Here is a 144,179-nt window from a genome sequence, read left to right as displayed (position 1 = left end):
TCTCCCCCAAAAATCTACAATATTACTCCAACAAATTATTCAAAAAATAACTTTTTAAATTTCTCTTTTTCTTGTGTTTTGTCTTCATCATCTCCCTTATGTTATTTTTATAATTATCCATAGGCCAAATCCACAATATCCAAACTGATTAAAGGCTAGGATTAAATCCTAGCCTTTTTTATCATCATTGGAGATTATATATAAGTCGCTTTGTTACACTAAAAAATGTCACCATGACTATTTACAGTTAGTATGGCTCAATCAACAGTCATGCTATCCTCTTAGGCAAGTCTTATGCCTCTGCTCTCCATGTCAAACTCCAAAAGAGAGGAAGTCTTTTATAAATGTATTTATCTCTGGGGACGCAGGTTCTCTCAACCTTACCTGCGGGGACGCACCCAATGTTCACAAAAGCTGCGTCTTTGGACGCTCTGTATGTAAAGGGGCAGGTGCGTCCCCCTGTAAAGGTTAAAATGCGCAAGTTTCATCTTTAAAAAGTCACTTGTGGTCATTTCTAGAGCATTCTAGAAGGTTGTTCGACGTGTATTGAGCGCCTCCAGATGGTTCATGCACTCCTACCAAAGAGGAACTTATCCCATCAATAAGGGAGCTATCCCATCCAAAGAGGGGATTATCCCATTGATGGTGGACCTGATTAACTTCCTCTTGAGCACTATAAATACAGGCATTGGGCCAGAAGGAGAGGAGGTTAAAAGCTATACATTTCTAAGGGTAAATGCTGCAGGAATTAGGACTCCCATTTAGAAGCTTGTGAGGAGAGATTGCCATCTTTGCTTGTTCTATTTGGAAGTGGGTGAGCTTTGTCAAAGTAAAGGAGAACTCTTGATGGACCCTGGGAGGGACTTGCACAACATCAAGGCTCAGGTTGTATTTGTTCCTTTTGTTACCTATTAATGCAAATGAGTCCATTCTTCTCAATAACTTGGTATTTATGAGTTGTTTCATGTACTCCTTGGTCTATGTGTTAAATATGTTTTATTCTATGAGATTATCAAGTGCTATTTAATCATTTGATTGTTAGTGTATGCAGGTTTCAAAGTGAAGGAGGAGCTCATCCGGATCAGAGGAGCTGGACTGCTACAACAGCGTTGGATTACAGGTAGGATCTAAACACTTGATTTCTTATATAGTAAATGCATATTTAGAGAAGGATTGCTCTTGTTTGTCACTAGAGAGTCTTAGGCTCCTAGGGAGGTTGGTTGTGTCCGCACAATCGACTCTTTCCGCCTGACAAATTGGCGACTCCGCTGGGGACTCCATTAATGTGAAAGTCTTTTCCTTTGTATGAACTTTGCTATGAGAAAATTGGTTTATTTTTCTGGTTTTTGGCTCTGCGACTTTGTTTTTGGGTGGGTTAGCTTAGGGTTAGATTCATTTTGGTTTTTCTTGAGTTTTTCAGTAGGACGCACCCTCTGAGCATTGCACAGTGCGTCCCTGGACGCACTGTCACTGTGTACACAGAGCGGGCCCGCACCTGTTCTAACGGGTTGCCTGCGTCCCCTGCTAAAATTTGAGAAAATTCCATTTTTTGCATTTTTTCTCTTAGATTTTGCTTTTTCTTAGTTTTTACTGCCCAGATTCATTAGTCTCTTGTCAAAAATATTCACCTGAACTGGTTTCGATAGCATTGAGTGTTTTAGTGGATTTCATAGAAGTTTAAGCCCTAGGGTTTGCTTTTTGAGTAGGTCTTGTAGTGACTTTGGCGGTAGAGGTTGTCAAGCCTTAGATCTCTCTGGTTTTGTCAACATTCTTAGAGGTCAGACCTGTCATAAAGTCTACCTGTGTGAGCAACTTACCATTGAGTTGTCTCTTTGGCAAATTTCGATGTACTTGTTGATTAAGTTTTGAATTCCATTTTACAAAAAGAACAAAAAGATTTGAGTTTTGTTTTGACTAGTCTTTTGATTCTGCATTAGCTGGTCCTTGATTTGATTATGGTCAAGTAAAACAACCTAGAATCATCTTTGTGAGCTTTTGCCTTGTTAGGTTTGCTTAGAGTAATTTCCTTTTTGATTTGCTTGTGAGTCAAGTTTTCATAGTTTTTATAACTTTTAAGATTGATTTTCGTTACAATAGATTTATATGCTTTATTAAAAAGAGAAAATACAAAAACATCTCCTTTGAAATGTTTTGTTTCAAGTAGCTTTGAAAAGTTTTGAAAGAAAAAGAGTTTTTCGTGCACGTAAAGAGTGGTCATGTTTGTATGCTTGAAAAGATAAGAGAATTGTTTCTTTGATTGTCTTTATTAAGAAAGTTGTTTTCTCTAAAATTTGCATTCTCTCAACTCTCTTAGTTAAGAATTTCATTGAAAAAGGGAAAAGTAGCGTAAATCATCTTAGGTGCATCTTTGTAGTGGTTTGAGTCGAGTCTACACACCATTGGATTCACTTCCGCTACCTTTTGTCTTTAAGAAAAACCATAAAATTAACGCTTAAAGTAAAATCGACGTAGTAATTTTTATTTACTAGGGCTCTGAAACACCAATTTAGATCAGGCTAATGTCTTGGAGTAGGTGAGTAATTAACTCTCCAAGACAACAAAACCAAACAAGTAGCTTATCTTGTGATAGAATAAATCCAATTGTCTCATTTGTACTCTGGGAAAGCTCCTCTTAAAGGAGAAGCACGAGCTCGTGTCCGAACCAGTGAGGGGATCAATCCCCCCTCGTTGGGAACGACGCCAGACACGCACGTATTACAAACGGTAAACCTCGGATTAACCATTGTCGAGGAGCCAGGGGTCACTTGTCGGTAAACCTTGGATTATTGTCAAGGAGCCGGTAAGGGGATTGAGCTTGCTACTCTGCCCTTGCGTGCTGTCGGAGTTTAGACTGTTCCCCCAGGTGCATTTGTTACGGTTGGTAACCTTAGTGACCATTATCTTTAGGATTCTACCGAGGTGACGGTGGAGGGAAGGTCCCACTGTACCTGGAGCAGACGTCGGCTAGACTCACTTGGATTTTCTGGGGGGTTCACTTCACTCGAGACGGTTAAAGTGGAGGAACTTGGTCCAGTCTATTCATTAAGCAGGTTGCCGGGGTAACTGTTCCACCCGCCACTTCTGTACTGAATCCAGCGATGTTGGGCTTCATCACCAACTAGCGCTTTCGGTCTGGAAGGCTACTGTTTGTGCTTGGTTTGACGCCCTAGATTCTTTAGGCGTGTCATTCAAATTTGTTTGGTTCTTTAGAGACTTTAGGTGGTTTGATTTGAAATTTTATTTTGTTTTCGTGTGTAGTAGTTAAAAGTTTTTAGCTGTGGCGGAATTACCGAGACAGTCCCGTAGACTTCGGGGCCAGTCTCCTGAAGTTGTTTCTGTGGCCGAATTGTTGAGAAGATCCCGTAGGCTTAGGGGATCACCTCCTCGAGACGACCCGGGTAATCTAGAAGGTTTAAAGGTCCTTGTAACTCCTCCTAGTGGCAGTAGAGTAGGTTCACCTGAAGAAGGAGAATCTTCCTTGGTAGTCCATTCAGATTACCAAGGTTTAGAGACAGGTTATAATCCCGAAGCTGTTACAGTTTCTGAGCTTGTTGGTAGTTTTTCGTCTGCTAGTGATACAGGCGAAGAACCTGAAATATCTGAACCTGTTACTCCGACTTCTAGTGTTCCTGATTCACCGAGAATAGAAAGAATTATCACCGAAAATCTTCCTACTGGTTTGATTGCTATCGAAGAACTTGCTCCAGAGGAAGAAATAGGCGTCTCTAACCTTGAATATCAACTTACTATTGATCTAAGGGAGTGTGAATCTATCTTTTACAGTCCTCCTAGAAGTACTACTTGGTACCTTTCGTTAACCAATTATTTAGACAACTTTGGGCTAGGTTTTTCTACACCTCGTACTCCTTTTCCACCTGGAGGTATTCATACTCCTGTAAATATGTCTGGTCAGTCGTCCATGTTTACTCAAAGTCCTGAATCTTTCTTACATGGCGGTCCTTCTGTTCCCACTGGGTATCAATCTCTTTCTGGTACCTTTGCGGGGGCATCTCCTCAACCCGTTGATCATGGGTTATTAGTTGGAAACAGTGGTAATATACCATTAGGTGTAGGAGACATTTACATGATGTCAGGTTCAGTTCCCGTTTCCCAACCTCAAGGTGGCCAATTACCGCCTGGGGGGCAACCTCAAGGTACATCATTTGTGTCTGGGGGGCAACCTCAAGGTCAGTATGCGCCTATGGTGCAATACATACCTCAAGGTCAACCCCAGCCTCAATATGTACCCCAGGGTCAACCTCAGTATCAATATCAACCTCAAGGATGGCAACCTCAAGGATGGCAACCCCAAGGGTATCAACCCCAAGGGTATCAACCTCAAGGGTACCAACCTCAAGGTCAAGGTCAACCCCAGTATCCGTATTTACCTCAAGGTTATCAACCTCAAGGTCAATACTCAGGTCAAGGTTATCAACCACCTAAAGGTCAATCATATGTTCCAAGTATAGGAACTGCACCTTACAATTATCAATCCTATCCTCAATCCGGTTATGGATCTCAGTATCCTCAACCTGTTACGGGTCAATACCCTGGAATGTTAGTGTGGGATCCATCACAGGGTCAACAGGTGTTGCAGCCAAGTATACAGTCGGTACCTCAAGCTGGACAACCCGTAGTTTCTGGTCCACCCCAGCAACCGCAACCTGTCCAGTCAAATGTTCAAACTTCTGTAACTTCGGTAGTTACTCAGCCGCCAATCGCACCTAGTACTCCATCTCAAACGGCTGTTGCAACTACCGCCACATCTACCATACTTACTTCTGGAGTATCGATGGCTCCAGTTTCTACTGTCCCTGTGACCACTCCTCAGACATCTTTACCGTTGTCTGGATCTACGATTCAAACCACGGTCCAGATGCCTGTAGGTCAGCCTGGTATAAGTACGGTTGTCACTACTCAACCTCAATTTGTTCAACCTCCGTACCAGGGACAGTACCAACATGGGCAAGCTGTCCAACAGCCGGTTTACCAGTATCAACCGTATCCTGGGTACACTTATCAACAACCTCAACAACCCCAGTACGGTCCGGTTAATCCTGGTTTTCCAGGAGGATATAATATCCCAAATGCGACTCCTGTTCCTAGTTATCCTGGATATCCTCCTCCTGGGGCTGGTATTGTGACCCAGAGTTTTAGAGATCCTAACCGGCAGTTACCGTTTATCGCAACTTTGGATTTACCAGACTTGACGCGCCTAACGAACGATCCAATTCAATATCTTCAGTTCTGGCCGCCAATGCCAAATAAGTTGCCCAGTGATATACCCAAGTTCGAAGGTAAGTCTAGAGAGGATCCGTCCAATCATGTGATGACTTACCACCTCTGGTGTGCTTCAAATTCTATCTCGGATGATTCGATCCGCTTACGTCTTTTCCAGCGTACACTCATTGGTCTCGCGGCCAAGTGGTACATTGAGTTACCACGGGCCTCTTTTTACAACTTTAGCCAGTTAGCTACCTCGTTCTTAACTCACTTTCAGTTGCCGGTCAGATACGATAACGGCACGGAGTTATTAACTTCACTAAAACAATCGACGTCCACGTATATTTCTGATCACATTCATGAGTGGAGATGTCGAAGAAGGCTAGTGAAAGTTTTTATCCCGGACCAAATCTTAGCTGAATGGTTTGTTAAATCATTATTACCGAAGATTACTGAAGATGTAGCTAAGGCCGGAGTAGTTACTGAGGAGCAAGTCATTGCTCAGGCGCAATACCTTGACTTAGTTTATACTCAGTCGGGTACGTTACACGAAAAGATTCCGGATCTTCCAAAATCAAATCAAATTGCTGCTGCTCCTTCGGGATCTCATGCCGCTGATGGTATGATTGGTATCGTGAATACAAAGAGCAAGAAGAAGTCTTCCAAGGCTTCAACTACTCCTATTATCACTTTTCCTGATTCCCCGACAGGAGAGTCTTCTCCTGAACTTACCGCCGATATTCACGCTGTAGAGACATCTACGGCTAAATCAAAAAACGGTGGAAAGAAGAAAGGAAAGAAGAAGGCCAAAGCAGACAAGGCTCCGAAGGAGAAAACGGAAAAGTCGGAAACCAATGACGAAAAGCGCAAACCTCGATATCCTTGTCTTATTTGTGAAGAGGATCATTTTACGAGAGATTGCCCTCATTGGGCCGAGGTTGTGAAAATAGTCAAAGGTTCTCCCACTCCTGCTGTGTTAAAAAATCCATTCCCGGAGCAGGAGAATAAGATGATAGGTTCTTCCTCGAATGCCAGTGAAGAACCCATTTTGATGATGTCTCATGTGAGGATTGCGACTCTATCGCAAGATTATGGTAGTAAGGCTCCTGTTGATGGTAAGGAAGCAGAATCTTCTCACTCTAACCCATCAACTTCAGCTCCCGGTTCCGATCCACTACAGATCGAGAAACCTAACCCGGACTTAGTAATTAAACCGCCCGCCAAGGGTGTACTTCGAAGGTCTGCTTTCAATCCACATGCGAGAGCAGCCCAGAATTACAACATTGTTGAGGACTTAGCTGTTTCACCCTCAGCAATGTCGGCATTAGAAGTGCTGCAATCATGCCCAGCACAACGAAAATTACTTTTGTCGGCTATCGGAGCTGTTGATGTTCAGGACCCGAACCTGATAATCTTCAATCTAGAAAATAGTACACCACGTCTCCCCCATCAAATGGCTTTCCAAATTCCAGTGATAGTCAAAAACAGGCCTATTCATCGGACTGTGATTGATGAGGGAGCCTCTACGTGTATTATGTCGATTCAATGTTGGAGATCTCTTGGTTCTCCTTCGTTGAACCAATCCCCCACCATCCTTAAGGCCTTTGATGGCCGTGGGTTCCGTCCGTTTGGTATTCTACAGGAATTGCCTATAGGGGTCGAAGGTAAAACCGTTAGTCTGGATGTGGAAGTGGTTGATGCCCCTCTAGACTACAACCTTCTTTTGGGTCGAAGTTGGTCATATGCTATGACGGCGGTCGTTTCATCGGTCTTTAGAGTAATTAAGTTTCCACATAACGGTAAGATCGTGACTATTGATCAGCTGACATACTTTTCATCCGACCCAGCCTCTTCAGAGAGTATCCAGCATGTCGGTAAGACGACAATCCCTTATAGGGACCTTGGCGTAGGTTTAGTTAAAGATTCCGGTTTACTGGGAACTTTTCCTCTCCCTCCACTCAGCGTAGATCCTTCATTTGCAACAATTCATATGATTACATCAGAAAACATTATTTATGATGATCCTTGGATTGTCCCATCTGAATCTGAGATAGACTCATTCGGTGATGCTATGCCTTTGAGTCCATATGAAATTGCTTATGAGGCTGTCATGTCTTTTACCGACTCGCGTTCAACCGAAATCGACCAAATGAATGTGGTCAGTGAAGAATCACTTTTCACCTCAACCTTAGAACGGATAGCGTTTCCCGAAGTCGTGTCATCTGACGAGCAACTTCGTGAAATCCTAAGTGTAGACGATCTACCATGGGAAGATCTCCATCACAGATCTTCGTTTTTACCTAAGGATGATGCTTTTGAAAATGATTTTTCATCTATCTTTACCGCTGAATATGTCAAAGACGCTCAGGATCCAACGAAACATTCTGATTCAGAGTTGAATTTAGGGAATATTTCTCGTACTATTCCCATTGATATTTCAGTGAAGCCCGGAATTGAGGAAAACATTCATATAGGTGCCGCATGTACAGAAGAAGAAATCCAAACTTACAAGGCCCTATTCCAAGAATTCCGCGATGTGTTTGCCTGGTCTTACGAGGAAATGCCAGGAATCGATCCTGCCATTGTTGTTCATGAAATAAAGACCTACCCGGACGCTAAACCCGTCCGGCAACGGTTGCATCAGATTCACCCTCGAAAAGCGGCTGCGATTAAAGCAGAAGTCGAAAAGCTGTTGAAAGCAGGTTTCATATATCCGATCCCGTTAACGGATTGGGTATCGAATATTGTTCCGGTCAACAAGAAACAAGGAACAATAAGAATCTGTATCGACTATAGGGATATAAATCGAGCTTGTCCAAAAGACAACTATCCTACGCCTTATATCGATCAAATTATTGATGATTGTGCCAGAAGTGAAATGTTTTCCTTTATGGATGGTTTTTCGGGCTATAATCAAATCAATATTCTACCTGCCGACCAACCAAAAACGGAATTCATTTGTCCATGGGGGACATTTGCTTATTGCAAATTACCTTTTGGGCTTAAGAATGTCGGGGCCACTTTTCAACGGGCGATGTCTTACGCATTTCATGACATCAAGCACATTGTGCAACCGTACCTCGATGATTTGCCTGCTCATTCTTTACATCGAGCTGATCACCTTGTCCACCTACGAGCAATCTTTATGAGGTGTAGGCATTATCGAATTCGGTTGAATCCCCACTAGTGTGTTTTCTGTATAGAAACAGGTCGATTGCTGGGATTTGTTGTTTCAAAAGCCGGCATTCGCGTCGATCCCTCGAAGGTCGAAGCTATCATCAAATTGCCTCCTCCTTCGAGTTTGCGCCAACTCCAAAGTTTGCAAGGGAAAGCGAACTTTTTACGCCGATTCATCCCAAACTACGCCGGGGTCACTAAAGGTTTTACGCAGTTGTTGAAACAGAACGCTCAATTCTTTTGGGACGAGATTGCCCAACAACCTTTTGATGCACTTAAACACGCGTTGACCCATGCACCGTTGTTGCATCCTCCCAACTACAACCAGGACTACTTCTTATACCTCGCAGCTTCGCATTCCACCATTGGAATGGTGTTAGTTCAAGAAGATGAATTCGGAGCGGAACATGTGATATATTATCTTAGTAGGACCTTAAATCCCACTGAGTTAAAATATTCGCATGTGGAGAAATTGGCCCTGGCAGCCGTTCAAGCTGTCCAGCGTTTTCGTCACTACATTCTTCTCCGTAAAACTACAGTTATTTCGGATTGCAACCCTATGATTTATATTTTGACAAAACAACTGCTAGGGGGCAAGTACTCTAAATGGATCGTTATCCTGCAAGAGTTCGACTTGGAGTTCGAGAAGTCCAAGTCTAAGAAATCCTTAGTTTTTGCGGAATTGATGTGTGATTTCCCGTGTGCTGACCCAGAGACTGTGGCGGACGAATCTTTGTTTCTTATCAGTACTGTAGATCCGTGGTACGGAGATATAATCATCTATCTCCAAACCCAAACCTTTCGGCCTGAAGCTTCCAAAGCGGAACGTCGAAAAATTCGTTTTCAATCCCAGCAATACAAAATTATTGGAGATACACTTTATCGCCGGGGGGCAGACTTAGTTTTTCGACGTTGTTTAACTCATGAAGAGGCTGAGAGGGTTTTGAATGATTGTCACTCTGGAGCATGTGGCGGTCATATGTCTGGGTATGCCACAGCTCAGAAGGTGTTGCGCGCTGGCTATTTCTGGCCGTCTATGTTTAAAGATTGTATCATTGCAGTTTGGAAGTGCCACAACTGTCAAGTGTTTGATCGCAAGATGCACGCACCACCTGCTCCTCTCCACCCTATAATTGTCGTTGGTCCATTTACCAAATGGGGTATCGACTTTATTACTTGTAACCCTCACTCGGCCGGGGGGCATGCGTATATCATCCTCGCGGTTGATTATTTTACTAAATGGGCCGAGGCGATGCCTACATTCGACGCAAGCGGCAAAACAGCTGCAGTTTTCGTATTCAATCATATTATAACTAGGTTTGGTGTCCCACAAGCAATCATTACTGACCATGGGAGCCATTTTCGAAACATCATGATGACTGAGCTTACAAGCCAGCTTGGTTTGCGCCACGATAGCTCTACTCCTTATTATCCGCAAGCCAATGGTTTGGTTGAGTCTATCAACAAAGTTCTAGTTATCATGATTCGACGAACCATTGGTATTCATCGGTCGAATTGGCACAACATGTTATTTTCAGCGCTATGGGCATACCGAACCTCAGTGAAAACTTCAACAGGGTTCACTCCTTTCCAGCTAGTTTATGGCTTGGAAGCTGTGTTACCCATTGAATGCGAAATCCCATCACTTCAAATGGCTGTCGAATTACTTCCAGCTACTTCCGAAGAGGAGAAACGTTTATTGTACTTAGCCAAATTAGATGAGACTCGACGTGACGCTACATTGGCAATCGAGACTCACGCGAAGCGAATGAAAGATCAGTATGATAGAAATGTGACCCCTCGAAGTTTTTCGGAGGGAGACCTAGTGCTATTATATGATCAAGCTAACGATAAGCTAGGTGCTGGAAAATTCGTTCCTATGTGGCATGGACCCTACATTGTAAAGCGAAAGCTAGCAAAAGGGGCTTATGAGCTGGTTGATTTTGATGGGGACTCTTTGGGTAAACCCAGAAATGGACTTTACCTAAAGAGGTATTATGCTTAAATGGTGGGTATGGAGAATTTTTAGTTAGATTAGGTTTTCTTTCTAGCTAGTATGTTTGTTAGTTAGTCAGTGTGCTTAGCTTAGAGAGTGTGTTTTTCGTCGTTATTCTGGCTTATCTTGGTTTTACTCTTGATATTGTAGATGTCGACGCCTCTCCAAACATACATTGGATTTGCTGATGGTGCTTGTCATAGTACACGGAATATCTCTTCCGCAGCTTGGGTTATCTATTCGCCCTCTGACGAGTTAGTTTCTATGCATGGGGTAAGCCTCGGTCAAACAACGAACAACATTGCAGAATACAGTGCAGTGGTTGAATTATTATCCGAATCTATTTCATTTGGAATTCGACGTTTGATAGTGAGGTTAGATTCTGAACTTGTTGTATTACAGCTTAATAGAGTATATGCCATTAGAAATCCTGTGTTATTAAGGTTGTTTTTGAGAGTGCGTCTCTTGGAACGTGAATTTGATTACATTGAATATCAGCATATTCCAAGGTCTTTAAATACATTAGCAGATGCAATTGCTTCTCGAATGTTGGACAGACATTTACGATAATCATGCAAGTAAATTTAAAAACATTTCATCACATATGTTAAACAAGATAAGCCGGTAATAGTGATATATATATATAGATAGGAGTGTGTCAAAAAATATACATCGTCTTCGATCATAGGTTGAAAAACACCTTATGATCGGCAAAAATGATAAAGTACAAAAAGTCAAAAATGTCGCATGTGTCTACAAAGTGACTAGCCAATCACTGGTGGTGCTCCCTATACGACACCACTGCACGGGCTACCTTACGCAAAAATCTCCTAAACGGTCCAGGGACAGCGACTACATAGCGCTGAAGTCTGATAGGAATATCATCCATGGTAGTCTCAGGGATATCCGCCGTCAGACGCTCTAGATCATGCTCCAACTCAGCTAGTGTCTCTGCAGCCGCGTCCTGTGGGGCCGGTACCGGTGCAACTGGATGTCTCCTCTCAAAAGGCCGGAGGTTGGCTGGGCGCTGTGGACCAACATCTGCATTTTGAAAATTTTTACTGTCAGTTTTGAGGCGATATATATAAAAAACAAAAAAATACATAATTTGAAAACTTGTGAAAAATAAAGTACCTCTGTCATCCCATTGTTCTCCCTGTGGAAGAACCGTGTCCGGATCACCTCGAAAATCTACTCCGGCGTACGGAAACTCCTGGATCGAAAAAACCTGGTCCTCTAACCAGTGAAAATAACTATCAGTGAATCGAACAACCGCCGCGCCCTCGTCAGGATGCCGGGCCATCACCACAACCCATCGTACCAGCTTTGGCTCCCGAGGACCCAAGATATCAACAGTGAGTTGCTGAGGGATCAGCATCGGAACTCTCTCTAAGGCAAAGCTCACAACTAGAGGCCCATATCCAAAGGTCTTCAGTCGTCCGTTCTTTGCCCTAGTCAGTTGGCTCTTCATATTAGCCGACACAGCATCACACCAGTTGAAAATGGTGCCTTGGTAACAGTCAATCGCCATCCGCATTTGGGACCCGGAAGCAATATGTAAAGCGGCTGCGCCGCAAATTCTGGTAACCGTGAAAGCTATAACTTTGAGTTCGCGCAGAGAGATGTGTTTGATTTCTACCCCTTTCGCATGGTGTGCATTGGGTGTGCACCAATCTGCCCGGAGACTAGCAAGGGATTGGCCACCCGGCCTAGTCCCGGCTAGATTGAGTTGCTCACCTCTATTCGGCAAGCCAGTGAGAAAGTATATATCAGAGGGCTCTATCTCGAGCTGGTGCCCTCCGATGTAAAAGCATTGTTCTTGAACGTTCCATCTCTCAACCAGCCATTCTAAGAATCTTACCTGAGCCCTCATGCCTGGTATGGCCCAGTATTTATATAACCCGCATGCTTTTAGGGCATCAATGGAAGGTTGATGTTCAATTGCAGCTAAATCAACGTCCTCGTGCTCTCTTTCTCTCCAATCCAACATGGTGAGTGCCCTACACACCAAGAAACAATGATTAGAATTAATTTGGGGAAATTTGAATGGTTATTTGTGAGGATTGGGGTTTCAAATTCCGCATTCCACGGAGGACGCACCCCGCGTTTAGAACACAGGGCGTCGGGACGCAGCTGGCCTGAAGGTGGGCTGCGTCCCCGACCATTTTCCTGTATAGGAAAAAGTCGGGGGACGCAGGTCACCCGAAGGGCACCTGCGTCCACCGCAGAGCGCATTTTGAAACCTAAACCCCCCCAAAAAACAAAATTAAAACCTAAAATACAATTTTAATCGGATGAAATTGAAGAGTAGGATGTTGTAAAATACCTGGAAGAGACGGCGTTCGATTCTGACGGTCGGATTTTCCGCAGCGACCACGGGAAGTTTCTTGCCAAAAGCCCTTTTTTCAACCTCAACAGTAAAATGGTAAAAATGACATGGTAAAAAGTCTTTTTATAGGTTTTTTGGATGAATTTGTTCATTTTTCACCATGGAAGGATGTTTTTCGATGTATTTTTACCTATCTTAAACAGGTATGAGTAATGTGTTGTTTTTGTGCAGGACAAAGGGACTTAGAGGGAAAATTGTCATTTTTCACAAACCAAAATATCAGAGTCATCTTTTAAGCCCTTTTCTGACTCCTAAAAAATGAAAAGATTGCCGAGCGTTTCTTTTACACTCGTTAAAACGGAATTAAAAGACGGTCCCCTTATAGCTCTTTTCTGACCGTAAAATCAGGAAAAGATTGCCGGGTTTTTGTCGTTTCAAACTCGATATGGAAATAAAACGACGTGCCCTTGATCGCTTTTTACTTTTCAGGTCAGTGGCACTAATTATGAAAGTACTCCTTGGTCGCAAGATCAAGCGGTTCCCCCAGGTATTATTTTATACTTTTTCGGGCTTGAGGGACACAAATCTACGAAAAAGTTCAACTTGGAGTCTTCTTAAGTTTTTCAGACTCTCTAAAATTGAAAAACGCCGAGTTTCTCCTATACTGGGCTCGTTAAACATTTCACAGTAAAGGACCTGTTCAATTACAAACGGGAACGAACCACTCCTTCCTAGGGTTCGAATCAAAACTAGGATGGACTCATCCGAAGGATGAGCTTATAATCAAGCATATGTTATCCTCCTCAAGCTTGTTAAAAATAAAGAGGTACTTGCCAGAAATGGTGGGGGAAAAGAGAGAAGAATGAACCTGTTTGTTATCTTTTGTCTCAGAAGAAACTTTATTACCACTCTTGAACACGACACTTTTCATTCACCTGGGTTGGGAAATCCTTTACCTCACAGTTGATCAAACCACTTTGAAAGTCTTCAGCCAGGTTCCAGGGATTAACTTTGAGTTATTCATCACCAAGCCATCTGTCGTGTCGTTATGTGTTCAAGAGGTCTGCAAGCAAAACTTTCATCTGCAAGATACTTGTCATTCGTTTGACCATCCCTGAGTCAGTCCTTACAACAACATTTCTTCAACTTGAACAATGATTTCGTGTTGCGGGCTTGCCTGCAATGGGTCGCTTTCTATCGACATCAGCACATTATCTAGAGAGATGACTTAGAAATCGTCAGTACCTTGAAGTCTGCATGCATCAATGGCAGGTTTCTCGCCTTTGACGTCAGTTTACATCATTGACTTTCGATCGAAGGATTCCGTGAAATGTTCGACATCAACTCATTCATTCACATCTCATGGATTGTACTGGGTACTTTGAGAACCATTGACATTACTGGTGGTCTCTCTCACGCTTGTTAAACCACTTGATTACCACGCTTATCCTTAGAAAAAACATTAGCCCAAGGTCTATATTAATCAAATAGTTAATCAATGTACTTTTTCCTAAGTTAAAACTTAGGAAGGAGATCATATTAGTTGCTCCTATCAAACAACCTCCTAGGTAGGACTTCACTTCCACATGCTAAGACACCAAGCCCGTGTGTAAAGCCCTCTAAAGCTACAAAATCTACACTCCCTCTTAGCAAGGATGAGATTCGCCACCACCCCTAGCTTGTCCTTGTAAAACATGAACTTCCCTTTCACTAGAGGCTTCGTGAGAACATCTAATCCTCCTCCCCTATGGAAATGTACTGCAATAACACATAACCTCTCTGGGCCCTGTCTCTAATGAATTATCATATCCCTATGTGCTTGGACCTACCATGAAACACTAAATTCTCTAAAGACTTGATGCAACTTTGGTTATCATAGTGGATCGACGTAGGTCCCATCTCAAGACCAAATAACCCTATGAGCATCTTGCGAAGCCATATGGCTTCACAAGTTGCCAGACATGCTACCATGCACCTAAATTATGTTGAGCTAAGCACCACTGAGTGCTCCTTTCTGCTAAACCACAAGATTGTTGCTTACCCTGAGCTAAAACAACATCTAGTTGTACTATTTCTATCCCCTACACTCCTAGCCTAATTTGAATCTGCATATCCCTACAACTACACTCCACCAACTCTGACATATCTCAATCCATATTCCATTATATCATAGAGATACCTCAACACGTGCTTCGCGACCACCTAATTAATCACCCTCAACTCCAAAACAAATTGGCTGAGTGTGTGTATTGCAAAGAATATATCCAATCTAGTATTAACCAAATACATCAATGATTGGATAAACTACTTTTACAATGTGGGATCCACCATCTCACTCTCAGAAGCATTAATCTTTGTCAAGTTCATAATCATGGGTGTAGAAATCATCCTGCAATCCTCCATCTTGAATCCCTTTAGGATCGCAATTGCATACTTGCCTTAGGAAAATCTCTCCTAGTTGTTGCCACACCTCTATTCCCAAAAATCAGTGCATTAATTTAATATCCTTCATCTTGAAATCCAAAAAAAAGGTCATCATTGCACATCCCTATGAGCTTCCATAATCTTGTTAGAAATACATCGTTAACATACATTACCAAGATAAGAAACTCAACATAAAAAAGTACATACTACAAGTTGTAGTCCGCATCACTCTTGATAAAGCCCAATCCTAGAGTACCATGCATGAGGTGCTTGTTTGAGTATGTATAAGTCCTTCTTTATTGTGCATACGTCGGACTCCCTCTCATGCAACTCAAATCCCTAAGGTTGCTCAATATACACCTCTTCCTCAATTACCCATTGATGAAGGGAGTCTCCATATCCATTTGATGAATCCTCCACCTCATTTATGAGGCAATAGATATAACTTCCCTGATAGATGCATATCTCTTGATGGGTGAAAATGTCTCCTTGTAATCTACTTCCTCCTTTTCTGATCACCCTATCACCACAAACCTCACTCTATACTTCTCAATACTTCCTTATACTTCATGCGTGATCTTGAATATCCATCGAGAAGTGACCATTGACTTCCCCTTAGGCCCTGGTACTATCTCCCACACATTGTTCCTCATGATGGAACTATACTCTTACACCATGGAATCCCTCCAAACATGTTGGTTTGTTGCCTCCTCAAAGGTAGAACTCTAAGAATCTCTAATGTTGCTCGTCAAGGCCATATAACTAGAAAATTTGGCCAGTGGCATACTCTTCCCAAAAGTTCTGCTAAGAGCATCCACATCATCCTCAACATCTATTAATGTCTACTCAACTCATCTCAACCTCCTCTTGAAAGAGATCAAAGGAACCTCTCACTTCTCCTCCTAATCAGAAGTTTGTGTCCCTGTTGTTGGTGTTTTTAGTCCCTCCTCAGCCTTCAAATCCTCTTGTTCTCAATCCTATTCCACTATTGGACCTATCTCATGTGACCTCCTAAAGGTCCTGCCCTCCTCAAATCTGACATCCTAACTAACTACTATCTTCCTCTGCTCCAAGATGTAGACGTATAGGCCTTTTAGATATCATTGTATCCAATAAAATTTCCTCTCTTAGATGAAGGCTCCATCTCAATCCTCTTCTCTAATGAAATATAGGCATACACTAGGCTACTGAAGATATGAAGATGGCTCACCTCCAATATCACTCCCATAAATGCCTTCTCAGGAGTATTGTCTTCCATTATCCTGCGAGGAATCATGTTATATAGGTACATTGATGTGTTACAAGCCTATGCCCAAAAGAACATAACCAAGTCCTAATCATGGATCATTACCTTTTCTACTCTGACTATGGTCATATTCTTCCCCTCTACAACTCCACTATGTTGGAAATTGTAGGACATTGTCAACTCTTTCTTGATTCTTGCCTCCCTGCAAAAACCATTGAACTCATTGGAGGTATACTCACATGAATTTTATAATCTCAATACTTTGATATTCTTCCCAGTTTGGTTCTCCACAAGATCTTTAAACTCATGAAATTGACCAAAGACCTCATCCTTAGGCTTTAGGAAGTAAATCCATGTCCTCTTGGAATAGGCATCTATGAAGGTCACAAAATAACTACATCCAAATATAGACTCCACCAACATAGGACCACAAATATTAGAATGGACCAAATCAAACACTCCCTTGGACTTTGTCTCATTGTTAGGAAATGTTGCTTTAACATGTTTTCCAAGTACACATCATTTTCACACACCATCCTGCTCCACACTGAACTCTGAAAAACCGTTGACCATCTCCCATAATAGTGGTAGAGACCTACAATGTAGATGCCCCATCCTCCTGTGCTAAAGCTCACTTTAGTTGTCCTTGTCTTGCACAAGGGCCTCCACTAGTTGTCCTCTCAACATATATAGGTTACTCTCTCTACTTCCTATTAATTGCCTCATACTAGGATCATATCCTTTCAGCCTGACATATACCTCACCTCCCATGAAACTGACCTTGAGTCATTTTGACCTCCATAGCTGAAATGAAGAGAAAGTTCTTCTCCAACCTAGGTACAAACAATACTTCCTTCACCTCCACAAGACTCCTAGAGTCTAGCTGGAACTGTATGTCGCCAATACCCTCCATTTCATACTTGGCATTATCACCAAGCTCCATATGAAGATCACAGTGCTCCTTGGCCATACTAGTGAAGAGATCACATGATCATATAATATGTCAACAAGATTTGTTGTCCACAAACCATACACCATTTTTCATGGTGCCTAAAAGACATGACACCGATATAAAATCCTTCGCAAATTTCTCATCCAACTCATCTATTTGCATAGATGCAGTTACTGATGTCTTCCCTTTGCCTTTCTTCTTACTGGGGGCATTGTCCAGCATAATAACCACACTTGGAACATTCAAAGCACGTGGATTTTCTCATGTCCTTCTTTTTCTCTTCTTGTGAAGATCCTCCTCCACTCTGGTTATGCTTGGGTTTACCCTACCCTTATTTGCTTTCCCAACAAGAGTATGTTCCTCATCTCCACCTTTGCCTCTATGTTGTCCACCAAATATTGAACTCTCCCAAATCTCCTTTTGGGTGAAGTCATCCTACAACGTTGTGCAATTAGGAAGCTTGTCTCTAGGAAGGATATATGTCACAAAGATATCCCATTGCTTGGTACAACCACTCAAGGCCATTTTGACAAGTTCACCCTCATCCACGTCTTCCCCAACGGTTGAAATTTCATCACAAACTTGTTAGATCCTTGTGAAGTATGAGGCTACATTTTCATATATGTTCATTATTTTGTTTCTAAGTTTCTCTCTTAACACCATCTTCTTATTTTGGTGTTACTCTGGTACAACACTAACCATATTTGGTGAGTTGTATGCTTACATGATATGTGAGGGATTATGTGATCCTTCACAACATCCAATATGATCCCTCTAGCCTTCACATCCTTCAAATTGTGTTCAACTGCTTGTGTAAGATTCGAAGAAACTTGGATCTCTTTTTCTGCAAGTTTTGACAAGCTATTTTCCATTAGAACAATGGTGATCCTCTCCTTGCATGGAATGAAGTTTGCAACTCCATCCAACTTGTATTCAAATGTCAAACTAGATGATGCCATCTCCCTAGATTGATTTCAACCACAAAACCATTACTACAAAATAAAAATTATGCTACAAAAATAAACAAATAAATTCTTGTTATTTGAAACCCCTTGTCCATTGATCATCCTATGTAGAGCTTACTCAATGCTCTAATGTTATGTTAATTTTTCAAGTCTCAATTTTAGATTTAATGTCTCATGCTGTTATTTTACCCTCATAAATTATTTTACTTAGTGAATATTTCTTCTTCTTCTTTTTTCGCATAAAATAAAATATGAAAATGACAGACAAAAAATTATTTGGCACTCTACCTTAGCAAGTAGTAACGGAAAATATTTCAGAAAGTAACTTAGAAAAATGAGACAAGATAACAACAAAAATTAACTCTCCAACTTCTTATCATTTAATTTCTCAAACAAATCATGGGATCACTAACCAAGGAAAATGGCCTCGAAATTTACAAGGAAATTACAACAAAACCTTAGATAATTTCTTCCAGCAAAATCAACAACCCACTTGGCCACCTCAAGCCCCTACACATCCATAAAAATCATTGGTTGTCTCACTCATGTAGGTCCTTTCTAATTTATTCATCTACAAAAGATTCCCCTGCTATCCTTTTCCTTCTTCCTCGACCCTATGAATTTCTCACAAAAAATCTACAATACTACTCTTGTAAATTGTTTAGAAATCTCTTTCTGAAATTCTTTCTCACTTGTATTGTGTCCTCATCCTCTCCTTTAGGCTACTTTTATAATTCTCCATAGGTCAAATCCCTAATCTCCTAAGTGATTGAGGGCTAGGATTAAACCCTAGTTTTCTTTTATGAACGGTCTAGATTAGATCTAAATCACTTAAATAATTGATTATTTATCCTTATAAAACCATTAGCCCAAAGTCTACATTAATCAAATAATTAATCAATGTATTTTTTCTTAAGTTAAAACTTAGGAAGGAGATCAATTTAGTTTCTCCTCTCAAACAACCACTTAAAGAGGACTTCACTTCCACGTGCTAAGAAACCAAGCCTATGTGGAAGACCTTTTGAAGATACAAAATCAATAATCGATTCCCTGGTGTGAAGCTTAGAGGGTACTTGGAGACTCATGAAGGTAGTTGGAACTCTTTGAGCCATAGGGCTTTGAAACTCCATACATGGCCTATGTTAGAGCTATGGAAGGGTAGTGGCACAACCAGAGGGACTATATGTGCAGAGAAGGAGGTGCACTATCTTGGGTTGTGTAGGCTAATGGAGGATACGGCACTATAGGATGGAGGTTACTGGAGTTTGGTACGTTTGCCTATTAACTTGTTGGTTTGTTTTGTGGACCTTAGTTGAATTTAGGAATACTTTTTCCCTAATGGAGTCATAGGCCTAGTTGGGGGTGACCCACTACTAAGAGTATTGGAGAAGTGAGGTCTATGGTTGGGTGGAACATCTAAGGATAATTGGTGTTTCATTTAAGAGATGATTCTTCCAATTTATGTATATTATGGTTATGCTGTGAATATTTCTTGTGTTTATGTGATGTTTGTAATTGATATGTTTATACATGTTTAATCATGTTTTTATGATTGCATAAATGTTGCATTGCATGCTAATATGGATTAGACATGTATGACAAAGCATGGTTAAGGTATCAGGGTGCCATAACGGCATAGCTAGTATTGTTATGGTGACCATGCTATGCTACAAATTAGTTAAAGGGTAATATAGTTGTTGTTGGGCCATGGTGGGCGTAATAAAATATTGTATCAAAGATTTTATAAGTTGGATTTAAGATCAAAATTTAAGTTTTGGATTTATAGATTTAGTAATGCACCCCATTGAGTGGTTGTGGGTGTTACACATCTTATAGAGATATTTAGTCAATAGTAGGAGGTCAACTATGTATGTTGATCAATCGATCAGATTGACTAAATGTGGTCACAACAAAGTGATAAACTAGTGTGTAGATCAAGGTAGAAAATTTATAGTTAGAGTGCACCTATGTTCACAAAATTTTACTATAATTTCCTCATTTTATGTGAGTTAATTTGAGAGTTAGCCTATTGTCTACAAATTATGTTGGATATTTTCACTTCTATATGAACTTTGGTCAATAAATCTCTCTAGTAGTTTTAACCATGTTTTGAAATGTAGACGAATTAGGATTTTTTTTAGTGATTATTAATTCAAAGCGAGAACTTGTGGTTCTAAAAGAAACTATGGCTTGTTGGCACAAAATATGAAATGCGATTATGAATAAAGCACTTTGTCAATTTAAAAATATCATGGTTCCAGATCGTAAGGGTAAATATGAGGATTTCATTTAATGGGAAAAAGGAAAAGGCTATAAGAGTCATGATTATCCACATCTCCAAGAAGATTCTTCATCATACAAGCATAGTTGGCTATCCAAATAAAGTCTAGAAGAATTGAATAATATTTTTAATGAGATTGATAAAAGTTAACATGCAGATTAAGAAAGCATTGCTATCTCTTAATCCTATACCTTTTGACATGATTGAAGATTATGTGGCTCGTAAGAAGGAGATTCAATTGAAATTAGGTGAATGTGGAAAGGATTTTGTAAAGAATACAATCAACTTAAGGAACTAATCTTGATGAATTTGGGATCACTTTGTGATGTTTTTAGTTTGACATTCTATGCTAGTTGGTATTCCAAAAAAGAAGATGATAATGACTATACCTTTGATTATTTTTATGGTTTTCTAATTAGGGCATAAGAAAATTTGCCTAATGAAGGTAAACTTGAGAGTAAATAACATGACCATCTACTTAAGGTCAAATGTCAACAAAACATAGACAAAGAAGTTGAGGATACAATCAATAGAAAGATCATGATGATTACCATGAAAAATACTATATAAACTAAACCAACATGAAGAACCATCATAATATACCATGAACTAAAAAGCTAATAAAAAATTACCAATTGATACTATGGAAAGAGAATACATGTCTAGAAATTTTGTTGGAAGAAAACCAAAAATATTAAGGATAAGGTAAAGAATATTAAAAGCAAGGCCTTAACCACTGGAACCAAACTATAGCACTGAATATCATAAGTTAAGGGAGATAATTATACTTTCTTTGTCAATACTTCTCATGTATTATATGGTCACACTTCTAAAAATGAGTGGATAGATAATTCTCATTGTATCCACCATATAGCTTAGGATGCTTCTCCTTTTTCTTCATTGAATAAAGTTGTAGAAGGAGAAATATTTTTTTGGATGATTATGTAGTTACAGTTTTTTCTTGTGGTTAGATTGCATGTCAAAATGGTGTGATTGTTGATGTGTAACATGTATCAAGTTTGAGCACTAAATTGTTGTATTTACCCCAACAAACCCAAATTGGCAACAAGATTAAATGTTGGCCTAATAGGTTCGTAGTAAAGGATATTAACAATGACTTTATTGTTGCTGTTGAGGGTATTATTAACCCCGAAGACATAATGTATAAGTTATATTATTTTCTATGATATCCATAAGGAAGATCTAAAACCAACAACGATTAGAGAAGAATTTGCTATGAACAACTTAGACATTTAAATTTTCGAAGTATGAAATTAAAGGTGAAGTTTAATATAGTGAATGGAATATCGAGGGAAGTGTCTCCTATTGGTGTACATGAAGGGTGTGTGCTTGGAAAGCATCACTAAACTACACTTGAGATGGGGAAGAGTTGGAGAGAAAAGACTTATCATTAGCTAGTGCAATGCATTTTTTATTTCATTAATGATCTTTCCAAGCACACTTGTTTATATTTATTGAGGAATAAGGACCATATCTTTGACAATTTCAAGAAATTTAGTTCATTAGTTGAAAATCAATGAGATCAACCAAGGAAATGTCTAAATATGACAATGGAGGAGAATATCTAAGCAAAGACTTGAGATCTACTTGTCACAACATGTTATCTCATTGTAAATATTTGTGCCTTGCACACCTCAATAAAATGATGTTGTTGAAATGAAGAATCAAACCATGGTATGAAAGGCACAATGTTTGATTCAAGCCATATGTATGTCATATTTTGGAAATCATTTTTTATTATTTATTGCATGTGAACATGATTTATGACCAAAATTCGATGGGATATAACCCCTCTTAACAAATGGAGTGACAAAAAACCATTAGCCAAACATCTCAAAATTTTCGATGTATAACTTGGGTTATATTCTAAACAATAAGAGGAAGAAAATAGATGCAAAGAGTCGTACTTGTATTATGGTGGGGCATTGTCAAGAATAAAGAGCCTACATAGTATATGATCTAGTCAATCAAGAATTCATTTGCATCAGCAATGTTGTATTTGATAAGAATACCCTAAATGTTGCTATGTTGAACTCATCTTATGGATTGTTAAGTAGTGATCCCTTTGAAATTATGAAGAGCTCTGAATTGAATGACTATTACACAACCTCAACCAATGTGTCAACAATTTTTTTGATTGGACAATTGAATCATATAAAAAACCTAGCTACAATCGATTCTCTATCATACAATTGAATGCAATCTATAGGTTGATTAATCAATTGACAATGGAATTGCATGGTAAATTTGATGTAGGAATCCCTTATATAAGGGGAATTAGTCTAGCCCAAAGGGTAACTAAGATAACTAAAGTTGTTGGTGTTGTGTAGGTAATCTTCACGGCTCAAGGAAGATTAGAGGATAGAAATAATGTGGTAATTGTTGTGAATATTATGGAAATGAGTTGCATTGAAGTTATAAATGAACACAAGAGTTAAGAACTATAGCTAGCACCAAAACTAGAGGTCAACTAAGGTAATCCACAACTTAGTTTGTGTTTCCCTTCTTTTACTTAATGATAAGGCAGAATTATAGCAAATGCATGGACCACATTTGATGACAATCATTATGTAACTTTCCTTGCATTTACACAAATTCTAGGGGCGTATGATTAACATGGATGACCATTTCCTTCCAAAATGTAATGCTTCCATTTTTCACATGCTACACAATGGAGTACATCTCTTGGTCATAGTTGAGGTACCTACAAACCATGTGAGAGAGTGTCTCCCTATGATAAGCCACCAAATGACTATGTTGAATAAGGACTACATCAATAACATAGTCTAAAACATATGCCTCAATATTGGAGGGTTATTGCAGATCTATCAAAATGAGGATTGGTGTCAAATATAGGTGGCATTTCAAATATAAAATACTCTCTATTATTCAACCAGTAAAAAATTGGTGCTCCACCCTTGCTCACTTGTCTTATGATCCAAGCAACAATAGAGAATGCTAGCACAAACATGCAGTAGAAGTTGGTGAAATTATGGAGCTCTATTAGTGTCTTCGAGGTAAACCAATTATGGATGACTTGAATTTTTTGTAGATTCATGTTCACACCATGCTCATCCATGATCTATCCATTTATTGAATACACTACATGGCAGGTGATCACTTCTCTTGATTGACATATAACTTGTGTTGCCATCAAGTGCTTATAACTTCTTGAATGTGCTACAAATACTCCACCTAATTTCTATTGAAGATGAGAATATCAACTAGATGTGTAACGACAAAGGAATTTCTTAATGGCCACAAGATGTTATTCATCATCCTCATAAATGTTAAAGAATTAGTCAAGTTGAAAAGCATGATCAACCACTCAAAGAGGTCATCTTTGGACTTGAACATTGTCTTCCATGTATTATTTTGCTCAATTAACACCTGGTGATTGTTAGACTTTAATTTATTCATACAAAAATTTGTCAAACTTGAGATGATCTAAAAGATTGTCATTCTAGGGAGTTGGATGTTAGTTCTTATCTATGATATTGTTTATGGATTTGTAATAAAAAAGAGTGAGCATGAATTTTCCTTCTTATAAAACCAACACAATTAGGCTCCCCCAAGTTGTGGAGCTTGGTCATATGTCGTACTTTTGCTCTTAAAATTGACATCTGATTTCTTCATTCTCCACACGAAAGAATCTATATACTAGGTTGTTAGGTATACAAAGTTTAGGTGTCAAATCAATTGCATACTTAACTTGACAATGAAGAGGTACCCGTGTAGGTGAGATAAATATATCTCTATATTCTTCCACTATCTAGAGAGACAATATGCAGAGGCCCCGATGATTGTGATGAATTTTCATTCGCCTTCTAAATAAATCATGAAGAGAGGTCGCCTTCCTACACCACTTCCCTAAAATAAAAGATACTACAATCATGGGACAACCTTTGGTACATTGTAGCAACAACAACATTATGAGGATTATACTCATAAACAACATGAAGTCTCCACATATATGGTTTTCTTAAAAACCAACATAGATGCTTCTTAAACCCATATCTACCAAGCATCGAGAGGGATCAAATCTTTTAAAGTGCAAACCTTTTTAAGGGTGCAAAACTTGAGAAAAGGTTTGCACCTCGAGATCTTTGATCCCTCTCTACCCTTGATAGGTGTGAGCTTAAGATGGATCTCTATCGCTTCATGTATCCCACATGTCAACTCCTTGATGAGCATAAAACAAATTATATATCCCTTTTTTTTTTAACATCACACCAATAAAATGTTTTAACCACAAGATTTTTTTATTTTATTTTTTATTTTTTATTTTTAAATAATATGTACATAGTCTGCATTTAAATATATTTAAATAAAGTATTTCCTCATATTGGGAATTAAAAATCTTATATCTATGGAATAGGTACTACCTTTCACACACACATTCTCTATCTCCTTGTGTAGATAGATACATGTAAAACGCTACATGTCAACCCCATATTAAGAAATGAAGGAATTACACATCTCCCTCATACCCTGAATAAGAAACCACTTATCAGTAAAATAAGAACTCTGGAATATTAGTTTTTCTCTCATAAAATGTATAAAATTATTTTGCATAAAGTAGGCATTGTAATATTTTATTTATTGTGGTCATTAAAATATTTTTTTTACTTCCTCTCTCTCTCTCTCGATATTTGTGTGTGAAATTGATATTGAAATATTTGTTAAAAATATTCAAATATTTTATCCAAACTACAAAGTGAAATAGGATGAATTAAACAAGTACAAAAGTAAATGTATAAGGTTTTTTTTTTACATTCAAATTTTCTATCTCTTTTTACATAAAGTTGTTCTAAAATTATATATATATATATATATATATTTTTTCTCGGTAAAAGCTAAATCTATTAAGGAAGTAAAAATATGTACATAAAGTTTACAAATCGGGAGGAGGCCTCAGCCAGTCCTCAGCTAGCATATCATGGATTTTACCATATAGTCCTTCAGTCATGAGTACATTGAGGATATTAGAAGTATCATACCTTTGTAGTTCTGGACCTATATTGACAACTAGTACCAAAAAAACTCTGAAATGGACAAAACCAGATGACAGGGTGTGCCAATATTTAACATTTGATTTCCTATCCCAGACCTTGAAAGCAAAATTACAAAACATGAGAGCCGGAAGGTCACCCGGACAAAGATTACTGTTCAGAACCTGCATGATTCGGGGATGTTGGCGCGTCCTCCCTTTCTGGATTGGGTGATGCTATCCAGGTTACACTACCTTCTTCATCTAGCACTAGTTCTCCGTTGGGGTGAGTTAACAGGTGTAGGATGCGAGAGTATCCATGAGAGGGACCACCAGAAGGCCCCTCTATCTGCGCTGGAGTTGAATTTGGGCACTGATCTTGAACCAAGGCATTCTCCTTAGCGAAATTCGGTGGCTGAAATTGATCAGGTGCCGGTTGTTCTTCATGCTGGCGACCCACATGATACACATGTCCTGACAGATCCCCAAGCAGGATACTGTCATCTTGGGAGGGGTCGTTCGCTGAGGGAGCCGAACTGGAGGAGTTCCCTTCCTCTTCAACCACCGAAACTGTAAAATTGATAGTGATAATTGGCCTATTTACCTCACTCTGAAAAGAGAAACTGGAAGTTTGAAACGAGCTATTCGGACGAGCTCCCTCAGGTGCAGGCGACAGATGAGATGGCGGAATTGTAGAAATAGGATTAACAGTCGAGGGAGCCGGATATGCTCTACCTCCCCTATTCCCATAGTTGCTGCCTCGCCGAGGAATGCCACGCCTGCGCATTGTGATTGCGGGCACAGAGAACCTATGCAGGCAGATATAACTCCAATGACACAACAGAGAACCTATGCAGGCAGATATAACCTCCTGGAGCCTTACACACCAGACACACAGCATAATGCGGCAAGACGTGAGCGGCCTTGTATTAAATAACAAAGAGGCATTAATGCCAAGTCCTGAGAGCAGTACCCAGAACCCATACGCCTTCATTGTTGCCATGCGCGAATTGAAATAGAATCGGTTTCGAGACATCTCTGTAGTTAATGTTGAAGCCTTGAACTTATAAATTCTGTCTACCTCCTGTACTGTGCAGCACGCCCGACTGCCAGCATTGAAGCCAGCTGTTGTATCGTAGAGATATGACATTATTAACTGGAGGGAGCACCCGCATCCGGGTTGTTCTAAAATTATATTACTTAATATGGAAAATGAAATATTTTATTTATGGTTATCAAAGAGATATAGAACAGTTGGTGAGGGAGCGCGCTGTTAAGGCGCTCCGTAAGCAAAGGTCACCGGTTCTAGTCTCGCCGATACCAAAAGTCCAGCATGGTTTCCGCTGGTGCGGCTCAGGCCGGTTGCGATCCCCGGGTGACTTTGACGGCTTAGACGCCCCTGAGTCGTGGCCTCTCAGCCACAGGGTAAGAATGATTTTCAGGATTCACCCACTTATCAACCAAAAAAAAAATTATTTTATTTATGGTTGACACTAAATTGCTTTTTGGTTATTAATATTTATTTTTTAAATACCACATGTCAACTCTATGTTAAGCATGGAATGAATTTCACATCTCCTCTATGGTTGGTTGTAATATCAATATCATTTTAGATGTCATGTGTAATATTCATGTTGAGTGGTGAAGGAATTACACATCTCCCTTGTACTAAGAAGTAGAAAGTAGCAAATATGGAAGAAATTATATTTTTTTACTATCAATTACTTTATCTCTCTCTATTTAAAGTTTATATAATTATGTTATTTACGGTGGACAGTGAAGTGTTTTGTTTATAAATAACATCTAAATATTTTTTGTTATTAATATCTATGTTCAATATTGAATTATTTTTGTTATTAACATTTTTTAATGTAGTTATTATTTTATTTATTTTAATGTAATGTTACGTGACAACATCTCTCCCACGCGGGGTTGTAGAGTGCCTCTTGGTGCAATAATCATAAACTTAAAGCAAGTAACATCACAGAGTGGCTCATCTTTAAAGGGTTTGATGTCATAGTGCTAGTGGCATTGTTGAATACCTCGAATGTCTCATCCCTGGCTTAACTAACAAATGGTTTATGGTTGGGGGTGCAGTGTCATTAACAACTTCAACCTCTTGATGACCTTTGCTAAGATCAAATCTTTTGGTTACCACTATCAATAATGAAATATTATCAAGTTGTCTTCACTACATTTGTGAGTGGAAGAGGTGTTACCTTCCTTAGGCTTCTTTGGTTCTTCTAGTTGAGTATTTTTGGTAGCGATTGGTTCCACATTAATGATCAATTTCACCTTATCCAGCTTTGAGCCAGGACCCAAGTATGAAACTTTTAGCTTGATCAACAATGACTTCATGGAGTGACATTCATCAATGTCATACCAAGGGATTTTATGAAACTCACACCATTTAGTTCAACCAAAAATGACTTCTTAGAGTGACATTCATCGATGTTGTGCCAAGGGATTTCATGAAACTTACTCACTTTCTAGTGTCCTCCTTTGACTTCTTATTACTCTTCTTTGCTTATGGATTGGCCAAGTTGTCCTAAAGTTGGATATCCTTGCTCTATCATTTATCTTTTATGATGTAGGGCCACCTTTACCATGATTCTACTATGGTATATTCATAAAACCAATCCCCCACTTGCTCTTTACTTGAAATTTTGCTTGAACTTGACAACTTATCAATAAGAGGTTACTAGTTAGGAGATGTCCAAGAAGTCCATCTATAACTGGATGTAACTATGTAACAATTGTGATATCATATAACCAAGTGCCACTTAAAGTCTCTAATACCTAAATTTAAGCACGAGGTATGGAATATTTTATCATACTCCGACATTGTTTAGTCTCTTTCTTGGTGCAAAGTTTTCCATCTCGTGTATTGGTCATCACAATTTCCAATAGGGTAAATTCCTCCTTTAAGACATCAACAAAAGCCACTCAAGTGGGTTTTGTCCTAAATGTTATAGATTCATCTTCAACATGTTGTGGGCAATAAAGTCCAACCAATCTTTGACACAGGGAAGGGATTTATGGAGCGCAAAGGCGATCTTCTAATTATCATTTTTTTTAATAGAGCAATAATACTCTACCAGACTTAACCATTTCTCTGAAACGTTTGCATCTATCTAGCCTTATAATAATTAGATGTTTAAGTTAAATTGTACCTTCAAGGGTGTTACCTTTGAAGTGGTTGCTTATCTAAGGTGTCTCCATTGTCATTGATAGTCATCAATGGCAAGCTCATCCATCATCTTGTTCCTATGTCATGTGAGGGCTTCCTATAGCAAAAAATTTAAGGGTCTCTTGCAACATCATCTTTCCTTTAACCCATTATGTGAGGCTTATTGAGCTGGTGAGGGTGGTCTTCATTCAGTTAGTTCAAGTAACCTTCTTGAGGACATGCATGCAAAAACCATAATAAGTAATTGCTTTAATACTAGTGATCTATATGATGCAATGAATGAAATTTAGATGAAAATATAAATAAGATCACTTAGAGTTATTGAAAAAAGCACATTAAGATAATGAAACCCTTATTTTGTCAATGGATCAAACTAGAAAACACTACAAAATGCAAATCAACACAAATTATCCAAAATGGTGGTAGCTTATATCCAAAGCTAGATTTATCAGCTACACTCATTAGCAAGAAGACCATTACAAGGGGCTAAAATTGCCTTTTAAAAAAGAGTGTAAAACCATAAGAAGCAAAAACCTTAACGATCCACAACCTCAACCTTAGGAGATGAGGCAACAAAAGGAATGTGGACCTTCAAGAGACTAGTTGACACATCGACCTGTTGGGGCCACAACTTTTGCATATAAACTTCACTTGGGACATTTCTTGGATCATTACAAAACTTATTGCATGCTCTATCACTTTGGTAGTTGTTGCAATCATAAATTCTAAGGCCACGCCAATTACCAAAAATGAATGGGCCTAAAAATGTGTTGAAAGTTCAAGACCTGCAAAATAGTGGTAAAACTACCAAGATGTCAATCCATCATGAGTCAATAGAAGAGGAGGTGGTCAATATCCACTTGGATTAATTGTAGGAATCCTCTTTGTTTTAATAGAATGAAGCATCTCTTGAGATAGCCTACTTGCATTATACATTCCACCTAAGAAACCAAACTATTTTCAAGTAATAGTTACGACAATATTTTTTTTACTCTATATGATATGATCTCTGCTATTATCTTGAATATGTAGTTGCATGAAGAAAAAAGCTTGAATCATCAAAGCTATTTAGCTTGTCCTTCTTAGGAGTTAAAGATATAAAATTAGAATCAAAAGATTGATGAGCTCTACTAGTCTTTCTAGACTAGTCAATAGTCTTAGGCTACCCTCCCCCCTCGAGTAAATAAATAAGAATGACTATATTGGTCATCCATTAGGGTTGGGAGTCTTGTCCTTCTTAGAAAAGGTTAATCTAGCTTACTTACTCGTTAGAATCTCTTCCATTGAGAGATTATTAATTCCCTCATTAACAGGACTAGGAAATGAGGAGCTTTTTTTTGGTTGGCTGACCCATGGGGAGATTTGAGCCTAGAATTTTATGGAACATAACTATTCATTATCAAGGTAATAGCCAATTGAGCTAACCCCCGCGAACATGAAATAAGGAGGTTAATTTAATGTTCTATGCTACATCTACATTGTCTAGATCTTTATAAAATACTTATAAATGATTAATCTTGTATTTGTAACCTTCTTAAACTTCCTAGCTTTGCTACCTTCAAACTTGTCCATCTCCCAAATAATATTTACATTCTTTCCATGATTAGAAAATTGTGAAAAATATGGTGTTTTCGTCACCTTTTACTAGCCATACCATCCTACGTTTCATCCTCTAATTTGCTTGTAAAATCTCCTTCTTCTTAGGTTTGGATTTTTTATATTGACCTTTACCTTTATTTGAGAACCTACTTTAGATCCATCTCTATAGTTTTGAATTTATTGTTAGCCCAACATGCCACACCATTATTGAATTTCTTGAGGTTTTCTGCAAATTAAAAACTAGTAGATTCCTCTGAGGATTCATTAAAGGGTCTCCACTTAGCTTTGATCAAATCGACACTTTCTTTATCTTCTAATCACATAGGGTTTATTTCTAATGGATTGGGTGGCTTACTATTCTCCTTCTCTATTTAAAGAAAAACATGTAGGTGATTAGAATTTCGCTTTATACCCACCTAGTACCTTACCCTTTCCTTAGTTACCATCAATATTTTAGTCACAAGGAATATACCTAACCTATTAGATGCCATAATTTCATGAATTATGAATTTTCTACATGTATTCATCAACTTGTTTGTTTCTACGTATATTAAGCAAAATTCTTTAATTTTGTGTGCAAGTAAAATTACTAAGGCATTAGTCATTTCTACCCTCCTCGACACTTCTGAACTCTTGGTAGTAAAGTTGAGGCCACCCCTTATTACATTATTCTTGTTATTAAGAAAATATTTCATAAAGAAATCCTCCTAGTAAGGTTTATTGTTATCATGTGGTCCATACTAGTTGACCGCAAGGAAGTATTATGAAACTCTAATGCTTGAAAATCTATCCATATCCCTAAGAAAAGAAAAGTGAAATTAAGAAGAATCATAGATTTCTTCCATTATGTTATTAGACTCCTTAACTTTCTAATAACATCAAATGAAAGGAAATTAAAGTCCTTAAACATCTTAGAAAGATTCCTTACTAATTTCTTACACCCCAATAATTTCATAAAATAATTAAAAAAGAAATCTCAAACTTGTAGAGAAAGTTGATTCACCTCTCTAGGCTTATTGTTTGAAGTTCTACACATCCATCCTATGTTGAAAGATTGAATTAGCATGGTCACATATTGCCCTGGGCCTATCCTTCTTTAAAGGCCCCTTTGATTGTATTTTTTTTACATGTTTGAATTTCCCTCGAAGCTTTGTCTTAAGATTTTGATGAAAATATATTTTTCTTAATGAAGGCACTCCTGCCCTATCCAAGTCCAAGTTTAATTCCCCTTCTATATCTCTCTCCATTCCTATATTACTCATCTATTTTTACCTTAGATGACATCTTGATTAGTGTAAGCCTTGAAGATCTCTCAACATAATAGACATTGAAGGACTTAATTCTTGGGACTTAGAAAACCCAATAGGAGGCATTTCGGAGAAAGGATTGGAATTGGAGAGTATTTTGAATGTGCTTTTTATTTGACTAGGATTTCAAATTCCTTTCCAAATCAAAGTGAGACCGCTTAACATCCCTATCATTAGACCCTACCTAGAGTTTCTTGACACTACCCACTAGGGAGGGCCAAATTTTCATTTGAACGATCATTAATATATCTACCCAAAAGATACGGAGGAGATGAAACTAACCTACCAAAAAGATCATCTCTTTTTCTTAGCTCGATTCTAGATTCATGTCCTTGAACTATGCAACCTCCCTCGTCCCTTTAATAACAATCTCAAGAGAATTAGAGATGGTCTCTTGAAAACTTGCAATAACATCATGACATTCTTTGGGATTTCCAACATCCTCAATCCTAATCCCCGACCCCTTTTTGCTTGAGAAAAAGATAGGTATTTTCTTTTATGTTGTAGGAAATCCCTTTCCATTTTCTTCCTTACCACTATCTTCCCTTATGTCCAAAGCTGAACTTCCTAAGCGTGCATTTCCAATCTTCACTTTTCTTCTCCAATCTCACTTAAAGAACTTTTTAAAACAACCCTTAGCTACATGTCCATGGATGTGACATCTAGCACACCTAAATGACATATTTACAAAAATCCATCATCTATACATATTTCCACTCACTCACCGCAATCTTTATGGCATTAGGCATATGTGAGGCATACCCTCCTTTAATTCCATCTATAGTAGGATTATAACTACTTAATACATTAGATTGTCCTAAAAACTATTATCAAAATCCATATAATTTTCAATACTATACCCAACATACTTGCAAACCCTCTTTAATCAAAGCTCTAAGGGAAGTCTCGGGAGCTTGATTTAGATTGGTCGGATGAAAAAAAACTTAGATCCTAGTTGAAAATCTTGAGTCCATTTCTTCTCAAACAACTTAGAAGTCCCCCAAAACCAATTTTACCTACTAATTTTCTCTAGGCCTTTTGCCAACTTGAAAACAAAATCCATCCAACCTGTAACCAAGAAATAAAACACTGGCATATAACCTAGCATCAACTTCCATTCCTTTGCTATTAGACATTTTAGGGTTTGCTCTGACATGTTCTTTTTGGATAACTTACTAATTAAATCCTTCAATCCCAGATCTAAGTCTTTATCTAAAACACGATCTTTGGTTTTTCAATAACTCTTGAGAAATCTTCCAACCTCAACCTAGATGTACACACTTTTGCTCAAATTCCTCCCATCTCATATCATCCTCCCTTTTAACCCCTCATCATTGATCCTCTTTAATTTTTCAACTTTGTAGAAGACCTTGTCCAAAGGGTCATTAGGTAACATCTCTTTCAACTTCATTAGTGATTATCTTTGGCAAAACATTAGAGCATGTTTCCTTTATCTTCACATCCTCTTATCCTTCCAAATCATCAAGCTCCTGAACAATTGTTAGGCACTTAAATCGTCACCATTAACGTTTCTATTATCTCTTGTATCATCAGAAACCCTAGTCTTGGTAATACCCATAATTCTTTAATTTGGTACCTCGGGTCTCTGAGGAGAAAATAACTCCAAGGGAACCCCCCTCCCATGGGTTGCCAAAGATCCATTCCAATCTTGTTCCACAATATCCTTCGACCTACCTCAATAATTGAAGATACCCTTGGCCTTCAAAAGGGTATGTAGAGTACTTAAAACTAGATCTTCCTCCATCATCTCCAAACATTTCAACTTCTAATGACATGGGTTATCTATAGAGTTTATTCAATATTACATGAGTTTAAAACAAACTTTTATATTCTCCCCCTCCCCCCCACACACGTAAACATACAAATATATGCATATGCACATATATGTGTGCGTGCATGCACACACACACACACATGCACGTGATTCATGGAAAAAAGATGGTAACTTCTATTATAGAAAAATAAAACTAAAAACAAACTTTTATATTTCCACATACACAACACGGGTGGTACATGGGACACAAGATTCATAGTATTGTTTAAAAAACATCACATTACAACACCACCCCTTTAAATGAAAGGTTTATTTATTTAAAAAAAAAATAGGAATTGAAAGAACAAATCCACATAAACATAATGAAAACATGTATTTATTTAAGTAAAAGGTGGGACCAAGCCTACATTAGGCATAATAATACAAGAATACACATTATTACAATATGTATGTAACACCCTTTTGTAAACTCCAAGTTTTGTAATATGTAACTAAGACTAATAATGCTCGAATTACCATAATGGGGGTTTTGATAGGTTTCATTTGATGTAAATATTAACTCTTATTTAATCTATTGTGAAAGCTCGAGAAGATAACAACCAACATGGATTCCGATGCTTGAGAATAAAGCTATAATGGGGATTTGGAAAGTTTATATCTTACCTAAATTAATCATCACTAAAAAATAGAGGAACCAACATGGGTCTTGATGCTTGAGGAGAAAATTGTAAGGGGGATTTGAGAAGTTTTCTATCTTACTGGAATTAATCATCTTGATCTTTGATTTGGTAGTTGAAGTACCCAACTTCCAATAATTATGAGAAGAATGGGGGGAGGGGGGAGCTGTACTGAATTGCTCCAAGAGTGTGGATTATGTACCTATTCTGGAGACTTTTGGTTGACCACATAGCTCGAGGAGGGACCCCAAATTCTCATGTTGGGCAGTGCGCATGTGGGTGAGAACAAACATAGATGAAGAGCATAAAGAAAAGTAAGGAGAGAGTAAACGAGGAATGTGAGAGTGGCGTGGTAAGGCTAGATAATGTGTGATCGTGAACTAGTTGAATACACGAGTAGAAATTGTACCACATATGAGGCTATGAGTGTGACTATGAAACGGGGGTGAAAAAGAACCCATTGAGTCATAATAGACTTGTGCAGAGTTGTGTTTTTAGTTAAATTGGTTAAGGAAATTAGTGAGGAAGCCTTCAACCCGAGTTAGAGGGCCATGAGGAATCTTTGAATGGGTTGTCTTATTCAAGCACATAAGGCACTGAGAAAGGGAGAAGCACCTAGGTACTACTAGATCAATGAAGGGCTCCCTTTTGTGCCATGTAGGCCTATGGTGGCCATATTTTGTTGTATTAATAGGCCATGGCTTAATAATTGAAAAGCACAATCTTGATTCATGTATTCGAATGATAATGGCCTTCATGTTCTCTACTCTAATTTGAAATCTATAAAACCTTGAGAAATGATTCTTCTTAAGGCATTAGATCTCGCTCGAGGGTGGTCAGGTACAAGAAATATGCAGTTTAACTGTGCCTCTAACTAGGTGGAGAGTAGCTCTCCCTTCTTTAGTTTCCATCAAGCATAAGTGAATAAGATAAATGTATTTATTTCCCTTTTAATGAAATGAAATTGATGTTTAATGTTTTGTGATTATTGTTATGCTAGTTATTAGGAATGTTTGTAATGATCAACTAAAAATTACACTAAATGATTTTTGGTTAATAATTGTGAATTCCTTTATTATAAAATGCTATATAGAGAGGCTTTCTCTTAAATAAGTTATGTGTGATGAATACGAGATGAGTGGTTTAGTAAGGTGAATGTATAAGTTGACTTGAGCTCTAACGGTCTTAGCATATTCTGTAATATGAATGGCTTTTACTAGGCTAGCTATGGGAGGAAACAACTAAGACTATATCCATGTTTTGAATGAGAAGACTTGATAGTTCTTCAGTGATGGGAGACCTTCCTTCCTCTAGAGATAAACCAAAACGTGCTATTTGTCGGAGTTTGAGTTGATAATGTGTTGTCAGTAGTTTGTAGCCCAAAGGAATGAGAGTAATCTCATCTCACTTTGGTTAAGTTTAGAAGATTTTTCCATTGGCTATTTTATGTCTCTCTATTATGGAGATGTCAGGTTGACGTAAATGTTGTGGGATGCCTTCATAAGATGAAGAGGGTTTATGAGTCTTTAGAAGTCTTTGTCTACCTTATTAGAGTCATTTTCTGTCCTCTGAAATCAACTTGGGAGCTTAGTGGAAATTTTAGAAGTTTGCGGATGACCCTTTGAATTTTCGAGGTTATTAGTGGAAACTTTTGAAATTTGGGGATTGGAGGCTTTGGCCTTAGCCGCTGGTCATCTGGTCTGGTAGGATGAATGGGCATGGGGTGACTAAGTGGTTAGCTAAAAGGAACTTAAGTCTAGAAGGACAGGATGTTGGGCTATCAAGTGTTGGGTAACACATTGAACAACCTCCGATGCAGACCATCAAGATTAACATATCTCAAAACATTTGTTGAATAACATAGATTATAACCACCAATTGATGTCCATTATTGGATTGGTTGATTATCATGAGTGGAATTTTTATTTTGTTTAGTGGCCTGATGATCTGTTGGATATAAACATCAGTGGACGAAAAGGCGGAGCTCTATCAGTTGATGGTCTATTAATCGGGTATTAGGACTTCATGCTGCCAAACTATCAGATGTTGGGGTATCGAGTGCCGAGAAGTCAGAACATTAACTAAGTCTTAGCAACTAACCTTCCCTTGATATTGGGTTATTAAATATCAGATGATCAAGTATTGGGAAGCTGGGACATTAGCTATTGGGTTTTCCTCATGATACTAATTGAAATCGATCATGTTTCGACATGGCATGTTAGTGTGATGAGTTGACGTGGCATGGTGTTGTACGCGAGGGAAACAGGGACAAAAGGACTGCCATGTGGCAATGATACAAATGCTAACGAGACCTTTAGAAGACATATTTTCAAATAAGCACAACTTTATGTCTAGAGCTTAGATTTGGATGAAATTGATTTAAGTGGAAAGCTCTTGATGAGCAAAAGTTGATGGTGGCCTAAAAAAATAGGATTAAGATGGTTAAAGGAAACAAGAATTTGATAACCTCATCTCCATAAATCAACCTTGGAGATTGGGTTTAGATACCCTATACCTTTAATGAGGCACTATTGGATTATGTATGTTATAATTTAAGTCATCATTGAAATGTTTATTGTTTCACTTAATGATTCAATCTCATGAAATGAACCTTCCCCTAATAAACATGCTCACTTAACAACCTAGTTTTCTTCCACATTAGATTTCTAATATCTTTGAGTGATTTCAATAAACAGGAATAAAACCGTGATTTCAATAGACATGAATAAAACACTAATCTCATTCGCTCTCCAAATAAATACTCCAAATAACATGTTTTTAGCCCATAAAATATCCAACATCAAATCACATATTCCCTAATACCATGATAAAAAGCAATATTTTTTAAATATATTATAAAATTCGTTTCAACTTGATTACTAGAACCTGTCTTTTCACTATTAAAAAAGAAATACCACCTTCCCTTTCCCTTCTAAAGTTGCCTTGCCCAACATGAAAAAACAAACTCATGCCAAAGTCATAGATATATGGCCGCAAATAAAAACCCAATCCACCCAATCCACCTGTTATAATTTGCATTTTGTGCCCTACTATCCATGCCAAAGCCAATGGTTATTTTAATTTTGCATAAAACATTGTAAGTGATCCAACCTTTCCATAGAAGCTTTTAAGAACCATGCAAACAAGAAAGGAAATAGGAGCAGTTAAAATTCATTTGAAGCCTGAAATCAATCCTCGAAATCCCCTTCCAAGTGGAAACTAATCGGTTCACTAATATCCACAATTTTATACTTTTTCTGCCTCAGACCCCCGAACTGGAGCATTTCACGCTACAACGAAGCAACGCAAAGGCAAAGGCAAAAGGTAGAAGGTAAAGAAAGGTAAAGGCAAAGGTCAAGGCCAAAAGGAACTATTTCCGTTTATTGGTTTGCTCCGGAAAACCAACTAGATCTTTAAACCAGACTAAACCCGCGTTTGAAGCCGGTGCTCTGGTCTGGATTTCAAACCCTTGTATGTCCTGAAATCTTGAACACGAAGGGAGGCTGAAAAGACCGTTGAAACTAATTGGAGAGGCGGCACAGAGCAGAGGGAAAATCCATGGCGGAAGCAGATGACGCAGCAGCCCGTCTACACGCAGTTAGAGAGTACAGGAATAAGCTTCTTCAGCACAAGGAGCTCGACGCCAGAGTTCGCGCACGTATGTTATATTAAAATTGTGCACTAAAATAGTTAGGGTTTCTTTCTAGATATCTTTATTATAAATTTTCTCGATAAAGATTTTTTTAATAATATAAGTTCTCTTTTTAATGTATCTTGAAATTCAATTTCGACGATCTGTACTCTGAAAATATAAACTTTATGGCGGATACACTGGATATTTGGAGTATTGTAGGGCAAGTTTTAAATGTATCACCGCCCTTTCTTATAGATTGGAAGAACTCTTTGGAATGTATCCTGTCATCTACTAGCTGAAGACTGATGCTTGTCTCATCATAATGCCAACACTACACAACAAAATGTACGGAAATTACTTTGTATGCTTCCAACTCAAATGCTCACGGTAGCTTAGGTTCGAAGACCAGGTTTCCACGTGCCTTCATATTTAGGGTGGAAAGGTTTTTTGTAACCTTTTTTTCATTTACAAGATGAGAGCAAATCGTTGTTCCAAATGCTCGATATAACTAAAGGATCTTAGTAGAGAGTGCTTTAATTAGGAGGAGTAAAGGTTTTTTTGCAGCATTTTGTTCGGAGGGAAACTTCTGCAGTTATTAGATGATAAGTGAAAAAGATTTGATTCTTGAAACACGTTAAGTCTGATTTCTGCTAGTGAGATAGTTTGATGGAGTGGAAGCATTGAAGTAACTAAAAGGTTTGTAAAACATAGACAAGACTTGAGTTATTATCAGGAGAATCCCTTACAGTAGTCATGGTGAACCTTCAAACCTAAGTTATGATGGTATAGGTACGTTAGGGGTACATATATCAATGCTGTATAAACAATAATATATTGATAACAAGCTTAAAAGAGAACTGACATTAATGTAAATGAGCAGTGGTTTGGATTCACTTTTAGATTCAAATCATTCCAGTGTCCAGCATTCATTAATTGACATTTGTCATTCAACATTGAACATTGGTATTCCCTCCCTTCTAGACATGGCATGGAATTGTCAAACAGGAAAGTCTGAAACTTCAAACTTTATGAAACTAAAATATGAGGATTCAGGGAAAGAAGAATGTCGATAATGATGGAAAATGCTTAATGTTGAACTGCTGGCATGGACACCAATTTTCTGGAATAAAAACAATGATCAATGCCCTCCTTAGTCTCTTAAACCCTGTTGGTCTCTTCCATGCTCACATAGCGAAGTTGAAAATGTAAAAGTGAGCATGGAATACGGTTTGAAGGTGTAAAATGGGGTAACACTTAGTTTTAGAGTTTTTAATTTGCCCCACCCTAAATGCAACCATATTGGGGTTTATTTTCATGCAAAAATTGGTGTTGATGTACTTGAAATCAAAGTACATCTCCGAATTTGCCTACAGTCTGGCAGGGTACTTGAAGGTATTGCACGGTATAGTGGGGTATGTCAGGGTATGGGTACGGGCATGTTTCTGGCACGTGGGTATGTGTGTGAGTATGAAGAATTTAACCCTTGGGTATGGGTATCCATGCTACCTAGCCCCATACAAAGGGTCATGCAAAGTCATAACATATCCTTGTGTGTGAGTCTTGAGAAAATATATGATTCTCCCTTTATTATAAATAGTATTGGAACCCTGCAATAAGAAACTTAATAGGGAAAAATATTATAATGAGTTTTTTTGTTTTGGTTAGGCAGCAGGCTAATATAAAACAGTGAGATTTTAATTGAATAGGTGTACTATCGTGTCTATATGCTAGAACTTTCTAATTGAACCTCCGTGGAGCATCGTAAGGATGAACTCAAACAAGCCCAGGGTTGACAATGGATAGTATTGGAGAGAACTAGATGAAGGATATTCAAGACTCTCAAATGCAGGTTAATTTTCAAATTTGTTAAAGACCTCTCATGTACTCTTGAACACATGGTATGGGGTATCTAAAATTAATTGCTTGATAAAATAGCTAAGATAAGATAATTTTACCTATGTCCAACAAATGATCACAAAAGTAGGTCAATGGCAGCAAAAGAGTACCACCAGTGTAATACAAAGTGGGAGTGCTATAGCAGCTCCTAGATCTAAGCTAATGACAATAAATTAAAAAAATATCTATGAATGAATCCACAGAGATCTCAGCAACTAGTCCAAGAAGGAAATGTGGAAATTCAGGTAATCTTTGCTTAATACAAATTTAGAAATTTCATTTCAACCTTTAGGTTCCATGGATCTATTTACTATGATCTTTCAGCCTTAGGGATGAATATGAAATATAAATTACAGCGGTATATATTTCACTTCTGTCCAACTAAATACACAAGGCAACCCAATAAAATAAACACGGAACAATTGTCCTTGAAGGGAACTATGTTCCTGATTTTGGCACAATCCCAACATATATAATAGATCTGAAAATTATATTTAACAGTGAATTTATCACAACAATAAATCTACTTCTTTGCTTCTATACATTTGTCGAATCACTCAACAACTGTCCATGATAAATCAACACACCAGTTGTCAATTAGGTCTAGCTCAAGTGGTTGGGGATGAATCGTTATCGTTCCCAGGTGAATTCAAATACCGCCTGTGATATGTTTGCTCTTCGTGAATCAATTGTTGATTGAGGCTCTGAGCCATGAGGTATATCTCACTCTCACTTGTGGGCTGGGGAGTGGGGTGAGAAGTTACATGTAACATAAAAGTTAGCATACCAAACAACTCTAGAAACTATTTATTCACCATGAGAATAAAAGCTGTAAATTAGATCTGCAAGTCATACACAAAGTTTGGATGGCAAAGTCCATTTCATATATACATAAGAATGAAATTACGAGTATATACCAATAACTTATTAGAACATGGTACATGACATTCCATCAAGCTTATCACAAGTTAGGAGTCTCCAGTGTCTCCAAAACACTGTTATTGGAACTGAACGGAGCTGGTGGAACCGGTTGGTCTAATTGGTTTGGGGGTCAAACCGATCTGGTTTAAGGTTTGGAACTGGAAATGGCTGGTTCGGTATTGAACCAGACGATTTTGTACTGAACCGACCTTTTTTCATTGAACATGCCAGTTTTGTACCAAACTGTCAGTTTTGTACAACTTGACATTCTCCTTTATCTTTCATTTTCATCCTTTTACTTAGTTTTTTAACATTACCATGGAATGAATCATGATGTTTGAGAGTGGTTCCGACATCATTGGATTTCATATGGAGAAAGTAGAATTTTAGATCTCACTCAAAATCTAGAAGGCTTAACAATTTTTCAGGATTGGGGGGATTGTAATGTTTCCACTGGATTTTGTCATCTATGAGGGTATAGAATTAGTATTTAATCAAGGGCAAACCAAGGCCTCTATATACCTTGATGTTAGTGGCTTTGGTTCTCAAACTCCTCTATCATGGCCATACTAAAAATGTACCCATCATGCAAACAAAATCTTGACTTGACATGCTACCTTTTTTCTATCTCATTTTAATGCTTAGAGGGTGATATTGATGATGAAGATCCCAATACAGGCAATGATTTTGATGATATATAAGTATTTGTTGTGGCAATATTTGTTTTGGAGGCCATCTAGAGCCTGTTTGTTGATGTATTTTTGGTTTAGAGATGGATTGCACTTGATACTATTTTGGTTATATGCACCTTTACATGCTATATAAATGATAACTTTTACTTATTTGTGTATAAATGATTTGGATTCATAGGGATGCATATGATATATATGTTTTTCTTTAAAATTTGAATATTTGATGTGTTTTTGGTCAACCATTTTTTTGGTCTTGTTTTTTGTTATTGTTATGATAGCATATAATTAGTTAGAATTTCGATTTACTTAGCTTGATGTAAGGAATCACTTAAAGAATTATTATTTTATTGTAAAGGGAGATATGCATCACCTATATAAAGAGATGCACTCCCTCATTTTCACTCATGGTTGCATTATGAGCTCCTCTCCTTGTAGCTTAATGGGAATATCTTTATAGGATCATTTTTGGTGTTAAGGGCTTATCTATGTGGTGAATGTTTTTGACTTGGAAGTTGTTATTTATTTGTTATTTTTCTACATCATTTAAGGCATCATTGTGATTACTGAAAACTACCACAAGGCTATGTAGATCGATCCATTTGAAGAGAAACTTTGTCACTTAGAAGGAGGATGTCTAGAGGCCCTTCTCACATGCTCGCTTTTGTTGGTTTGGGGCAAGTTTTAATCCTCCTTTGCTAGGTCATATTTTAAAGTTCTTTAGTAAGGGTTTTGATTCTATTTCTTGCCATAGTCGATTTAGTTGTTGAAGGCCTTCTTCTTGGAGGGATCCCTTCTAGTGGGGGCATGAGATTTTCCTTGATTAGCCGAAGTGTTAATTTGTCTTTTAGGTTCTAACCTCTTGCCCTAATGTACAAACACTAGATGACTGACCTAAGAGTGTTTTCTTCTTGTTCTTATTTTCCCACTTGATTCCTCTTGAATCCATATCCCTAGTAGGATATTGGCACTAATCTTCATATCCCTCCATCACCTTTTTCTTTTCTCAAAAAACTTTAGAAAATCTCCAAAAACCCATTTCACTAAGGCTGCTATTGACATTGAATCATAGTCTTTCGACTTAAGCCTTAGTCATCCTAGTAGGGAAGCCCCCCTCGATTTGGAGGAGAATTGATAGGTTGCTAAGGTGATAGTGGGTGACCTTCCTAAAAGGGTCCCGTCGGATTGTGCATTGTGGATTGGGGCTTTTATTACGCATGTACAATTTGGGCGGTGACGCATCACACAAGAACAAGGTTGCAATGACACCTAAAGTAGTATCTCTTTTCATCATGTCTTCTTTAAAATTGGAATGCTAGTGCTACCTCCTTTCGCTTCACAACAAAGGCCACAACCTTTACAAGACAATACAAGGTGTGAGTAAGTCAAGCTAAGTCTAGTGCTATGTTTTTCTCTATGATTTTCTTGGATGGCACAAACTCTAACATCCTCTTGCATCTTACAAGAGCAACTCCCTAAGAACACCGAAGTGATATCATCCATTTGCATGTTTTGTCTAAGGTTTACATCACAAACCCTAGGTCTTGCTCACGACAAGATTGTTAAAATTCGGGTACCAGAGGACAAGTGGTTCCCTAAGGCTTTGATCTCTGGCCTAGGGAAAAGTGTCCAAATTTATTTTTTACTTTTCTCCTAAAGTGACTTTGTAAGTGGTAAAGTCAATTTAATTTAAAAGTGACAGTGGTAAAGTTACATTCTAATTTAATGTAAACCCTAGAAAAAGCATGCAAATGGATGATATCACTTCAGTGTTCTTAGGGAGTTGCTCTTGTGAGATGCAAGAGGATGTTAGGGTTTGTGCCATCCAAGAAAACCATAGAGAAAAATATAGCACTAGACTTAGCTTGACTTACTCACACCTTGTAATGTCTTGTAAAGATTGTGGCTTTTGTTGTGAAGCGAAAGGAGGTAGCACTAGCGTTCCAATTTTAAAGAAGACATGATGAAAAGAGATACTACTTTAGGTGCCATTGCAACCTTGTAAGTGAAAAGTGACTATGGAAATAAAAAGGCTAAGTGGGCCTTTATTTAAGTGGGTGAGTTAAAAAATAGAAAGTGAGAATTAAATGCACATTTATCCTCACCCCTAGATCTAAATTAATCTCAGCCATTAGACCTTAGGGTAACTCAAAAGGTCATTTAGAGAATAAAAGGAAAAGAGAAGAGGAAAATATCAATTCATTCTTTCATGAGCATTTGAGAGAAAGAGAAGAGAGAGCAAGGAGAAAATTTCTGAGCAGTGAGGAAGTGAAGACATTTCAGCAAATCTGGGCAGCAACATTTATTGGCATGCATCCCAAGGAAAAACCGTACAACAGGAGAAAGGCACAGAAATTGAGGAAGAGGGGCAGCAAGTCTTGGACACATTTTTTGAGGCTGGCCGTACAACATTTAATGTTGTTTTATTGCTGTAAAAATTTCTGTTTTGGCTGTTTGTTGGTTGGCACAATTTTTGAGGTGGAGTTCAAGCACGAAACTCGAGATAAGTTGTAATCTGTGGTTGCTAGAATTTTTACTGTGTATTTCAGTTTCTATGTAAAAGCATTTTCAGAAATAAAGAAGTGCTCTCAAACTGGTTTTCCCCAAGAGTTGTAGGGGGTTTTTCCAGGGTCACATTGACAAAAAATAACTATGTTATTTTCTGTGTGTGGCCGTCATAATTTTGCTATGTTTTATTTTTGCAATTTCAGCAGTTGTGAAATCTCTAAATTTGTGTTTTCAGAAAATTATTGTTATTTCCATATTTTTGAATTTTTATCATGCTTGGATTTAAAATTAAATGCATGGAGTGATGGAAAACTGATAATCGGAGTGGGGGTTGAAATTTCTTCATGGTATCAAAGCTTGGTTGGCTGAAAAGTGCACTTTGGGACAGCGAAGTGAAAATTAGAGCAAGCTGATTTTTACATAGAAAACAGAAACCTTTACTACAGATTTGAAAATTTCAGTTTGGTAGGACAGAGAAACATGTCTTTGGGTTTGAGAGTTGAAGACATGTTGGATGGGTAGAACAACTACAATGCATGGAAGGAGAGAATCCAGAGCATCTTTGAGGAAGCAAAAGTCTGGGGCATTATGGTAAATACCACACAGAACCCAGTAGCAGTACTTGCTGACCCTGTACAGTTGGCAGAGTTTAACAAAAAGAATGCTAAGGCAAAAAGATTGATTCTGGAAGGAATCAAAGATCATGTCATTCCTCATGTGAGAGGAAAGACTTATGCACATGAGATGTGGACAGCCTTGACCAGTGTTTACCAGAGCTCAAATGAAAACAGAAAAATGGTTCTAAAGGAGAAACTAAAGGCCATTATAATGGCTAAGACTAACAATGCTACAACATACCTCACAAAGATCACTTTAGTGAGAGATGAGTTGGCAGCCGTAGGTGAGATCATTGCACCCATTGAGTTGGTGAGAATTGCTTTGAATGGTCTTTCCAAGGCTTGGGAGAATTTTGTGGATGGCATTGTTGCACGGGAAAACCTTCCCAATTGGGAGAGGTTGTGGGATGATTGCATTCAAAATGAGATCAGAAAGAACCATCTTGGGGCAACCAAACAGGTGGAGGATGATGACAATGTGGCATTGTTAGTAAGAGGCAAGAAGGGCAGAGCAAAGAAGCAAGCTTCCAACAGTGGAGGCAAAAGCAAAGATAAAGGCAAGCAACAGAACAAGGAGAACGACTATTCCAAAGTCAAATGTTGGAATTGTCAAAAGTTGGGACACTATGCTATTGTGTGTCTGGAGAAGAACAAGAAAGGGAAAGACAAACCCATGGCAGCTTCTGCAGAGATAGAGAGCTTCTCAGAGAAATTTGATTGGGAGTTTGGGTTCATAGCTTGTGAGGCCACTAGTGCAGGATCACCTGCCATACAGGTTTAGAGGGAGTGTGCATTCCCCGCTACTAGCAGAGCATCTTCTAGCATTTGGTATGTTGACAGTGGCGCTTCCCGCCACATGACAGGAGTCAGAGAGTATTTCTCAGAGCTTTTAGAGGGTGAAACTGATATGGAGGTAGTACTTGGTGATGACAACATTGTTAGAGCAGTCGGTGTGGGGACATTGACATTTGATAGGGGACCCAAACCTCCCTTGAAAGTATTAGATGTTCTATATGTGCCTGGAATGAAGAAGAACCTGATATCCATCCCAACACTTGAGGACAGAGGGTATGATGTGTTGTTTAGGAGAGGGTAAGTGCTTATATACCCTAGGGGAACTCTAGCTTCTTCAGCTAGAGAGATTGGTGTGCGCCATGCCAAGGTGTACAAGTTCTCATTCCAGCCACTAATGGTATCGAGTAGCAACACCCGAGACAAGACTGGCAACAGATCTAGCAGTTCAGAGTTGTGTGAGATTTGGCACCGTAGGATGGGGCACATGTATCATGGGGCCTTGAGTACTTTGCAGGAGATCACCACTGGTGTGCCGGATTTCAGTTTTGATTACCTTGATGTATGCAGAGGATGTGCTATGGGGAAGTTTGCCAGATCCCCTTTTCCTAGTAGTGACAACAGAGCGACCAGGGTCTTTGACTTGATTCATACCGATGTGAGTGGTCGGATGTTTCATGTATCTTTGAGAGGCTATGAGTACTGTGTTTTATTCATTGATGACCACGCTAGGAAGACCTGGATTTATTTCTTGAAGACCAAGAGTGAGGTCTTCAAGCGGTTTCAAGAGTTCAAAGCTCTTGTGGAGACCCAAACAGGTAGGAAGATCAAGGTCCTCAGGTCAGACAATGGAGGGGAGTATACCCTTGGTGAGTTTGTTGATTTTTGTGCTGAGGCAGGCATTAGGAGGGAGTTCACAGTTCCTTACAACCCCCAGCAGAATGGGGTTGCAGAGAGGAAGAACAGATCCATTGTAGGGGTTGCCAAAGCCATGCTTCATGATCAGGGGTTACCTTTATTTTTGTGGGCAGAGGCCTGCAACACTGTTGTGTACTTGCAGAACAGGAGTCCACATCGTGCCTTGGGGAATGTGACTTTAGAGGAGGCTTTTTCTGGGAAGAAGCCTGATGTTGGGCACTTTCGTATCTTTGGGTGCCTTACATATTCATATGTCCCCAAGGAGAACAGGACCAAGCTAGAGCCCACTACAGACAAGGGCATCTTTGTGGGTTATAGGGAGACCTCAAAAGCTTATCGGATTTATATCCCTACGCAGAGGAAAGTGGTTGTCAGGCGAGATGTGAAGTTCGAGGAGGAGAGAGATTTCAAGAGATCACAGGGGTCAGAGTATTCAGAGTCACCAGACCCTCAGGAGCAACTGAGTTAGTCACAGGGATCTAGTGGTCAGGGATCAGGAGGTACATCGATTACAGTGTTAGGTCCATCAGTGAGCATTGGCTCTTAGAGTCAGGTGGGTGGTTCTTCAGGTAGCATGCAGGGCAGTCTGCAGAGCAGTTCACAGGGTAGTCCACTAATGGACAGTTCGCACGGTACTTCAGCATCTACAAGCACAGATTCAGGCATGAGGTCAGTTGGCAGGCCTTCAGGAGTTCAGGCTTCTGGTGATGATTAGGAGTCTTTCACTCCGATGAGAGAAGTATGCTCAGGGAAGAGGAAGCCCAAGTGGCTTCAAGGTACCTTGCGTGAGGCCACATCAGTTGCTGGGTCAAAGAGACCGGTTAGAGAGAGTAAACCACCTGAGCGGTTATGTAGTTACATGGCATTGGTAACAAGCATTGTTGACTTCGAGCCTTCTAGTTATGAGGAGGCAACCAACCAACAGGTCTGGAGAGAGGCCATGATGGAGGACTATTCTTCTATTATGAAGAACGATGTTTGGGAGGTAATGTCGAGGCCTGAAGGTAAATCAGTTGTTACTTCCAGATGGCTCCACAAGATAAAACATGTTGCAGATGGCAGCATCGAGGAGTTCAAGGCTTGATTTGTGGCGAGAGGGTTCTCATAGGTAGAGGGAGTTGACTATGAGGAGAGCTTCGCTCCCGTAGCTCGGTATACATCTATTTGCTCCATTATATCGATTGCAGCAGAGATGGGTTGGAAGATCCACCAGATGGATGTGAAGACACATTTCTCAATGGCTTCATTCAGGAGGAGGTTTATATTGGGCAGTCGCATGGCTTTGAGGTGCATGGGAAGGAGTCCCATGTATGCAGATTGAAAAAGGCACTCTATTGCCCGAAGCAAGCTTCTAGAGCTTGGTACTCGAGGATTAATACATGCTTGCAGCAGTTGGGTTTCACAAAGAGTGAGGCTGATCTGAACCTATATTTCATTGTGGTGGGTAAGGAGCCTCTCATTTTGGTGTTGTATGTTGATCACTAGATCATCATTGATGTAGAGAGATTCATTGAGGGTTCACTTCAGAGTTTGAGATGAAGGATATTGGCTTGATGCATAATTTTTTGGGATTGGAGGTGTGGCAGGAGGAGGGGCATTTCTTCTTGGGACAAGGGAAGTACATTGTGGATATTCTTAGTAGATTTCACATGGAGGACTGCAAACCCATGTCTACACCTATGATCACTAACTGGAAGAAGCTTCACGCTTCTGATTCTGAGTTGGTGGTTCCTACTCTATACAGACAGTTGATGGGTTGTTTGATGTATTTGGTCAACACTCGACCATATATATGTTTTGCAGTTAACACTATGAGTCAAATCATGTGTCATCCCAGGAGAGTGCACTGGGTGGCTGCAAAACACATTCTTCGTTACTTGCAGGGGACAGTGGATTTTGGTCTGGATTATAGACAGGGTGATGGAGTGAGACTGACAGGGTACACGGATTCAGATTGGGTAGGCTGTGCTTTAGATAGGAAGAGTACTTCCGGGTGCTGTTTTGGGTTGGGTTCGATAATTGTGTCATGGATCAGCCGGAAACAACAGTTAGTTGCATTGAGCTCAGCTGAGGCAGAGCATATGGTTGCTAGTTTGTCTAGTTGTGAGGACATATGGCTTTGCAAGATGTTGTTTGGTCTTTTTGGTCAGGCATTGAGACCTTCAGTAATTTACTGTGATAATCAGAGTTGCATAAAACTCACGGAGAATCCAGTTTTTCATGACAGGTCAAAGCATACTGAGATCAAGTATCATTTCATTAGAGATTATGTCCAAAAGGGAGCTGTCAAGCTTGAGTACATTTCCACAAATGAGCAGGTAGCAAACATTTTCACCAAAGCCTTACCACGGGGCAAGCATGTCTACTTCAGAGACAAGATGGGGATGGTGAGAAACACTTTTCTCAGTAAGAGGGAGTGCTAAAATTTGGGTACTAGAGGACAAGTGGTTCCTTAAGGCTTTGATCTTTGGCTTAGGGAAAAGTGTCCAAATTTATTTTTTACTTTTCTCCTAAAGTGACTTTATAAGTGGTAAAGTCAATTTAATTTAAAAGTAACTTTATAAGTGGTAAAGTTACATTCTAATTTAAAAGTCACTTTATAAGTGGTAAAATTATGTTTTAATTTAAAGGTGACTTTGTTAAAGTCAATGAAAAATTAGAAAGTGAAAAAGTGACTATGGAAATAAAAAGACTAAGTGGGTCTTTATTTAAGTGGGTGTGTTAAAAAATAGAAAGAGAGAATTAAATGCACATTTATTCTCATCCCTAGATCTAAATGAATCTCAACCATTAGATCTTAGGGTAACCCACAAGGTCATTTAAAGAATAAAAGGAGAAGAGAAGAGGAAAATATCAATTCATTCTTTCATGAGCATTTGAGAGAAAGAAAAGAGAGAGCAAGGAGAAAATTTCTGAGCAGTGAGGAAGTGAAGGAGAGCAACAAGAAGACATTTCAACAAATTTGGGCAGCAACATTTATTTGCACGCATCCCAAGGAAAAAACATACAGCAAGAGAAAGGCACAAAAATTGAGGAAAATTGACAAGTTTTGGGCGCGTTTTTTGAGGCTGGCCGTACAACATTTCATGATGTTTGATTGCTGTAATTTTTTTTTTGTTTTGGCTGTTTGCTGATTGGCACAATTTTTGAGGTGTAGTTCAAGCACAAAAATCGAGATAAGTTGTAATTTGTGGTTGCAGGAATTTTTATTGTGTATTTCAGTTTCTCTGTAAAAGCATTTTCAGAAATAAAGAAGAGCTCTCAAATTGGTTTTCCCCAAGAGTTGTAGGGGGTTTTTCCAGGGTCACATTGACAAAAAATCACTGTGTTATTTTCTGTGTGTGGCTGTCATAATTTTGCTGTGTTTTATTTTTTCAATTTCAGCAGTTGTGAAATCTCTAAATTTGTGTGTTTCGGAAAATTATTGTCATTTCCAGATTTTTGAATTTTTATCATGTTTGGATTTAAAACTAAATGCATGGAGTGATAAGGAAAACTGATATGGGGGTTGAAATTTCTTCAAACATTTCTCCAAGACAATCACAAAGATCGAATTAGTACATTATGATTGAGAAATGACGAAGGCTCTCTTCTTCCTTTATATAGAATAGGTGAGGGAGACTACCATAAAATATGGACAAAGGTAACACGAGTAACCTTAGACATAAATCAACAAGGCATCCCCACATTACAATACAAGGATGACAAGTGTCACACTAGGCTTTTACCAACCCTAGAGTGGTGTGCCTTCCAAACATTGTCCTTTTTGTGCTCAGCACCCCTCTTCAGGATGGTGCATTATCCAACAAGTAGTTTGCCCAATGCTACATCTTCTAAGTGTCCTCATGCAAGGCACTCCTCCTCTAGTTGTGTCCCACTTGTCCTCTTGTGTTGAACACTTGTCAACATGTGTTGCCAAAGTTGTTATTTGCTCTTGTGCTTTTCCTCAACATATGTGTCTAGGTCTCCAACAAGCCTCAATGAAGTATGCTCCTCAATTTATAGACTGTAAATTTTTAGCCTCCACAAAGTTGGAATACTAGTCTCCCATCATGACATCAATATCACACCTACTTCGCAAGCATTCACGAGTCACTCCCACAAGTATAAGTCTGCATAACTCATCATCCAAGCAATCATAGTCTCATAGAGATGTATCTGTTCTGAGCAATTTACAACTCTGACTTTGGATGGTGAACATGAAAGGAGAACAAAATCAAATCAGCTTGGTTTACGCTATTAAATCAAGCTACTCTCTTAATTTCAAACTTTCCCTCTAATACAGATTCCCAAAGAACAATCACTTTCTTTAAAATTGAAGGAACAAAACCTTGGATCATTACTTTTTGCTGAACTCTAAAAACATTTTTGAACAAGCAAGGCATCAACAATAACTTGTCTTAGCTACAACATTCTTAAAGTCAACAACACGGGATAAAATCGTTTGGCACCACATCATGAGTTGTTCGTGACATCCTGCAAAGATAGTCACTATCTCCAAACAAGATTAAGGCAAGAGGATCACATCCATAAATGACACAAGATAAAAAATTGTGTACATGTCAACATGTTGATCTTGAATTACCAAGCTTTTGGTAAGAGTAACAATAACTTGTAAAGGGTTATTGTGAAACTGTAAACATGATAATCCCTCATGCACGTCAAAAACTTGAATAACAGAAGCAATAACTTCAATAAAGTCATATTCCTCTTTTTGTGAGAATGTTGAAGCAACAATAACGTCAAGGTCAACTCTCTCTTCGTGAGAGAATCCAACAACCCTGTCCTAATACTCATCACTACTCCCATTAGTTGCAAGCTTGGAGTTTACCATAGGTTTTAAACCTATCTCCAAGTTCTCTTCCATACTATTCATCAATGCCAAATGCTCCTCTATGCTACTAGGGTAAATCCAAACAATAGTTTTAAAAACTAGTTACCGGTCTAACTAGCCGGTTAGCAAGCCCGCCAGTCTAAATCAGCCAAAAAACCCAGTTTGAATGCCCATTTCTCCATTTCTTTGCCCTATCCGGTAAAAACCGGTCGGTTTAGGACGGAACCGGCCGGTTTGTATCAACTCGGCCTGTTCTGTCCTAAACCGGCCGGTTTTAGGCACGCCCACCGTAAAGTTAAAAAAGCATATTTCTGACTGTGTTTTAGGGGTTTTGGGGGGAAAATAAGGGTGTTTCAACCCTAACAATGTTGGCAATTAATGGTAATGTTAAATTCTTAAAGTAAAAGGATGAAAATGAAAATTAAAGGAAACCTTTAATTTTCATTTTCATCCTTTTACTTAAATTTTTAACATTACCATGAAATGACTCAGGATGTTTGAGAGTGGTTTCGACCTCATTGGATTTCATATGGAGAAACTAGAATTTTAGATTTCACTCAAAATTCAACAGACTTAATGGTTTTCAGGATTTCATGGTTTGGGGGTAAACAATAAATGCAATCGGAGCTCCAAATGATGAGCAAAACTCCTGATCTAGATCCCATTGTGTTGGACGATATTGATCCAACATCAAAATGGGTGGAGGAGACTGAAGAACCTGTGTTTGACGCTGATTTTGATATCGACATGGCTTTAGCGGGGGATGAAGCAGATTATGTGGTGGCATCAGAACCAGGATCAGTAGCGGCATCAAGGAAAGGCAAAGAACCAATGGAAGGCACTACTCATGCAGGTCAACAAACTCGTGCTTCCATTAGGTCCACTTCTATTCTCATTGGTGGCATTGATACTGAGGTTGCAGATCAGGCTGAGGCATCCTCAGACTTTGAACCAGATGATGTCTATGTAGCTCCTGATGATGATCCTGTGTCTAGTAGTGGTGATGAACTTGATGATTGATCATGTGTACAATGTAGACTTGTAGTAGGCCAATGGCCTCATAGCTTGCAGCATTGTTTTCGGACTTTATAGGTCATTTAGAGCCTCATTTCTTATATATTTTGCTATTTTGTCGATGATATGTATTGCATTCGGTGCCATTTTGATATATTCACCTTTACATGGTATATAGATGAGCAAACTTTGCATATTTTGTCTCTATTGGCTTGGAATCATGGTTTTACATCTTAAAAATAGTTTTGTTTCATTAAAAATTAATTATTTAATGTATTTTTTTTAAAACCGGTTCGTTTAGACCAAACCAGTCCCGGTTAGACTGGTTCCGGTCAGTAAATCGGTTCATTAGGTGGACCGGTCCGGTTATCGGTTCTGGTTTTAAAAACACTGATCCAAACTCTAGTTCATACATTGTATAATGTATTCTTGTTATCAAATCTTCTAGCATTGTGTTCTCCTCTAGGGAATTTTTACATTGCACAGGCCCTAGTGTCATCTTGCATCTCATAAGAGCTAATTCTTTAAGGACACCCAAGCATTATCACAAATGTTGGGTCTTGCTTCCTACAAGACTTCTTTCAGGCAATTACAGAGAGAGAATGATGAGTACATCAATAAGGAGTACTTAAAAATGCTCACTCCTCCCTTTATGTAGAGTAGGTGAGGGAACCAACATAAAATATGGACTAGATCCACACAGGTAACCCTAGACCTAAGTCAACAAAGCAACCCCACATGGAATGCACTTACAATACAACGATAAAAAGTTACACATTAGGGTTTTACCCTACCCCAAGGTGGTGCACACTTCGAGCATGGTCATCCTTGAGAACATTATCCCTTCTCCAAGTTTGTGCACAATCTATATGGTAGTTTGTTCAACACTTTCTCTTTCATGGTGGTTTGCTATCCAAGTATCCTCATGCAAAGCACTCATACTCTTGTTATGTGCTACATGTTCTCTTGTGCTCAACACTGCTCAACATGTGTGTCGAGGTAGTTACTTTCTCTGATGCTTCTTTTTAATATATGTGTTCGAGTCTACAACCAACCTTTATGAACTATGCTCCTCAATACACGTGTCCTCAAATCAAGTATCCAACCCCCAAAGTCAATGTCACGTGGTCCCATGCTCTCAGGGTTAAGTGCATTCCTTCAAGAGCCTAGTCTTCATCCTTGTAGGTAGTTTCCTCTCCGAATTAAGTAGTCGACTCATTCATTGTGTGCACACAATGGGTTAGTTGCTATGTTGCACAAAACTTCTAGGAATCCGACATTTCGGGACGTACCTGTACTCGAAACTTCAAAACTCGATCAAAACTCGACCATAATGTAATCATCTATGAGAGTTAATATAGACTTGGTATTCTTTCTAAATTGTCTTCTATGGGTCTTATTCCCTTTTTTCTTACAAAATAGACGTTTCAGATGATGTTTCGGCCGACGTTTTTGAACGTACCCGTTTCGGAAACTCCAAAATGTTTCGGTGCTTCGTGCAATTTAGGTTTAGTCGTCATGCTATTAGAGTAGTAACCTACTAGTGTTCAATGATAACACTCTATTCAAGGTCAAACATCCACCCAATTGAGCCATTCAAATTAGAGTAATAACCCATTGGGTAAGTGTTCAATGATAACGCTCTATTCAAAGTCAAGCATCATCGAAGGACTGGGAGACCTAACACTCTCCTAGCTAGGTGAAAACACCTTTGGTGTAATCCCAAAAGGTAATAGAGAGCTAAGTAACTAGTTTGAGTAAAAAAGAGGATTAATACATAAAAAAAAGAGTACAACAACAAGAACACCCTCAAAAAAGCATGTTGAGTGGTATTGGAGTTGGAGGTCAAGGTTGGAAGAGAAGGGAGAGATGTCTCCCCGTTCGAGTCCCTAATCATGATTCATTATAAAGGGCTTGATGCATTGTATGCTAAGGTTGTTTGGAGAATAGTCAGGATTGAGAGGCCCTTTCTACATAATTTGGATGGGATCCTAGGGTGTGGTCTAGTGTGAGGAGCGCCACACTCCTACCAATAAAGGTTGGGGGTAAGATGTTAGCTTCTTTACCTATTGCAACATTTTTGTTTGCCTTCAATTGTGGTGTAGCATGATGAATAGATCTAGTGCGTCAATGGTACCTTGATCCTTGTATAGGCAACATGTAATGGAGAGAGAATGCATAGAGGATACTTTGGGGGTGTTGTAGTGGTTATGGGCAGTGGGTAAAGTGACTGAGACACATGCATGCATCATCTTTAGAGTTTTCTATCTTTGGTTAGGTAGAGATCAATTCCTAGTGCATGTGGGAGTTTAATTTTCCTTGGGGGGTGTAGATCCATAAGAAAGTTTTCATGTGAGTTCATACATGTAGTCCATTGCGGTGTTCATTGTATTCGAGGCAACGTTATCCCTTGTAGGGTGGTCTATTTGAGGTGACCATTTGCACGCGTGAGGGCACACTAAGGTTAGGGTTTTTACTCTATCAATTGGGGCACTTTTGCATGTGATTATATATATATTTTTTTGGTTGGCTTGATCCATGGGGGATTTGAACCTTGAATTTCTTGCTTTACATAATACTTCATAACACAGTGATTGCCAATTGAGCTTCCCCCCCGTGGGCTACATGTAATTAGATTATTGTATTTTCCTTTTGTTTCTAATTCCATAGAAGGGTTTTAGGGTGCACCATTGGGATGGTTAGACAATTTGGGTTTTGAGCTATTGGATTGTAATTTTTGATTTTAATTAGTTAATAAAAGTTAGATGTGATTGAGTGTTGTAGATTTGTACTTGTTATTGTATTTTTAGACTTATGCGTGTGCAGGTCTAGCAATTATATTTCATCGTTTTGATAGGAGTTTATTGGGTTTTGGATATGTGTTTAGGATTGTATCTTTGAGGTAGATTTGATTATCATGTCATACAAATTTAATATTGTATCATAGCTTTGCATTTGAAATCTTCTAGGATCTAGGTATGAAGTGGGATGTTCCTTGTGAGAAGGAATTATTAGAGGATTTCAATGGGAGTGATGCCCCAATCTTATCGATTGAAGTTGGTGTATGCTTTGATATAAGCACTATGTAAAACCCCTGAGATGACCCCTTTTTATGTATTCATAAATCTTATTATTAGGCTAGTGAGTTGGGTTATGATGGGCCTATATGCTCATGTGTATATATTGTTTTGGGCTTGCATGCCTATGTTTACTTGTTTTAAGGCCAAAGTGCTCGTGTGATTAAGGTTTTGTGTGTATGTGCAAAAGGCCCATGAACCTAATGTTCTAATATCACATGCATGATAAAATATACCACAATTGTAGACCACCAGACAAAAGGAGTATGCCGGGCTAGATTTTTATAAGAGGGAAAGGTGAGAGGGTGGAACCATCACATGGTTCCTAAGCCAAGCTAATAATTAAATATTCATAAATGTAACCCAAAGTGAGCACATTCATATATAAGTTGGGTTTCCCATTATGGTGAAAGTGCTTCGTACCACTGACCACCATTGCTTGGAGTACCTTGTGGGTTTCTTTATCAGTTTGCTGGTTCCTTGTGGAATATGTTGAGACTAACCATTGGAGGAGGAACTGGTGGGGCTAGTGTGCTCAGTGAATTGTATGATCAGTTCATCTTTTTTGTCTTAGGTAAGGTTGGAGGTGAAGGGTGAATTGGTTGGGTGGAATTTTGCTTAGTATGAGGTTGGATTGGGGTGCTTGGGGTGAGGGTAGTTGGAGCTTTAGGAGTTGCAGATATTTGAGACTTCCTGTTTGTTTTTCACTTGAAGCCGAAGAGTAGTGGCACAACTTGATAGATTGTAGGAGTAGAGAAGGGGTCCACTCTCTTAGGTTGTGTGGGGTGGGGGATGTGGGGCTATAGTTAGGGAGGATGCTAGAGTTGTCACCTGGCCTAGTACTTGTATGTTACTTTCTGCCTAATTGCATAATGACTCTAGGTGAGCCTTTTTTCCTCGTGGAGTTAAAGCCCCAGCACAGGAGTGACCCACTGTTGAGAGTTATGGAGGAGTGTTTTATCGTTGGGTGGAATGTTGCAAGTCTGTTGTTGGTTGGTGGATCTCTATAGGATATAAGTGTTCTAATCCAATGTTTAAATGCTTCATATGTGTATTATTTTATGTTCCATGCGTGTATATATTTTGTGAGTCATCATGATTAATGCTTGTATATTTCTGAGCATTCATGCTGTTATGTATTTTGTATTCTTATGCTTGCCTATTCTCTATATGGGCAAAGGATGCCTTAAATTTGCTGCATGAGTAGCGAGTTCCATTGGTGTAGTGGACCTCAAATGTATGAATAGATGCCTAAATCTTAGAGTGAAGAATTAGTGGAAGGAGTCTTCATAGAACATTTGAACTTAAAGGTTAAAGACTTCTCTCATAAACTTGTGAAACTTGTTATAATTTGTTGAGAGACTTAATTGGGCTTGCATAACCTTTTAATTGGATGTTATTGACAAGAGTCCCTATGGGAATGACTTGTGATTGAATAGTTAAGTAATGCTCTTTGCTATGGGAACTCATGGAGATTTTCCTTGAATGGAAACCTTTTATGGGCTGTAATAAATGCTTGATTTGGTTCAGTTATGGAACTTTTCCGAAAATTGTTTACACATCTTGCAAGAGCCTTTGGCTTTCATAAATAAATGAGGTATATTTATATTTATGTATGAATGAATATCTAGCTAATAAGAGCTCTATGATGATATTATTTCCTCAAGGAATCAACCATAGTGTTGGTATTTCCAGTTATAATTGAAATGGGCTTGAAACCCTATGTTTGTCTGATTGAGAATGAGTGAGAAGTATCACTCAATTAGGTAGATTGAATAAGTGGAATGTGGTCTTATATTGCCTCATAGAAGCTATCTGGATGATGGCTTAATCTTATGAATTTGGATGCTTGATTAAGTTAAGTAGGAGCCATTGTCCTTGAAGGAATTTGGAAAGTGCATGCCCCTGTGGGAATATGGGATTGGAAACAATCACTTGGAGAACGACTGAAAATTCAAGTGGGAAGTTTGCAATTATTGGAAATTTTGGGATGGGAGTTTTAGCCTAGCCCCTGGTCACATGGGCTGGCAAGGGGCCATGACTGTTGACCTGGCTAAAAAGGGTCTAAGGTGCAGAGAATCCAACGATGAGCGAATGTATAGGATAGCTAGACATTTGGGTCCTTATAAATCTTGTAAATGTGCCCCATTTGTCGATTTCTGAGAATTTTTCCCATTGCCAGATGAAATCTGGATGGATTTGGAAGATCCAAAATTTGGTAGTTGCTCTTTTTGTCGATTTTCGAAACCCTTCCTATTGCCTAATAGAATTCGGATCCAAAAGTGTGAGTTCAGAACTTCTTGAAAATACACGTTTTGGAAAATCCTGGATCTAGATGCTATTGTGACAGACAATGAGGTGGTCCATGTGGTAGCTAACATGTCATCGGTGATGTGGCATGTCAACATGGCTTTGAGGTGTGATCATGTTGATGTGGCAGTTGAGGTTGTGTCCCTTGTGCAAGGTGACATGGAGATTAGAACTTCGTAATTCAAATTTTTATTTAAATGGGTTTTTAAATACTGAATAGCCTAGATATCTGGAGAGGATGTGCAAGGAGGATGACGTGGGTTTGACATGGATGATGATGTGGAGCTGACAAGGAGGATGATATGGTGATAAGTTGGAATCCTTTTATTAAAAAGGGGATTTTGAGATTATCCGCATTAGTAGATTTCAGATATTCAAAAGTCCATATATCTAGATATGACTCTTTGTTTAATGGGATTTATTTGGAACTTTCTTATGACAATTGTTTTAGATATTTGAAAGTTCAACCACTTTTAAATAAAGTGGATGAAACAAAATACCCAATTCCGGATGTTAACTTGGTATTCCACGTGTTTGACTTGCGGATGTTGCATAAGTATGGTGGTGACATGTGGGCACAATACTGCCATGTGTCTGCCATGTGTTAGTAGCATGGATGCAAGGACTACCACATGATAGCTGTATGGATGTTGAGATGGCATAAACTGGAAAATATTTTGAGGGCCATAACTTCGTGCACATAGCTCAAAATGAAGTAAAGTTTTTATTGTTGGAAAGCTTTTGAAAAGTAGAAGATGATGGTGACCTTAGCAAGAAGATTTGAGATAGTCCAAAGTTTTTTTTTTTGATATCCCACCTCCATAAGGTGAACTTGGGGTCAGGTATGTTACACACTAGGACCCATAGGCGAGCTACCTATGAGACTCCAGTGATTGGAGTGTTGTTTATGCATACGAGAGGCATCTACACTTGTGATATGGCATTGGTTTGTTTTTTGTTTTGTTTTGCATTTTATATTTTCAATAGATCTCTTTGTTTGAGGTGTGTACAAAAGTTATAGGAATGAATAGTTTTGGTCTCAAAGACTGTGACCAATTAGAAGGTGTTTTCGACTTTGCAATTTGGAAGTGCAAACCACAAATGTTGTTGGAGGAGGTCAGCGTTTGGAATTTTGTCAAGCAAAGGTTACAACTCTTACTAATTGCATGTAGTTAGTCGAACATAACAAGAAAGCTCTTGAAGAGAAGAGAATCATTCTTGATTTTGTGGAGTACCACTTTATCCCTCACGTGATAAAGAAGAAGTTAGCCAAGGATATGCATGATGCATTGAGGTCAGCGTTTGGAGTTTTGGTCAAGCAAGGGTTACAACTCCTACTAATCGAATGTAGTTAGTTGAACATAACAAGAAAGCTTCTGAAGAGAAGAGAATCATTCTTGATTTTGTGGAGTACCACTTTATCCCTCATGTGATAAAGAAGAAGTTGGCCAAGGATATGCATGATGCATTGATTGCTTTGTATTAGTGTGAATATTTCTATCTCAAGGAGCAAGCTCACCACCACACATGAGAGACATAGACATGATGGCTAGCTATTTGATGAAGATCATTGAGTTGAGAGATCAACTTCTTGTTGTCATGATGAATGTTGAGGATGAGGAGTTGATGTGCATAGCTTGAACTAGTTTTTTCACTTTGGCACCCTTGTTTGGGGTGTCTACGCATGTGAGAAGCTTCCCACCTTTGTGAAGCTTTGGGATTATTTCATTCCAAAGGAGACAAGGCTAGAGACAATTTTAGCTAGTGTGGAGGAGATCTAGAACATAGCCCTCTTTTGGAAGGTGAGGAGAGGAGGTAAGAAAGGAGGACCACAGAAGGATCAAAAGGGAAGAAGAAAGATGTTGGTTCTTCAATCAAGGGAAGGAAGTGCTAATTTTCTTGAAACCTTGCAAGTACTTAGATGAAGCAACTAAAAACGAGGCAACTGAAAACTGAAACCAAATTTACTTTCACCAAGATAAAAAGTTTCTCAACTTTCAACATGCAACATAATATAATTGAGATAAAAAACTCATGCACACAAAATTGACATGCGTGTTTTACCTAGGAAACCCAAAGGGGAAAAATAGCTTTCTTTGTTGTGGTATTTTATTGATTGTTCTTTGAGCAAATAGATCTATTACAATTCACGTTGCTACTCCAACCAACAATTTGTCACTGAGAAAGTGCTAGGCTCTCCTCACTAATCTCAACTCTACAATTGATATCTGCTTGCCTTGATCTCGATCATGCACAATTGATCTCTACTGAAGATAGTCTCGACCTGATCTATGAATCCAGATCCCTTGTTCCTAAATCCTTGCGCACTTCTAGCTCCTAAATCCTTGCACACTTGGCTCCACAATCCTTGTGCACTTGGCTCCACAATCCTTGTGCACTTGGCTCCTAAGTCCTTGCGCACTTGGGCCCCTAAATCTATGCGCACTATTTCTCCTCAATTGTACGCACTCCACACACAAATAATATTCTATATGATCTTGTGCCTTCGTCCTTCTCTTTATAGATAAAATTGATGCATGCAAGGAGGCCTTAGTCGAATATCAATTCACACTAGTGTCACGAGTTTCTTTTGCTAGTTAACTGGAGCAAGTCCTAGTTACACTTGGACTAGCTCTCAATTAACTAACTCGTGCTCCTCCTGATTTCCTCTAGTTGTGATTGCGAGTTAACTGAGAGCTCAACTCATTCTCTCCCTCCAGTCAACACTAAAGTCTTAACTCGCTCTAATTGAACTTATCACTGCCACTTCATCCTATAGTGTAACTGAAGAAGACTCCAACGAACTGAAGCTCCAACACTACACATGCAAACTTGATGACCATTCTAGTAAATTGGAAATCAACTCAACGAAACTGATGTCTATCTCATGAACTTGCAATCATGCTAGAGAAAGGCTAAGTCGAGGTCTTCACTGGCTAAGGCACAAGTCAGAAGGCCTTCCATCGATACATTTTCAATACTCCCTCTTAGAGAGGAAGGGATTATGTACAACTCCCCACTTATCTTTGAAAAACATGAACTTGCCTTTAATTAAGGCCTTCGTTAAGATATCCGCAACTCGCTCGTCTATTGGAATGTACGATAGCTTCACTATCCCTTTTTGTACACAGTCCCTAAGATGATGATACTTGATCTCGATATGCTTGGAGTGATCATGAAACATTAGATTCTTAGAGAGCTTAATGCGACTCTAATTGTCACAGTGGATCATAATGGGCTCCATACTTTGCCTGAAAAGTCTTGCAAGTAACTTCCTCGTCTAGATCAGTGTTGATAATATCGGTATCGGCAAAATATCAGCGAGGATCGTGAAAACAACTTTTCGTCAATATCAATGACAATATCTGCAAAATATCGACAAACATAAAAAAATGCATAATACATTTTTTTAATTAGATTTTTAAACATATAAAGCACTAACAACATGAAATAAACACATTGGCACATAAATATGAAGAAAGCACTCATATATATGATGTAGTGGATGTAAAGTAAAAATGATACATCAAAGGCGATACCAAATCCTGCTGATCCTTGATAACTGTCCAATTAAGGACTCAGATGTGGAGAACCAATACAAAATAACATCACATATATAAAAGTATATCATCATCATGAGTTATATGTAGCAAAACAAATAAAACTAGAAACTAGCTCTCTGAGATCAGTGCCCTCGCCCCCTTTTACGGGAAAACATGATGGGCTGTTTTTCAGGCTTGCCCTAGCAGTAGAACACCCTGACCCTACACCTAATGTCAAATAATGACTGCTGGGTATGGAGTTGTGCTCTCCTATATTTGTAGCAGATGGTGTTGACGCTGACTTTCCCATAATCTCCTCCTCCTCCTCCTCCTCCTCTTCCTCCTCCTGCTTCTCCTGTTATTGCTGCTGCTTCCCCAAGTCCTCCTCTTGCTGCCCTTGTACTAATAGTTCCTCCTCTAACCATTTAGGCGACTCCTCCAAGATGGGCACCTCAAACTCCACCCTCCACTGAGACAATACATCAATATTGTTTAAGGAAATGGCATCTAGATCCATTGGTTTCTGTATTTGCTTCACTCGAAGTCGGAGATTATAATGCACATACACTAAATCATTGAGGCGTGAGAACTCCTACTTCTAAGAGTGTCAAAAAAACTAATGACTCTTGACTCTTGGAACTTGAGGGTCATAAATTAAAATTACAATAAACGTAATTGTTCAACTGAAGGCTGAAGCTCAAAGTTATACCTATTGTGCTTTTTTGAGTGTATTTTCTCAAATACACTCCAATTGCTCTCACAGCCTAAAGAGTTATAGGTTTAACTCAGGATTCTTATGGCCAATTTATGCAAATTTGGTGCCCTTGCACCATAGCTTCACCACCAAATATCTACAACAAAATAAAGAAAGAAAAAAGTTAAAACGTAATTAAACTCTCAAATAAAACATAATTGAAGTAAAAAAATCTAGAATTATAAATTAGTAAATTCTAATGAGTCATGACTTGTCACTTACGTGGCATAAAGAGTGTCCTTTTTTGAATAGCATCATCAAAGCCAAATAAGTCAACACAATCCCGATAAAACTGTATCTCGCGATTGATTTTGCTACAAAGCTCAGGATCATGTACCATCCTATGAATACAGGAATGAAGCGCTTCCATCACCTCGCCATCAAAATCAAAGCTGCATTTGTATGAAAATGCGGGGTTGAGGAAGAGTGCTATTGCGTGAATGGGTCGATGAAGCATCCCTGTCCATTGACTATCAATCGCTTCCCATAACATCATCTGTCTATTGTAAATTTTAGATAACAATGGTATGTTCTATGCTTGCAAAAAATACTTCAATGTCCTTTTATTAGCCCAATGATAGTTTCCACTTAATTTTCAATCACATAAACCATTAATCACATTGATAGTAACTGTAGATAGAACATAAACAATAAACTGCAGAAGACAAGCCAAGACAAGAGAACACTAGAATTTGGCTAATGCCAGGGAAAAACCCTAAGATGGGGAAAACTCTTGATTAATTCTTCTTATTATATATATCAAATATTTAGGGGAGAGAGAGTACAATAATATAATGTCAAAGTCAAAATTGACTTGCCAAATCACTGTCCAAAACAACCCTGTCAAATCTACAATTTTCTGCTTCTAGTAAACAACAATCAAATTAGCACTAACTAGAAAGTCAACAATTGTGAAATTTTGGTGAAATCCTTCAAAAAGAGCTCGGTCAAAGGAGAGAGGAACTCAACCTCTCTTGTTGGTCAAAGTCAACCCAAAATAGTCTACGGATCAATAGTCAAACTTGGTCAACCTGAAGTCAAACATGCCTGCAATCAATGCAGGTCAAATTGCCCAAAAATTCTTGGTTTATGTGCCAAATAATACAACTTGCCCAAATAGAAAGATGCCCAAAAGATCGAATTGAAACTCTGCCTATGAAGTCAAAGCTGGTCAATGTTGGTCAAACTGCAGAAAAACTTCAAATTTTTAGCCTCTTGAAATTCGTCATCCTTTCTGGCACACGTGTGAAAAATACAGCTGCCCAATAGGCGTACAAACCATTTAGATGAGGAGAGAGAAGAATGTGGTGGGAGGTCTCCCTTATTTATATTAATTGATGAGGGTCAAAAGACATGTTTGTTGGGCTTCATGAGCCTACTTGATGATGTCGCTGACTTTGATAATTTACACATGTGGGGGCTTCACTTCAAAAACACATTTCTCCTTGTCCAAATTTACTGATCTTTAGGTCGATTTTGGTCCTCTTGAAAAGTGGAATTCAATGCACTAATTATTTCCATCAAATGAGGTGCCCAAAGTGGAATTTGGCCCTAGTTGTGAACTTTAACACTCCCTCTCGAGTCTCAACTAGGGAGAATTCCACTGCCAATATCTGATCATACGATCTTGTCATCATGTATAATGTCTGCGTCTCGTGTCAACTTTGTTGAACACTGATATAGATAATAAGATGAATCGATCGAGAGTAAGTCACAAGACCTTGCTACTCTCTACTGGCAAAAGTCAGTCCACATAACTAGGGGTAGAACCCCAATCTGACTTGATCCCAAATCAAGTTGTTGAACATCATGCATCCTAGACACAGGGAGTACGACAGTACACGATGCGTCCATCTGTAGTGCTATGGTCCCTATCCTCTTTTCTCAACTCATTGGCCAAATTAGAGGTACTTCCGAAGAGTCCCATACTACATGGGTAGGATGTACGCTGAGGCATCCGCGGGAGAAGGTGAACCACTCATCCTGCTCATATGCCATAGGGGAAGGTGAATCACTCATCCTATGCATATATCATCAATCATAGGGGAAGGTGAACCACTCAGCCTACTCGCATGTCAACCATCATAGGGGAAGGTGAACCACTCCCCCTATGTGACATCCGCCACTGGGATATATACTCACAGGGGAAGGTGAACCACTCACCTTGTACACAATCTACCTAGAGCGGAAGGTGAACCACTCACCCTATGGTCGTACATAGCTCCAAGAAGTACCTTAGGCCCCTAGGAGCTCCCAAAGTTCAATGTCTCACACAAGTGGGACCCTCATGGGAGTAGCCTTCCACGACTCGAAGTCTCTCTTGGAAGGTTAAGAATTTGACCTTCTCCAAGGGCTTCGTGAGGATGTCAATAACTTACTCATCAATCTTGATGTGTTGGAGCCTTATTGCTCCCTGTTGTGTCATATACCGGATAAAGTGGTACTTGATATCAATATGCTTGGAGCGGCTGTGGAGCACGAGATTCTCTGAAAGGCGAATCCCACTTTGATTGTCGCAATAGATAACGGTGGTATCGAACACGTGCTCAAATAGCTCACTAAAGAACTTCCTCAAACAAACTTCTTCACAATAGGCCATATTAGCTGCAATATATTCATCCTCGACGATGCTTAGAGCAATCGATTTCTGCTTCTTGCTCATCCAAGAAATTGAAGCAGATCCCAAAGAGAAGCAACATACTGATGTGCTCTTTCTATCCACCACACTACCAGCCCAGTTAGCATCAAAATATCCATGTAGCCTCAAATCCTTGGCAGTGCATCTCAGTCCATAGTTGATAATGCCACGAAGATATCTCAAGAGATTCTTTGTAGCAACCCAATGTATGTGATGAGGCTCAACCATAAATTGACTCAAAGTATGTACAACGAAGCATATGTCTGGTCAGGATTTTACCAAGAACATCAGGGCCACAAGTTGTCTATATTCAGAAGTGTTTGCCAATTTGGGCCCAGGGTCCAGCAACACTTCCGCATAGCTTTTTGAAGTTGAGTTCTATCGAAGTAGACACAAACTTGCATTCCACCATCCCACATCTTTCTAGCAGCTTCACAATGTATTTTCCTTGAGAAAGAAAAATCTCCCCTAGCTTTTTCCATTCCTCTAGGCCTAGGATGTAATGCATCAGTCCTAGGTTATTCATCTCGAACTGGGAAGTCAACTCCCTCTTACATTGATAAATGAGAGAGTCTGCACTAGTTAGAAATAGATCATTAACGTAAACAACCAAAATAAGGGGCATTTCCTTTTCAACCTTCAAGTATAGGTTTGGATCAACATAACTTCTTGTAAACCCCAACTTCACGAGATAACTGTCAATCCTTTTGTACCAAGCCCTAGGGGCTTGCTTCAACCCATAGAGGGCATTCTTCAGTTGGTAGACATGTGTCCTTTTATCTTGTACTTCAAACCCCTGAGGTTGTTCCAAGTAGACTTCCTCCTTAAGTGAGGCGTGCAAGAAAGCAGTCTTGACGTCCATTTGATGTAGGCTCCATCCTTGATTGGTAGCGAGAGCAATAATATATCGGATAGTGGTATATTGAGTAACTGGTGCAAATATTTCATCATAGTCCACTCCTTCCTTTTGAGAGAAGCCACGAGCTACAAACTTGACCCTGTATTTTTCAACACTTTCATCAGCTCCATGTTTAATTTTGTAAAGCCATTTAGAGGTGACCACGAACTTGTCCTTAGGTCTAGGCACCACGTCCCAAGCATCATTCTTCATGAGTGGTTCATATTTCTCATTCATTGCATCTTTCCATACTTGGTGCTTTACGACTTCTTCGAATGTGCAAGGTTCAACTTGAACAATAGTACTCATGGCAACCAAGTACCCTTGATACATGTTCGATTTCTTACTTTCGTGAAATGTCCCTCTTGGTGCAGTATGTCAGTCAACATCTTCGAGAGTATCTTTGAGCCATAGTGGTCTTCTCCTTGAGGTAGAGGAATCACCAGGAGGTGGATCAATAGGATCCATTGGTCCATCAACATAGGGCATAGGCTTATCCGTCAGAGGTTCATCTTTTTTTCGGCAGCGTTATCATCGTCCTTCCTTGAGATGGGGAGATCTTTGGCTTTCCCGAGGGCAGTTTCTTCATCAAAGGTAACATCTATGCTTACTTCCACATTTCTTTGACTAGGTACATAGATTCTATATGCCTTTGAATTTTCATTGTAGCCAACGAATATACCTTTCTTCCCAAACGTTTCCAACTTATTTCTTTTCTCTTTAGGCACATGAAAGTAGACAGGACAACCAAAGATTCGAAAATGAGAAACATCAAGTTTCTTCCCATTGAAAAATTCCTCGGGTGCCTTGAAATCCAAAGCTTGATGTGGGCTCCTATTTTGAACATATACGACAGTGTTGACAACTTCTCCCCACAAGAATTTTTGTTGACCTTGATCATAGATCATGGCATGGGTGGCTTCCATAATCGTTCGATTCTTCCTTTCAGCAACACCATTTTGCTCAGGAGTGTATGGAACAATTGTCTCCCTCTTAATGCCAGCTTCTCTGCAAAAGTCCTTGAATTCATTTGATTCATACTCAGTTCCATTGTCGGTCCTCAACGTCTTGATTTTCTTCCCTGTTTGATTCTCCACCAATGCTTTGAAAGAACGAAACCATTTGAGCACTTCATCCTTCCTCTTCAAGAAATAGATCCATGTTTTGCGTGAGAAGTCATTCACAAAGATTGCATAGTATATGTATCCTCCCAATGAGGTTACGGGCAAGGCACCAGATAAGTCAAAATGGATCAATTGAAGAATATCGATTGTCTTGCTTTCACTAGAAGGGAATGGTCCCTTTGTATGATTCCTAGCTACACAACCCTACCAAACTCCTTCATGGTTCATATTAAAGTTGGGCATCCTTGTGACCATATTCCTTACCCTAGGTAAGGCTTTGTAATGTAAGTGGGCAAAGCTCCGGTGCCGTAATTCACATTGAAGAGAAGTGTCACTCACCAAACCTCCAAAAGGACTTCCACCAACTCGATAGAGACCATCAACTCTAAACCCAAGAGTAAATGCATCTTTAGGGTTTCTATGCCAAATACATACCTTTCCATCAATGAATGCTACCTTGAAGCCTTTGTCTTCCATCGTGGAAATAGACACCAGGTTCTTCTCCAAATCGGGCACATACAACACTTCTTGTAGATGAATGGTTTGACCTTGATTCAAGTGAAGAGTGACAATACTTATCCCTTTCACGGGGTAGTGGCATTATATACAAGTGTTATCTTTAGATTAGTGTTCTTCTCAACCAAATTTGAAAGGGCCTTCTTGTATCTAGTGAAGTGCCTTGAGGTTCCACTATCAATCAACCAATGATCCAAAGTATTCGGAGGAGAGGCAGTAGATAGAGCAGAAATAAGATAGAACTCATCTTGTTTTTCTACAACATTACTTTCATCATACCTGGCATTTCTTGTCCTTTTGGGAGGTCAACCATTTCCATTTCGAGCAGCTGGAGCATTTCTCTTTCCTTTGTTGTTGAACTTGTTGTTCCTTTGATTGCCATTGCTTTTGTAATTATTGTTGTTGTTGTTGTTGTCATCATCCCTTGGAGGATTCTTCTTGTGAGGGCACTCTTTAGCATAATGGCTGAACCCGTTGCAATTGTAGCACTTTCCTTTTCTTTCTCCTTTGAATTCCTTCTTAGATCCTTGACCTTGTCTCCTTGGACCAACATCATTCTTCCTTTTCGCATGAGTGGAGAAAGTAGTAGGTTCATTTCCATTGGAGGACTTATCTCTCTCCATCATCCTTGTCTCCTCTTGAGTGCATCTAGCCAATAACTCATCAAAACCAGGTATCTTGTCGTTGTTGAGAATGGTGGTGGTAAATACATCCCATGGTCTTGAAAGACCTCCAAGTGCAATGAGAGTGAGCTCCCTGTCAGCAATAACTTCTCCAATAGATAGCAAGTCATTCTTGATTTGAGTTATTCTCATGAAGTAGGATTGGATAGACTCCCCTTTATCCATCTTGATATCCTTCAACTTGTTCTTGAGAAAGAGGATTTGATTTGCATTATTCACTTTGAACATCCAAACCAACTTATCATATATTTCCTTAGAAGTTCCCAAATCAGAAATATAGGCAACCAAATGATTTTGAATGGAGTCAATCAAAATTTTATTAGCTTTGACCTCACCTTTTCTATACTTTGTTTTCATAGCAACAGGGGCATTCAAAGGAGGCTCCCCTTTTCCTCGCACATAGTCCAATACCTCATGCTCCTCCAAAGGTAGCTCCAAAGTCATCTTCCATGCATGATAGTTAGATTTATCATTGAGCTTGTCCTCAGTTTTGAAGTAAGATGTAGAGGCCATGGAGACTTGTCCAATAATCTTTGTCCAACAGATCTCTTAGTGATTGCTTTTCTCTCTTGCTTGGGCTTTGTCCTCACTTGGGCTCTGATTCCATGTTAATTTTAAATAACAATGGTATGTTCTATGTTTGCAACAATTACTTCAATGTCCTTTTATTAGCCCAATGATATTTTCCACTTTATTTCCAATCACATAAACCATTAATCACATTGATAGTAACTGTAGATAGAACATAAACAATAAACCGCAGAAGACAAGCCAAGACAAGAGAACACCAGAATTTGGCTAATGCCAAGGAAAAACCCCAAGATGGGGAAACCCTTGATCAATTCTTCTTATTATAAATATCAAATGTTCAGCAAAGGGAAAGAGAGTACAATAATACAAAGTCAAAATTGACTTGCCAAATCACTGTCCAAAACAACCCTGTCAAATCTGCAATTTTCTACTTTTAGTCAACAAGAGTCAAATCATCCCAAACCAGAAAGTCAACAGCTGTGAAATTTTGGTCAAATCCTTCCAAAAGAGCTCGGTCACAGGAGAGAGGAACTTGACCTCTCTTACTGGTCAAAGTCAGCCCAAAACAGTCAAGGGATCAACAGTGAAAGTTGGTTAACCTGAAGTTAACCCCGTGGTCAAACAAGCTTGCAGTCAATGCAGGTCAAAGTGCCTAGAAATTTTCAGTTTCTGTGCCAAATAGTACGACCTGCCCAAACAAAAAGATGCCCAAAAGATCGAAATGAAATGCTACCCATAAAGTCAAAGTCAACACTGGTCAATGTTGGTTAAACTGCAAAAAGAACTTCAGATTTTCGGCCTCCTGAAATTTGTCCTCCTTTCTGCCACACATGTGAAAAGTACAATTGCCTAATAGGTGTACGAACCAATCAGATGAGGAGAGAGAAGAATGTGTGAGTTGATGAGTTACCAAATGAGGTGGGAGTTCTCTCTTATTTATATGAATTGATGAGGGTCAAAAAGACATTTCTATTGGGCTTCGTGAGCCTACACGATGATGTGGCCGACCTTGATAATTCACACGTGTGGGCTTCACTTCAAAAGAACATTTCTCCTTGTCTAAATTTAGTGATCTTTAGGTCAATTTTGGTCCTCTCGAAAAGAGGAATTCAATGCACTAATTATGTCCATCAAATGAGTTGTCCAAAGTGGAATTTGGCCCTAGTTGCCAACTTTAACAAAGCCTAGCAGAACCCTTGTCTGCATAATAAGCACAAATGGGCTCCTTGGCCCTATCCATGGCCTCATACAAATAAGCCATTGTAGGCTTCTCCCCATTTACCAATCTCAAAATCTTAACTATAGGTTCACTCACTGAGCACACTTGTACTCTTGGCCAAAATGTGTTAGTGTACACCATTTGTGCAATGGCTCTCCCACCCTGTCTCATGCTGTATCTACAATCACGCCACTCATTAGAAACAAACATTTGCTTCAATTCAAACTGGCATCGAAGCAAAGACTAAAGAGTAATAAAGTTGGTGGCAAAATGTGTGATTGCACGACGCCACAACTCCTTGTTTCTAGTGTATCTCCTCATGAGGCTAAGAACAAAAGCATGGTTATATATTAACTTTGGGTGCTCCTAGCCATATTAATCACCTCTTTGATGAAGGAGAGTTTCCCCATATCCTCAAGTAGCAAATCGATACAATGTGCTGCACATGGAGTCCAAAACAATGTGCGGTGCCTCTCCATAAGCATCTTGTCAACAACCACATAATTACCTGCATTATCTGTTATGACTTGCACCACATCTTGCACACCAATCGCTCGGACGAACCCATCTAATAACTCACATATGACTGCTGCATCTTTTATATGTGCTGATGCATCCACTGATTTAATAAACATGGTACCTTTAGGACAATGTACCAATAAATTTAGAAGGGTCCTACCCTTCCTATTTGTCCAACCATCAAACATCACTGTGCATCCAGACACCTCCCATGTCTGCTTCAACTCCACCAATCCAGAGTTGATGTCTTACTTTTCTGCTTGAAGGATTGGCCCCCGCAACTCATATGTAGCACTTTTGTACCATGGGCCCACAATAGCAATAGCATCCCACATTGGCTGCCAAAATGGATTGTTTTTGGTGATGCTGAGAGGTAAGTTGCTCCAGAAAAGACACCTCCCCATAACTTTATCTGAGTCTTGCTTCTCCTTTTTTTTTAACAACTGATTTTATGGAAGGTTGTGCTCCATGTTCGATTCGTGGAACAAAATAGGACGACCTCCCACTCCCAGTACATCAGCAAGTGACGCTATGGAGCCCCTCCCACTACCCTCAGTCTCAAACTCGGAAGAAGATATACCGAAAGATCTACCTGCACGTTCAACCATGTTTCTTTCTGCCTCTTCTTTCTTTTTGTCTTTTTCATCAATTGCTTCAAAAGCTTTTTGTATAAGCTCCACACTAGAAACCGTACAAAGCCCAACATCATGTCTAAGGAGTCTAGCCAGATGGTATTTCAATTGCATAACCCCTCTTGTCATCTTGTCCCCACACAATTTACATGATAGATATGCCCGATTTGTCCCACCATCAAGTTCCCCATACTCCCAAAATGGGTCCAAGGGCTTTGGCATATTTGTAGTGGATTAATGGACAACGTCAAAATTCAAACCTAGGGCAGCAAAAAAACAAAAAATTGGCATTAAACCCCCATACACAAAAAATAACAGCCACCTCATTTTGAAATATAATTTTTTAATACATTGTTTGCAATGAAAAATGGCAATAAGAAGGTGCATGAGAAAGTTAAAAAAAATGAAGAATTCTGCCCAAATATGGAGAAAACCCTTGCATTGGTTCATGGGCATGAAAATCATAACAAATGACAAAAAAAAAGAAGCAAAATGTTGATAGGCAAAGAGGTAAGCAAGCATAACCCTAAATCTATGAAAAAATTCATTAACATAGGGGTTTTTAAGAACATATCTATTGATGGAAGAAATGAAGTTTGTCTCACTGATCTTGAATCTTCGTTCCATAATTTTTTTTGATTAGTGATGATGATTGTTGTTGGATCCTCAACCCCTCCTTGAAAACCACGACAATGCTCTTCCCCTTCCTTCTCAAAGACAAACAAAGCAAAATGAGCAAGTAAAAGGCCAAAAAGATGTTTTGTAGCTGCGATCTTGCTTGCTTGACGATAAATAGGTTAGCAATATTTTAAAAACGGAAAATATCGTGATATTTTGTCGGCGATATATCGTTTTGCAGAAAATATCGCAATATTTACGATATATCTCGATATTTCGACAATGTTATCAACATTGATCCAGATAGCTTCACACGTTGCCAAACTGGCAACCATGTACTTGGCCTTTGTTGAATTGAGTGCAACTAGGCTTCTTGTTGAAATAGGAAACAATTGTTGACCCAATGCTGAAGATGCAACCTGGAGTACTCTTATGATCTGTAGAGCTCCTTGCTCAATCTGCATCAATGAAGCCCTCAAGCCTCACTCCATCAACCTATCTGTACCGTAATCCATAATTTGTCGTGCCTTTGAGCTACCTCAAAACTTGCTTTGCAGCAACCCAGTGAACTATGGTAGGATCCACCATGAATTGGCTCACTGGTTCACTACAAAACATATGTTAGGTTGTGTGTTGACTAAGGACATCAACAACTCGATGAGCTGCTTGTACAGAGTAGCATCTACTCGCTTTGCTCTGCTAGCGTCCATCTTCCTTTAGTTTGTGGCTAGAGGCGTGTTCATGGGCTTGCAATCCTGCATATGAAACCTCCTAAGGTTCTCTATAGTGTACTTCCCATACCCCAAGAAGATTTCCTAATCACCTTGCAATACCTCAAGCCCAAGGAAATAGTGCATAAGCCCTATGTCCTTTATCTCAAACACTCTTGCAAGATCTGCTTTGCAATCCTTAATCAAGTTGTTTGCTCTAGTTAAGATAAGATCATCAACATAGAGCAATAGAATGAGCAGAAGCCCTCCAATCGTGATGTAGTACAAGTTGGAATCCGCCTCACTCTTAGTGAAGCCTAATCCTTGAACGTAGCTATCAATGTGAGTGTACCATGCTCTCAGAGCCTGCTTGAGCCCATAAAGAGCTCTCTTCAGCAAACAAACATGAGTGTCTTTGCTGAAGGTCTCAAACCCCTTTGGTTGCTCCATATAAATCTCTTCATCAACCACCTCATTGAGGAATGCTATCTTCACATCCATCTGGTGAATCTTCCACCCCATCTGACCTGCAAGTGCCAGAATCGTCTTTAATGATGAATAATGTGCCACTTGAGCAAATGTCTCCTCATAGTCAATACCCTCAACCTGCGAGAAGCCCTTGGACACAAACCTGGCCTTGTACTTCTCTACGCTCCCATTTACTTCATGCTTCACCTTGTACACCTAACGTGAGCCTACCATTGATTTGCCCTCTGGGTGTGGCACAATCTTCCAGACATCATTCTTAATGATGGAGGAATATTCCTCACCATGGCATCCTGCCAAACCTGCTGAGAGGCTACGTTCTCATAACAGGAAGGCTTCATGTCCAATAACTCAGTCATCAATGCCATATATCCGGTGTACCTCTATAGTTGCTTTCTTTGCCTGAACATAAATCTAGGAGTCTCAACTTGCACTTGGGCCTCTTGAATCAACCTCTCGGCCCACTTACCTCTCATCCTCTATGTGCTGGGAGTTATTGATTGAGTGGCTACCTCCACTTGTCTTGGTCTTTCCTCATTCTTCAATGACTCCTTGTCATCCTATTGTACGACCTGCTTGCCACCTGGTTGAGACCTATTTTGTGACATTGGCTGAGGCTCTTGCTTGGAAGTTAGTAGCTCCTCCTCAGGTACTCTAATATGCTCTCTCTCCGACGACTCCCTTAGAGCATTGTCCTTCTCAAACCTCACATCTCCCCTGATAACTATCTTCTTGAGTGATGGTATATACACCCTTTATGCCTAAGAGGTCTCATTGTAACCCACGAAAATTCCCTTTTCAACCATGGGATCTAGCTTCTTCCTGCTCTCCTTGGACACATGGCTATAAACTTTGGTGCTAAAGATGCTAAAGTGAGAAATATCAAGGTTCTTGCTTGTGAAAGCCTCATTCGATGTAACTCGTCCAAGCACTCTCTGTGGACTCTTGTTCTGCAAAAATACTACAGTGTTGCACGCATCTACCCACAAGAACATGGGTAGCCCCTGGTCATGCAACATGGCCTTAGTCGCTCCAATTATGCTACAGTTCTTCCTCTCAGCCACCCCATTTTGCTTAGGGTTGTGGGGTGTTGTAAGCTCCCTCCTAATGCCCTTCTTGGCTCACACATCCCTGAAAGCATTGAAGGCAAATTCCTCGCTATTATCACTCCTCAATGCTTTGATCTTCTTCCTGGTCTGGTTTTCTACGAAGGCCTTAAACTCCATGAACTTGGAGAAGACCTCCTTCTTTATAAAGAAGATCCATGCCTTTCGGGAATAATCATCTATGAAGGTGACATAGTACTTGTGTCTCATGGGGGGATGGAGAAGAGAAGGGCCCACATTCGTCTGAATGTACCAGCTCCAAAATCCCTTTGGCTCTGTTGCCTCGGCCTTGAAAAGATGACTTGGCACACTTGCCAAGTGTGCACCCCTTTGCACACATCATGTTGGTCAAACACGCATCGTGGTAGTCTTGTGGCTATCTACTGAAGGATCTTCAATGCCCCATGATGCAAATGTACTATTTGTTTGTGCCAAAGCTTCCCCACGTCTCTGCTCTACGCAATTCTTGGCTTGATGCATAAGGTTGCGCATGTGTCAACCTGCAGCTTGTACAAATTCTTCATCCTCACACCAGTCTGCTTCATGAATCCAGAAGCTAAGTGCTTGAGCCTTACCTCTGCTAAAAATGACATCATAGCCCTTGTCCTCTAGGGTAGCAACATAAACAAGGTTCTTGTTAAAGCCTAGGAAATAGAGGACATCCTTGAGTTGGAGAGAGCTACCAGATTCCCTCTATAAAGCTAATAATACCTACTCCCCTAGTCAAGTACTTGCCATCATCTCCTCGCTCAATGTGAAACTGCATGTCCTTCTCCCTCAGCTGGTTGAAATATTCCTTGTTCCTAGTCATGTGGAAGGATGCTCCAAAATCAATGTACCATATGCTACTGCCTACTGAGCTTGCCATGCAAGCTATCAATGAGAAGTCTTTATCGAACTGAGAAGAAAACACATCTACTTCAGCTGATGCAGCCACGTGGTCCTTACTGGATCCCTTCTTCTTGTTAGGACACTTAGTGGCATAGTGCTCGAACTAGTGGCAATGGAAGCATTTGATTTTGCTCAGATCTTTCTTCTTCTTCTCGACCTTCTGATTGCACTCGGCCTTTTGTTGGCCCTTCTTGCCTTTGGCTTTGCTACCTTTGCCTGCCAAGGCAAAGTTCTCGGTGTCCTTTGTCTTTCTTGAACCTCCAACTCTCGTCTCCCTTCAGAAATTTTTCTTGTACGCAATCTCCCCACAACCTTTCCCAGATGGGAAGATTCTCTTTGCCATTAACTACATCCTAGAAATTCTCCCAAGACTTATGAAGCCCCAGTAGCACAAGACTCACAAGGTCTTTGTCTGCTATAGTCTCGCCCACTCAAGCTAGCTCATCCCGAACCTGAATGAACTTGGAAAGGTACGTAATGGGCTCTCCTTTTCTCATCTGGATATTTCTTAGCTAGTCCTTTAGGGCAAGGTTCCTAGCATCAGTGGATCCTTGATACAACTCCAAGATGACTTTCCACATCTTGTATGTTGTCTTCTTGCCATGGAGATGAGGGATAATATTGTCTTTGACCCCCTCAAGAATGATCCTCCTGGCCTTGGTGTCATTCTTGTTATGTTGGATCAACTGTTGGGGATTTGCAGCTGGAACTGTTTGATTCTACGCAAATTCTATCACCCCAATATCTTCCAACACCACTAAGATCCACTCCCTCGATAAGCAAAAGTTAGAGGCTCTCTCTAAACAGTGATCTGCCCTTATTCCTTGGAATGACATCCTACTATCCAAAAACTGCTCTTTAAAACTCTAGCGCAAGCCTACTGACTGATCTGTGCCCTTCACTTACTGAAAAATCTTGGTGCTTGGTTTTTATGTAGAACGTGCCTCTGATACCATGTTAATTTTCTTGAAACTCTACAACTACTTAGATGAATCAACTAAAAGCAAGGCAACTGAAAACTGAAACCAAATTTACTTTCACAAAGATATAGAGTTTCTTAAAATTTCAACATGCAGTGAAAAATAATCAAGATAAAAAACTCATGCACACAAAAATGACACGCTTGTTTTACCCAGGAAACCCAGAAGGGAAAACCTGCCTTTTTTGTTGTGGTATTTTATTGATTGTTCTTTGAGCAAATGGAGCTATTACAATTTACACTGCTATTGCATCCAACAATTGATCTCTGCTGAAGATAGTCTCGACTTGCTCTATGAATCCTGATCGCTTGCTCCATAATGTGCGCACTTTGGCTCCTAAATCCTTGCGCACTTTGGCCCCTAAATCTATGCACACTATTGCTCCCCAATTATGTGCACTCCACACACAAAGAAATATCTATGATCTTGTGCCTTTGTCCTCTTTATAGATAGAAATTGATGCATGCAAGCAGGGCTTAGTCGAATATCAGTTCACACTAGTGTCACAAGTTTCTTTTGCTAGAAAATTGGAGCAAGTCCCAGTGACACTTGGACTAGCTCTCAGTTAACTAACTTGAGTTCCTCCTCGATTTCCTCTAGTTGTGATTGCGAGTTAACTGAGAACTCAACTCGTTCTCTCTTTAATCAACACTGAAGTATTAATTCACTCTAACTGAACTTGTCACTGCCACCTCAACCTATAGTCTAATTGAAGAAGACTCCAATGAGCTGAAGCTCCAACACTACGCATGAAAACTTGATGACCATTCTATTAAACTGGAAATCAACTCATCGAAACTGAAGTCTATCTCATGAACTCGCATTCATGCTAGAGAAAGACTGAGTCAAGGTCTTCACTGGCTAAGGCACAAGCCAAAAGACCTTCCATTGCTACATTTTCAACAGGTAGACTTGAGTCACATGAAGTGTTTTTAGTTCCATAGATGGGCCATTGTGCATTTTTGTTCCTTGAGAAGATGAAGGCTCAATGCAAGTAGGAGCATTAGTAGTAGTTTGCGGGGAGTGCAAAAGCTTTGGTTGGAGTGGATGATCCAAGCTTGGTGCAATCTTCTCTGTGGTTTTGTGCCTTTCCACTAACATCATCTTTGTTGTAGGATGGACCATAGTATGTGGACATTAGAGCACTAGATACATGACTTTCAATAAGAAGGCCTTCAATAGGCTTCAAGAGTAGGAGGCTGGCAATAGGTGGAGTTGGACAATGATGCCACATATCCAATTACTAAAATATGACCTGTCTCATTTTGTATGCCTTCCAAGTGACATTCTTGAGCTAGATGTCTTCTATGTACTCAGTTTATCAAAGAATCTTCTTTTAGTTTTAGTGTTGACAAATCTTAGGTATGTGGTTGACTTTTAATGATCAACGAGTTATTATTAGAGATCACAACCATGAGCATGGTTGAGCTTTGGCCAAGGGTTTGTGAGATGGTGGCTTATACATGTTGTTTGCTGATCTAGTGAAACATAGTGCTTTAGTGCATGACAATGACAATATGAATGAGCTATGGCACAAGCGATTCGATCACCTGCACTATGCAACAATGCCTCTCATGAAGGACATGGTGCAGTGATTGCCAAACTTCAAGATCAAGAAGACACGACATGAGTGTGCAAGGATCTGTGCACATGAGAAGCATGCCAAGAATGCTTTCCTGAGTTGTGAGAGAGAATCTTGGTTTGAGTCATTTAGATGTATGTAGACTATGTGTTTGGCTTCTTTGATAGTTAACTTATTATGCTTCTCTCATTCATGATTCATTGGGCAAATCTTGGATTATTTTACGAAGACTAAGAATGTAGTATTCTCTAAGTTTCAAGAGCTCAAGGCCTTGTTTGAGAATCCAGCAGGTAGGAAGATCAAAGCGTTGAAATTTGATAATGGAGGAGAGTGCACCTCCAAGGACTTCGATGCATTTTGTAGAGAAGCAGGGATCAATAGTGAGTTGACAATGCCTTTACAACCCACAATAGAATGGGGTCATAGAGAGGAAGAATCATTCCATCATAGAGACAATCAAAACAATCATTCATAACATGGATTTTTTTATGTGTCTTTGGGCAGTGGCATGCAATGTGACTGTATACATTATAAATAAGTTTCCTTATAGAATATTGAGGGATAAGAATCAACACACCTTAAGAAGCTTTTACTGTGAGAAACCTTAGGTATCACATTTTTGTATTTGGTTGCCTTGTTTACATTCATGTGCAGATGACTAAAATTGAACCCTCTAGCTTGAAGGGTATTTTTCTTGGTTAGAATGAGACCTACAAGGCTTATTGAATTTACATTTCATCATAGAGGAAGATTGTGGTAATACGAGGTATTAAATTTGACGAAGTTGCATGGTCTTCTAAGTCTCGTGAGCCTCCCATTTGAGGAGGGAGAAATTCTTGTTGTTCCAAGTGTTGATTTGTAGATTATAGCAAATTCAAATTCAAATCAACGAGGTTTAGTGAAGGAACATGTCTCTTTACCATCAAGTTCAACCAAGATGCCAGGATATTCAAATTTTGTAGGAGGCACAAGAGTAGGCAGTAGTGCTAAATCTTCTTCCTGAATGAGTCATTCCCCTAAGAAATTTCCTACCTATGTTGCACTAAGTCTTCTATCGTTGATGTAGAACCTCCTAGTTATGAAGAGGCAACTATCGAGTAGGTATGACTGGATGCCATGACATAAGCATATAACTCCATCACGAAGGATGATGTTTGGCAGATTGTGTTGAGACCATTGTGGAAATCAGTGATTGTTTCTGAGTGATGAGTCAAGAGCTACCTACTGCCTTGAGGCTTGTATACTTGTAGACTTGTAGACTTGTAGTTGTTTTGTATACGCTATTTATATTTGCCATTGGCATTGCACTACCTATGTAAACAGTAACACATTTTGATTTTGATGACTTAATGAGAAAACTACAATATCTTTATCTTACTATCTTGTCTTTCTCCAATTGGATTATTGATGAATTGAATATGTATTATAAATTAATAATTAATAATTTATCATTTATCATTTATGTCACAATTGTATTTGTAATTTTGTATGCATAATGTTACTTTGTAACAATGTTGATAATATCGCCGATATATCGGCGATATTTGAAAATATCACGATATTTTCGGCAAAACGATACTCGGGGATATTTGAAAATATCACGATATTTTCGGCAAAACGATATATCGCCGAGTAAATATCGCGATATTTTCAAAATATTGGCAAAATATCTTCTAAATATCGCTATATTTTGAAAATATCGGCTATGTTAAAAATATGAATTTTTTTTTTAATTTTTTGTTTGCTGATATTTTCCGATATTTTCGCCGATATTGCCGATAAGATGTTTTTAGGGCCCTCGCCGACACTGATATTTTCAACATTGCTTTGTAAAACTTACATCTAGATGAAGATCTATGTTTGAATCAATGAATTTGTATCATGAATGAGAAGTTGTGTAAGAAATATCTATTTTTAATATATATATATATATATATATATATATATATATATATAATGTATCCGAACGTGTCCTAATCCGGGGGGGTCAATGTGTCCGTATCCGACACTCGAAACCCCGTATCTGTCGAATCCTGAATCTCGATGTTAGGTGACTTAGCTCGTGAGTCATCAATCCTCGTAGTCATCAACAAAATCAGCATCACTGTCCTCATCATCATGGTCACCATTGCTCTCCTCTGCTGCATCCTCCTCCTATGTATCCAAAGTCATCTCTGCATCTGCTAGTGTGGAGGATGACCCCTTTATAGTATCACCATCATCAAATCTGACAGGCTCTTGCACTTCCCTGTTGCTTGAATCTTTTTGCAAATGCTCCCACACCCTTTGCTCCTTGCTCCCAAACACCCACAACAAACCCACAACAAACTAAACAAGTGAATGTGCAAATAGAATGGGGAAATATGCCTTTATAACGCCGCGCGGGTTCTTGATTTCCGGATTCGTGTCCAAAAATCAGGACACGTTCCAGATTCGAAGTGTCCTGATCGAGACACGTTCCGGATTCGAAGTGTCCCGATTGGACACGACGTGCCCCGATTTTCGGACACGAATCCGCCCGAATCGTGTTCGATTCGTCGGATTTGGGACACGTAGGGCTGGGGGATGAATCCGATTTCATAGCTTTAATCCTATGTCATAACATCAACTTGCAACATCTATAGATTGAGACTTATGTTTTTGGTTTTGATGGTCAGGCATAAATGTAAAGCAGAAATGACCATGACAACCCAAGTTATAGGTTTCCTATTAAGTGTAATATATTATTGTTTTATTATTTTTTTAGAGTTTGTCTTATGCAATGCTTTGTGTCCGGTTTGATTCTTCATTTCTTGAGTTGGTTGAATTCATTTTATATCTTCTACTAAGCATATAATTGCGCTGAGAGGTGCTCTCCAGCCCAGTGTTGTAGAGATGTTGTAATGTAATGTTTAACATTTTGACTAAATCAAATTACATAAAAATAAAAATAAATAAAAAGATTAATGTAATGTAATTTCAATGCAAACATTTTAACTCCGTCAAAATAAAATAAAATAAAAATAAAGATGACCCATGGTATTGAGAACCCATGGTATTCATATGGAATATTTAAAGGGGGAAATCAAACCAGTCTAGATCCATCTCAACTCCGGATCTACCATGCGCCGAGAGGGATCAAATGTATTGAGATGTAAACAATGAAAAGAGGTTTGCATCTCGAGAGATTTGATCCCTCTCGGTGCTTGGTATATCCGGAGTTAAGATGGATCTAGGCTGGTATAGTGTGAAGCACTTTACAGAGTAAACAATGGATGTTTTATATATTGATTTTCCTTGGAAATTTATGTATCACACTATTGCTGAAATAGTTTGCTTTAGCTCAAATATTGTAGCAATATAGGAATTTCTTGTTCTAATTCTTTATATCTAAATATTATGGCAAAATATTTGTAAAATGCAGTTCGAGAAAACTTGAGGAATGCCAAGAAGGATTTTGACAAAACTGAAGATGATTTAAAATCTCTTCAAAGTGTTGGTCAAATCATAGGAGAAGTGCTTAGACCACTTGATAATGAACGCTGTGAGTAACTTATCTCTTATGCTTTATTAAGAAAGGTAAACAGGAAATAGAGAGATGAATGTTGTGTATTATGAGAATGGTAATGACCTGTAATTAGTGATAATTTTCTGCTGGCCAGTTCTGTTTACTCACTAATGAAAAGGCTACTGTTTAAATATCATAATGTTTTTAATGAAGAATATAAACACGAGTCGATACTGATTTTCTGTTTATCACAAAATGGCAATTCAGTTTTAGCTGCCCTGTTGGAATGGGAGAAACTGTCTTACTTGAAAGCGGATGACATCATTTAAGGAATTTAGTAGTCCCTGTTTAAATATAGATTTTAAGTGAAGTTATAGATGTCTCTGATTTTGTTGTTGCTTTACTTGGCACTTTGCTATTTATTGATATGGAATGGGGTGCAATTATAACAATTTTCTTTAAACTTGTAGGATTAATTTCGATCATCTTCACTGCTTTATGCTGTGTCTTTTATATTCATTGTCTACTTCTTTTCTCATGCAACATGCCTATGCCTGTCATAATATTATGCTTTACAAGTATACACTGTAAAACTTTTCAGGTTTATATATGCATTATCTACAAAAGGCAATATAGAAAGAGGGCTGTCCAAGGGAATCATTTGTTTCCACCATTATTTACTACAATTCAAATGCCGCAGCCACTAGGCAACAGTGTTAGATACTAACCTTACAGAAGTTTGGTGATAACTTGCAGGGTGGTAGTATTGTTCACTTTATGGAAAGAATTAGTTTTATATAGATGCAGATAGAAACACACTTTATAAAATGGAGAAGATTATTAGGAGCCTCAGGAGTCAGAACCATTCTCTGAAATGATAAAATGGAGATGCTGGTTGAAGATGCACAATGTTGTTCACAAATAATATACATTTTATTTTAATATAAAAATAAATACTTCATAAACTGACTCAATACCGACAACACTTGTTCATGCTACAAAATTTACCTGTCCTGTTAACTTCCCACCACGAAACCTAGAAACATTAATAAAGCTCAGATTGGTTCCAATGGTTTGTAAGCCAAAACATGTGATGAATGCATACAATTACATATTGCTACTATCAGATTGTGGAATCCTCTCCACCAGCCTGATGATATGCAAATGATCCCTTCTCTGTTCCTCTCTTATTGCTTTAATGTTGTCAATGACAACAACAAACCATATGTCTTTCAACTTTCCCCAAACCTTCTGTAGCTGTGAACCTTCATTTTCCAACGGTTTATGCTCCTTGATCAGGATTTTTTGTTATGCGGCTACGGCCTGTTAAGATTTCCGTATTTGTCTCCAATTATACATATTTCACAGCAAACAACCATAGCCCCATACATGAGCTTTGCTTCTTGTGATCAAGGTTTGCCCTTGTCTCTTACCATGTTTTAGCTAAGACAGAAACATTCTGTCAAGTGGTTTGATGGTCCAGGTTCTTTGAATTCCTTCTCATGTCTCAAACAACCCTCAAAATCTGGTTCCTTCTCTTGTCATCAGTTTTGGCCTTGCCTTCACCATGATGTGCCTGCATCTGAGAATCCATATTTTCGCATGCTTTTACCTTGCACAATAATGTCCAACAATTGTGTCTATGAATGAATGGGATCTTATATAAACATTAGGTTACAGAGATCCTTATTTTAATATAAGAATAACCTATTTTTTAATTAATTAATTTAGATATATAGAGCTCCCTTTTGGAGGGTGCGTTATGCATAATATTCAAGTTCAAAATTCAAAAGTGGGATTTCCTAGAGAGTTCAAGCCATCTTCATTAAGAATTCATTCAGACTGAAATGAAAACCAGAAACAAGCTTATACAGATGCACTTGCAGATTATCTCGAAGACTATAGGATATTATACTGATCATAAACATAAAACAATTATAGCACATCATGGCTTTGATGGCAGCAATTTGTTCTAGACTGTGTGGTCCTGGCTTAGTTGATGGTGTTGTCACCTAAGATGCACACCTAAGTGCCGGAAAAGTTTCTAACCCCGCAAGATATAATCTTTATGGCTCAACCTTCAGAGTAGAGGCTGTCACCCATTCCCTACCCACTCCGTTTAAGCTCTCTCCTACGTAAGCTAAGGGGGGTAGTCCCTAAGGATAGTTATAAAAAGAAAACTTGTTGCAACAAGTAGTCTAGGAGATCTAAGGGCAAGGCAATTATTTATCTAGGTAACTTGATTAAAGATTGCTTAGCAAGTTTGATTATTAAAAGAGCAATGTAAAGATTCAAGAGATAATCTTAATAAGATAAATAAGACAATGACTAGATTAACAATGATAAACCAGTGCCTTATAAGTTATAACAATGCTCAATAGAGATTCAAAACTTGCAAAAATATAATAATATTTCAAGTCATAAGATAAATAATGCTGCAAGGCAAGTGTTAGTACAAGAAATGGTACAATATTAAAAGATGAGCAGAAGATATAACTTGCAAGAATGAAAGAAACTCGTACTTTGCTTCAAAGAAATGCTCAAATAAATATGACAATGTCAATGGAGATTAAATGACAAGTACAAGAGCAGTAATATGATATTGCAAGTGAAATTAGGTGCTCACAGACTAACAATATGCCAGATGAGAGAAAGCTAGATAGATGAATGCAAACTAAACTAAGTGAGATGCAAGATCTTGGTTGATTTTATTTCAAATGCCTCACCTAGATGAAACCTCTCTCTTCAATTGTTTTGAAACTAGTCGTAAACAAGGTTGTAGAGAGAAGGTCCAAGGAAAGAGGCTAAGGTCTCATTAATGATACCTCCTTTTGCTTCTAACGACCCAAGTGCCTCTGTTCCTACAAGGGATTGCCCACAAGAGAACTGCAAGGTCACCTGTTTTAACTGTTGAGTAAGGGTCTAGCCTCTCAAATTGAATGATGGAGAAGGTGGTCCTATCTTTCTATTCAACCAAGCTTATGCTTGGAGGTAGATTTTAATGATGCAAAATCTAACTCTAGGATGCAAATGACGATGCAATGCTTCAATGGGTCACAATATAATCCAAAGATTACAATAAACACTTAGAACACAAGATTAACTTATACAATAACCAATGAAGCAATAATAATTACTCATTGAAACTAAGATATGCAAAGGATGACAATTAAATGAGATGAGTTAAAGAAAAATTCCACAATGCCTTTATGATGTGTTTGTTAAAGATGTTTTTCACTTAGCTTAGACAATGGTATAGGTGAAATCTTATATGATGCAAACACAAATAAAGGATGACAGATGAGATTGCTAACAGAAGATAAAAAAAACCACTTTAAAACTTTAGATTACAAATGAAAAAGACGAGGTATTCCAAATGCATTTAAGTGAAGCAGTTAAATGATGCAAATATAGAATGCAATGAAAATAAAAGAACTGAATTGGTAATCAGATCTAAGTTAGTAAAATTACAAAGTCGCCCTTTTAAATAAGGAGAAGAGGGATACCAAGGGATTGAGATCCCAAGCTCCATCAAGCAACAGGGTTAGTTTTTTTCTTTTAGATTACAAAAGAAGAAGCCCCTTAGACAGGGATAAGGGCTCTTCTCTTCAAGGAGATTTACAACAGAGATAAAAGCTTACAACAACAGAGATCTCCTTTAGAAAACAAAACCAATGCACATATGGTCTGATTACAAAATCCTCCAAGAATCTACGGATGAAAGCTTCAGGTGCTCTCGGCCTTCAAAAGGATGAATTCAGACTGAAAGTGCTCACAACCTATGCAAAATGAGAGGCCTAAAAGCCTCACGGCCAGCTCAAAATTTAATTAAAATTTCAAGGTAAATTCTTTAAGCTTTGAGCTTGAAATCTTCTCCCAAAAATCACTGCTAATACTCCTTCAATCAGACTTTCGCACCAGTGGACAGAGGGTTTTTAGGAGCTCACGGCTTCGAGATTTGAACCACAAATTGAATGCTGTTTTTTCAAGGAATTTAGAAATCAAGATGAGCCTTCCCAAAATTGATTTTCTTTGCCCAAAAATTTGATGAAACCCCCACTAAAACAAATTTTAGATCTCTGCAAAAATGATAAGGGTTAGATAATAAAATCAATGGCAAGAAAGAAACCCAAAAGGCCTGCGGCCTTCTTAAAAATATTTACATAAAATTTTATGGCCTCCAAAGAAATCAATCTATGCAAAAATGGCTTTTAGCCCTTAGAAAGATTCCCAAGGAAAATTATTTGAGCCACACAAAATTAAATCGTGTCATACAAAGGCTAGAATAAGCCTTCCAAGGTTAGTGGCTTCCAAAAAATATTCCAAATCTGCAAAATAAAACTCCAGGTGAGAATATGCCTTAGGAAATTTTATAAGTAAAACCCTTGAAAAAATAATTCGATTTTGATACAAAGGGGAGGCTAGAATGCTTGTGGGTTGCCTTAAAAATTTGCAAATAAATTCTTCAACCTCCAAACAAATTTTTTAAAATTAAAACCCTTCAAAAGTTTCGCTTAGGAATTCAGAGATGGCTCTCTCTTGTTTGCAACCTGAATAGAGAGAGGGTTTGAGATGAAACAACCTCCAAAAATTACTGAAAACTCCCCTTAAAAATTAATGAAAACTCTGAGACCCCAGCCGTGCAAGGAAAAGAGGGCTTGGAAACTAAAAATTCATTCTTCCTCTTGATCCACTTGCAAAAAACCCATTCGAGAAATCCTCACTCAAGCCTTCAAATATGCAAAACACAAATGTGAGAAATATCCAAACAAAAATATATATATACAAGATGAATGAAAAATACATACAAAATAAATAACACTATGCACAATAATTTATTTACAAATTTACAACAGCTAGATCAATGGAATATGAGTACAACAAGGTTTTATGATCAATTAATAATGACTCTAAATATCATATCTGTTCTATTAAGCACAATAATTTAAAGAGATTTGAGATAAATAAAATTCTCCTCTAGCTAAGGTCTAGAAACCCTGCAACAAAAATCGTCAAATAAAGCTTTCAAATGAAATAGAGTGGATTCTCCTACTTCTTCACTCCAGAGTTGGTTAATTTAAACAAAAGCATCACCTCGCGCTTGAGATCTGATTCATTCAAATGATTTTCTACACAACTCAAAGAAGATTTGTTAGATCCAAATGATATAGGAAATATACAATGGAAGGAAGTTCTAGCAACTTAAATAAAAGCACATTAGCCACATCCAATCCTAAAATATTCTTCAAATCCAATTACCAGTATAAGATAGCTAGCAGATGGAGATAACAAATGTGATTACCAGTAGAAACTTAAAACTCAAAGAATCATTACCATATCCATAGAAGAAGAGCCACAATACTTCACCCCAAAGACTTGCATTTTATTATTTCAAAATAGAGAGGTTCAAGAGCCAAAAGCTAGAGTACAATATCAAGGGATATTACAATGAGGAGCATATGCTTCTTTATATAGAAAAAATGAGAGTTCTGGAGACTCTTACAAGTGAAAAATGGCTAGGTCCATGAAGGTGCACAAATTTGATTTGATCCTGGCTGGTTAAATGCCTGATCCATGTCAAAATAATCTCCACCCTTGATTGCTTGAGAAAAAATTCGAATTCCTTTATGAAGGCTTTTTTCTCGGTCCATTTTTTTTTAATCTTAATTTGTTTATTAAATTCATTGTTTGGTTCATTCTTGTAATTTGTTAATTTCTGACCTGTTCTCCTCGAAAAACTACCATTCATTTAACCAACTTGGACCATAAATTCGATTTCCCTTAAAAAATTGATTTTTCTGGGAATTAATCCTTGTTTTTTGGCCCAACAATTTTTTCTTGAATTTTTGCTTGCCTGATTTGTGGAGATTCCCTTCTTGGAAAGTGCACTTTTTTTTTTTAAAATATTTCTCACTTGGAGAAAATTTTATTTTCTCCCATTTTCCGGCTAATTATTTAGTCATTTTTGCTCTAAAAAGAAAATAAAAATAATTTGAGGGGATCGACAAAATTCCAACCGTCACCATTTGTCTAAATAGAAAGTTGGGGTGTAGAGGTTCTAATTATGAGTACTCATACCCCCATCAACTTCTATAGACATTATATTTTACAATTTGCATCAAAATAATTATTAAAATCCTGACCTGTGGGAATTTTAATAATTAAAACTAGACACTTAGACTTAACCAAATTCTGTAAGACTTTAGATATGATCTAGTATGACATTATACGTTGACTCTATACACTAGGACTCACCTAAAACATCACCATCGAACCCCACTCTAGCTTTGGGGTATATTTGGGAGAAAAACAATGTCAATTACAAGGTTTTATAAAACAGGAATAATTGGCGGAGTGTAAAAAACTCCCTAGAGTGAAACTTTGCTGAAAATTTTAAGCTTACCTAGGTGTTTTACATGGCTTTATAAACATACTAGAATCATTTTTACAATGATGGCCCATAGGGCTGTAGAATTTGGATTGACAACTTTTAGAAAATTGCTGAAAGATGGTGATGATATCTGGATGTCTCACTACTCGAACATGATGGAATGCTTTGAAAAAATGTGTATAGCTAAGGGTAGTTGACATAGAGTGGTCAACGGATGGCTTGGCATTTTCCTATTAAGGCTCCTTCTCCACATCGACAACTGCCAACCTTTGAATGTCGAGGCTTCTGTGCATAGATTCTTCAATAGGCCAATATCCTTCTCTTCAAACAAGTCACACAGACTGTCAGTCTGCTCCTTCTTGTCCATCAACCATTTGCTGAAATTGATCATGGTGTAGTAAATCTTCTTAGTAGTAATCTTGTTCTGCTTCTGCTTTTTGTAGTTGGACAAATTGACCTCCTAGTTGTGCATGGAGAGGTCTCGCTGAGCCATACAGATCAAGAACTAGTGATGACTGTCAAAAGGGTATGACGGTGGCTGATTTGCTTTCTTTCTTGACGACTTTGAACAACCTATTGGTGTCTTTCCTTGGTCAACCAATGGGGATTATTCTCACAAGCTCTCAGACAGAAGGGAACTGAGACCATCAGGCACTCAAAATTGTCTCAAGTACAATCCATCCATCATGAAGACCTTTGCCTCCATTTTAATGCATTAACTTGCATTAGCTATACGATGATATCAACTACAGTGGTGAATGTTGTTCACCAGCCTCGAGTTTCAACAATGATGTTGGTATAACAAATCTTCTCTTTTTCCATTAGCTGTATTGAGAGGACCATAATAACGAGAAGATAAGGCCCCCTTGCTTCTTAATTTCTTAATGAATCATGAATTTGATCTGTCAGAGAGGGCAGGGGGATGTGATTCCCCATGCATTCCTAGAAAGAAAAGCTTTCATTCCACTTCCTTGTGGGTGGCTCTCCAAGGACTATAGACTGTAATGATTTGGAAGCTTTGGCATGGTTTGCCAACCAACTAACTAATTAGTCACAGGACATTTTTACACGCTTAAGCTTGTGTTCCTCAAATCAGATCATCACACAACTAATTCATTTGACTTTATCTGGGCTTTTCCACAAAGGATTATGGACCTATACCATAAGATGGTCAATTATGACCTTTGAATCCTCTTTGAAGATGATCTCAAAACCATGTAAGGTCCTCTGCCATCCATGTAACTAGGGCTTCCACTTTAGCTTGATTGTTTGTTTTTCTGTCCAGGAAGCCGAAAGTCATGGCTATGATATTACCATGATTATTTTTGAAAAGGTGTGCCTCTCCTGCCTGTTACCCACCATTCGTTGGTGGTATCATAGTAGAATTTTTTTTCTCCTAGATGGTCCTTAGCCAACAACCAACAATCCCTTGCAGCCACCAGATAACTTGATGTGCCACTATCTTCGCCACTTGAGCCAGCCATGTGGTCCCTCGCCCATTTGTTATGATCGTATGTTTGAAGGTGGGCCTCTCGACCCCGAATGTATGGCTTTTCATTGGCGTAGTTGAGTAATTTTGCTTACTTATCATGGACACTTTTGGGCATGGATAGGTGGGGGGATTCAGTGGAAAGAGTGGGCTAGGTCTATACTCTTGTCTCCTCTGCCTGGGCCCTGATTTGGTGGTTAAGCTTGTATCCTAGTCCCATGGAATCTCCTTTATTGGCTATTAGCTTTAAGGCTGGCACCACATGCGAAATCCCGATTTTCGCTGCGTGGTCTCGCTTCCCAAAACCATATACATCACTCTCCTTCTGCTCATTACAACTCCTTTCATCATATTTCCTATCTGGGTCCACATTTGTCTATTGGGTCCACAAGGGGTTAGCTTTCTCCGCCCTCCCCCATTGCCCACACCTTGGGTTGAGCTTAGAATGATGCCCCAGAGGTTGATGCAACTAAAAAAAGAAAGAAAAAGCATATTTTGGCCACTCTCAACAAGAAATGTACCATAAAATGCAAAAGATGGCTGGGACATACACATTTTGCACGTGGGAAAAAGCCAAACATGAGCTCTACCCTTTATCTATGGCCATCATCCTGGTTCCTACGGGCCCTATATGAGCCCCCTCCACATTAAGGAACCCATGACTATCACAACCCTTGATGGGCGATGAATTGCCCCACCTAAAAGGAGGTATCTATTGCTCTAATCCTACACATCATGCACTCATTCCCTGGAACCTCGAGCAATTATGAAGAAAAATCAATCAAAGGCAATAGGCATATGAAGAAGGGTGGAAAAACAAAGGCCTGGGTAACTTATGTACCACGATTGCTCCCTCCTACACTCATATATCCAAGTGTGGGCTCCCTGTGTTATATCTACCTTTGTACCATGCACATGGCTTGGAGCCTTCCCCCAATCCCCAGTCCATTCCATCATTATATCACATGCCACCTACCACTTGATGGATGTACCATGGACATGTCACCCTCTATAAAGGCTGAAACCACCTAATAGGGTCCTTGGTTAACCCCCTTATTGAGCTTGGAGACACTTGTACATGTCAAAGCCCAATATGGAAGGGCATGCCACCTTAAAGTGCCCATTTGATTCCATGATTTGTAAACTCTTTTACTTGATTATCCTAATGATTTGTTGTACTAGAGGGCAAGGGGACGCATTGGATCTTATGCAGGATTGCAGGTGGGTCTCCATTTGGGGTTTGGTCTCCTTATACAGGGTCCAAGCCCTCCAAAGGGTCACATTGGCACTTGTATGGTGAGCATAAAGAGCCATGGGCCTCCACCATAACAGAGAGCACTTCATGGATCCCCAACACCATTCAGTGATTGCTCGTGTTCCACCTTTTGGATGAGGATGATGCACCTGGATCACCATGCCCAATCGACTCCACACTTGTACCACACACTTGAAAGAGGTCCCAAGGTCCAGATGAGGATGTGTCTCACTGCGGGAGACAAAGGGAGGGATTTTGTCATCGTCCTAGCCCTTACAGATGGTTTACAGACATTATTGATCCAGTTGGAGACCCATGGGGATGTCATTGTGCCCCCACAACCACTCGGGGACACCACATGTGATTTTCTTGGATATTAAGGGGCCAACCCCTCATTTGCGATGTTTGGAACCTATTCTCATACATTGGCACACTTTGGACTCCACTAGGCCTTCTCAATGGCCCAATGACTCATCATGTTTACTACTTTGCACTCTTGAGAGGCTTATCTTTCTATTTTGAGCTATCTTGGTGGGCTTGTCACCAAGGGATGTTATTATTGCACATTATTTTATTATTTGGGGCCTAATTAGGCAATTCAAACCTTTAGGAAGGATATAAATAGATGAGAGGCTTATTCATTCCTCTCATCATTTCTTGGATTGGATTAGTATCTCTTGAGAGATTTTCGCACTTGTTACTGAGATGATATTTGTGGAGTTTTCTTGATGCACTATGATGTTTGGATTTTCACTATTGTCTTTAGAGCTTCTTTTTAATGCGGAGTTGATGAATGGATATACTCTCTCTCATGTAATTGAACTTTTAATGCTATTCTTGCTATCTTACTTGTTTAGTGCATGTTATTGTTGTCATTATTCTTGTATGTGTTAAAAGTAATGTGAAATTCTTTTGGAGGCCTTCAATAAGTGATTCAATGCATGTGTTTATCTTTGAAGGACTGGGTGAATGTTCCTAGAGGCACCTATTAGGTTAAAATACCTCGAAACTCTATCTCCTTTGCAAATTTGAAGTATAAATCCATATCAACCTAAATGTTGCCCTTGGATAGGCTAGTTGAGGTCAATTTGGGCTCCTTAGGTCACAAATATCCTCGATCTAGGTGTATCTTGACTCCATTAAGCCCAAGAAGCAAGGCACAAATCCTCATATCCCTTTGGTGTTCAAATTTACCTCTCTTTTCTTCACTTTTCCAAAGTCCAGGACTAACCCTAGAAAGTCACCTAGGGCATCAAGCGAAATTTCTTGTAGCCATCCAAAACCCTTGAATTTTGGTCCACTATTGCGCTGGAGTTTGCTAAAGAGATCCTCCAAGTTTGTGGTGTATCTGACGATGGAATCTCGAGATATAGCAAGCCCTAGCCGTAAGACCATCTCTTTCCCTAGTTGATTTGGGTTAGTGCCCTCACTTGGATCATTGCATTCAAATTTCAAGAGAAAATTAGTTTTTTGATCCTATTCTCTCCCCTAATTAGGTCAAGCCCCTCCTTGGTTGATCAACTCCATACCCTTGACCTAGTTTGGGTCCACTTGGGTTCTTTGTTGTCCCACAACTTTATAACCCAAATTCCACAAAGATTACATAGAATCCATTTCCCCACAAGGATCCTTAAGTCTGAAAAGCCCCTTGTCAAGGAATATCCTCCAAACCTAGGCTCAAGTGTCCTCTTATCACTTCCTAGAGCGCCCATCACCTTGCTTTTCAAGCAAGTAAGCTATGTATTTGAGCGTCACTTGTGAATAGGCTTTAGGAATCACCTCATATCTTATTATTGATCCATTCATTCTTGTGATTCCTCTCATACCAGGACTCCTCCCATCGGTGAAAGTCCGTAAAGAGCTGGGAGCCTTGACGGAGGTGACAGTCGCCTCTTATGACCCTTGCTAGTTTGAGCGGGTAACACTGCCAACCCTCAATTTCATTTGGATGCCTTGTCATAATTAAACTCTACTCATCGTTTTAGTAGAGAGCACTGTATCTGATTCCTCGCCTAATCTATGTCCATAATGAAGGTTAGGTTACAAAGATCTTGATATCATGCATACCACCAGATCAATTCACTTCTGTCACTATATTGGGATTGGTTGATCTATAGTTAAAGGTCATGGAGCCATTATTATCATCCATTCATTTGATAGCTATAATTAGCCCCATACTTCCTTTTCCTTCAATCAAACAAGTCACCATTCATTGTTTCATCTTGGAAAGTAGTGATCTTTAGGTTCAAAGGTCCTAGGATGATCTCTTCATTCGCTAATCTGTCATCCAGGCTATTGCAACTTCTGTTTTATGCTAAGATGCTTCATTTATGAAAATTTGGTAATTATGTGCCTTTGTCTAACAAATACTGAAGATTATGTTTTTTTATTAATCAACTTTTGGACACGAATTTTTCCACTCGCTTTTAATCTCCAATGATCAATGACCAGCCATCTATGAATTCGTAAGTTTAAGCTAATTGTCTACCCCATGAACCAGAGAAATAAGCCCTGCCTCACTTTTGGTTCTACTTTAACTTTCAATTAAATTATAAAATTTATATATCTCTTCGTTGTCTTCAATACCATTGATTTACTTGGATTCCCCCTTGTTGCTTCAACAAACTTTGAAACAGGACCAACCTGTAGGGATCTTACACTTGGTGAGGGATTTATAAGGGATTATTCATTTTTTTCTGTTCAAAATTATTGAAGATTCAAATAATGTTATAGAAGCTTTGAACATCTTGAAACTAAATGATTACTAAACCTTAGGTGATATGTTTGGTTTTTGTCTGGTTGTTGATTCACTATAAATATTTTTGGCACTAAGAAATATTTTGAAGTCAACTTTCCATCTCCTTGTGTTGAAAAGTGTAGCAAAGAAGGTCCTTCTTGACTTGTGCCTTAGTCAAGATGACCACGAACAGTCTTTAGCATGCGTGAGTTCCTCGAAATTAGGACGAGTCATGGAGAAGTTAACTCATGCACAGGAGTTGGAGGCTCAGTCTTGTTTGTCTCCAAGTGCGAGTTATTTTTGGAAAAGGACGAGTTAGTGAGCTTCAGTTTCTAATTGAGGCAGGATGAGTTAGAAGAGTCAGTTTGACTCAGTTAACAAATCAATCACAAGTCCAAGTTCTAAAATTAACTTGCCAGATTTAGCATGATCGAAAAGCTTATAAGGAGGACGAAGGCACCGTTGTAATTCATTCTTGTATGCACAGGTTGTATGTGTGAGAGCGTGTAAGGAGAAGCCTATATGCAGGTCAGTGGAGAGAAGTTCCTTGCAGAAGTGCACTGAGATTTAGGGGTTAATTCCTAAAGAATAGGGGCCTGTTCAGCGCTAGGAAATAGGAGATTTCCAGCAGGGCTGAGACTGCGCAAGCAAGGAGGAGCTGGTTCAGGGTTATTTGCAGGGAGTTTCAGCTAAGGATTAGCAGAGAGAACTAGTTTGTTTTTCTATTGAAACAATATTGCCTTGTAAAATAAATCTGATTGCTCAGACTTTTCTCAATAAAATTCTACAGCTAGTAGAGGGTTTTCCCAGTTGGGTTCCCTAGAAAATATTGTGTGATTGTTTTATTTCTGTGTTTATTCCGCTGCAAATTTTTTTGGTAGAGAAATTTTGGATCTTGGTGAATCGAACCTAGATTCAGTTTGTTCATCAAGTAGCTCTAGAATTTCAAGGAAATTCTACACTTTGTCAACCCTTAACTTTTAAGCAATGAAGAAGTCAACCTCAAGCTAAAGAAATGGTATATTGACCATTTCATTATGAACCCTTAAGTATCGAACAAGTCAACCTTAAGCTAGTGAAAATGTTTCTGAAGCCAACTGTCCATCTCCTTATCAACCCTTATGTAACTAAGAAGTTGACCCTCTTAGAAATAGTAAATAAAGAGGTATCAAGAGTGAATACAAAAGGCCTTGAAAGACCCTATTCTAGGTCAACCCTCCATCTTCTTATTCACCCTTAGGTAACAAAGAGGTATGAGGTCGTTTGGGGTAAATACTTAATTACAGGAAGGCTTTGGCTGGAAAATACCCGGTAAGGCTTTGAAAGACCCATTCTAAATTACCATTACACATAGTAGGCCCTTAAAGACCTCTTAGTTTTGTATTCTCTTTGGACATAATCGCCCCCCAGGCTGCCAACGATTGGAAAGTCACTATTCTAGGCCATATTCCACGATTCCAAATTTTCTTCCAAGCCTTAAATTTTGAAGTCTTCTGCTCCTATCAAAGCCAGTAAATATCCTCCTTTGACTGCATAGACTTCCCTGGACAATGGGACTAAACATAGGCAGTGTTCATTCTGAAATCTGATAGCCCTGAACCTTGAGGCCTACTTATATATATATATATATATATCTATATATCTATATATTTATGTATGTATGTACATGCGTAGATACATACATATATATTGTTTTTAAAGTTCTAACAAAATATTATTTTTATTATTAATATTACAATATTTACATTTCCTTTTATACAAAAAAAGGATGCAAACATGGCTAACACAAGCAGAGCTGTTCCATATGGATGCTCCCCCTCCCCCCCACGTTTCCCATGCTTTGGGGACTAGGGGGGTCTAGTGGGGCACTGCGGGAAACATTTCCCCATGCTTTGGGGACTAGGGGGGTCTAGTGGGGCACTGCGGGAAACATTTCCCCATGCCCTCCTTTGTGGGAAACTTGGGGAAGCACATGAAGGAATGTTTCTCCAGTGTGGAGGACGTGTTTCCCCAAAAGGAGGATGTCTGGGTGCCCCCTGCCCTCAAAAGGGGATGTGTGGTCACCATCCCCCAGGTTTTTTGTCCGACAACCCATTGAGATGGAACAAAGATAGAGGATAGAGCTTTGAGGAGTTTGTGACCTTGGTAATCAATGGTAATATTAGATTCTTAAAGTAAAAGTTTATCCTTTTACTTAAACGTTTAACATTACCATTAATTATTTCAAGATATTTGAGAGTGGTTCCAACTTCATTAGACTTCATATGGAGACTAGAATTTTATATCTAAACAGAGTTCAACGAGCTCAACAATTTTCAGGATTTCAAGATTGGTAGGATTATAGGATTTCCATTGGAGTGTACAATGACGAATTTGCATGTAATGAATTGTTATTGTTGGGATATTATCATTATTATTTTTATTTTTATAAATTTATAGACAAGGACCCTAATGTCCCCTGCCTCCCCCCTAAATTCCCCTAAAATTTAGGGGCGCTCCCATATGTCTCCCTTGTACGTCTCCTTGCTCCCATGCTCCCTCGTCCTAGAGACTTGGTGGAACATGACTAAATCACCCATAAATACATAAGCCAATATTGATATATCATAAAAAAATAAGCATTAGTCTAGGAACCAAAAATCAAAATCACATGGATCTAACTTTGAGCATAAACACAAAGAAGCCATGTAGCAGTGGGTAGGTGCTCATCTCAATCAATTGGATGTTGGCTCCCAACTTGTCCTTTTTGCTTGGTCTCCGTAATGAGAAGATCCCATTCATCATTACTAAGTTTGGGTGGCTTGGTTGTCTCTGAAGTGGCTTGGGTCAATGTTGAGAAATTTTCATTTTTGGGGTTAGGAGATTGGGACTGGCTATGTATTTGCTCCCACTTGTGTGACCAAGCAACCAATGCTATGATGTCTATGATGTGGACATCCCTTTCCTCTTTGTGACTCTGTGGATTGGGCTGATTAGGCAAGGGATACCTCAGTTGGCTACTTACTCATATTACATGTGGCCCACTTTGGAAGTCAAGCAAGTATTGCAGGTGATTCATCTCCTTCGAGTTCTTCTGCACTTGGATGATGATTAGTTTCCAAACTATGTGAAAGTGTGAGCATACTCCTTATTATTAAGAAAACATTGCATTCCTTTGAGAGTAAGAAAAGAATGCCAACGCACACAACTAGTTGTGCAAACTAAAACTCTACAAATCTCGAAAGAGGGTTGCTTTTGAGGGATGGTTGTTGGGAGAAACTAGTAACACAAAGGCTTAGCCTAATCATAAGCAAACTTGGCAAGGGGTCAAAACCATCAAAATTGAAATAATTGTTCAAGGGTTTTACTATGCCCACAACATGGGCAACAAGGATTTTTCACACCTTGGTAAGTATGCTTCCTATCTACAAGTAACCCTCTCCTTACTAATGAGCAGGTAAAACTAGCTTGCTTGGGTTCTAACATGGATTTCCATAGGTTGTGTAACCTAAATAGTGAAGAGTTGAATTTTTTTCTTTGACCTGATTCTTGAGTGCTTGTTTATTAGGCCATCAACAATTGGCTTGGTGCATAGCTGGCTGTAGCCATCAACATGTTGGTACTTGTTAAAGGTTTTTGATTTGCCCCACTTCTAATCTCACCATTAGACTTATGGACAGCTTTAGCCCCAATTTAAAGCAAAGACATTAGGAATCAACTCCTTGACATTATGAAGGATGATCTTATTAGGGTTGGTGAACCCAAACATTGTCTTTTAGGCTAGGGTATCCAGTTCCTTGAGTGACCATTAAACAAATCATTAGTTCGGAAGATGCTTTTTTTGAAGAGCCAAAGCATCAAGAGCCAAGGACCTTCAACCAATAACTTACCATCATTTTTCAATAGAGGAGACCACGAAAGACGATGATCATTAAAATATAAGCTAAACCTCAGTGAGATGGCTCTTGGCCTTCCAAGTGTTCCATATGCTTTGTGTCGCAAAAGTTCGTTTAATCTTGACCAATTTAGGGGTAGTGATAAGTGATTAGAGCAAAATATCTTGCTAGGTTTTCTTGCCCAGAGGTGCACTAAGTGAGATGCAATTTCATATTAGAATTTATTCTGATCCAAGCTTGACCCGACCCCTGTGGTATGGTTAGTCTAACTTGTTGGTAGCATTTTTATGGTAGATCTATGACATAATGCAGATTGTGATAAGAGTATTTCAATAGCCATATGTCTGACCTAAATTCGTAGCGTGCTGTGGTTGAGTATTGAATTCAACTCTCATATTCTAAAGCATCTTTTGCAAAGTATTGTGGCATTACTGACTGTGATCTCAAGGCAACATGTGTTGTGCCAGTTTGTGGAAATCAAGGAGACTTTGTTGACCTGGTTCAGAGGCCCGATCTAAGTTGTCCAAGGTAAATGTTAAGGCCCTAATCTGAGCTGCCTAAAAGCATATTTCAATGAAGACTAATCTTTGTTCAGTATTACTCCTAGGTCGTATCATTAAGACGCTGAAATGAACTATCCTGTGGTTGATATAAGCCTGTATGGATTGTTTGTCTCTCCCTTGTGGCAGTGTCAGTTTGACTTTTATGAATAAGGGTTTCACGGGGATATTCGTAGCAAATTTCATTGTTAATTTGTGGTGTTTCTAGAGGCCTTTTTAAGATAAAATTTGCTATAATGCTTAGGCCTTGGTAGCTAAAAGATGATTGATCAATTTAGGCCTCATTAAGAGTATAAGAGTCTTAGATTATTAGTGATTAAGAGGCCTCACTTATAGTAGTGAAAACTCTGTGCTAAGGGTAGAAGCATTAGTATATTGAAATTTGACGACAAGCTAAGGGCAAAGAAGGTAAAGGTTAATTCAATATCTTTGGAAGTTAACAGACTTAATGACATCTTTAGGCACAACTATGATGTACTTTGTGGACTTGAAGGCATCATCAAACACAACAATAGTACTCATTTCATAGAAGACTCGAGGTACATGTTTGTTCAGATTTAGTTACATTGTAGTGCATTATAACTCCTATACAAATATCATTTTAGAAGCAGTTATGAAGAATCTTGATTCTCTGTTACCTTTTTGAAGCATATAGTAGCAGAAAAGGTTTCATTGAATATCATTGTAAGTGGGTCATTGTCCCCGGTATGGGAGCCCACAAATTGTTTCTCTATTTTTAATTTTGAGGGTGGTTGGGTGATGCAAGGCAAGAGAGTGAAGTCTTCTTCATGTTGGAGCTTGAAAACACTTCAGGGTGGTAGGGTGGTGCTAGGGCAAGTTGGAGCTTGTAGGGTGTTTGGGAGTCTGATTAGTTGTAGCTAATAAGATCAGGGTGTTGTGCATCCTTTCAGTTGGAGTTGGTAAAACCAGGGTGTAGGAGCATCCTTTCAGGAGTTGGTGCTACCTGATAAACTTGAATGCTTTTCTAGAGTACTAGGAAGTTGGCGCTGTCGTTTTAGTTGGAGCTAAAGTAATTTTGTACTCATAAAATATTTGAAAAGCAATTGGATTTTTTTCTCCAAAGGGTTTCCACCTAAAAATTCTTGTATATTGTTCTTGTGATGTTTTGATGATTTACGTTTTGAATTGATGTTAATGCTCTGAAATTAATAATTGATTAATTGTAAGCTAAATATTGATTCACCCCCCTCTTAGTATTTCCAACAACAAAAAGAGTTTCAATTGCATTGATGAAAAATGACCAAACCTAGTGCTTCATAGCAATAATGAAGCCCACGGGGTGTAGAATAGATGGTGACAAATTGTTCTATTAGGGCACTTCATGGTGGAAAGGCCACTGGTTTGAAACTCCGTTGGAAAAAATCCAATCATGCTAAGGGCTGGTGTGGTCAAGGCTGGGTGCAATCCCTGAGTGATTTTGATGACTTAGATGTCCCTGGGTCGCAACTACTCAAGCCACATGTTAGGTGTGCTAGTTATCTGAGGACTCACATAACCTAGCAAAAAGAAAACATAGCATTAGTGAGGGCCATTCCACTTAGTTTTAGGATTTTTCATAACCAATTTTGATGAAGAATGCATCCACGCCTAAGTAGTGAGCCCATTCCATGTGCTCTTACACATTGATTACATTATCCAGTAATGATTAGTCTTGAATGATCCCATTTTGTTTAGGCCTTGTTAATTTTGGTTGAGATATGCTTAATGTGCAATGCTAGGGCCTTGGCCAAGATTTTATAGGAGGTGCTTCTGTCAAAGTAATTGACCTCCAACTTGTTAGAAGCTCAGGGTCCCTGGCCTTCAATATTAATCTAATGAGGTCTTGGTTGAGTCCAAGCCCCAAAGGTTGTTTCTAAATCCTCAAAACCTCCCTATATGTTGAAAATGTAGGGGTGGGAGGTCTTCTAGCGTGTGCCTGAGCTAGTGAAGACCACATATTAGTCTTTCTCTCACATGAGTGCGAATTCTTGAAATAGACTTCAGTTACGATGAGTTGATTTCTAGTTTACTAGAAAGGTCATCAAGTTTGCATGTGTAGTGTTGGAGCTTTAGTTCGTCGAGTCTTCTTTAGTTAGACTACATGATGAGGTGGCAATGACAAGTTCAGTTAGAACGAGTTAAGACTTCGATGTTGATTGGAGAGAGAATGAGTTAAGACTTCAGTGTTGATTGGAGAGAGAACGAGTTGAGTTCTCAGTTAACTCGCAATCATAACTAAAGGAAACTCGTGACACTAGTGTGAACTACTAATTGAACTTGGCCTCCTAGCATGCATCAAATTCTACTAGGTAGAGAAGGACGGAGGCACAAGATAAATAATCATTCTTTGTGTGGAATGCACATTATTAAGGAGCAAGAGTGTGCATAGATTTAGGAGTAGAAGTGTGCAAGGATTGTGGAGTAAGGGGATCAGGATTCTCAAAGTAGGTCATGACTATCTCGAGTAGAGAACAATTGCGTGCAGGGCCGAGATCAAGAGCAGGGCTAAGAGCTTCTTCTCAGGGGCCAAGAGCAGTGATCAAGGTAGGCCAAGATCAACTGTAGAGCTAAGATTAGTGAGGAAAAGCCTAATGCTTTCTTAATGACATCGCTGGCTGCGGTAGTAGCGTGAATTGTAATAGATCCATTTGCTCAAAGAACAATCAATAAAAGACCACAACAAAGAAAGCAAGTTTTCCCATTTGGGTTTCCTCCGTAAAACGAGTGTGTCGATTTTGTGTGCATATGTTTCTATCTCGATTATTTTTCATGGCATGTTGAATGTTAAGAAACTCTATATTTTGGTGAAAGTTAAACTTGGTTCTAGTGTTCAGTTGCCTTGTTTTCAGTAAATTCATCTAAGTAGCGTGCAAAGTTTCAAGGAAATTAACATGATATTAGATGCACACTCTACATAAAAACCTAGCACCATGATTGTTCAGTAAGTGAAGGGCGCAAATTAGTAAGTAAGCTTGCGCTAGAGTTTTGAAGAGCATTTTTTGGATAGAAGTATGTCGTTCCAAGGACCAAGGGCAAATCACTGTTTAGAGGGAACTTTTAATTTCTACTCATGGAGGGAGCGGATCTCAGTAGTGTTGGAAGATAATGGGGTGCTAGATTTTGTGAAGAACCCACAAAGTCCGCCCACAGATCCCCAACAATTGATCCAACATAACAAGAATGATGCCAAGGCTATGAGGATCATGCTTGAGGGGGCAAAAGACCATATTATCCCTCATCTCCATTGGAAGACGACGATAAATGAGATGTTCAAAGTCATCTTGGATTTGTATGAGGGATCTAGTGATTCTAGGAAGCTTGCCTTGAACGACAAGTGAAGAAATATTCGGATGAGCAAAGGAGGGCCCATCATTATGTACCTTTTCAAGTTCATTCAGGTTTAGATTGAGCTAGCTATGAGTGGGAAAGACTGTAGCAGATAAAGACCTTGTGAGTCTTGCGGTATTGGGATTTTATAAGTTTTGGGAGAATTTTCAAGATGTAGTAAGTGGCAGAGAGAATCTTCCTAACTAGGAAAGGTTATGGGGAGACCGTGTCCAAGAAGAAATCTTGAGGGGGACGAGAGCTAGAGTTTCATCAAACGTAGAGGATGAGGAGAACTTTTCCTTGGCAGGCAAAGGTAGCAAAGCCAAGGGCAAGAAGGGCCAAGGAAAAGTCGAGTCCAATCAGAAGGGCGAGAAGAAGAAAGACCTGAGCAAGATCAAATGCTTCCATTGCCACCAGTTCAGGCACTATGCTGCTAAGTGTCCTAATCGAAAGAAGGGGTCCAGTGAGGACCAAGTGGCCGCATCAGCTGAGGTAGATGCATTTTCTTCTCAGTTCGAGAAAGACTTCCCATTGATAGCTTGCATGGCAGGCTCAATAGGCAACAACATATGGTACATTGATTCTGTACAATCCTTGTACATGACTGGGAACAAGGAATATCTTAGGTAGCTGAAGGAGAAGGACGTGCAGTTTGACATTGAGTTAGGAGATGATGACAAGTACTTGACTAGGGGAGTAGGTACTGTCAGTTTTGAGAGGGAGTCTAGTAGCTCTCTCCATCTCAAGGATGTCCTCTATGTTCCAGGCCTTAAGAAGAACCTTGTTTCTGTTGCTACCCTAGAGGAAAAGGGCTATGATGTCATTTTTAGCAGAGGTAAGGCTTACCTCAAGCACTTAGCTTTTGGATCCATGAAGCAGATTGGTGTGAGGATGAAGAATCTATACAGGATATAGGTTGAGACATGCACAATCCTGAGCAACAAGGTAGGGAGTGCGTAGAGAAGAGACATGGGGGAGCTTTCACATAGATGCATGGGACATTTGCATCATGGGGCGCTAAAGATCCTTCAACAGATCGCCACATGAGTACCATAGTCCACATTTGACTAGCATGATGTGTGCATAGGGTGCACAATTGGCAAGTATGCCAAGTCATCTTTTGAGGGCCGAGACAAAAGAGCCAGAGGGATTTTGGAGCTGGTACATTCAGACATATGTGGGCCCTTCTCTTCTCCATCCCTCACGAGACACAGGTACTATGCCACTTTCATAGATGACTATTCTAAAAAAACATGGATCTTTTTTATGAATGATGAGGAGATCTTCTCCAAGTTCATGGAGTTTAAGGTCGTGGTAGAAAACTAGACCAGGGAGAAGATTAAAACATTGAGGAGTGACAATGGCGGGGAATATGTCTCCAATGCTTTCAGAGACGTGTGTGCCAAGGAGGGCATAAGGAGGGGGCTTACAACACCCCACAAACCCCAACAGAATGGGGTGGTTGAGAGGAAGAACCACAACATAGTTGGTGTGTCCAAGGCCATGTTGCATGAATAGGGGCTACCCATGTTCTTATGGGCAAAGTCATGCAACACTATAGTATTTATGCTGAACAAGAGTCCACACAAAGTGCTTGGACAAGTTACACCGAAGGAAGCTTTCATTGGCAAGAAGCTTCATGTTTCACTTTTACATCTTTGGCACCAAATTTAACTGCCATGTGTACAAAAATAGTAGGAAGAAGTTGGAGCCCACAAGCGATAAGGGAATTTTTGTGGGTTATAGTGAGACATCTTAGGCATACAAGGTGTATATATCATCACTCAAGAATACAATTATCAAGCGGGATGTGAGGTTTGAGGAGGACAAAGCTCAGAGGGAGTCCTTTGAGCAAGTGCAAATTGGAGTACCTGAGGAGGAGCTACTCGCTCCCAAGCAAGAGCCTTAATCAGTATCCCAGATTGAGACTCAGCTAGGTGGCAAGCATGCCATACAACAGGATGACAAGGAGTCTTTGCAGGATGAGGAGGGGAGACCAGATGAGTGGAGGCGACTACTTAGTCAGCGACTCCCAGCACGGGGAGGAAGAGAGCCAAGTGGGTAGAGAGATTGATTGATGAGGCCTAGGAGCTAGTTGAGATTCACAGCTCTATGTTCAGATAGAGCAAGTAGACCCCAGATACATGGCTTTGATGATTGAGTTGTTGGACACAAAGCCTTCTTGTTATGAGGACGCAACTTGTCAGCAGGTTTGGCAAGATGCCATTGTGGAGGAATATTCTTCCATCATAAAGAATGATGTCTAGGAGATTATGACACGACCAGTGGGCAAATCAGTGGTTGCCTCATGCTAGGTGTACAAGTTGAAGCATGGACCAGATGGGAGTGTGGAGAATTACAAGGCCAAGTTTTTGGCCAAGGGCTTCTCGCAGGTTGAGGGAATTGATTATGATGAGACATTTGCCCCAGTGGCTCGTTAGTCATCCATAAGGACGATTCTGGCACTTGCAACTCAAATGGGGTGGAAGATCCATAAGATGGATGTGAAGACAACATTCTTCAATGAAGTGGTTGAGATGATATTTATATGGAGTAGCCAGAGGGGTTTGAGACCTTCAACAGAGACATGTTTGTTTGCTGAACAAAACTCTTTATGGGCTCAAACAAGTACTGCGAGCATGATACACTCTCATTGATAGCTACTTGCAGGGATTGGGCTTCACTAAGAGTGAGGCGGATACCAACTGTTACTACATCACGGTTGGAGGGCTTCTGCTCATTCTAGTGCTTTATGTTGACGATGTTATCTTGATTGGAGTAGACAACTTGATTTGGGATTGCAAGGTAGATCTTGCAAGAGTTTGAGATGAAGGACATAGGGCTTATGCACTATTTCCTTGGGTTGGAGGTATGGAAGGGTGATGGTGAAATCTTCTTGGGGCAGGGGGAGTACACTATAGAGATCCTCAAGATGTATGCAGGAATGTAGGCGCATGATCACGCCTCTAGTCACGAACTGGAGGAAGGTGGATGCTAGCAGAGCAGAGCGAGCAGTTGCGACATTTTACAAGCAACTCATTGGGTCATTGATGTACTTAGTCAACACACGGCTTGACATATGTTTTGCAGTGAACCAGTTCATGATGGATCCTACCAGAGTTCACTGGGTTGTTGCGAATCATGTTTTGAGGTATCTCAGAGGGATTGCAAATTATGGATTATGGTACAAACAGGTAGATGGAGTGAGGCTTGAGGGCTTCATAGATGCAGACTAGGCAAGGAGCTCTATAAATCAGAAGAGTACTTCAGGGTGCGTCTTCAACATTGTGTCCGCAGTTGTTTCCTGGTCCAATAGGAAGCAGAGATCAGTTGCACTTAGTTCAACAGAGGCTGAGTACATGGCTGCCAGTTTGGCAACATCTGAAGCTATTTGGATGAGGAAGTTGCTTGTGGGACTTTTCAAGCATAGTTTAGAGCCCATTGTGATCCACTGTGACAATCAGAGATGCATTAAGTTCTCTGAGAATCCATTGTCTCATAATCCTCCAAGCATATTGAGATCATATATCATTATCTTAGGGACTGTGTGCAAAAATGGATAGTGATGCTACTGTATATTCCAATAGATTAACAGGTTGCTGATGTCTCGACAAAAGGCTTAGTTAAAGGCAAGTTTGTGTTTTTCAGAGATAAGTTGGGAGTTGTACATAATACCTTCCTCGCTAAGAGGGAGTGTTGAAAATGTAGCGATGGATGTTGGCATTATGGTTAATGTGTTGTCCTTGATGGCAATTTGCGTGATAAAGATGTACTTGATGGCAACCTTGACGACTGTGGAACTAATGCAGATTGGTATAGATGTTACAGATGATGTGGACAGAGAAATGGCAAATGGATGATAGTCTTGTGAAGTTTGAGAGAGTATACATGGTTCCTATGAAGAAGGGTCGTGTACATACACATAACCTATGAGTAAAAGTTGCGTACAAAATCCGAATCATGGTAATCTGAATACCAGGGGTCAATACCATGGTATTGGCCCATAGTAATGGTTGCGACAACGTTTATTTGATCTTGTCAAAGAATATTTCCAAGGGATATTGGCTAAGGTTAAAAGCTATATAAGGAGATAGAGATCAAGGTGTTATGTGAGCAAGTAATGGGTTATTCATGTGTGGTCTGATCTAAAACATGTGTGCACCAGGGAGCAAGGAGATGGCTCAGATGTGATAGATCTGAAAGTGTAGTGAAGAATAATGAATATACTTGCTTGATTTGGTTTTGGTTGTAAGCTAATAATGATAGATTTGTGGTGATAATGAAGCTATGATATGAATGTATGACAATGAAGTTTATGGAATGTGAATTATGTTTGCAGCGAAAGGTTTCAGATCATACACATGTTTGTGTCAGGATAATCGTGTACATATGCAGATCTGTTTCTGCTAAGTCCCGTATATATTCTGAGATTTGTTTATTCAATATGTTGAGATCTGTATGCAGGTGTTATGCATGGTAGTAGCATACACACACTGATATGTTTTGTGGATGTCGCTTATATGAACTAGGGTTTGAGTCGCTGCTTGATGTTGACAGTTGATGATGTCTATTATATTTTCTGCTGTCTATCAATGATGTATTGATCATGTTGATCTCTATCTGACAGTATTGATTGAGTTAACTTAGTTGTGAATTGAAATATTGATCAATTTTAATGATGCAGAAGTGTGACTGGGTATGGTTTAATGATCTGCGAAAGGATCAGTATTTGATTCATTGTTACAATGATTATGTTAGCTAAATGATTCAGTGTTTAGTAATCTGAGATTTGTACGCAGGTTGTATTCAGAAGAAGCGCTTATGTATGTGGGTATGCTTCAGAACAATAGCATACACATTCTGAAGTAAATTTGATCAGGGTTTGCAATGACAACACTTGTTCTCTGTGATGACTAATAGTATATGGCTTGGTATATTGATGAATGGTTGTGCATTGGTATGATCTGGTTATGGTGATTTAGTATGGTATCTTGGTTTGTTCAGTGATTGGATGAATTGATTCAGTTTTTGGTTTTAGAGTTGTTACTTGGTATTGAGCATAATGTTGGGTGTGGGTCTAGTGTGAAAATATGATGAAAGGTGGCCTACAGGTTTTGATGTTTTGAGTCAGGTGGATCTAGTATGAAATATTGTGAAATGTGGTCCACGAAGGGTGATGAGGATTGGAGCCTTCAGTGAGGGAGTCGAAGCTTTCTTCAAGTAATAGTTGGTAAATTTGTTCAGGGGGTAGGTGCTCCCTTTCGGTAGGAGCTGATAAACAAGATCAAGGGGTTGTAGCTCCCTTCTAGTGGGTGTTGGAGAACGAGTGGAGGTTGTAGCCTCCTGTAGGTGGGTGCCTTTGTGCTGGTAAGAGTTCGTGCCAATACAAGATGTAATGAAGTTTTCTTAATAATAATAAAAAAGATAGAGGCGATGGCAATGATGGTTTTCTCCCACATTGGGTTTCCACCTAAAATCGTGGTGTTCTATGTGTATTGCTTATGTGCCAGTGCTATGATTTATTTGTTATTTATTGCATACTAAATGGTGAATGCATTAATAATGCAATGGTTAAGCTAACTCATTGATGGAAATTATGATAAATTAAGTAATCTGGATATACGCTGTTTGCATTCACTGAAGTCGTGTACATATGTTGGTTGCATAAAGAACAATGGCGTACAAAATTTAGAATATGGAATGAAAAGTTAGAGTTAAAAATACTGATTCACCCTCCCCCCCAGTATTTTTCCTAACACTTGGAATCAAAGTAGGTCGCTCCAGCAGAAGCTTAATTGCTTGAGAGTGGATTAGGACAATGGGAAAGAAGCAAAAAAGAAGGCAACTCAAGAAAATTGTGGCAGTGAAAGTGATATATCATAAACAATGACAATTATAGATGTCAGCGAATATTTAGCTACTAGAACACCCCACTTTTTATTGATCAAGAATGAAGAAGATAGTAACAAAGAATTATTAGGTACTGGTTCTTGTTCTAATTGTGGTCCATTTCCTTGTCTATGTAATAATGATAGTGAAGATGACAATGAATCAACTGAAATTGCTCTCATGGGTAGAAGTGAAAGTAATCATTCTAAAGAGAAAACATAAATGGAAAATAAAGGTATGTTTATGCTTAGTGATACTAACTATCAGGAATGGAATGAAAAGATGAAGTCTAAGTTAATGAACCTTGGATCTGATGTTTGGAATTTAGTATGTAATGGTTGCACTAAAACTCCTCCATCAGGTGAAGAATTGCAAAAGAATAATGTGGCATTAAATGAAATCATTGGTAACATACTTGATTCAATATTAGGAAAGGTTATGCATTATGCAACTGCAAAGGAATTATGGGATAATATGCAGGCAATCCATGAAGGAAAAACAAAGGAAGATTGTTCATCAGGAGAACCAACAGGTAATCTTGTTTCTAAAGGAAATAATGATGTGTCAAAAGATGAGTATGATATGTCAGATGGAGTTACTGATTCAGAAGAAGACAAGTTAGAGAAAGCTCTTAATCTTAGAAGAAAACTTGTTTTTGCTTTGAAAAGGATTAACAATCTTAAGAATAAGTTACAGGCATATGAGAACAGGGATCATGATAAATCGGTAAATACTACAACAAAACCTAATCAATATTGTGAAGGACTTGAAGCTGAGATCGTCTCTCTAAGGTCGGATCTTGAAAAGTCAAACAAATGAAATGAAGAGCTACTTCAAGTATTTGAAGAACAAGAGAATGGGATGAAGGAAGAGATTATCGAATTAAAGGAACAATTGGAAGAAGGAAGAAAGGTTGAAGAAGGAATGAGGAAGCAATATCTGGAAAAGGAAGAACAATGTCAAAGACTGGAGGTCGAGGTAAATATTCTAAAAGGTGAAGTAGAAGAAAAGGATAACCACTTGAAATTTCAAGATAGTATTAAGATTTTGGATAACATTCTTAGTAATCAAAGGTCTCCCTCCATTAAATCTAGTCTTGGTTTTCATGAAATTGTAAAAGGAGAATTTAGCTCACAATGTTGTGCAGGGAATTATGAGGTTAACAAAGCAAACTCTGAAAGACTTGGTAAAGAGATGAGAACTCAACTAGATCAAAATCTAAGGAAAATGAATTTTCCAAGGAAATCATTTGCTCCCAATAGAAGAAACATTAATCGATTCTCTCCTTTGATCAATGATGTTGAATGTTTTATATGTCATAACTATAGACACATTACAGTCGATTGTAGAAGCAGATTGTTTCGATCTCAAGCAAATAGCCACTTCACAAGAAGATCATCAACCCTGGGATATTGTTTCTTTTAGGGATATTGTTTTGCTTGCAACATATTTGGTCACAAAACCATTGATTGCAATAGGAGGAATATGAAATAGAAATATTATAATTCCTATGCTCCCTTATCTGGTCATATAAGATATTATACTTGTAACAAGTTTAGTCATGTAGAAAAAGAATGCAGAAACACATCAATGAATCCACACAGACAACAAGATGGTTTCTTGGAAGGCAAGCAACTAGATAAGAATATTGTTACCAAAAGACCGGAGAAAGATGAAGCCACCAACACTTCTCATATTAAGCAAAAGGAAGAAGAACAAATAAGGTGTGGCCTTGCTTTTTTCTCATTTGAAGATGAAGATGAATGGTACATAGATAACGGATGCTCTCATCACATGACTGGAGATAAGAACAAGTTTGAATCTCTCAAGAAAAACAAAGATGGTAAAGTTATTCTTGGAAATAGTGCTCCAACAAAAGTTTTAGGAAAAGGTAGAGCCAATCTTGATAAGTATACAAAAGCAACTGATGCATTATTAGTTCAAGGGCTAAAGCAAAATATTCTAAGTGTAGGTCAAATGGCTGATAAAAGATAGGTAATTGTGTTTACATCATCTAAATGCAATGTTATTGAAGAAGAGATTGAAAAGGTTATAGCAAGAGGATTCAGAAATGCAGACAAATTGTATGTGCTAGTAAAGAAGAATTCAGGCAAAAATAAGAGGTATAATTCCTCTTTATTAGATTCAAAGTAAAAGAAGATGGTCCCCATTGTAGTCTATTTTGCTTAATTTGTTCTTCTAACGGTGACTGCAGAAGTGAATGTGAAGTACATAACCTCGTGGAGAACAAGTGATAATTATCAAGTCCACAAGATCACTAGTGTATGATTTCAGGGGGAGTCATGCATATGTATTTGAATGATGATACCCTATGTTGTTTTGATGAGTTTATTACTGAAATTGCATCTGATGAAGTAACAATGAACAAGAATAGACAAGACAGATTCAGGGGGTGTTGTGGCTATAAAGAATCAACAATTTACTTTCTGTACGCGGACCTTAAGACATATTCAGAGGGAGATGTGGCTATAAAGAATCAACAATTTACTTTCTGTACGCGGACCTTATGAAAGACAGTTGCGTGTATACACGACTTTTGATTTAGACAGTCGCGTATGCTTCTCTATGATGAAAAAGGAGTGGCACAGATTCAGGGGGAAGTTCTGATATGCTTCCATCAGTTAGTTATTGGCATTTTGGTTCTGATGTTGATTTATTGTAGGCTGTTGGTGATGCCCTTATGCTGCTTAGGGTATTGGCTCATGATGAGTTTATGAGTTGTTACAAAATTTATATTGCTACTGATGAAATGGTTCTTTGGTGCATTTGCTAATTCATGAGATGGATATAATGTGATCAGAATTGATGGTGTACACTTGGCACAAGTTCAGGGGGAGCATCTACTATTTTTCTAATAGTTCATTGTTGGCATTATGATCTCTCTAGCACTCCTTGTTACTGTTTATGATGAGTACATATCATTGCAGATGTATGATTGTGTCTGCAGTTACTACTGAAGATACATATGTTGTTGTTGTTATGTTATGGGTTATCAATGATGCATGAATTGCATATAGTGTTCTTATGGATGATTGCTTGAGTTGCATTTGGTAAAGTTGTTAATGGTGTCCTATCCTTGTTAAAGCTTGAAGATATTTTCACTGAAGATGTTGGTTAATGATGCTGATTAGTTCTTGTGATACTGGAGGTACTCTTTGTCTGCTCACATGTTGTTGATGCATATGCTACCTATGGTGTTATGGTTCAAAAGATTGATATTGTTGCTTGTGGATTATGGATCTTCCTATATTTGGAGAGAGCATGTTGACCTTGATGACATGAGGTCAAAAGATTGATATTGTTGCTTGTGGATCTTCCTATATTTGGAGAGAGCATGTTGACCTTGATGACATGAGGTCAAGGGGATGACTTAATGAGAGAGATTTATTGCACTATCTTATGTTATATTTACTTGGTGATGCTTGGAAGCACTGCACATTTGGTCACATGTTGATGATATTGGAAAGATTACACTGTTTCGTCTTACATATTAAGGAAGTTCACGATGATGTCTTTGTTGTTGCTATCAGATGATTATGTTACAGATGCACATTTGGAGCATGATGGCTGTTGATGATTATCATGGTTTTGCTACAAAGGGTACTTCATAGATGAGATCCTTGTTATGGTTATAATTGTCATGTATGTCTCTTGATGTAAAGGTCATGAAAAGATCCATGTTGTAAATCATTGTATGGGCTATTGGGGTCAAGTCATGCTATGTATGTAATCCCATTATTTTGGGACATTGATGTAAAATTTGGGTCCAATATGTAAACCCAATATGTTGGGTGTCTAATGTAATCATGAGTCATTAAGCCTTGTACATTCATTACATATCTTCAAAAGGTCTAGCATATGCTTAGGGGAAGCATGGTCCGTATGCAGATTCCATGATTTATATTCAACAGATCAAACCTACAAAGATCAACAGTACAGGGACAATACTTCATTCAGCATGGTTCAACTCTTTGCCCTTGATGTCAAAGGGGATAGAAGCTTGGTGTTTGGAAAGAAGACTTGGTATTTGCAGTTGTGTTTACAGATGTATTCGCAAGTGTGTTTACAAATCTTTGCAGGGGTTGTCCAAAGACTAAAGTGGTTGCCGTCAAGTCCAAAGGGGGATTGTTGGCATTATGACTAATGTGTTGTCCTCTAAGTAACCGAATTCGTTGATATACCCCAACGAATCCGAATCCCGGGAATTGGATACGATTCGCTGGGAATTCGTATCCCAAAACCGGATTCAACGAGTCCGAATAGGATTCGTACGAATCCTGTACGAATCCCGTACATGCTCAGCGAATCACGATTCTAGGATTTGTATCCCAAAAAACAGCCTCTCGCGGGTTAAAAAGCACGCATTTCCTTTATTGTTTCACGCTGTTTGTCATTTGTCTTTGCATTGTTTGAGTTGTGGGCAAGGAGATAAGGGTTTGGAGCAAGGAGCTAAGGGAGTAGAGCATTCGACAAGGAGATTCAAGCACCAGGTAAGTGCATTTCAACTCCATTTTTTTTGCATTTCTTATTCTATTACAACAGTTTGTATATGATTTTTTGTTTACAAATTTGTGCATGTTTTGTTCATTTTTTTTACAGTATTCATGGCTCAATCAAAGGCAGCAGTTAGGGGGCAAAGGAAGGGCAAGTATGTCTCCATTGGAGATGCCCCTCCTCCCCAATATCATCAGAGTCTGCTGCAAGTAATGTTGAGGGAAGAGTAGGACCTAAAGACAACATTGAAAAATATCCCTTGTGGAAATATGTCACAAGAGAGGATGGGACAAGCACCAAGGGGAAGGGAGGAGGCAATGTGCAATGGAGATGCAACTTTTGTCACATTGCTTTCAAAAGCACATATTTTTGTGTGAAAGGCCATTTGTTGGCTTTACCAGGTTGTGGGATTGGAGCTTGTAAAGCTATTCCTTACAAAAGAGGAAAGAAATGGAAAAGGAGTCCAATGTTGGTATGGAAATTGTGGCTTCAAAATCAAGGAAACCCAAGAATGAAGACCCCCTTCCATTTTTGAGGAAAGGCATCACCAAATTTCCATTTGAGAGTTCTACTTTTGTTGGCGGACAAGCAACAAAAAGAAGAGCAATTTCACTTGGTCCAATGGACAAGATTTTCCAAAAAGAGAGACGGGAAGAGCTTGATCTCACCATTGCCTTCTTCTTCTATCAAAACTTCATATCATTTAATGTTGCACGCTCACCTCTATTTATTGAGATGTGCCGAGCTCTAACTTAAGGGGCTCCATCAGGGTATGTGCCTCCTGGGTCAGAGAAGCTGAGAACCACATTATTGACGAAGGCAAAAAAAGAGGTGCAAAAAATGCTTCAGCCTATTGTAGCATCATGGCCAACATCTGGGGTTAGCATTGTTTATGATGGATGGACAGATCTAGCACGACACCCAATCATCAACTTCATGGTGTCTTCCTTGAATGGTCTAGTTTTCTTGAAAGCAATGGATACTCTTGGAGAATACAATGATGCACAATTTATTGGTGAGTTATTTATTAAAGTTATTGAAGATGTACGTGTTGATTCTTGTGTGCAAATCATTACAGATAATGCACCTGTTTGCAAGGCTGCTGGCATGATTGTGGAAGCTAAATATCCACAAGTGTTTTGGACACCTTGCATTGTCCATTCATTGAACTTAGCACTGAAATCTATTGCTTTTGATGTGCTTTGGATTGGTAACATTATTGAGGATGCACGACATATCCGTAACATTTTGCAAAATCATACAAATGCCCTCACTATGTACAAGGAGTACACCAATCTATCATTGTTGAAGATTTTTGATACACGGTTTGCCTCTTCATTCATGATGTCGAAGAGGTTGAGGGAGGTCAAGACCGCTCTTGGGTCCATGGTTATTTCTGAGTTTTGGTCTTTTTGGAGAAAGACAGATTAGGTAGCCTCTAAAAGAGTGGAGGACACAGTGCTAGATGATGCTTGGTGGGAGAGGGTAGATCTAATTATTCGGATCATGGACCCTATCATTTCTTTGCTTCGATTTGTAGATACAGACAAACCCATCCTAGGAGAGGTTTATGAGGGATGGGATTCCATGATTGAGTCCGTGAGGAGAATTATTCTACAGAGTGAGTGGCTCGAGTATGAGACATCACTAGAGGCCTTCTGTGATACTATACAGGGTATTCTTGTCAGCATATGGGACAAGAATTGTACACCTTTACGTTGTTTGGCTCACTCATTGAACCCAAAATACTACAACCATGAGTGGCTGAATGGTGGACCTTCCTGCAGATTCCCTCCTCACATGGATGGTGAAATCTCACAGGGGAGGAAAGTTGCGTTCAGACGGGTTTTTCAGGATAGAGCATTGCTTGATGAGGTGGAGGATGCCTTTGCAGAGTTTTCCACTGGCACTGGTCGATTTGCAGGATATGATGTGATTAGAGACAAGGGGGCTAAGAAGCCCTATTCTTGGTGGGCAAATCATGGGGCAACAAGCCCTCCTCTTCAACAGTTAGCCATGAGGCTCCTCTCTCAGGTGACTTCATCCTCTTGTTGCGAGAGGAATTAGAGCACATATGGGAATTTGTATAGTGTGAAGAAGAGTAGGCTTGAGCAGTCTAGGGCATAGACAATGGTGTATGTGCACACCAACCTTCGTCTTATTTACAGGCAGAGGGAAGAGTGGTTGAGGGGAAAGACAACGATGTGGGATGTCTTTCTTGATGATATGGGTCTGGATAACAGTGTTGAGTTGGCATTGGCCAACATGGATCTCAATGATCCAGTGCTAGAGCCTGTTAGATTTGATGACATAGAGGGGTCATCCTCCACACCAACAGATGCAGAGGCAACTATGGATACAGGGGAGGAGGAGGATGCAAAGGAGAGCAGTGGTGATCATGATGATGAGGACATTGATTCTGATTTTGATGATGAATTTGAGGATTGATGACTACCTATTGCCTTGAGGCTTGTATACCTGTAGTTGTTTTATATTTTCTATTTCTATTTTCCCTTGGCATTGCACCAACACTACCTATGTAACACATTTTGATTTGATGACTTAATGAGAAAACTACAGTTGTCAGTGTCTTTATCTTACTATCTTGTAGTTGTAAGTTGTCTTTCATTTATGAATTATGAATCATGATTTATGTGACCGCTGACATGTATTTGAATTTTGTATGTACTATGCATGCTATAGATGAAGATCTATGTTTGAAATCAATGAATTTGTATCATTAATTAGAATTTGTGTAAGAAATATCTATTTTTTAATATATATATATATATATATATATTTTTAATAAAATAATATATAACGAATCCTATGTCTCCTGTTTCAGGGGGTCAACGTGTCCGAATCCGACACTCGAATCCCCGAATCCCCATGTCAGGTGACTTAGGTTGTCCTTGATGGTACCTGCTTGATAAAGATGTACTTGATGTCAACATTGAGGACTATGGAACTAATGCAAATTGGTATAGATGTTACAGATGATGTGGATAGAAAAATGGTAGATGGATGACAGTTTAGTGAAGTTTGAGAAAGTATACACGATTCTTGTGAAGAGGGGTCGCGTACATACACAGGTCCTATGAGTAAAAGTCGCTTACAAAATCTGAACCATGGTAATCTGGATACTAGGGGTCATTACCATGTTATTGGCCCATAGTAATGGTTGCGACAATGTTTATTTGATCTCGTAAAAAAATATTACCAAGGGATTTACCTAAGGTATTGGCTAAGGCTAAAAGCTATATAAGGAGATGGATATCAAGGTGTTATGTGTGCAAGTAATGGGTTATTCATGTGTGATCTGATTTGGAACAGATGTGCACCAGGGAGCAAGGAGATGGCTCAGATATGATAGATTTGAAAGTGTAGTGAAGATATGAATATACTTGCTTGATCTGTTTTTGGTTGTAAGCTAACAATGATAGATCTGTGGTGATAATGATGCTCTGATATGCATGTATGACAATGAAGTTCGCGGAATGTGAATAATGTTTGTAGCGAAAGGTTTTAGATTCGTATACAGGTTGGCGTTAGGATAATTGTGTACATGAGCAGATTTTTTTTTTTGCTAAGCCACGTAAATATTCTGAGATTTGTTTATTCAGTATGTTGAAATTTGTACGTGGGTGTTATGCATGGTAGTCGTGTACATACACTGATATGTTTTTATGGATATCACGTATATGAACTAGGGTTTGAGTTGCTAACTTGCTGCTTGATGTTGACAGTTGATGATGTCTATTCTATTTGCTATTGTCTGTCGATGATGTCTTGATCATGCTCATCTCTGTCTGGCAATATTGATTGAGTTGAATTAGTTGTGAATTGAGATATTGATCAATGTTAATGATGCATAAGTGTGACTGGGTATGGTTCAATGATCTGTGAAAGGTTCAGTGTTTGATTTAGTGGTTGATTCAATGTTACAATGATTCAATTAGCTAAATGATTCAGTGTTCAATAATCCAAGATCTGTACGTAGGTTGTATTTAGAGGAAGAGCGTATATGCGTGGGTATGCTTCAGAACAATAGCGTAGAAATTCTGAAGTAAATTTGATCATGCTTTGCAGTGACAACGCTTGGTTTCTATGATGACTAACAATATTGTGGCTTGGTATATTGATGAAAGGTTGTGCATTGGTATGATCTGGTTATGGTGATTCAGTATTCTATGATTCAGTATGGTATCTTGGTTTGTTCAGTGATTGGATGAATTGATTTAGTGTTTGGTTTTAGAGTTGTTACTTGGTATTGAGCGTAATTCAGTATGGTAGCTTGGTTTGTTCAGTGATTGGATGAATTGATTTAGTGTTTGGTTTTAGAGTTGTTACTTGGTATTGAGCGTAATGTTGGGTGTGGGTCCAGTGTGAAAATATGATGAAAGGTGACCTATAGGTTTTGATGTTTTGAGTCAGGTGGATCCAGTTTGAAATATTATGAAACATGGTCCACGAAGGGTGTTGAGCGTTGGAGCCTTCAATGAGGGAGTCAAAGCTTCCTTCCAGTGGTAGCTGGTAAATTTGTTCAAGGGGTAGGTGCTCCCTTCTGGTAGGAGCTGGTAAACGAGATCAGGGGGTTGTAGCTCCCTTCCAGTGGGTGCTAGAGAACAAGTGGAGGTTGCAGCTTCCTGCAAGTTAGTGCATGCGTGCTGGTAAGAGTTTGCGCCAATACAAGATGTAATGAAATTTTCTTAATAATAAAAGAAGACAAAGACGACGACAACGGTGGTTTTCTCCCACATTTGGTTTACACCTAAAATCCTGGTGTTTGTGTTGCTTATGTGCTATGATTTATCTGTTATTTACTACATATTGAATGGTGAATGAATTAATAATGTGATGGTTAAGCTAATTAACTGATGTAAATTATGATAAATTAAGTAATTTGGATATACGCTGTTTGCATTCACTGAAGTTGCGTACATACACTAGTTGCATACAATGTTTTAAAACTCCGACTCCGACTTCGACTCGGTCGAGGATCGACTCCGACTCCGACTCCGAAACGGTAATGACTCGGCCGGCTCGATTTCAATGACTCGGTCGTTGTAAAAAATACATTAAATATTTATTTTTTTTATTAAAAAACATAATTTTAAATATTTTAAACATAATTTTAAAGATTTTCATTCATGTTTCCAAACACACAGCATTATAATATAGATGGAAGACAACATATGATCAAAGTAGGCTCATGAACCAATCCATTATATCAAAATGGTACCCAATGGCAATACAATTACATAGTCAACTGTCATACATGATCAAAGACTCAAAACAAAATACAAATAACCAAGGAGGCTAGAAATGGCCTCTACAACAAAAGTAAACTGTGATGGTGACCAGACTCCAATACTAGTACTACTGCAGCACTGCTAGCAGCTACACTACTACTGGCTAGTAGCTACTGCCAGAGGAGCCAAGATCATCTCGACCAATCTCTGGATCATCATCATCAGAACAGTGAAAAAAAAATACAGTAGCTCTAGGTGTCAAGGTAAGGGTTTCAAATTTTCAATTTGTATTCCTTTGTGTGTTCCAATGGAATTTGTTTGGGTAATTCTTTGAGTATAATTTCAGAACTTTATTGTATTTTTGATCCGCTGGTGTTGTTTTACCTTGAGTCTAGACTCTAGGGTTATTTTATCCTTAAGATCTGTTCTCTTCCTTTTTCCCTTGTGATTCGGTTGGGATTCCTTTTCAATTGCACACCCAGAATTTTATTACAGACCTGCTCCAAAGAACTCGACATCCACTAACAATGAACTACAGGACTTATGCTTGACTGTGGATAATCATTTGCACTGAAGACTCAAGTAAAGTGTTTAGGGCTCGGACATGTGTACTGTGTAGTAGGGCTTGAGGAAAAGTTATATTAAGTGCAAATTTTAGGCCTTATAACCAGCAACATAGTACTGTTTAGGTCCTTTTTGCATTAATTTGTTTTGTAACTTTGAGTCTCTTAGGTATTCCGTTGAGTGCAAGAGTAGGCCCTCATCCAGGGCATCGTTTGACATTTCAATTGTAATTTGGACGATACCTTATTGCATAAACGAAACTTCTGCAAGACATTGACATCCGATTGTCAATATATGTTGTTGACTCTCACTATAAGACAGTGGCAGTAATCACTTTGTATATCAGTGAGTAACTTCAAGAAATAAATGCACCACGCCAATGAGAACAGTGCAGTTTCTCATCAACAACTTGATTCAACACTTGATCTCTTGACTTGGTTGTTTACATAGTATACACAGCCTACATAACAGTATACATATTAAACATAGTAGTAATCTATACATAATAGTTGACACAGTATATACTATATATATAATCTATACATATGCATGACAATAATGCACAACTTATAACGATATAGCAGAGCTCTAGTAAGACAGTGGTTGGTATAACAGTTTGAGATCCAAAACAAACATTAAACAATTTAAAAATTCCAAAAAAATCAATTTTTAAATGCTGTTTACGTGTGGAGGGCCGTCCCTTTGTGACTCGGCCGAGTCATATTGGAAACGGTCGGGTTGGCCGAGTCACCCATGACTCGGCCAAGTCATGGGTGACTCGGCCAACCGGATCGTTTCCAAGGCTGGGTCACTCCCAACAGCATCAACTCGGCCGTTTCGGTTTCAAAACGGCCGGTTTTTAAAACAATGGTTGCATAAAGAACAATAGCGTACAAAATTCAGAATATGAAATAAAAGGTTAAAGTGAGTTAAAAATATTGGTTCACCCCCCTCTCATTAATTTTCCTAACAATGGAAAGTCTTTTGGCTTGTGCCTTAGCCAATGAAGTCCACGAATTAGTCTTTCTCTCACATGAGCGCGAATTCTTGAGATAGACTTTAGTTGTGATGAGTTGATTTCTAGTTTACTGGAATCGTCATCAAGTTTGCATCTTTAGTTTGTTGGAGTCTTCTTTAGTTAGATTACAAGATGAGGTGGCAGTGACAAGTTTAGTTAGAACGAGTTAAGATTTCAGTGTTGATTGGGGAGAGAACAAGTTAAGACTTCATTGTTGATTGGAGAGAGAATGAGTTGAGTTCTCAGTTAACTCACAATCACAAGTAAAGGAAACTTGGACACTAGTATGAACTACTAATCGAACTTGGCCTTGTTAGCATGTATGGAATTCTACTAGGCAGAGAAGGATGAAAGCGCTAGATAAATACTCATTCAGTGTGTGGAATGCGCATTATTGAGTAGCAAGAGTGCACATAGATTTAGGAGCAAAAGTGCACAAGGATTTTGGAGCAAGGGGTTTAGGATTCATAGAGTAGGTTGAGACTATCTCGAGTAGAGAACAATTGCATGCAGGGATGAGATCAAGAGCAGGGTTGAGAGCTTCTTCTGAGGGGCCAAGAGCAGTGATCAAGGTAGGTTGATATTTATTGTAGAGCTCAGATTAGCGAGGAGAAGCCTAGGGCTTTCTTAGTGACAAATTGTTGGCTGCAGTAGTAGCGTGAATTGTTTTGCTCAAAGAACAATCAATAAAATACCACAACAAAGAAAGCAGGTTTTCCTGTTTGGGTTTCCTGGGTAAAACAAGTGTGCCAATTTTGTGTGCATGTGTTTTTATCTCAATTATTTTCTACTGCATGTTGAATGCTAAGAAACTTCGTATCTTGGTGAAAGTTAAACTTGGTTTTAGTTTTCAGTTGCCTTGTTTTCAATAAATTCATCTTAGTAATGCGTAGAGTTTCAAGGAAGTTAACACTATAAACATCCAAAGAGTTAGGCTTGATAAACTTCCATGTAGCTTTATAAGATTTGTTTGGAGAGTGTCTAGTTTGGGGCCTTGTCATCTGCCATATTTGAAAAGATTGTTGGCAATTCATCTAATGTTGATGTCCAATCGCAGGCCTAGCTTTGCTCCTTGGAGACTGGGGTGAGGACTGCACCTAGACATCGTTGCATGACCACTGCATGCTCCTTTGTTTGCTCTGGATATTTATATACAATTTTCTAGTATGGACAAATTTACTTTGATCTCCTCTTGGCTGGGCATGTCTTATTGCTGATTTAATGGCAATAATTCTTCCTTGTTGTCTTTAGTAGCCAAATCTTTAAAATGCTTTTGTGGGTCTTTTCTTCGTTCTCAACCAAGTGTAATAAGGAACAATTGATCGTCTCTAGAACTTTAACTTGCCTACCCCCATATAAGTCAACATAAAAAGGATTATCCTTAGAAAATATAGCGCTATTTAACCTTTGCATGACTTGCCCAAGGCTTTTACAAATATTGCTCCAAGTACGCCTTAATTATGTAAAGTCATATTGTCAAAATCTGTTAGTGTTGTAAAGCCTTGTCTTGGGTTTTAGAGCCATTCATGCTTCTTTTTCCTCATGGAAAATTTGCAGGGGCAAAGCCCCTTCTTTGTCTTTTTGTTCTTTACCTTGTGCAAATATTCACAAACAAGCTAAAGAGCATTTGATTGTTCATGGAGTTTAAGGTCCTGATAGAAAACCAAAGCGGGAAGAAGATCAAAGCTTTGAGTAGTGACAATGGTGGGGAATATGTCTCTAATGCTTTTAGTGACGTGTGTGCCAAGGAGGGCATTAGGAGGGGGCTTACAACACCCCACAACGCTTAGGAGAATGGGTTGGTTGAGAGGAAGAACCACAACATAGTTGGAGTGGCTAAGGCCATGTTGCATGACTACAGGCTACCCATGTTCTTGTTGGCAGAGGCATGCAACACTACAATATTTCTATAGAACATGAGTCCACACTGGGTGCTTGGAGTCTTGGACGAGTTACACCAGAGGAGGCTTTCATAGGCAAGAAGCTTGATGTTTCTCACTTTGGCATCTTTGGAAACGAAGTTTACTGGCATGTGTAGAAAGAGAGTAGGAAGAAGTCGGAGCCCACAACAAGACAAGAATATGAAAAATGAAGTAAAGACAATCTTTTATTAAAGAAAACAACCCAGATGTGTAGCATAAATCAGATCTGAAGTTAGGGTCTTGGAAAGGATAATAAAGTCTCTTTTTAGTTTTCAGACCTCTCAATGCTAAAGATAAATTCCAGGACAACGACAGTATTTCTGGTATAAGACAAAGGAGGACAAGATACAATAACAACCTTACAAATGATGATGACAACCCTGAATAATTTCGCAAATAAGCCCTGAACTTGCATAGGATATCTTCAACTACAACCCAAGGTATAGGGATTTATCTTCAATGAAAACATTAAATTGCTGGTGAGAGGGGGGTCTCCTTTTATAGGCTTTCTTTGCAATTATATACAAACTAAAATATTGATTTAAGAAGTCTAGATACCCCTAGAAGAGGGACTCTCCTCCAATTAAACTTTTGTCTGGTATTTGAAGAAGTCAAATCATCCAAGCATGAGCTCCTCAAGCTAGACATCCCTTTGAACAACTATTTCTTGATGATTTGCCAGTCTAGAGTTTTCCAAGTGAAACATCTTCCTTACTTAGGGATATTACCTCATAAATAATGTTTTAAAATTACTTTCTAGACTCTTCTAAGGGTGCCCCTCCATTTGTTTGGCTTCAAGGCCTCAATTAATATTTTCATGAATATAGGTGCCATAAGTAAACACCAAGTGGGCATAAAAGCTAGATAGCTCAATTAATTTGTAATCATCTTTCTAAGGGTTTAGAATGCCAACCTCCTCATCCTATGAGGGTGTTCCATCCACGTGTCATATAAATAGTGCCAACAAGTCCACTCATGCCTCTGAATATGTGGAACTTGCCTTGTGAGATGTAAACAATGCCCATGAAGATAATCATACCTCCGATTTCCAAATATGCAAATATGCCTCGGTGAATGTGAACATGCATCAAAAGTAACCATAATGAAGAATTATGCATCCATAAGTGTGAAAATGATCTATTATCTTGAACACCTTGTATGATCTAGAAGGTAACAGGGTCGAGGGCTAGTTTGTGCCTTTGTTTCTAAGCTAAGTCACCAGGGCTGCTTGAGACTTAGCCTGGATAGTTAGTTGGCATCATAGATTTTATGATTCAGGCTTTAGCAACTAAAGAAAGTATTAGGCAGGTTTAAGTACTTAACCGGTTACTGTTTTATCTTTGGCGTCCACCTTCCAAGGACAATAAACTATGGAGACACATGATCCACTAGGGTTGAGGGTTGAAGAGTTTCGACTGCTCATGTCAGATAAAATCATCGACATGTGCAGAGATGCCTTTCAAGAAGGGCCAAAGCTAGGAAGATCAATGGAATCAATCTATACTGGACAAGACAACTGAGTTGCTTGCTTGGTTGAAAAGTCATCATTTTATAGGGAATATGCCACCAAATGTTCTTGCACACCCAAGAGCCTTAGGTGGTGGTCTCATGCACATGCTCCTTATCAACAAATAAAAAAAGGCAAAAATTTCTTGATCAATCTATAAGCATGGATACAATGCCAGTCAGGGCCACCTCAGGCTGGATTCAATGCAAAAAGACAAAGGTTGAATGTGGCAAAGGCAATGATTGGGTACATGCAAGTCAATCAAAACCTGAAAACCCTAATTAGTGATTGCTTTCATATGAAATATGCATTGCACTTGCTAGACAAGCAAAAGAGAATTCAAGCTGTCTAAAACAAGATAAAGTTTATTGTCTTAAGATCATGAAGAAGCAGAGTTCAATATTCGGTCTAACCTTTGGCAAAATTCAAATAATTGTGTCTAGGCGTGCATAAGTCTCCCAAGATCTCGTTAGACACTTGCTCTAGTGTTAGCAAGTTGCATTTGTAACTTACCCTCGGTCTAACTTAGGAAAAACCAATGTTCTAGGGGGACGCGTCTCTCAGGGTGCATGCTCCTCTTTCACCCCACATACTTGGGATGGGGAGACGTCTAGGGAAACGTTTCCCCACGTCCCCCTTTTTGGGAGGCATGGGGAGACACAAGGGGGACGTTTCCCCAATGTGGGGGACGTGACTCCCCAAAAATGGTGATTCTGGGTGCCCCCCTCAGAAAGGGCTAGGTGTCCCCCCTTAATTTTGCTCGAAAACAATAATTTATGAGTGGGGATTTTTGAGAGTGGTTCCAACCTCATCAGACTTCATATGGAGGAAATAAAATTCCATATCCCATTCAAAATTCAATAGAATTAACAGTTTTTGAGATTGGGGGGATTGCAATATTTCCATTGGATTCTATCAAGTATGAGGATCTGGAACTAACATTTAATCAAGAGCACCAAGCCTAGAATCACCCCTTTTGAGGGGGGACATGTCTCCCCCAATTTTGTCTAATAACCCTTGAAAAAAGAAAATTAATACTAAAAAGAAAAATACATAACAAATTTCAAAACCTAAACTAATTTGCAGTCCCTAATTCACTCATTTGACTTACCAAGCTTACCTCTACTTGTCTTACTATGCAATGCTATCTGACTTACTAGTTAACTGTTGCCTCACGGGCCTCATGACACTCCTCCATTGCTCATTGTCCATTTTTAATTTTCAGTTTTAACTTTCGAGTCTTGACTATAGATATCGATGACCTTAGACTGGTTTTTTGACTCGTCACTGTTTACTATTTTCGAGTTTTAGTTATATCAATTTACCATTCTAGTCTTCAGACTTAAGTATCTACTATAGTTTATTTTGCTTAGTACTAATTAGATCCTAGAATGATGAATGATGAATTTAATTTTAAATCAATTTAGAATCTAGAATGGTTAATGATGATTTTAATTTTTAAATTAACATAGATTCTAGAATGATGAATATGGATCAATGTATTTCATTATTGAATGTCGTGGTGTATGAATGAATGATATATGCATCAATATGAATGATGAGTATGGATCAGTGTATTTCATTATTTAATTCAATTATGTATGGATCAATGTATTTATACTTTCATTATTGAATATGAATTTGAATATATATATATATATATATATATATATTAAAAATTATATAACCCGACGTCCCCCTGTCCCCCCTAAATTCCCTAGAATTTGATGGTACTACCACATGTCCCCCTTGTGCGTCCCCCCACACCCTCGTCCCTCCGTCCCAGATTCTTGGTGGAACATTGGTTTATCTCGAGCACAAACTCCTCTGATGGATGGATCCCATGCCTCTGAGAACCCATTTAATGCCACATTTACTAGTTTTGAGTCCACCTTTTCTCCAATTGTTGCAAGATGATCACAAATTTCAATAAACTACCCACATTTGATAGGCTAACGGGATGACTGCATACAAGAGGAAGTTAGGCTACAATCAAAGGGAAAGATCAACAAGAAGGAAGATGACGAGAATGTGACTATGATGGCAAAGGGAAGAGGAAAGAGTTTGAGTAGGAGTGAAGAGTCAACCTCACAGCCGAAGAAGAAGGAATTGACTAAAGTGCTTCTCGTGTCATAAGACAACACACTATGCTTCATAGTGTCTATAGAGGAAGAAGGGAGGAAAAGACACACAATCAAGTGTAGTTGCATTGCCTGAAGCTTAGGAGGAGTTTTCCAAGAAGTTTGAAATGGAGTTCTCACTTATTTCCTACCTTTCCTCAAGCACCTTACTAGTATTTGTGTGACTACTAGAAAGTGGAGCCACATGACATAATGACAGGAGCACGAGAATAATTTAACAATTGTTTGAGTGGGACTCAGAATTGGACGTGGAGTTTGGTGATGATGCCAAACATGAAGTAAAGGGGGTTGAAACAATGGGATTTAAACTTGAGTCGGGAGGTACGATGGAAGTGAAGGATGTGCTATGGGTGCTAGAATGTAGGTGGAGTTTGCTCTCAGTCTCTATGATGGTGAAGAAGAGGTTATGTGTAGCATTTCAGGATGGAAAGACACTGATTAGACCCAAGGGATCTAGCTCTGATGAGGACATGTCATTGGAGTTAGAGATAGCAACTTGTATAGGTTAAAGGGCCAACCTATTCGAGCGATAGCTAGAAGTAAAGCAGTGACACAAAACAAGGGGCAAGAAGCTTGGAAGGTTGAGCAACTTAGAGGGAGTGAACCTTTATGTTTAGGAGGGGAGTAGTTAATCGATTTGTCCAAATGTGTCAAGAAGGTCTCTTGGTATGGGATGACCTTACAAGATGTTTACGAGTAGGAGGCTTTTAGGAATCAGGCCAAGGGGAGCAAGACTTTGAGGATGTTTCCAAACTAGGTGGTAGGGAAGGTTTCTAGTTTAGTGTGAGCATTCAAGGTAGTAGATGTAGTTCCAGGCTTCCTGGAAGGTTGAGCAACTTAGAGGGAGTGAACCTTTATGTTTAGGAGGGGAGTAGTTGACCGATTCGTCCAAATCTGTGAAGAAGGTCTCTTGGTATGGGATGACCTTACAAGATATTTACGAGTAGGAGGCTTTTAGAAATTAGGCCAAGGGCAGCAGGACTTTGAGGATGTTTCCAGACTAGGTGGTAAGGAAGGTTTTTAGTTTAGCGTGAGCATTTAAGGTAGTAAATGTAGTTCTAGGATCGGAGGCAATTTCAGATGGAAAAAGTACCTCCCTCGCTAAGAGGGAGTGTTGATGTTTGTAGCTCGAGTAGGCAATTTTGTATAGGCCTAAGTGTCTAGGCATGTATAAGTCTCCCAAGATCTCCTTAGATGCTTGTTCTAGTGTGACCAATTTGCATTTGTAACTTAGCCTAAGTCTAACTTAGGAAAAACTCATAATTATTATGTTGGCTAATTGAGCTATAAAGGAACATTAGAAAAAATAAAGTATTTATTTTAGTAATTATGTTTTAATATCAAACCTTGATCTCAAGTGAGGTGAGATCTAATCTTGGCCATCAATCAATTTGAAGACGGGAGCCCAAGTTCATTTTGAATTTTTTTTTTTTAATGAAGAATTGACTTGATTGGGGAGAATAGGTAATGTCATTTTGTGAGATTGGATATGTTTTTGCTTTCGCTAAGTTAATGTTAAAAAGCTAGCTGTGCATTGAAATTTCATTCAGTAGGTCTGTAATCTGCTAGGTCAATGGATTGCTGGGTGCTAAGTTTGCAGGAGAATTAACACTTGCAAATCTGCCAATGGTTGAGGGAAATCAATACCCACTTCACAATAAAATGCTGATGGCAAATGAAAATGGTCTCCTTGTCCTTTGCTCAAACAAAAATGCTCTCTTCTTCCTTTGCTCTCCAAGCTCTTGCATTTTGTTTGCAAAATGAAAAAAACCCCCAAAAGTTGTTTTTATTTCCGGTCTGTCTGTGCCATGGCGATGTTTTGGGTCCTAGTGTGATATCTTCAGGATATTTATGATAATATCGTGATATTATCACCAACGATATTATCATGACATTTACAAAGCGGTAATATTGCCCTCTTGAAAAACTTGGGAATTATAGCGATGCTGGCAAATAGTGTGTTATATATCTCTCTCCCTTTTCCATTATTCAGATATAGATATTTATAGGTTGATAAAGCATCATAAGATAGACATGAAACTATGTATTTACTTGTTAACTGCTTCACCGGCTTAGTAAATACTTATTTACTCATGTATCTCTTGATAAGGATACAATCACATGATTGCCAAGTGACTGTAATGAATAAAATATATATAAATAATGTAAAATAATATAAATGGTAATAATCATAAATAATAATTAGTTAAGTTAGTAATTAGGTTGAAGAGGCATGTCTGATAGGACATGACTCTTCATGAAGAGATGCTTGATATATAAGCAAGCCTCTTGTTCTTATTTGTAAATCATCTTATTCTTATTCATTCATTTAATATATAATATTTATATCCTTAGTGGATATCTTGATATTCCAAGTCTTTTGGAGTAATTAGGTTATAGAAGGAACTTTGTTCACTTCATTTGGTATCAGAGGAGTTCAGTGCTTTAGGTTGTTTAACCGGTGCACAAAGCTCGTTCTCCGATCCAAGTCTCTGGCTATCGACTCTTCGTCAAATTTATTGTTGTTGCAGTTCAAGCGTTTCGCTAAATATTTGGGGTTTCTCCATCTCGCTACCAGGCCTTTGGCTATATATATATATATATATAGATATATATATATATAAAACAAAAAATAATAATAAAGATTATTAATTTAAAAAAAAGTCATAAAAAAAGAGATTAAAAAAATATAGGAAAAAAATCAAATTCAAAAAAAGAAAATAAAAAAATAAAATAAAATAAGTGCATAATAAAGATAAGAGGGAATCTTTCCAAGTATATTTAAAACTTCTTACGTGGAGAAGCCGTGGTTTTAAAAACAACCCATGTTATTTTAAAAAGTAAAAAAAAAAAACAAAAAACAAAAGGAATACGTTTTACTTTTTACGTGGCGAACATTTTAACGGAGGTTTTAAAAACAACCCATGGTAATAGCCCATCGTATTTTAACATCGTGACCTTGTCATATGAAAAGACAATTTTGTTTGTCACTAAGAAGATCATATCAGCTTGTATCGACGAAGATGACTGTTCCAAGATAGAAAGACGTTCGAAGCCGAAAAAGAGATCAAGCCTTTTGTCATCGACAAGCTTTGAGGACAAAGCTTTTTGAGGAAGAAGGCAATGTAACGAATAAAATATATATAAATAATTTAAAATAATATAAATGATAATAATCATAAATAATTATTAGTTAAGCTAGTAATTAGGTTGAAGAGGTATGTCTGATAGGACATGACTCTTCATGAAGAGACACTTGCCTGATATATAAGCAAGCCTCTCATTCTTATTTGTAAATCATCTTATTCTTATTCATTCGTTTAATATATAATATTTATATCCTCAACGGATATCTTGATATTCCAAGTCTTTTGGAGTAATTAGTTTATAGAAGGAACTTTGTTCACTTCAGTGACAATCCTCCCATGAATGTCTATAAGGTAAATATGAATACCATAAAAAGAGCATGTGGCAGAATGGTGAAGTTTTTTCTGAGTTTTGGCTCTAGGTTGGGGGTTTAATTCCCATAGTTTCGTTGCACTGATTCAAGGTCTCTGATGATGTCACCTTCTGCAATATGCGAGGATGTTAATCAATGTTTTCTCCTTCCCAAAACATCTAACAGGAGGGCAGCCCTCTTTTTTGCCTCCATTACTCTCTGATGTGCTACAAAGCAGCTATTATAGAAACATTTCTCTCTAATATTGAAGTCCAAAGAGGCTTCAGGAGATCAGACTTGCTTTTACTTACTGTGACTTTCAATGATCATTTTAAAAATAGATCAGTTCTTTTCTTGAAATGCACTGTTTTCTATGACTGATCTCACCAATTAGAGTACTCTGGGATGAATGAGATATAATAGTATATTGAACCCAAATTACATGCATGTAATATAAATTATAGTCAAATTCAGAGACTGACCTTGTATCAAAAAGTGACAAGTCATTCTTCATGGCAAGTTTCTGCAAGATGCTGGCAAAGGACGTAAGTAGTGATCAGTACGAATGAATAGTCACCTACATTGCTTAATGTAGTTCTCAAAGGACAGTACTGATGATTAAAAAAACTGCTGAAGACACTATTGACATTTTCAATGTTCCATCTATTACCTATCATATCCTCTATTTAGTTATGTCTAACTCAAAAATAACCTATGGTCTATGTAAATATCTAGAGATATAATATATGCCTGATTATTGACGCAAGGTCCAAGAAAATGTTTGTTCAAGGTTTAGGTCTAACTTGTGCAAGGTTTGATGTCTTAGTTAAATTGTATGTCTTTCCTGTAACTACAGTTGGTATAGTTAAAATCCTGGCCCAGTGGTCTTGCTTCCAGTTTGTGTGAAACACACTTATTTTATGGACATACCTTGAAGTGGCGAGAATCGAGAAACAAATCAGTTGTATGAAATTTTAGATGCACTACAGTTGTATTTTCTACTCGTTAGAAATATTTGTCAATTTTGAGATGGCATTTGTGATCCATTATGTTTATTTATTGATGTTCAAGTAGGTATTGCTTTTTGAGTGCTTGATATATATATATATATATAGAGAGAGAGAGAGAGAGAGGGGGGGGGGGGTTAGTTCAATTGGTTAAACCATCTGCCCAAGGCATGTTGCTGACAGGGAGGCCATAAGTCATGGGATCAAACCCCATCAAGTCCCTCAGCATTTCTAGCCGCCATTTTGGCCGGCAGTTGATATATCTATATATATATATAGAGAGAGAGAGAGAGAGGGAGAGAGAGAGAGAGAGAGAGAGAGAGAGAGGTTAGTTCAATTGGTTAAACCATCTGACCAGGGCATGTTGTCGACAGGGAGGCCATAAGTCAGGATATCAAACCCTATCGAGTCCCTCAGCATTACCAGCTGCCATTTTGGCTGGCAGTTGAGCTGCCCTCCATTCAGACATTCCAGGGAAGAGTGGATCCCATGAGGTTTCCGTTGGAAAATAACTAGTGGATTATCTCAATTGTTTTTGAATGGATTGTTTTAAGGTGGAATTTGCTGTTCTAGCCCACTGAGGTTTGAGTGCCACTGAGTCCTGCTGGGTTACCAGCTGTGCTATTGTGGCTGGCAGTTGATCGACCCTCCATCTGGATATTTGATGCTAGAGGTGGGAATTCGATGAGGGCTTTCTTGGAATATATATATATATATATATAGAGAGAGAGAGAGAGAGAGAGAGAGAGAGAGAGAGAGAGAGAGAGAGAGAGTTATTTGGTATTCTGTATGAGATTTGTATATTAATGTATAGTTTGGCCATGACACTTGAGAGTCAATGGTAAGCCTTTCTTTGGCAGGGCTACACTAGAGTTATTTTTAGCCAAGATGCAATCTTAGCACGCAAGATGATGTTCGTTGATGACTAAGTCTGTCTTCCTTATACAGTGATTGTCAAAGCTAGCAGTGGTCCTAGATATGTGGTTGGTTGCCGGAATAAGGTGGATAAGGAGAAGCTCACTGCAGGAACACGAGTTGTTCTAGACATGACAACCCTCACAATAATGCGTGCTCTGCCTCGTGAGGTATTTTATCATTTATATTCTAATTATAAGTTCCGTGCAAGTGGTCTGTCCGAGAAGCAGGAATTATTTCATTATATGATATAGAATCTGAAAAGTGCTAATTTTTTAATTTGGCACATGTTGATTGTAGGTGGACCCGGTTGTATATAATATGCTTCACGAAGATCCTGGCAATGTCAGTTACTCTGCTGTGGGAGGGTTGGCAGATCAAATAAGGGAACTTAGAGAGTCTATCGAACTTCCTCTTATGAATCCTGAACTCTTTATTAGAGTTGGAATCAAGCCTCCCAAGGTAAACATGTGCAGAACCTACACTTTTTGTAGGTCTTATTTTTATAAAGAGGATCTGCACACTCTCTAATATTTTGGTGTGTAATCCTTTTTTTATGAAGATTTGTCTGTTTGCTTCCATTTTCAGGGGGTTCTTCTATATGGTCCTCCTGGTACAGGTAAAACACTGTTGGCAAGAGCTATTGCCAGTAATATTGACGCCAATTTCCTAAAGGTATTACTCGATTTCAGTTCTTGTCTGTTTTCCCTTTTAAGCAATATCAGCTTTCGTATTGTTTGTGATTTCAGCTTTTGAGAAATGTTCTTTTCAAGGCACTTCTTTATGTTATTGTATGCCATTTTTCAGGTCGTTTCAAGTGCTATAATAGATAAATATATTGGTGAAAGTGCTAGGCTGATAAGGGAAATGTTTGGATATGCACGAGATCATCAAGTAGGTATTCTTGTTTAAATGTAAACTTGTAAGCAGGGAAAATAATATCTACCTGCCTATCTATCTGGTTGCTTCTCATTGGAAGTGTGCACATCTTCTTGATACATTTTATTCTAACTAGAAAATGGTTATTTTTTCCCCGAATCTTGTTATTTTTTATTTTTCAGCCTACCCATTTTTTCCAACCTAACCTCGGATGTATTATCATCTCAGTACATTTTAATATCTGTAGTGTTGATGGTGAAAGTTTTTTCTGTTTGGATGCTTTCCATTTTAGCAATATATTTGATATTTCTAGATGTGTTGTATGCAGATTTTGCTCCCAATTTGTGTTCCCCATGTAATCTAATTTCATTGCTGACTCTTTCACTATTGTGCAGAGTTAGATTGCTACCATTAATTGTGGTTTTTTCTTTTGCAGCCATGCATTATTTTTATGGATGAAATAGATGCAATTGGTGGACGCCGTTTCAGTGAAGGAACTAGTGCTGATAGAGAGATTCAGAGGACACTGATGGAGTTACTTAATCAACTAGATGGGTTTGATCAGTTGGGAAAAGTATATCATATTCCAAGGCGTTCTCTTATTGGATGATTGAAATTTACAAGTTCATAATGCATTGTCATCTATTATCTAAGCTCGTTTCACTTTAGTAATGCTTGTTTTTCATTCCATTTGGAAAATCTGGGTCTTATATATATTTTGTTGTAGGTAAAAATGATTATGGCGACCAATCGACCAGATGTTCTAGACCCTGCTTTACTTCGACCTGGTCGCTTGGATCGTAAGATTGAAATTCCATTACCGAATGAACAAGCAAGAATGGAAATTTTGAAAATACATGCTGCAGGAATAGCAAAACATGGAGACATAGATTATGAAGCTGTAGTGAAGCTGGCTGAGGTATTCCTTTCTTTCACCAGTAGTTTTCATCTGTAGTGTTTTTTCTACAGAGCTTCTGATTGTTGTAAAATTACCGGCATTGAGGAAACATTTTTTATTACTTGTACAGGGCTTCAATGGAGCAGACCTTCGAAATGTTTGCACAGAAGCTGGCATGTCAGCCATCCGAGCAGAGCGTGATTATGTAATTCATGAAGATTTTATGAAGGTGATTTATCTTGGCTTTTTGGTTCAACATTCCCAAGAAATCATATTTGACTATGCTATGGAAAGTTGTAATTTTCTACTTCGTAACTTGACTGTTATTTGTCTAAATACTTGCAGGCTGTTCGGAAATTGAATGAAGCAAAGAAGCTAGAGTCCACTTCACACTATAATGCAGACTTTGGAAAGGACTAGTAAAATGATGAAGAAACAGCAAGCCAACAAGAGATCATCTCTGCAAATCTAGTTTATTTTGGGGCCATTTTCCTTTGCACTTGTTATAGTTTTCATTATTGAGATGCTCGTTTTATGATTCATGTTCTCAATTGTCATTTGATGGCAATTATTCCATATCCTACTAATTATTGGACAATCACATTGCAATGCTTTGGGAAAAGAATATGCAAATAGTATTTGCTTGTCTTGCAGAAGATCACCAATCACCATCTTTCAAAGCTTGGACATCTTATCTAAACATCTGAGTAACTATGTGATCAGATTTTGAGAACTTTCATCATGAGTTTCGTGGGATATGTTCAATCTCAACCTTGCATCAAAATCTTGGATGAAATTTGAGTTGACATCCGGGCATTTCATATAATTGAACTTGTATGGAAGGACAGGTTAACCTCCAATGCATTGTATTACTTGAGTTTCAACATTTCTCAACATATTCTCATGTTTTATTACTAGCTGATGCAGGTATTCATATCCTTTCTAAATTCTATATATGGTCTAATATGATTAGTTGTATTTATTCGTATAGTATTCTCATATATTTTCCTGCTGGTCGTCGTCATTACACAGTCTACTCAATACCGATGTACATTTTACCAGAGTTCGTAAGAAATTCCAGGAATGTATATATAATATATTCATTTCACAGTAACCTGTGTAGGTCTGGAACACTTTCTGTTTAAGAGAACAGCAGGATTCTTGTGATAAAAAATTCCAAAACATTATACATAGGTGAAGAGGAGTTCATAACTATGTAGGATAGTAAAAGCATTGCTTCCAGAATCATTACTACATTTTGAATCGGGCTCTTAACATTTTTGAGCCACAAAAGGAAGAAACAATCCGCTATTTTATGGCACACTTATGGTACAAGTATAAAGAACAAGGCACATCAAGAATTCCCTCACAAAACTGTGTCGTCTATTTAGAAATAAACACCAACAGACTCAGTACATTGATAGTGCTTTAGATATTCAATGTGAAGAAACAATACCATTACCCACAAATTTAGCAGTTCAGGAGAATCACGGGTGCTACTATATGAGATGGCTATGAATGTGCATGTAGAGAGATATCAAGATACAACCAACATAATAACCATGTAATTATGTGACTGCTGCTTTTCTGTTTCAGTTACCTAATGTAAACGCATAGTGTGTCCCATCCTCGATTTACAGCCAAGCTTGGACAAGTGAGTGCAGGTATGTGTTCAGCTGTTTGAATTATGGGTAGGAGGGTGCGCTATCTATCTATCTATCTATATATATATATATATGTAACACTAAAATTTTAAATAATATTAATATGATAATGACTTATAATCACAATTCCAATTTCACATTTATCATTCAAACTTAATACTCCAGTCATAATTTTAAATTTATATATAATTGCAAATCCTACTTAATGACATTTACTCATGAGACATAATGTCATAAACCACTGGTCATTAATTAGTAAAGCCAACAATTAAGTCTTCATGTGCTGCATCCTCAATCGTTGGTCAAGATGATCTGCAACAATTAAGTCTTCATGTTCTGCATCCTCTATATCCTTGGTCAAGATGATCTGCACCACTTGTTGCTCACATTTTGTGACTCACTGTTAGATTTATAACTCAGCAGAGCTCCACAAAGCAACATGCTTGGATCCTATCATTCACATAATAGCATTATAATGAATTGGTACCATTTCTTAGGATTTCTCACGACACTTTCTGCCCTTATATTTTGGCTCATCTGTTAGGTGCGTCAACTTCATGGAGCTTCACAGTCATCTGGTTGGATTGTATCCTTCACATATATTATATTGTTTTTGAATTTGTCCCTGTTCTTAGGAGGACCTTTTCTATACCCTGGTGTATTTCAAGCAAGGGTATTAATGGTATTATAAATGTAAACCAGTATTTTTTCCTCATATTTCCAATTGATTTTTATTCTTTAAATGCGAAGTACACCAATTCCTTTCACAGGTTGAGGTGCTGGGTGCTCACAAAAGTACTTTGACATCTCCTTTACATCTGTTTTTGGTTTCACTCGCTTCTCAGTTTGCATTATGTCTCTTGTATCCCATCTCTACCTTATTGTGCTGCATTGTATCTCACTTCACATTCCTTTTGCAGAGAACTTGTTATGTTTCTCGCTTTGAGATGCTTATATTGTATGTTTTGATTGATGTACTATTTTATTTTTGTTGACCTGTTTTTGTGGTGATTGTTTGGACATTAATATGCTCATCTTTCTTATCCCTATTGTATGGATCTCTGCCATGATGCCCATCACACGAAGTCTTAATTGTGCAAAACTGACCTTGTTCAGATAAAAATTGGGCAAATGGAGTTTGCATGAGGGATTCTTCATTTGAATTTAGTCCATAAATCTTCTCCATTATGCTCTTGAATCCTTTCTCGACCGCTGGACCTCTAGAAAGAGACCATTTTTTTGTTTGCTCAAATATCATACCATTTTGGATGCAGGACATATGACGCCAGATTCAGGACATATGATGTCATATAAAGAGGTTTATTCACTCTGTTCTATCGTATTGTAGAAATTGTTATATTTTCGGATATAGGATGAGATCTTTTTGACCTGTGCTGGTTTAACTTTACAGTCAAAACGTTTTCAAAGGTTTTCCCCAAAACACGGGCTATCTTATCCAGAACATATCACACACTGAACATACGAGTTTTAAAGATCACTATAACAATGCAGATTGACCATGTAACATTTTGTTAGAGTTGCCATGTATTAACAGGACATCCATATTAATAGACTGTATCCCACATTGGTTCAATGATGCTTGTAACAATGTGGGGTGAATGGTTGCTCTGTGCGATAACATGGATATCATAATTATTATTATGAAACCAATAACCCCATAACAAACTGGGGCCCGTGGTCACAAGGCATCCATCCCAAATTCTGTTCAGGATGCAGGTTGTGTTGTGGACGAGGATGGGATGCATCGTCCAACCATAGAGTGTGGGACAAACCGACCCAAAGGTGCATGCATATTGGCTACTAAGCCTATAGTAAGATGTGAAAGGGCCAACTGTGTTTATGATAGAAGCGGTAGAAAATTGCAAGCTAGGGGGTTGAAAGATGGTTAAATTAGAGGAAATGCCCCATTATATATTTTTGGTTACTCTGTAGTGGTAGGTTACATATATTATCTCTGTGTATTGTAGCGTATTTGTATAGATATTGGACAATCCGTGAATTGAAGGCATCCTTGAATCATGTTTGGGGTACGTAGAAAAGTATTAAGAAAGTCAAATGTTTTTGGAACCAGGATCGCAAACAGTGGTTCATTCTGTTTTTAAGTGGCTTGATTGAGGTTTTGATAAATACAGGTGCAATCATTTTCTTAGAAAACATGTTTGGTTTGTGATCGCTGTACAGGGAAGATTGATTGTCTGCATCATTTGATTATGTCTGCATCAAACACGATTCAGTGCATTGAGAGAGGTGAGGTGTACTGTTCTAAGAATGATTGAATATATCATTTGATTATGTATGCTTCTAATATGATTCATTGCCCTGAGGGAAGGGAGATGCTCTTATGGCATGGATGAGATGTTTAACATGTGTAAGCTTGGCACACTAATAAAATAAAATAGTTTTTTTTTGATACAGGACATCTATTATTTACAAGAAAGAATGAATTAAAAAAGTGCTATTAATAAAACCTAAATCATCAAATACCCTTATTTTATTTTATTTTATTATATATATATATAATTGTTTTATTTTATTTTATTTTATTATATATATATATATATATAATTGTTTTCGGATACCTCTGGGTGCTTAGTAGGATCAGGTCCTATAAGATGGATCCCCTCTGTCTTTCTCCTCTCTTTTTTAAAATTTTAATTAAATTTTCTTATTTGTTGTGAAATGCAGACCTTGGAAAAACCCATTATTCTAATGATGGTATCTGGTGCAAACCAGATTTTGTGGAAGCTCAAAGATTTGTCAACACAATGCTTAGGGTCATTACAACAATATATTATTTTAATGATGGTATCTGGTGCCAACCAGATTTTGTGGAACCTCAAAGATTTGTCAACACAATGCTTAGGGTCATACATGTGAGGAGCATAGCATGTCATTTGCGTGAATTAAACATGGGTGGAGAGGATAACAGCCCTCACAAGTTCTTAAGCTACACCCAATTAACAAGTTAGGCTGGAACTATTCTAGTTTGTTTGGAATATGGATTTTTGATGTAGGGTTGAAGCATATCACTTAATTACACTCACGGAAATTCTTCATTTTCAATTATTGCATTAAATGTCACCCTCACATATGAATGAACAACTTAGTACCCCTTAAAAACTGAGGCAAGCAAAATCTAGGAATCCAAATTCTATTAAATGGATGTAAGAGCAAGGGTTATTATGTTATAGGAATGAGCAACAACACTTCCATCACTTAATTTAGACCTAGTGGAAGATTAGAGATTTGACCTTGGAAGAAATTGATCTTGAATTAGATTCTTAGAGATTTGACATTGGAAGAAAATGATCTTGAATTAGATTCTTACTTCTAAACATTTTTCGCAATGTGTGATTTTTTTCTTTTTTCAGTGTGATTTGCTTGAATGCCAATTTTATTTATGCTAGTGATAACCTTTATTTATGCTAGTGATAACCCCTCTTTTGTATATGATAGGAGTATTTTATCATTTCTCTTATTTGTAAATGTGGATTATGGATTAGATATAAGTAGTGTTATGACATAAAAAAAATATTAGAATGCTCAAAACGATGCCAATAGAAGGTATTTTCAAATCTTTGCAATTTTAATATAATGCTAGCATAGTGCAATGATACATTGGGGGTGGAATATTATATCAAAATTATTTGTGAATGATACCTTCGGTACCATTGGGTGTTGATATAATGGTTTAAAAGGTGGGATTTTACACAATCATATAGTGATTAGTAGAAGTGATGATATCAATCACCACTTCAATTTTGATATCTAGATTGCCAATGTAGAGATGTCTACAAGATACAAAATCTGGGGTTTCTCATGGAAAGCTTCCTAAACGTAGCATTGAACCAATAGGTGGTGAGCATATATTTGCAATATTTGTCTTGGGTTAAAAAGCTTGGTAGTAAGCCATATGATGTTGAAAATCCATTGAATAATAAATATTCAAATTGATGAACTTTTTTAGGCATTAAAGTAATAACCGTAATGAGCTTGTATGAGAACTGTGCTCACGATAAGTGAAGTGGAATTTTGTACATCCATTTTTGAATCCTTTTCTTAAATGCATATACAGTTTTTCTCAAAGTCAATTTCTTCTCAAAGTCAATTCCACATGGTTAGTAACGAGTGATGTGGGATTGGATTAAACGCACTTGGATTATTATAAATTGGATTTGTTGCTCATTTGCTAGAAATCCATAGTGTACTAAAATCCCTTTATGAACTATTATGTACTTGAAATGTTATATATTTCTCCTTTTCATTGTGCTGCTTTTGGATTTGGAGAGTTTGGAAACTTAATGTCACTTACCATTGAGTAGTTGCAGTGAAATTCTATGACAAATGTTTTGGAGTTCGTTATTGTGACCCTAAGGGATAGCTAGCTTGTATAGAGACTCGAGAAATGATTCTTCATTGGTTGCATGGATTCATTGAATTGCTAGTAGCCGTGTTACAAGTTGATTGTGATCTTTATTTTGAAATTAGGGAGTGAGAGGTGGTATTCTAGTTCAAAGCTAACACAACCATAACTCTATATTTGTAAAGTTATAATCGGAAAGCTATCATGAAACAAACAACAATTAGAATTTTAGAAATAATTTATCATGGTAAACAAGTTATATAATTGGACATAGCTTTTAAATCAAATAAATAAAAGCAATGAAATTTTAAAGTAAAACATTATATATATATATATATATATATATATATATATATATATATATAATTGGTAAATTATAAGTTGCTTTCACAATAAATTTATTCAAGCTTTTAATTTATTCATAATTTACCTAAAAGGAAGTTATATAATTGGATGTAACTTTTGAATCAAATAAATTAAATGACAAGAATTTTTAAAATAAAACTATATACATATTTCAAGGAAAAAAACACGTATTCTATTTATAGCCAAAGTAAAATACATTTAATGTAGATGTCGTAACATTCCAGTGGCACATAGGCCCAAAAAAATATACTTGGTCTGATGAGTCCATTTTATCAATTATAGAAGTAGTGAGCATATGTTATCTGCCACTGTTCAAAAGTAACCTATCCTATTGACTTTCTTATTAAAAAGGAAAGTTCATGATGAAATCTTATAACATCATGCAATGCTTTGCAAGAAATTTGTTGTCATAGTATAAGATGCTCTTTGAAACTTTGTTGAAATTGAATGGTGAGAGGTTGATAATATTTTTGTACTTGTTAGTGCCTTGTCTTCCATCCAAAAGCAAGAACATGTAGGCTTTAGCAAAGAGAAAAAGTAGTTATATAGCAATAAGAAAATAAGCTTGCGGTCGAGTAAGATGTTGGTGTATCAACGTTAAGATATTGTGCAAGGATTCTTAATTTAATTAATTATGCCCAGGGTTATCATTGGTGTTGGTTGATTGAGCCTTCGTTGCTTTCTTTAATTTCCCATTGTCCTTGATCCAATGTCAGTGCTCTTTTCAAAAGCTAATCAACAATTTTGTTTTGTTCGCTATAGATATGTGAGAAACAGTTCTACTCTTTGGATAACATTTTGATATAATGGAGGGAGGGTATAGTTTTTCATTCTAGCTGTACCTTGCATCCATTTCATAACAACCAGGGAATCTCCATAGATATTGAGCTCAGAGATATGTAGAAAATCAATTAAGTGCAATAGTGATTTAAGAGCAAATAGTCCAACAAAATTGTTTGAAGCCTACCCAATATTACAAGAAAAGGAGAAGAAAGGAAAAGAAATGAGAATCTTATAGATTTGAGGCTTCTGCGATCTACATTTTGTGTGGTGATATCTTCCAGAGTCATCGCATTCATGTTTTTTGTATTTGACGTTTCAAACTAACCTCTGTGGTTCATCATTAGGATCAGACGAGTGAATAAGTCAGAGATTAATGGCTTTATAAATAGAGGAGAGGGTTGGGATGGGAATGCATGGAGCCGACAAGTTTGATAAAGTTTGATAATGATATGAAACAGATTTAGTTTAATTTATTGATTTTATTAATGTATTAAATTTTTATTAATGATTATTAAACTTTGACAATTGTATTTTTAGCTTTAAATGATTAAAATTAAATGTTATGACTTAATGATTATCATCTAACTAATTGTTTTTTGCATAATTAATTAGTTTTTGTTAATGACAAGATTTTTAAGGATTAATTTTTAGTATTGACAATAATGTTGAATGTTGTATGATTAAAAATATTAAGTTATAATTAAAACTTAATATTTATATGCATGGCTAATTGAATCTTTGTTATTTTCATAATGTTAATGAACTATCTTAATTTAATGTTCTCAAATTTATGGAAATTTATTTGAGAACATTAGATTAAGATAGTTCATTAACATTATGAAAATAATAAATATTCAATTAGCAATGCATATAAATATTAATTTTTAATTATAACTTAATATTTTTAATCATCCAACATTCAACATTATTGTCAGTACTAAAAATTAATCCTTACAAATCCTGTAATTAACAAAAACTAATTAATATGCAGAAAACAATTATTTAGTTGATAATCATTAATAATATTAGGTCATAACATTTAATTTTAATCATTTAATCAATAACTAAAAATACAATTGTCAAAATTTAATAATCATTAATAAAAATTTAATAATCATTAATAAAATCAATAAATTAAACTAAATCTGTTTCATATCATTATCAAGCTTGTCTTCTCCATGCATTCCCATCCCAACCCTCTCCTCTATTTATTAACCCATTAACCTCTGACTTATTCACTCATTTGATCCTGATGATGAACCACAGAGGTTGGTTCAAAACGTCGATTACAAAAAACATGAATGCGATGACTTTGGAAGATACCACCACACAAAATGAGAATAGTCAGATAGATAATGCCTCTTGAGCCACCCAAGGAAGAGTTTCGTTGTGATGCTTTGTCGAAAAAACCCATGGTTAGTCTTTTACAATTTCAATGTTGGAACTATAGCAGGGTGATATATTAGAAGAGAAGTTTGGAAGGCTAGACTCTTTATTGCCACTCTGATATAGGATTGCCCTTGATTTTCAAAGATGGATTTGTTTCTTTCAAGCCATATGCCCCAACAAACAATTAGGGAGAGAGATTTTATATTGTTAAGGGGCATTATGCTCAACCAGTGTTTTAGGCATTCATCCACAGAGTTCCCTTGCCAAGTATAGATTGTTCCAATGGATTTTTGAATATATTTCCATAGACTTATTGTGAAGGGACATTTTATGAAGAGATGGGGGATATTTTTTGCAGCCTACAAACATAGTGAACATCTACTTGGAGCATAAAAGGATATTTTCTGAAGAATCTCCTAGTTTGGGGCCTTATTCTTAAGGAGCAACCACAAAAAGTTTCGTTTTTGGTTGGCAATTTTGTTTCCATAGTTTTTCAACCCACTAGGGAGATGGGTGAGCAATTGGTTGTTGTGCAATGGCGAGGTACCCATATTTTGGGCTATATATGCATGGAGGAGCATAGGACCAAACTAGTGTGTCTTTGGAAGGTGTGAGAGAGAGAAGACTATTTTGAAAGATTCGATATATTGTTTCCATTCAAGAACCAAGTCCCCCTCGATATGTAAATATTCTAGCCTCTTCCAAGTTTGTTGACCTAGTAAGCCCATCTGAGCATAGCCTTGATTTAAGAAGGAGATGCCTTTAGAATGTAGAGCATGGATAAGTTGTTTTGAGAGGACATGTGATTCCTTGCTTCCTATCCAAGGATCCTTCCCAACAAGTTTCTAACCGTCTTCGATTTTCCATCTGAGGCCTTACAAAATGACATTAACAAAGTTTTTATAACTTTCCAGACTAAAGACCCAGGATGACATGGTCTTCTAGGGGATCTGAGCCAATGCAAAATAGTAACTAGGTGAATGTATTTCTTTACCATGTTTTAAGCCTAGAGCCTTGAATCAATTGCCATATGCCTTTAGCAGCGAAATATTTTGAGAACCATATGAGGTTTTTTAATCCCCATCCTCCTAACTGCTTTAGAAGGGGAATAAAAGACCAAGCAATGAGAATAAAGGGTCTATTGTCATGTTTCCTAGCCCAAAAGTATCTTAAGGAGCCCATGCTAGGAAGCCCAATATAAAACTATAACTTCAATCACAACCTTGAAAAGAATTAGCTTGCCAGCTCTAGATAGCCATCGGTTACACCAATTTCCAATTATGAGTTTGATTTTGGTTATGAGCCAAGCCCATTCATTCTTTCTATAATTGTTTGGCTTTAAAAGAAATCCCAGATATCTTAGGGGGTCATTAAGAGGTGAAGGGGCAATTGAGAGGATTCTAAAGTCAACGTTATAATTGTCCTGATCAAGAGAATTCCTAACTAGAGTAGACTTTACACGATTTATCTTATCAACATATTAGAAGCCATGGAGAATAATTCCAGGATACGAATTATCATTTGTAATCTATCAATGTCCATTGCAATAAAGAAGATAATATCATCCAAAAATAAAATATATGTAAGAGAACATGCAGGGGAGGTCTCAATACCTCTTATATGATGATGAATGGTTGCATCGAGGATAGCCTTGCGGAGAACTTGAACTAGTAGCAAAAAGAGGAGAGGGGACAAGGGACAATCTTATCTAAGACCTCTCTAAGGATTGAAGAAGGATGATGCCGATCCATTGATCAAGACATCCATTGAAGAAGTGTTAATACAACTGTAGATCCGATTAACAAATAAATGGTCGAACCCAAGGTGAAGGAGAACCAATTTGATGTAGAGCCAATCCACTCTATTGAAAGCCTTTGATAGATCTACTTTATAGATAATTTCTTTTGCTTATGGATATGGATAGAGTGGAGACCCTATTGAGTGAGTCTAATCACCTTGTGGATTTGTCGATCCTTCAAAGAACCAAACTATTCTAAAGAGACGTGCTAAGAGAGAGATAGGTTTTAACGAAGGGTTATGATCTTTGAGATGGTTTTATAAATATGATTGTAGAGATATGGGCTAGAATTGGTTGAAAGAACCATGCTTATATGATTTTGGTATGAGGGTGATGAAAGTAGTGTTGAAAGGGGATAGAACTCCCATATTATTTGGGGTATTCCACCACATTCAATAAGTCGTCACCGATAAATTCAAAGCAAGCTCTATAGAATTCAATGGAGAGGCTATTTGGACTGAGGATTTTATCCTTTTGGAAGCTATGTAAAACAATTTCCAGCTCTGGTTTGTAGATTTCTTTCATAAGCTCTTCATTGTCATCTTCATTGATAAAGCAGGGAAAGAAAGTAGCCATTCAGAGAATCTTGTCAATGTTTGCTCGTCCAGGCTTTTTGAAAATGTCCTTGAAATATGATATGCCCTCTTGACTAATTCCCTTGAAGGAAGTGGCTTTGGAACCATCAGCCTTATTGATTTCCCAGATAGTGTTTATGGCCTTCCGATGGTTTACTATTATGTGGAAATATTTCTTATTCTCATCCTCTGCCTGTAGCGAAAGGGCTCTGCTTTTTAAATTCCATTCCTTCCCCTTCTCCATAAGCATGATCCTTTTTTCCCTTCTAGGTCTTTTCGGGCAACCAATTGCTCATCATAGAGGGGGAAATGGTCCCCATTTTCTAGGATATCCCTTAATTTGTCCTCAATTTCAGATAGACGCTTCTCATCCTAGAGTTTTTTCTCCACCCATCGTGAGATAGTTTTCTTATCTTTTTAAAGTTATCCTAGAATTGAATTGAAGGAGATGATACTAGAGTAGGATCATAGGTAGATCAATCCACCTTGATTTTTTCAGTAAGGGATGGGTGATCAAACCAGCTAAAATTCAATTTGAAGGGCCACATATGCTTTTGAGACCCATGAACCATGTCCAATATAATTGGATTATGATACGATACTCCCCCATAAGCTACCCATTGGATAATTTGAAAGATTTGATCTAGAATATTTTCTGAGATGAGGAAGTGGTCTAGTCTCTTGACAATGTATGTAGTTCTGATCCTTAGGGAGGTCATCTACTAATCCAACATTCTCAATATTGTCCACAAAACAATATGCCATAGGGTCAAGATGAGCTAACGGCCCCTAAACTTCAGATTTCCCTAGTGTGAAGTCTAAGCCCCCCTTGACACAGATAAAATGCATTCCAAAATTGGGGGAGCTGAAGGTGTTTTCCTAGAAAAGATTCCTCTCCAAATAAGGACCGTATACATTTAGGCCAATAAAGGAGAATCCATCATCCCTATAAATAAACGCAATAGATAATCAAGACTTGGAGGCCCATGCTAATGAACAATGTAAAAGGGTGGTATTCCATCCAGTAATTAGGTCTCTCGATTTCCTTGTTGCATCAATGTAGTGAAAGGACTATTTGGGAAGCAAGAGTGATAGAATGGACTCCACCTTGAGGCCTTCAATCATAATTTCCCGAAGAAAGATAATGTGAGGGGGGGCTAGGGTTTTTGAAGGGTTGGCCATACCCCAAACATCCAATGATAGAACTCTCTTTCCGAATCCTTTCTAAGGCTTGCTACTCTAAGTGCCCTAATGATGGATTTTTGCTTCCCATGCTTAATCTTAGAGGAAGATTGTTTTAGATACTTCCTTCCACAGTGTGAACCCTGAGTCATCTGATCTTTAATAAATGTCGAGACCCACACTAGGTTTAGGTTTGAAAACTTCCTTTGGGAGGGTGCTCTCTGTTGGACTAAAGGAGAGTGACTTGAGATTATAGGGATGTTTTTGAGAAATAGCAGGTGGGGAGGGAATTATCCTCAGAGAGGAGAGAAAGGTTTGTGATGGGGGACAAGGGATTGGAGGGGAGAGAAAAGATAAAAAAAAAGTGATTGAGGGAGGAGGAGGGGGAAATGATAGATTGGGGAGATTCGAAAGGGGGTAGGAACACTGTGACGAAAAATGAGGAACACAATTTTTAACATTAAAGGGGAAGAAGGAGAAATGGGAGCGGACATACCCGGCAAGGAAGCCATGGTGACTGCAGATGGAGGAACTACTTCTCTTTGAGTCTCCGCTGAGGTTGCAATAGGTGTGCCTTAGATTGTCTCCACTAGAGTTGACCCTCGACCATCTGAACTAGAAGAAGGGCCAAAGGCATTTCCCTTTGTGGTGTTATCACCAATGTTCATACTATAGGAGGGAATGCTTCCAGAGTCCAAATCCTTTGGTGATTTCTGGATACATTTTTTTTTTAATTTTCCTGATATCGCATTCATCCCCCTTATGGTTGTAGGAGTGGTAACGAGCACATTTTTATGGAATTCCCTCATAGTCGAGAGCCTCCTTATGAGTCGTTTTCATAGCTTGAATTGTAATCATGTTCAGGAGGCTTGATGCCAAGTTTAGTCCCACCAAAATTCTGGCCATCACCATGTAGCTAGTTTTATGGTTGGAGTCTGCCTCGTTAAAAAACCATAGAATATTGCCATTTTCTCTAAAAGCCTAATTTGACTAGAATTGCAAAGGCAATTCCGGGGGCCTAACCTAGACCAGAACCATCGAAAGGTGTTTTGAGCAAGCATCAAAATCATATGACCATTTTTTTAGATATATAGCTTGTGAACCCCACTTCCATCATCGTTGGAGCAATCTGTCCACATTCCCTCGAGAGGACGTGAGCCATCTCATCTAGCCTTTCACTAAGATGATGGATCGAGGCAAGTATCCCAACATAGGAGAAAAATGTTTTGCAGTCCAACTCCTCATTATTGCCATATCCATTCATTTGCTCGTGAAATGCCCTACCACTGCAATGTCTTCCATCTTTTAGAGATGTCGCTAAGCTTGATATCTACACCCAAAACTAGGTTTGACTCTTAAGCCTTTTGTTTCACACATTTTTTACTAGTTTTGGGGGCATACTTCAATGCCAGCTGGAAGGAAGGCAACCAATTGTTTGAGGAGGTATCCCTGCTTGCATTTCTTGGGTAATTAGGTCACTAAGAAAACTAGAAAAGGCAGGTAGGCATGAGGGGTTTATCAAAACTAGGGCTACTGGGTCCTCAAAATCGTCAGAGAAAGTTAGAGGTAAAGATGCTAAGAAAAAAATCGAAAGCGAGGAAGATTTAGGGGTATCTTGGAGAGGATTGATGGGGGAGAGGGGTAGCCATTGCACTAGGAGAGAGGGTCTGATGAGACAAATGCTGCTTCTGAGGTGTTAGCAGAGTCATATGGGGGTTCTCCCAGGGATAGACCATATTTGGAGGCCCTCGTAAGGATCCTTCGAATAATCAATCAACTCCAGATCCATTCAAACCAAAATATTCAGACCCTCAAGCCTTGTCCCTAGTGTGTGTGTGTGTATATATATATATATATATATATATGAACACACACACACACACACACAAAGTAAATTAGTAAATTAAAGGTTGCCTTAAAAAACAAATTGATAAATTTATTCAAGATTTTAATTTGTTCATAATTTACCTAAATTAAGAAAGCAAATGTTAACAAAAATCACTTCAATTACATATTAGAACTTTATGTATATAATTCTAGACTTTCAAAAGCATGTAGTGAAACTTGCCTTAACATTCATACTTCATATTAAATGAGTAAGCTTTCACTATGAAAAGGAGTTCAGGGTGGTAATAAGGTGAAGGAAAAAGATAGATGATC

At 38.4% G+C, this 144,179-nt stretch overlaps 1 protein-coding gene across 1 annotated transcript; it reads left to right on the top strand.

Moving 5' to 3' along the window:
• Positions 1–37,290: 37,290 nt before the first annotated feature.
• LOC149205167 (26S proteasome regulatory subunit S10B homolog B) lies at positions 37,291–130,830 on the top strand. Its single transcript, XM_089394927.1, has 10 exons — positions 37,291–37,830; positions 80,215–80,334; positions 128,135–128,271; positions 128,402–128,563; positions 128,690–128,776; positions 128,909–128,995; positions 129,417–129,554; positions 129,708–129,899; positions 130,009–130,107; positions 130,224–130,830. Exons 1-10 carry the CDS (start codon positions 37,731–37,733, stop codon positions 130,296–130,298), a joined length of 1,197 nt encoding a protein of 398 aa, XP_089251053.1. The 5' UTR covers positions 37,291–37,730; the 3' UTR covers positions 130,299–130,830.
• Positions 130,831–144,179: the final 13,349 nt, after the last annotated feature.

This window comes from Pinus tabuliformis, chromosome 1_2 (assembly GCF_031772625.1).
Source record: "Pinus tabuliformis cultivar Carrire ecotype Pingquan chromosome 1_2, CPIR1, whole genome shotgun sequence".
NCBI classification, from domain to species: domain Eukaryota; kingdom Viridiplantae; phylum Streptophyta; class Pinopsida; order Pinales; family Pinaceae; genus Pinus; species Pinus tabuliformis.
This window is presented reverse-complemented; position numbering and strand designations above follow the sequence as displayed.

What these genes read in the sequence shown, in the direction of transcription:
- LOC149205167 (XM_089394927.1), top strand. Translation starts at nt 37,731, where the DNA reads ATGGCGGAAGCAGATGACGCAGCAGCCCGTCTACACGCAGTTAGAGAG. An exon ending in TGCGTGCTCTGCCTCGTGAG is followed by an intron (nt 128,272 to 128,401) that starts GTATTTTATCAT and finishes TGTTGATTGTAG; the next exon opens with GTGGACCCGGTTGTATATAA. An exon ending in GGTTTGATCAGTTGGGAAAA is followed by an intron (nt 129,555 to 129,707) that starts GTATATCATATT and finishes ATTTTGTTGTAG; the next exon opens with GTAAAAATGATTATGGCGAC.